We start from the raw sequence: 144,179 nt of genomic DNA on the forward strand, positions 1-144,179 counted from the left end.
CACACACACACATTTGGTGGCTGACTCGTGTTACCCCTCACTTAAAGAATAGAATTACAGTAAACAGTGAAGTGTAAAGTGTAAAATTGCTCCGTTTTTAGCGAGCAATTAAGTGTTGAAGCCTAGGCCAAAACTAAAATTATATACACTGTATAATAGAGACATTCTCCATTTATATTTAAGAGGAATTGGCAGATGTTTTTATCCAAGGTGACTTACACTGGCTTCAAGGCACACATTTACATTAAGCTGTGAATATAAAGTATTCAAGTGTGTCTGAGGGGACCTTGCACGTCTCCAACCACCTGAGACATTCCTTCAGTCCTGAAGCCAAAAACAGGTTTGAGGACGTTACTGTGGGCTCGAGTTACACTGTGTGTGTGTGTGTGTGTGTGTGCGTGTGTGTGTGTGTGTGTGTGAGGATTTAACATCTCCACGCGATCATGAAGAAACCTGACGTGAGTGTGAAATTAAATATGTCCGACTTGCTCAAGGAACGCTTTGACCTTACATGAGCACGTTAGCAACGTTCACACCTACCTATAATAGCACACAGCTGCCCTGACCTTTGACCCCCTCACTCACTTATTTTTAAGCGAGCATACAGTGCTTTTTATCATTTTAGACTTTGTTTTAAATAAGTTTATATCCATCAGAAAAATATCAGACATTTTTAAAATAAAGACCATCTAAACAAAGAGTGAAAATGGCAAAAATATAAAATAAAATTAGCACCTACATTTAAAGAAACACTTCTATTTAATTGAAATAATTTAGCATGAGTTTTAATGCACCTTTCCAGTGCATCAAATGAGTCTCTCAGTGTCCAGTGAAACAGCTGCCTACTGACACCTGGTGGACATACATGGTTCTGCAGCTCCATCACATTAAATGTTTTCATCATTTGCACACATTACCTTTACAAGCTCATATTATTTGAGTGATTACATTGGATATTTGTACTTTCATTAATGAATCTGTCACACACATTTAACAAGAACACAATAAAAATCTTGCAACCCGTCATCAAAAAAGATGGCCTGGATGTGTATGATGTGAAACATCCGTTGTCTGATCATAAAGACCCTCATACAGTATAAATGCAGCTCTCTCCCACCCAGAGAAGAGGGCCTTTGGGTCAGTGTTCATGAAACACTGTGGACATCAACAGAAACAGCCGCTCTGACTCAGCGTTTGCTAATCGCTGCAGTGTAAGCGTGCACGTTTAACAGTGCTTTTACAAAATACCGCATGAACTACTCTGCTTTTCTCAGAGATGCAGGTTCAGATCCAGTCAGTGTCATGAAAAAGGCTGTCAGTAATATCTGGAGACAGCTATCCTGTTATCAAGAGCTTCAGGACCGATCTGAAATCTGCCATCTTTGCTCGTTCTCGTTTTCAGGTTGTTAAACCATTAACCAATCACCTGAGCCATAAAGGTCATGTGACTAATCGTATGCTGCAGGACAATGACATAGTGTCAGCACTGATTGGCTGATGACATCACAAAAACACCAACATCCTCCTCAAGCGGTTCACTGGTGACTGTGATGAGCTGTGACGTCACATGCTTTTAAGAGCCTCCGTACTGGAGACACATTTAATCATGAGAAACTTCATTTTTCATAGCTTCTCATAAGTATTTCCTAACAGGAAGTCATTCTATGAATGCTTATAGATTATATGACGAGGTGGTTTAGCAAGAAACAATTCATTTTTTATGTAAACCAAAGCATTTTCTATGTGTTCTCACATCACTGGTCACTTACAGGAGAATCTCCCGAATCACATTACTCACAGAAAAGCAAAAGGCACTGAATTCAAGAGCCTGTCAGCAGGAACTCTCACTATCTGTGTGTGTGTGTGTGTGTGTGTGTGCTGACTCAGGCCCTGACAGAGGTGAGAGAGAGACCGCTAGATGCTGAACTGTCACAGATTCTTGAAGAGGACACTCGTGTCACATCAGACACACTTTCTGTCCGTCACTACAGCAGTGTTTCTCTGTCAGCGCCGCTGGTCTTCTGCTCAGACTGCATGACGCAGGAGTCTCTGTATCAAACTGAGCTATTCAGAACATTAATCAGGATTTGCACACTTTCTGAAGAACATATGAAAGTGCTGCCTGTCGCAGTGCTGCCGTGGGTGTTGGCCAGTCTGTTACTCTGAAGATGATCACTTACTCTGAGCAGCGCTTCTCCATGTTGCTGTCTTGTGTGAAAAGAGTCTTTAAATGAGCACTTAATCAACATCCATACTCCAGTATTCATACTCCAGTATACTAGTGTTAGAAGGCTCATCAAAATACCAATCCTACATTTTATAAAGTGTTTAAAAACCTAAAATAAAATAATATAAGACATGGAACGTGTAAAATATAATCAATTATAAATACAAAATATAAATCATTTTTTTATTTTAAATATATAGTATTTTAAAATGCTAATTAAAATAATGCAATATAAAATAGTAAATTACTTAGCCTAAATCTAATACAATCTTAAAGTATTTTAAACTAAAATGTAATAATGTAATATAATAATAAAAATATAATATAGTATAATATATTTTAAAAGTAATCAGTATCAAAGTATTAAAACATTTTAAATATAATATTGTATTATTCAAATAAAATAAAAAGTAACTCATTTTTTCAGTTCTTTAAAATATCAAATATAATAATATACCATTAATATATATATATATATATATATATATATATATATATATATATATATATATATATATATATATATATATATTAATAATCCATTAAATATAAATCTTAACCCTAAACATTTTTTACAATAATTGTAAATATATATATATATTTTTTTAAATGTATGGATGTCAGATTAATTAATCGTCATTTATCACTTCCAAAAATAACAGTTTGTGTTTACATAATGTATGTGTGTATACTGTATATGTACAGTATATATAAACACACGCACATACATGTATTTATTTCAGAGATATTTACATGTACAGTATATATATATTCATATTTATGCATGTTTTATATTATATATAAACATATATTACATATATCTCTGAAATATATAAATGTATGTGTGTGTATTTATATATACTGTACATATACAGTATACACACATATATTATGTAAACACAAACTTTTATTTGGATGCAATTAATCACGATTATTAATTTGATAGCCCTAAACAAACAAACATATATATATATATATATATATATATATATATATATATATATATATATATATATATATATATATATATATATATATATATATATATATGTGTGTGTGTGTGTAAATTAATAACATGTGATACATTGTTGTATCATGTTTCCACTACTGTAGGTAGCATAATGTATTGTATACTGTATTCTTCCTTTATTTTCTGTTACTCTGTGTCTGTGTTTTAAGATGCATTGCTGAAGAGTTTCTATTCATGCATGCCTCATACTTCTCATCTCTGAGGCTATGATTACTCTTATCTAAAGCTGTACTAATGTCTAATGCACTAAATCTCTTCTAATTACACTCCTCCAGCAAGCTAAAGATGTCCCACATGAGTGAGGATGAAATGTGCCTGAATGATTGATACTTGAGTGCTCCGTGCCTCTATTAGAAGGAGACGACCATCAGTGACTCTGCCTGTGTACATCTGCTCTTCAGCTAAATCCATGTTATGTTTCCTCTAGCGTGAGTCCATGCAGCCACAGACTGAGCGCCTCATGATACGATCAGCACACAGACCTGCGATGCGGAGGACGGCCCTCTCGGCCGGGTCCAGCACCTCTCCGGAGGCGGATCTGGAGCGCTTGACCCGCTGGTGTTTGGGCAGGTTCCAGGGCAGCGTGTCTCCGGGACTCGGCGAGCTGCTGCGATCACTGGAGCTCTGCTCGGCCGGAGGAACATCCATCAGCTTCTCCATCACCTGACAGATTCACAGCAGACACAGTGCAGTCGATAAACAGACATATGCATGCAGAGATTCAATGCACTTGACTTCATACAGCATGCAGATCACAAACAAAAACACTGTTGAAAAGCCTGTGTGATGTTCCTCCAGCTGTGACTATCTGCACAGTACAGAACAGTTCTCAAGCAGTCACACATCTGTTTGTGAGCATCTGTCCTCTTGCAATCTGAATTTTGTGTTTATTATGTGAAAACACTGTTGAGATGTTCCTTATGTGATTATACGTAGGCTATATATAGACTAGTGCTGTAACACAGTTGCTACAAGGATGAAATGACTGTCATTCCCAACCTGTATGAGCTCTGTTCTTCCACTGAACACAAGAGAAGATATTCTGAAGAGTAACCAAACAGCCATTGACTTACACAGTATGGGGAAAAAATACTATGGAAGTCAATGGCTACCGTCAACCGTTTGGTTACCAGCCATTTACAGAATGTCTTTTTTATTGCTCAATGAAAGAAAGAAACTCAGACAGTGACATGAGGGTGCAAATGATGACTGGATTTTCATTTTGGGCTAAACTATCACTTTAAATGACAAAAAATGCATTAAAGTTGAGGGACGAATGTGAAATTACATATCTGGTTTATAATTAGACTTGCAATCATATAAAATAAAGAACAAAAGGGACTATCATCTGAATCAGCAGGTTCTCTGATGATCTAACATCAACAAAAAATAATAATAATAATAATAATATCAGGTGAAACCATGTATACACTACATTTGTAACAAACTGTGAGACTGACACGAACAGAAATATTACGATGCATTTTATTTATGCTTACAATTAGCTTGCTCAAGCATGTTTTTAAATTAATGTTGAATTAAAACGGTTTTGATTTAAAATGTTTGAAATAAATGGGCGTAAATGCGAATTTACAAGATTTCTTTTTTTCATTTTCTGATAATTTATTACTAATTTGTTCAAAAAGCAATACAAATATATATATATATAACGTTTTTCAAAAAGGTCTGCCAATCAAGACAATGGTTGGTCCTGTAAAAAAAGAAAAAAAATTACATGTAAAGGCTCACCAAGAGTAGATGATTAACCACAGCGCTGGTCAAGCCTGTCAGCAGCATCTAAAACATTTTCATATCGCCTGCATTACAATGTAGAACTATGTAAAACCAGTGTGAGATATCCAACTTTATCCCTGTCATGTGCATACTGTACAGCGCTAGTTCAACAAGACACAGTTAACACTGACCGCAATGTTTAACTGGACAGGGCAAAAAACACTGGATGCAACCACTAACACCCACTCTAGATACTGTGAAAGCAGCCTTTTAGGACAAATCCATATGCAAACAGACACACGGTAAGACATGATGCTTGTGTGAGCATGCAGATGTGTCATATAAAGACCTGTCTTTATACAAAGCTGTGGAAATGAGATACAAGTGAAACCCTGAAAAGCATTCATAGCAAAAAACTCCTGCAGTGTATATTAATTTAACTCATAACAGCTCGTTTTTAATATGAACAAGTACTGGATGGATGTTAACTGAGTCATCGAGTGTCTCCTAATGTGGATTATGACAGTCCCATCATCTGTGCATGAGTTTGAGATGAAATATGACATGAAGAAAACTGGAAAAACTGAATCTTAATATGACTTAAAGAAAGAATATTGTCTATTGTTTGCCACTGTAGGCTAACTCTAATTTAGTGAAGTCATGCAAACGTGTGATTTTCAATATTGTTATATATTGTGTTTATTTAGTATACATAAAGCGATCTTTCAATGATCCAAATGTTATTTCCACTCCAGAAGGAATGGAGGAAGATCCACTGAAAGGCATGTTGGAGTCTGTGGTGTGTTTATGTCATGCGTGCACGGAGATATAATCGAGAAGTGTGTTTTAATGGTGTTTCTGGAGCTCCAGGGGCCAAAAGTGCCCATAGCTGAAGAAACACCCGTTTAGAATGCAGATGTGCTGATGCAGGAAGAAAACACTGGAGCATCACATCTGAATTACTATAAAACAGTTGAGAATAATAATGATGCACCTGACTGGTGTGAACTGAACTGCTATTTGTACACAGACAATTAAGAAAAGATTTTCGTATTTCCATATTTACTTCGCTTCACTTAAGCCAGTTATATTTCACTGGGCCCATGCTAACTTTTCGAATAGCTATGATGATAAAAGACATGCAGTATTGTTGGAGACATTATCCATCAGCTGAAAAAAGCACTGCACAAGAGAGCACACACAGATCAGAACACATCTAGCGCGCGCGCACCACTCTTTCCTCGTGCATCCTCAAAATATGATATGAAATCAATATTTATCTGAATCGTGATGAGGATATGTGATGTCTGTGGTATTGTTACCTCTGTCTCGGGGTCCCGTCAGAGCAGCAGTCGCGTCACGCGCCGGTGCGCAGAAGCACGGAAGGCTCGCGCGCGGTCACAAGAGCTGAAGTGAAGAGTCTGCAGTGCGCGCACACACACACACACACACACACACACACACACTCCCACAGCTCACACAGCACTCGCTATCAATGATTAACCCGTGCGAAACAGCGCCAAACGAGACGATGCCCGAACCACACGCGCTTGTTTCCTGCAGTGGAGTGGACTCAAACCTTCTTATGAAGATCATCCACTTCACATCCTCTGAAGCAATGTGGAGTCCAGATCTGACGGGGGTAACACCGCAATGGTTCAATTAAAGAGACACGCGGCGAGGTGGATGTGCACGTGTGGGAACTATAGTACAAGTTTGAGTTAACCGAATAACGTGATTTAAACATTAAACACCAGTAAATGAGGTGTTCTCGGAGTGATTTATCATGCATAGGTCACCATGCTGTAACAACTATTACTGAATACAGACAGTCAGACAGACAGACAGATAGATAGAGAATCTTTTCATTGATGTATGGTTTGTTAGGAGGACAATATTTGTCTGAGAAATACAACTATTTGAAAACTGGAATCTGAGGGAGCAAACAAATCTAGATATTGAAAAAAATCATATTTAAAGTTTTTCAAATGAAGCTCTTAGCAATGCATATTAATAATCAAAAATTAAGTTAGGAACAGTAGGAAATTTACAAAATATCTTCATGGAACATGATCTTTGCTTAATATCCTAATGATTTTTAGCATAAAAGAAAAATTAAAATTTTTGACCCATCCAATGTATTGTTGGCTAATGCTACAAATACACCCCAGAGACTTCAGACACGTCTGGTTGGAGTGTCACTGTCAGTAATTTGTGTTTCATCCTTATCTACAGAGTCTGGTTGGGTAAACTGCTTATAGTCTTAAAAAGTCAGTCATTTGTTTTCTTAAAGACTGGTCATAGCTGTTTAAACTCGGCCCAATTTAAGTCAGAAAGGTTAGACTAGTCATCTCTTGGTGAATTGTAAGCTGGTCAAACTAGTTCTGAAGACATCTGTACATAATGGCTATGTTCATGCAACTGGCCCAGTTTCAAGACGTTGTTGCTGTTAATATTGTATAAGAAATAATAATTCATGACAGAAAATCACACAATGCAGCAGAGGTGTACAGAGAACCTCAAAACCATTCTTGAGAAGAGATCCCTCACAGTGAAAATGACTCCATTATAATTACTCAGTCAAAAACAACTTGATTTTAAGAGAACTTGACTCATACTGAATGAAGGCTTGGAGATACACACGTCCTCAACCCCCTACAGAAAAACGCCAGTGAAAAACAAGAAACGGTTGAATTGTACAATTTACAAATTCTATTTTCTAAAATCAAAATAAAACTCAACATTGCAATAAATGAAGGTCGACAAAACAGCATCTTAAACATCTACAAACACGGACATCTCAGTTAAGCACAAATACTGTAAAAGGGCATAGAAGTAAACCAATCTCCTTCAGGAAGGTCTTAACCATGTCCTCATCCCAAACGACTCAAAATCTGACGACTAAAACAATTATGAGCCAAAGTCTGACCAATAAAAGACGACACATTTTTACATGAGTTGTTACATTTAATGACCCCTTAACAGATTCACAATTACCTGCTAATGCGCTCACATTTGTGTAAAGTAGCCTTGTTGACTAGTTCAGGTGTGTAAAAACACACAAGATCGATTATCTTCAATGCCCTGTAGTTGGCGATATCACTTCTTTTGCGGCAGAAATAAACCGCTGCACAAAAAGTTAGGTACCATGCCAAATGTAGTGGAGTACAGTGTGCATACTGTATGCTTATTCAAACATTTTATCAAGTAGAGAGTTGCTAATATATTTGATACTCAAGTACCAATGCAAGTGATTTCTTTAAAGGTCCACAATGAGTCATGTGGATGCAGGACCATTCAGAATGTGAACATCGTGTTTGATTCACCCTGGATTCATGAATTTTAATTAGCTTGATACTGCTTTATTTTCCCCTCAGGTTTATCCTTTATGAAGAAAAAAGGAAAACTTTAAAGTACTGCATTAATATACATAGATTCTTGCAAACACAAAACTTTGAAAGATACAGCATTCAGATGTTAAGATACTAATGTGCGCATGAGCAAGCTCCGCAAAACAATCCAGGAACCTTTCTGTAACTTCTACTGATCTGAAAATATAAGGTTCTTCAAGCACATTTGAAACAGTTTTAATGGTAAGCAGCGATGAAGACTGCAGTCACTTATGTTTAGGTTTTAAAGCCAGAGCCTCGAGATTGGCCGGAGCGCCCCATACTGTCCCAAACACACTTCTCTCGGTCTGAAGGGCTTGGTCCAGGGGAAGCTCTCTTCCTGAGACCACCACCCTCTTCACCGCCTGGATCACTGGAGCCGGGCCCTGAATCAACGGACCCAGCCACCGCTCGGCCTGACACAGAGCTTCTCCCTCGCCAGAAGAACAATGGAGCACCTCATCAACCAGTCCCATCTGTTTTCCAGTGTCTGGATCCACTTTTCTAGCGCCGCTCAGCAGTTTCAAGGCATTCTGGCTGCCAACGATACGAACCAGTCTTGCAGCTCCTCCCCATCCAGGAACCAAACCCATGTGCTTATGGACGAACTGGATAACAGCATCAGACGTCATCAACCTGGAAATGGAAATAAGCTTCTGTTCCAACAGGGAGATCAAGTAGAGCCCAAAGGGGTCATATCAGGAGGAACTCAAATTTCCCTTTTCAAAATGGCTTGTTGAAACGTATATAACCCAACCTCCAAAACTGTTTTTGTGGTACAAGATAAATTTTGTAACATGATACGTGTACTGCACGGAATTAATAATATTAGGAATAATAAAATGACTCATTTAAACCCTTGTGTGTTAGTACCTGAAGTCGCAGGCAGTGGTGAGTTCTGCTCCTCCACCCAGCGCTCGTCCCTCCACCAGGGCCACGGAGATGAGCGGCAGCCTGCCGGAAACATCACCACAGGACACTGGAGACATCACACCCATGTTTTCTTTCTGCTTCATCATATTCTACACACTACAGACGGTAACTGTGTCCAAAATCACCCTTGTGTACATCACAATTTGTGATGCACTTTTAAAATGAAAGGTATTTACTAGCATCTGTGGCTTTAACATCAATGGAAGCAGCACACTGGTTCATTACAGTGGACTTCAACAACTATTCCCTGACAGGTTCTTTGAGAAACCAAAAATGGCTCTTCTGTGGCATCACTACAAACACCTGCTTTTGGGATCCTATATTTTTGAGAGTGTGAGGTATAGAAATCATAGTGGAAATTAGTGAATGCACTTATTCAATCCCATAATGCACTGCAAAATGACTGTATGACCAATGTCCAAAATCCCAAATCCACTGTGATGATGTTTTTGTTTTGTCTGATAAACACTCATGCAGGTACGCTGTATATATATATATATATATATATATATATATATATATATATATATATATATATATATATATATATATATATATATATATATATATATATGCACACACACACACACACACACACACGAAGTAATAATAGTAGAAGAGTAAAATGTTACATTTGAAAGATAAGCTTCATTTGTGTAATGAATAAAGTAATTAATGTAAGTACAGCCATTTTTGCCGATTCCCAAAAGGAGGATCAGGAGCTGAATTTAATGGTGCAGCAAAGATTCTCTACGTTCTTCTCATTTTGTTTAAAATGATTTCCTGATATTGAGCCCTGGTGTGTTGATCGCTCTGATCTGCTCGTTTCTTCAGAAAGACCAACCTCAGGAGTCTTGTGAGAGTGTTCTGCATGAACTCACACATCTTCATGCCGTCCTGAAAAACACATCCATCATTATATCAGCTGGGAACAGTGTTCTGTCGTTCAGTCTGATGTGCTTGTAAGTCTCACTGCGGTCCCCTTACAACGATAGTAATGTTAGACACGGTTTTATTTTAGTTCTGAAAACTACAATATGTTTTCTGAGTACAGTTCACTTTTTATCTTAAGTGATAGTGTAATGACAATGAGACTTCCTGTGATAAAGGGTCTTAGAGAGATCCTCACGTGTGGGTTAGCGATGGCTCTGACTGCACTGAGGTCTGATCCAGAGCAGAAGGTCCCCGCAGCTCCCTGCACAATCACAGCTCTCCCTTCTGTCCAGGTCTCCAGTTCACACAGACGCTGCTCCAGGTCAAGCATCATGCTGCCTGCAGAACACAGGCAAAACAACACAATACAGTTATCAAGACTATTCATCATTTATCATGCCTTTGCGATTGCATTCACTTTTTCAGATTTATGTCCAGATTTTATTTTACTGTTTAACTCCAGATCCAGACGATCAATCTTAAAATATGAAAGTACAAAAAAAAAAACATAAATTACTACATTTAAAAACCTAGAATTTTCTCACAGCAAGAATGAAATCAACATAAATCAATCAGTTTAATTTATAGTGTGTAAAAATATGGCAACAGTTACACCTGACCACACGCATCCGTTTTTGCCCAACATTTTTTTTTTTTTTTTTCTAATGAAAAATTTTAGATGAAATATGAGTTATGTCATGCGTGAAGAAAATTAAGGTACATTTTATGAGCGGACAAACTTTTGTTATTGTGCACCATTTCCAATCAAACTGTTATTTTGTCAAATTATGCAAAAAATAATTAATATATTTATAATATAATTATAAAATATTATAGAAATAACATTTGACCGATATTAGTTGAGTATGAAGCCCCGTAGCAAGACAGCACTCTGCTATTTCATTCCAAACGTTTCATAATTTCTCCACTAAGTTTTTAATGATAACTGATCCAGACAGAGTGCAGTGCGCGAGGACCTGAGAGCGCGTTCCTGCGCGCGGGGTTGTTGAGCGTGAGCAGCGCAACGCCCGAGTCCCGCTGCTTCCGGAGCTCCACGGATCCTCCCGGGAAAGCCTGCAGCTTCTCCCTGATTCCCTCGGTAGATGAGCCGCTCGTGTGGCTGCAGACGGCTCGGTGCTGCTGAAGGATCCTCGCCACGGAGCCGCGGAACCGAGCAGCTCCACACACACTCATGCTGCTGCTGTGTGTGTGTGTGTGTGCAGCACAGGACAGTGTCTGAAGTAAACACGCACTCTCTATAATCAAACTGTAATAGAAGACTTCAAAGGATTGAATTACATTAGAATGCACAGTACTTTGTATTTTATATTGTGCTGTTTTTAATGCATCTACTTGACCTGTCTCGAGCCGTCGGAGTAACTTTAAAAACCGTCCTGAAAGAAACAAAGTATTGATATCTAGATCCCGCCTTCTTTCACCGCGCACTCCTGGATAAAGCTACTGTAAAGCTACTGCTATTTGCACTCAGAGTGTTGAAGAAACTCACAAATATATGAAAGCAGACGGAATTCCCACCAGATATACCGAGGGGTTTGCTCAAATTAGTTTTCTAGGCCATGCTTCAAATGCCCACAAGGGAGAGCTGTTGCTTTTAATTAAAAAGACAGATTGCAAAGACAATGACACCATAAAATCATGCATTCTTGATGTTTAGTGGTTTTCCCTGTTGGGAAAAGGTAAAATTTGTTATTTTTACAGTTGATCACTTGTTGGGACCATTAACCCTTTAGATAGGCCTGTGCAAAAAAATAAAAAATTAAAAATAAATAAAAAAGCTTAGTTTCTGGCTTGTAAATGGAGTATAACAGGAAACTATAGTGTGTGTGTGTGTGTGTGAGAGAGAGAGAGAGAGATAGAGAGAGCGAGAGTGTGAGAGAGACCTTTGCGCACTTACCTTGATGTATCTGAAAAAAATCAAAATATGCACCTCATGCTCTCAGAACTACATGGAGTAAACAATAACAAAGTAAGTGTATTTATGCACCTGCTGCCTTTTGATGGTGAGAAGTACAGACCAAACTAAAACAAGTGGATTTAAACACTTGCATGCCATCGTGCTGTTCATTTAATGGTGAGAAGAGCAGCAAGCAACATGAGAAAGGGCTTGACTTGTACTGAAATTTTAGAAATTATTGTGCAGCTTGACCTCTCCAGCGAGCTGCAGGATGTATTTATTGTCTTCTCCCTCTGACACCACAGACTCAGGAGTATGTATGTTATATATATATATATATATATATATATATATATATATATATATATATATATATATATATATATATATATATATATATATATATATATATATGATACATTTTTACAATAGTTTAATTTAGTGGATGTTTTCATCCATGAACACAACGAAAGAGTAGTGAATTTGCCCACAGTGTATTGTTGGTTTTAATTTTAATTTTTATTATTATTATTTTTTTTATCTAAGCATTTCCCCAAAATATGTGTCAAAAGATTTGTCACCAAAAATCATTCCATTTGCTGAAACACAGAGAAAGTTGTGGCCAGACTAAGACTCAACGTTACCTCCTAGTGGCCGCAAACACCTCCAACAACGCATAAGGGTTAAAGTAGTTTTATAGTTTGTACGTTTTGAAGGAAATACAGAAAAACTGATCATTCTGTGCAGAATCATTCTGTATTCTGTACAGTTCTACATCTCAGCCTGGTTGGCATTACAGAAGATATACAGACCACAGTCCTCTGCACGTGTATCTTTATCTGGCCCGAATATAAGTTCTTTGTCTGAGGAGGAAACAGTAAGCTGTCATTATTAATTACTTCATTTCATGGTTACACGTCTTTAAAAAAGCTGGTGTTTGGTTATAAAGATTACCTGTTTTCAATGACATTGTAGTATCTCCACAGATTGTCCATGGGTTACACTTAAAATATAATTCATGGCAAGGCGAGTGTTTAAGGAACTTTAGCATGAAGGTAATACCTATGTAGCCTACATAAGATATCATATAACCAGAAACAATGAAACAAACCCAAAAGAGTGCAGAAATAAACACGTGGAGCTTTTAGATGACAGTCAAGCGTGGTCAGATTTCAGATTGCTCAGTGACAGGTCGACAGATGCTCCATCTTTTTGTAACACGCCCATGTTGGGCCTCTGGCTTCCTGTTGGGAAAGATGTTTGAGTGAAGCGGAATGAATGTGGAGAAGGATGAGCTGATCTGCGCCTGGGGAAGGTGATCTTTGTCCTGGTATGCCAGCTAAGGTTTTCTGACAGGATGCTGCAGCTGCGAAAACATTATAATTCTGTATGCCACTAAAGAGAGCAAGGTTGAATGTCTAAATGTCTACCCTAGCTGACTAAAAGCTCATGTTTTTGATGTGTTATTGGGTATCGCATAGATGTAAGGTGAAATACAGCCAGGGTTTAATGCTGTAAGTCTTCATTCATTCTCTCTCTCTCTCTCTATACATACTTTGATTATTACCATCTATAGTAGCTCCAGACATATGAATAAACACATAGACATCTAGAAATGTGACATTATTTTATTCTATAAATGCTGAATACAGTTTCATTTGTGATATTAATTATCAAGAAAAGGGATTGCGAAGGCAGTGTCTAATGATATGTCTTGCATCAGATAAGCACGTAAACTGAGCGCAGAATCCATTAGTTTCTGTAATTACACGAGTCAATCCTTTTGGTTAAAGTTGGTGAAAGTATAAGAAAGAGTTAGATGTGAAACAGCTTTTGGTATTCTCAATCAGACAGCAGACATCACACACACACACACACACACGAGAACGCAGACAGGAAACAGGTCTACATTGGCAGCGATAAAATATAAGGATGACAGATTGAAACTGGTTTATGGAAACAGAAAGCATAATATGCACTTGTAAATCACATTGGTAGAAAAGAAATATACATGTAAACCAGTCTTTGAGAAAAAATATCAAAAAAGGCATTGGTTATAGAAATGTAAACAACAAAATCATCACTTGGACAGTCATTGTTGGTGTTGCACAGGTAATCAGGCAACATGTACAGCTTTAAAGGCATTGTGCGTGATCTAAGGGCGTTTAGATGACGGTCTCTGTGTGGAAGGTGGAGTAGGTGAGTGTTTGTCTCTGGGTGAAGACTGTGGGTGGTGGTGAAGGAGTTGATGCAGATGATACGGACGAACGGCTGGCCCAACGAGAGGGCAAACGTCTCTTTGCTGGACATGCAGGTCGTGAAAAGCTCTTCTTGATCGTTACAGAAGACTCTTTGCATTGCTGTTGAGACAAATATTTTAATGAAACCTCAGTGGATTTAAATTTTCCTGTCAACAGCACAATAACCTACATTAGCTCGTGTGCTTTCATGTACAGATCTATCGCAGAACATGTGTGAATGAATCTAACCTGACTGACAGGATGTTTCCATCAAATCACTTATACTTTGCATTAAAAAAAGAGGAGCCTTATTTTAATTATTCTCATTAATGTACTTAATGCAAACCTATAGTGCAAGATACGAAGAAATTATACATTATTTAATTTGTGGAGTAAGCTGATAAATCTTATTTTCATACAACAAGATGATTTTTGTTACTGCAATACAGTTCCTTGTACTTTTATTTCGATGCCATTGCATTTAACGGCAATGGCTGAACTTTTGTCTCCTGCACATGTTCTCCATTTTAGAACTAAGTAAAAATAAAAGAACTGATTCAATCTCTCTAATGCTTTTCTGACTCATCTGACAATCATTTTGAGCCATTTTGTTGTGCAATTTACAAAAGCAGGCCGTCCGTGCAGAGGACTAGTTTCACTAGACTCCTGGCCACGCTACATGTTTCTGTAATTACACCACATATCTTGGCCTCCTGTATAAAAAAACTGTTAATTTAAGTTTTCTAAAGAGCTAGACATGAAAGATGTCAATTAAACTTGGTGCTACTAATTCTTTTTATGTCAAGCCTTGAAGGAAATGTCCCAGTTTCAACAATAAGAAGCTTCTGGGCTCCTTGCTTTGAGCTATCTGCCAATTCTTTCTAACAGAAATTCAATTTAAGGAATTTTAATGGTGCTGCTTGGATGGTTTTGTGGGAATGAGGTATTTTAACAATAAATACTAAATATTTCCAGACTTGAACAACAACAAAATATATATATTTTTTTTAATAATCTTTCTAATCTGTCATTTGACACTGAGAACAAACTCTGATCGCACACATTCACCAGTTACTGTGTGTATGACTATACAGCACTCATAGAGAAACCTATAAAACCACCTATTATGTCTGAAATAAAATGTTTTAATGAAAATTTGTGTTCTTAATATTTATATTATACAATAAGGATTTTTACCTGTATTTCACATGTGAAAAGAGTTTGCAGGTGCTCCATCACTATTTAACCGGGTGTATATTCACAATAAAACTGACATTTTAGCAAACGCATTGGGAGCAAAGAATAAATAAATACTACTTAATGGGACTGTTCACCCAAAAATTCTGTTATAATTTACTAACCCTCCACCTGAAGGTAGCCACTGACTTCCATAAAATGGGGAAAAAAATACTATGGAGGTCAGTGGCTACCGTCAACTGTTTGGTTACCAGAATTATTCCAAATATCTGTTATTGTGTTCAACAGCTGAAAGAAATTCATTCAGGTTTAGACCAACTTGAGGTTGTGTAAATAATTGCACCATGATTCCAGTTCGAAGCAAACATATATAGTATGTTCCATTCAAAGTGCATTGAAGAGTGTGAGGATTGGAATTGAGAACCGCTGCTTCAACACACTGTAGTTATCTACACTTGTGCCTCATACACTTCTCCGGCTGAGACATTTAGCATGTATTTGAATTAGGGCTGTCGCGATATACCGGTATTGACAATAACCACGATATTCAAATAAACAATTATCGATATCGTGTTAATTTAGTGTATGAGGATATACCGGTATTAGTGATAACCGAAAGATTTAAAATGAACAGTTCTCTTATGATGACACCACATGTAAATACTTGGTAGCAGTACCTGGTTGAGTGCCCAGGTGGCAGTATCGTGCCTTAACTCTGACACCTGTCACACAAGAAGAAGACACAGCACTCATAGCTACTCTGAGGAGAGCTGTGTTCATCAGAGTACGTTGTTATTATTTTACTAGTCATAGACTGGGAAATATTATATTACCTATTAACAGCGGTTTTCTGTGTTCATATACTTAAGTAAAGGGTGATTATTTTAATAAGTACCGCGTTTTCTTTACTCGTCTTATTTTTGTATTTGCAATCACTACGGCCTGTGCGTAGTAGCACTTCATTTCTTTCTTTGTTCAAATCTATGAACAGTTACACGATTAAAACGGATCTTGAAAAACTGAGCGACCACATTACTACATTAAACTCTGTAAAATGTTAAGTTGGTCACAGTGCCATGCACTTAATGCCTCATCTGTGGTCATTCTTCAATAAGGTTCATTAGTTAACAATAATATCATTAGTTCATTGTTCATTCATGTTCGTTAATACATTAATGTTAAAAAATGGCATCTTATTGTAAAGTGTTACCATTAATATTTATTCATCATACTGTTGAACTTGACAGTATTTTCTCTCTTGTTATTTCATAAGAGCTTCAAAGAAGACGGAGAAAGCCAGAGTCTTGTGCTCTGCGTTTATCAGTGTCAATATTATGCTCGTTGGGTGAAAAAGAAAAACTCAATAAACCAGTAAAAAATAATTTGACTGATATCTTCCCCACCCCAAGATTTCTAAAGATATGACGATATATCAACATTGTGAATTATTATGGCCACAATAACTGTGATAGGAAAAATCTAATATCGTGACAGCCCTAATTTGAATGTTTGCAGTTCAGGTGAAAGTGTGTGCTTTTGTGGCTTGAATGGCATGGGTCTATGTTCGGGAGTGTCCTCAGTACTGACCTGCACCGTTACATGTGTCTCTTTGTGGGCTATGGCCTGGTGGTGCGGTGTGTGTGTTAGTTTCTGACTGGATCTGGGCTCATGTTGCATGTCCAAGATTTCCAAGAGGTCCACGAGGTCTTCCTTCTTCCCTGGACTGTGCTGTGACTGCTGATGCTGCTCCTGAGATCTCTCCCATTCCTCGTAAATTTTGAGAATCCTCTCAACAGCTCCATAGTTGGACCTAGACTCCATCGGACGAGGATAGGCCGCTAGCGTAGAAGGCTTCCATGGATTCTCATCTAGAATCCGAGACCTGATGTCTTTTTTTGCATGTTTGGGTTTTTTGTCTGCTCGTTGTTGGTCTGTACCAACATCCAGAACTTTGCTGCACCTTTCCATCTGGGTTTGCCGTTGTGGTGCAGTCTGTAAAGGCAGTCTGTAAAGGCTTAACCTCACTGTCTTGATTTAGACTAAGTTCCTGCTGCAGAGATGAAGAGATAGTGACAAGGTTCTTTGTTTCCTTCCTTCTTCCCTCATCTCTTGGACACTGTGCCACAAGATCCGATAAGAAATCCTTCGGATTGTCTTCAACATGCTTTGAAGGACTGTCTATAAGCTTGTCCTTTGATATGACCTCAGGAAGACTGTCAGAAGAATCAGTGGATACAGTCATGGAAATGTCCTCATCACACCTAACTCCCATCCCTGCCTGGAAGAGTGCACGGTTGAACTCTGCAGTTTTCTGCTCAAGTCTCTCATTTCTGGGAGTAGCTGTAGTCCTGGGATATGTCGAAATAAAGTCTAGCGATGCAACAGAATCTGTAGACATGCTCATGGGATGAGCATCATTTTGCTCATCTATTTGGTTTAGACTGCGATCTGAGGATGCTTCTGCAATGTCCACATTGGAGGGGCAGTGCTTAGCCGGTACATATCTGGATGACTTGTTGCTGCCAAACCTACTTCCATCGCAGGACCAGCGGCTCTGGCAGCAGATGATATTGCACTGGGAATCGACAGACACGGTGCAGGCTACATTCACTGAGTCTGTCAGAACTTTCCCCTCATTTTCTTGAAGCATTGCTTCAAATTTTTGTACGACTGCGGGGCTGGTGTACTTTCTGTCTGGGTTGGTTCCTGGCCGTTGACACCCTTGCTCTGTACCACTGGTCTCTGTTTCTGAAGCTGAAGGACTGCTTAGGTACCAAGATGTGCTACGGGTCGGTACGGGTGGAGCTTGTTGTCTTATGTTGTATTGTGGCTTAGCCTCACTTTGCTGCGATTTCATGTTACAACCTTCCCAATTCGTCCAGTATTGCTCATCGAGGGATTTAAGGTCTTCACCCATGTTTTTCAAGTACAAAACTGTGTTCTCCATTTCCGAATTATCCTTTACCTTCTTCACCAACTCAGCCTCTCTTTGAAAAAACTTAGACTCACTGCGGCTTCTACGAAGCAAAACCAAACAAAGCGAGGTCATTATATTGTTGATCTGATTTCTTAGTGATATATGCAGCACCTGTGTGGACTAAAGTTTACCTTTTAATATCAGGCCACTTCCTTGTTTCATCCTGGTAACTACAGAGTTCTGCACTCGCACGGGCGATTTCCTGAAGTGCCTACAAGATGTTGATGAATAAGAGGACTTAGACCTTAAACCTTAGTCCTTGCACCACACAATATAAAATAGCACATCTCTAGCACCACATAGCAGCATCCTAACATGGAACATAATGGATTATTAGTAAATGAACAGTAAATTAACAATTTAGGCTACAGCTCCGTAGGTTTTGTGTTAAGGTGGTTTAGCGTGAATTCATAGCAAGATAGTAATGCTAAATCCTGAGAAATGAACTGTTTGTACCACCATTAGAGTGGTATGAGCAACAAAGTCTCACCGCATTTAGAGCAGTACTGTACTTCTTTCTGTCACTTCCACTGGTTATTTCCATGCTCTGAAATCGTTTGAAAGGGTTAAGGAGGTCATCTTGTCCAGTGAAGCAGGACTTGGTCCCCATTTTCTTTTCCAAACAGCTTTCCAGGATTTCTTCCAGCTCTGCAGTGTCTATAGCCTGTTGTTCAGCAGCACCTTGCTGATTTAATAGTTCACTTTGATCGCTGTTGCACTGGTCACTGGATTCACTGGTGTTGTGACTGAGTTGACTTGGTTGGGAGTCGATGCTGGCATTGCTTCGCTGGGTTAAAGACTCATAATATTCAATGCTCTGGGCATCTGACGCATAGGTTACTACACTCGACAAAGTGCTGGCAGGACACGAGCTGAGCCTCAGTGCATTTTGTCCATCAGTAACTGGTCTCAGAGAACTTCCCGCACGGTTGGACCTCACTTCATTGTACAACTGGAAAAGACAAAACAATTATGTAGTCCTTGGTACATCTTCCAAAACTCTGACATTTATCACTTATAGCTTACCAATACCAATAGCTGGTTTGTTCAGTCCTGCAGAGTTTAGCTCCAGCACACTTGCCTGAAAGTTTCTAGCGAGTCTGAAGACCTTGACAAGCTGGTTTAGATGTGTTTAATTTAGCTTGGAGCTAAACTCTGCAGTACAGTAGCACAGCAGGAGAAGGTTGGGACACCCCTGCAGTACAGCATGGCCTCGCAATCACAATATTGTGGGTTTGATTCCCAGATAATTAGGGATGCACCGATCTGTTCCTCATTCAGACGAGACTGATCCGAATCCTATATAATGCCAATACTATTCTGTGTTATTGTTAAGCCCCGTGAAGGCCACAAAACATCATAAAGCACCATAAAGTTTTGTGCAATATATTCCAAGTGTTCTGAAGTTGTTTTATAATTTAATGTGAGGTACAAATGAATATTTAAATCATTAAATTCAAGTTCTCGTAAACTCTTCTCTCCGCTGTCTCCGCTCTGAGTCTGTCCTCCTCCATTCAGCATTAAAACTGTGCGTCGTGTTCGGTTACGACAGTCAAGACCATGAAACTCTCTCTAAGAGTATTCAGTGTTCCTATTATTATACTTGATCTGTAGATGAAGCATAAAATGACTTTATCTAGCTGGAGTTTAGTGCTGATTCTAAAGCATGTTACTTTCACTTTTATTTGTTTCCCACTAATAAATGTTTCTTACTTCATGTTTTGATTTTATAAAATGACTGTGCACTCTCTAGAGTAACCTTTCCTGCTGAATTATCCACTGTCCAAGTTTTTAACAGTATTTTTGTCATAGAATATGATTTCTTTTTTTCATTTGTTATTTTTCTGTATAATGAAGTTGTCTACATTAAGTAGATTGTGTTTAACACACAAAACAGTTGTGTTGAGGTCAACACACAGAGGTATGGAAAATCTACATTGATAAAAAACCCCACTGTGCTAGTATCAAAAATGGTATCGATGCATCCCTACAGATAATGCATGACCTGATAAAATATATACCTTTAAAATGGCATAAGTCACTTGTTTGCCAAAATGTTTATTTAACGACACACCAAAGTCTGAGTCATGGTTTAGTCTGTTGTCCCTCAAATGCAGTCCTAGATACCCCCCCCCCCCCCCCCCCCCAATAATCCAACAAAGCTTACTTGCAGAGCTTTCATTTAGCATGCAAGTAATCAGGAATACTTAGGGAATGGGTTTGAAACAAGATCCCGTTCTCTCCGCTGAGCTGTGGGGAGTGGTGCACATCTGCAGACTCACCTCCTCAATCCTCCGCTGCATGTCCATGAGCTGCTTCTCCCACTCCTTCCTCTCAGCCTCAAAGTGTTCCAGCAGCTCAGATTTCTCCTTCACCCAGCCCTTCTCACTGTTCTCCAGCCTGCAGCGGAGGTCCATCGCCTCGCTGTGAGTGTCTGCCAGCAGCTTCTTTTGTTCTGCTCTCTCCCGTTTGAGAGTTTCCCTTCGATCTGTGACTCCTCACAGTCTCCACCACCAGACTACATTCTCTGGCTTCTAGCTGTTGGAGGAAAAGGGGCAAGGATTTGCTGACCACCAAAGAGGAAATGGGTGTATGGGACAGTTGAACAGAAAAAAAGAAAACATTAAGCATTTAGGGGAAACCTATCTCCAACAGGAAGTAATGGACCTTGAGTCCTCGCCAATGCCTCATCGAACGCCCAGCCTAAGCCTACTCACACAAACAGCTCAGACTAGTGCTGAGAGTCTGGCATGTAATGGAGAGGCCACATGGGTATTCTGACCCCCCGATGACAGCAGACACTAAAACCATATTTGTCACTACTGAACTCTGCAGCTGACAGATGCTGTTGATGTCAGTGAGACCTATACGCTACATGAATCATTACATGTTATTGTGCTCGTTGCTTTTCTACAGATTTCTTAATGCAAGTTTTTTTTTTTTAAGAATGCTTTTTAGCAAGAATGCATGTAATTGATCAAAATGGACAGTTAAGACATTTGTTATAAACTATTTTTTTTTTTTTTTTTTACAAATTAATGCTGTTCTTTTGTATCACCTTTTCCACAAAAACATTCAGTAGCTGTAAATCATCATATTTTCATGATTTCTGAAGATCATGTGACACTGAAGACTGGAGGAATGATGCTGAAAATACAGCGGAGCATCACAGAAATAAATTACTGTTTACAAATATATTCACACAGAAAACAGTTTTTTTGAATAGTAATAATATTTCACAATTTTACTGTTTTTAATGTATTTCTAATCAAATAAATGCCGCCTCGGTGAGCAGAAGAGATATTGAAAAAAACAGTAAGACAAAACAACTTTTGAATGGAAGTGTTTATCAAAAATCTCTTCTGAACATATGAAGATGCCACTATTCCACTAAGCCTAAAAATAAGTCTAGCATGTCAAATCAACATCTTAAAATAGCTGAAAAATCCTGTCTTGCTTTGGAATAAACCGGCATGCTCCACTATCTGTGCCACGGCCAAGACAAAAATAGGTGAATCTTGTTAATGCTTCTCATAACAAGGGTGGTAGGTTGCTGCTGTAGTTTTAAGACTAAAATATAATGACCGCAGTTGGTGTGTGCTCTGTGTCTGGGTAACAATGTCACAGAAACAGCTCTCTATTTATAGACAGCAAGACCAATCCTTTAGCATCTCACATTCCTGAGGGTGGGGCCTGGAGAAACTCATCTCTGTTTTAAAGATCACAAATATGCTCAGAAATATGCTGGCACATACCCTGCTGTGAATGCCTAGTGGGAAAAACTGGGACAAAAATATGTGCTGTGGTAGGATGTGGACGGCAAAGAAAACAACTTTTTACAGTTCAGTTTGACCCCTCCCTGATTTCGTTCTCTCTGTACCAACGAATACACTGGGTGGATCTGTGCGGGTAAACCTGAATCGTTTTCTGAATTCAAACAAGTGCAGTTGTGGCGAAGCAACACACGAGTCCATAGAGTCACTGTTATAAGGCTATTCTTCTGTATGTTTCTGAAGTATTTCAACTTGGACCACAGCATAACGGAGTAATGTCCAGAGGTGCAGTCAGTCACGAGATACAGCATCACACAGCCAGTCAAAGCTCCTCTTCTCTTCATCTCTGTGATAACATTAGGATAACATATGTATAAAACCCTAGAGAAGACTGAAAACTCACCATGATGATTTGGACTGTGTCTTTATAAGGATGTTATAAACAGAGGGACAATTCAATAAGATGAAAACTAATTAATAGTAGATGCTATTTTTAATTTGGTAACATAGTTTCCACATATCACTCTTATATAACTGTGAAATGGCCTTTTTTTTAATTCTTTGTAGCTATTATCTGATACTGCAAAAGCGCTGGTCTTCTGTCGCAGCTTACCCACAAAGCTCCTGTTGACAGCATATATTTGTGCTTGATAGTGCAAAGCCTACACAGTTTCTGAACTATGCTCAATTACTTTTTATTTATTTTTTTGCTGTCATTTTATTAATTTAATTATTTATTATAGGGGTGGGGTAGTTTGATATTTTTGCATTTAAATTTTTTTCTAAATTGGTTTGTGCCTCATATTGTACTTTTTTTCTGAAAAGACGTTAAATATTGTAGCTATAATACACCCTTTATTTTATTTATTTATTTATTTATTTATTTATTTTTTACTTTAGCCTACATTTCATTCAATATCTCTTTTTCAAAAGCCAAAAGTCATTCTTCTTAATTCCCTTCTAATCAAGTTGACACTGTGACAACTTACCCCAAATAGTGTGATTATGTGTATATTTGACTATATACTACCGTGCGAACGAACTGAATAGGTCTTTTTAGTCAACACTTTAAGTAGTTTTGTTTCTAAACAGTGAAAAAATAAAAACGCCCCAGTCACTGGAGTATAAAGAGATGTGTATTTCTCATACCTGACCAATGCGACTGTCCAGCTCTGACCTCTCCAGAGTCCGCGCGCATCGATCCTCCGTGTACTGCAGCTCCAGCTCACCCCGTTTACTCTCTTCACGCTTCACCCCCGACTGCACCTCCTCTAAAACACACTTCAGATCCAACAACATCCTCCTGTTCTCCCCACCCTGCAAATGCAACGCAGAATAAGAGGAAAGACGTCGGCATTGCACGCTGCTGTTTGGTTAAATCAAATCCCCTCAGGTCGCATGCTTCTGTTTGTACTTGTATATCAGTCACTTGTCTCAAAAGCATTTGCTTCTCCACTCTCCACTCCTCCTTCTCCTGGTCGAAGCGCTTCTTTAATTCGAGTTTATTTTTCGTGCGCGTGTGTGGCTCGTGACTCGGAGTTTGTCCGCCTGTCGCATCGGATGCAGCGGTGATCGCGCACGCAGCAGCTCCAGGTGAAAGACCGAACCCCGGCGGGACTCTGGAGCTTCTTACCGGGCCTCTCCAGACGCGAGCACGGGATGAACTCCCAGCACTGCGCCTTGCTCACACAGACGCTCGATCCATTTCCAAACGCATTCCACATCTTTCAAACAAAAACCACAGCCTCTTTTAACTATTTGCAGTTGCAGTCCCCATATGACACACTAGGCGGATTATTAACCGAACCCAGCCGTCTCTCCTCCTCTGCGCCGCGCGCGTCTGTTGCTTCCATGTCAATAAAAGACAAGCTCAGTCTGTCATTCTCTAGAGCCGACTTCACAGTGAAAATTGATAGACAAACAACAAACTAAAACCTTTTAAAATGACCATGGACTTTTATAATATATGTATTTTTAAACAGCAATATTACACTCAGTGTTTGTTTCTAATCAGAATGAACTTGTAATCTAATAGCCGTACATTTAAATCAAGTTCATCAACAGACGGCAGCGGTGACCTTGCTTTATTTTAAAATGTGGCCTACATTCCCCTTTTCATAAGTAAAAACTGTCAAATAAATACATATGAATTATGCCATTTCTGCACCACTGGTGCCACCAAACGGGATTGCAAACATATTTATAATAATTGATTGTTCCAAGACAGCTTCATGAATAAGCTCCTCCCCCAACTCACATCATTTGTCGAATCGGATTAGACGGGTAGCTACAAGCAAATATGAAAACTCTCAGAAAATTAGACAATCAAAGCCTTACTCATTGTTTTTAAAGCTGCATAGGAGAAAATATTTGACACCAACAAGCTTTATTAACAAGTCTGTTTACATATCAACCTAGGGTGCGTTTCCCAAAAGCAACTATGGTTGTAAGCACTATATGGACGGAACTCGTGACCATAGTTGGTTTTGGGAAACACACCCCTGATTGGGTCACACTAACAATGTTCAGTTTCAAAGTTTAGGTTAAGTAGAAAAGACCCTAAAAATTAAAACTTTAGAGTGTATTTTACCACTTTTCACAAGATTGCTGCAGCTGAAAGTACTTCTAAAAATAGACAACCTACTTCTTAAAGTATTTTTAAGGGTGGTAATGAAATGAAGACAATGAAACAGCTACCCATATTCATTGTTTACAATGTAAAGCAGATCATCAACCTTTAAAACTAAATTATATCACACATTTAATATTCTGAAAGTGTAAGGTTTCAAATGGGTTCTTGATGTCAAATGGTTTTATGTTTTTTTTTTTTTTTAGAAAAATCATCTAAGAAGTGGAGCGTCAGAGAAGGGCTTCACTTTGTCCTCTTCTAACAGATTATACAATTATCACCTAAAATGCAACATCAAGAACTTAAATTGTATCAACATGTTTGGAAAACACAATTTAAACTCTTTTAATTGTAATATGTTAATTAGACGCACAAACAATACTCACCAATCATACTGTGCAAGCAGTGAAGCACAGCTGTCATCTGTTTTTGAGAGGAAGCTTGTGTTTGGTTGAATCACTGTAGTCTGTGCCTGAAACGATGACCACTTCCTGTACCGTGCATTACCTTAATGACATGTCCAAAATCAATATAATAACTTAAAATAACAGAAAAAAAGAAAAGGAAGAAAGTAGAAAACCTATAGATGAAATAAATGAAAAATGAAGTCTACAGAACAAAGAAAAGAGTGAAAAGAAAGACTAGCTTGAAAATAGTGGCATATGATAAAGATGAAAATAAGACAAGGATGAGAATAAGCAAAATAATCGGTTGAAACATCTGGGTTGAGATCAAAATGGAGGAGGAAATAGAGAGAGAGTGAAATATTTGTTACACGTCTTCAAGATTATTGAAAAGAAAGAACACTTCTAATTCATCCATGCAACAAACCATAATATATAAGAAATTAAAGGAAAAGTCTGATTTACAATTTTCCATATTCACTCACACTTGTTCCAAACTCATGTGCTGTTTAGGAAGCAGTTCTCACTATTAGCTAGTTGCTTATTAGCATGCATGTAACAAGCGTATTGGTTGTTTATTAGTACTTATAAAGCACATATAAATGCCTCATTCTGCATAACCATATTTTATATCCCTAAATCATTGTAATCCATACCTAAACTGAAGAAATAATAGTTAACAGTGGTAACTGGTCCCCAAACTAAAGTTTGACCAGTTTTGACTGATTTATTTTTAAATGTTAACAAATGCTTATGCAGTTTTCTTAATCATGCATCTTATACCAAGACTTTTGATGTCGTACCTTGTGTGACAAACAGACCAAAACTGAAGTCATTATTTTCTAAAAATCCTGTTCTCCACCACAACTGTCAAATCAAAATGCCAGATTTGATCTGCAAACATCATCTAAACAATATCGAGGTCAACCCTGGTGCTATATTTTATTTGACGTCAGAATGCAAAGTGGTGAACATTTTTGGTGAATATAAACAATTTAAAATTCAGTCTGTTCTTCACACAGAAACACTTGAAAAAGGCTAGAACAAACAGGGCTTTGAACAACATTATGAGAAGTATTAAATAATGGTTGAATGTTCATATCAGGTCAACTATTTCTTGGGTAAGTCTTGCGTTTATTCGCACTTACTGACAGAGGCTCTTCAGTTTCTCGGTCTTCTGGTTTCGGGACATCCAGGCGGTCGATGAAGTTCTGCAGCTCCTTCCTGAAGGCTTTCATCTGAGCATTGATGCGGTAGAGCAGCTCGTGCTCTCGTATCCGGCCGCCCTCGTCATCCTCATCCATTCTTCCGAACAGCTCTCCGTTGGTGGCGTAAACACGAGCCTCTGCGATGATGGTGCTGGTGTCAGCGATGAGTCTGTCGATGGTCCTGCTCAATCTCTCCGCCTCCATGCGGATATCCATCATCTGCTGGCGGTCTCTGAAACCTCTGGATAAATAACGTCCCTCTGGGGTGTAAAGAGAGCGGGTGGGAGTCAGGCACCGGATGTTGCGGACCTCATCGGAGTCACTTTCTCCGCCGACGGGACCCTCACGTTTGCGGTGCGGCGTGAGACGAGAGCAGTCGTCGTCGCTTTCCCTGCGGCCGCAGTCGCTCTCTGCGTCGCTGTCTCTCGGGCTGCTGCGGATGCCGAGGTGAGACGCCAGATCATAGCGCTGCATGTTGGAGAGCAGCACGCGGTTCTCATACTGCAGCTGCATCACTTTCCCACTCAGTTCGTTGATCTGTAGCCTAGCGGCTTTCAGCTCTTCCTGCATGGCTTCAACTTTTGCCCCATCGACTGCTCCACTGCTAAAGCGCGATCCCTCGTGTGACCCGGCCTTGTATTTGAGCTTGTTGAGCTCGTTGGTCATCTTCTTATTCTGCTCTTCCACGTCAGCCAAGCTGCGGCGCAGGAGCTCAGCCTCGTCCTCCACCAACTGAAGCTGCTGACGGAGTTCGGAGAGAGCCGCGCTCTGCTCTCTGGACGAGGGGTCCATCGTTCCTCCAGACAGCTCATCCCCGCGCATATCCTCCAGCTCCGCCTTCAGCCCGCGGTTTTCCACTTCCAGCTCCACGATTTTGCGGCCTAATATATTGGCTTCTTCTTCCACCAGCCGCAGACGCAGCTTCAGCTCGGACTCTCTGGTGGTTGGAGGACCTCCGGCCTCACCTTTGGGGAGAGGACTGTCTACATCACCGTAAAAGGAGCGGTACTTGTGCAGCTCCTGCTCTAAACGGTCCTTCTCTTTGTCTATCTTAGCCATTTTCTTCCGCATTAAGATGGCCTCTTCTTTGATGAAGGCCAACTGGCATTTCAGATCTTCATTTTCCTCCTGTAGAAGATAACATGGTTTTGAAATGGATGTTTAAATAATGCTTTCAAATTTTTCATGCATTAATGTGAATGAAAGAGTGCTATGCTCATTTACGTTCATGCATTTGGCAGCCACATTTATCCAAAGCTACACACACTGCATTCAAATTCAGAATTGTCAGATTGTCTTTTTTGTGTTTCATTGTGCTGGTCAAAATTTGGGCTGGTTTGGGATCAGTTTGGTGGGGTTTGAAGGTAACGCATTACAAGTAACGAGATTAACATAATCATATTATTTTCCAAGTAACTAGTAAAGTAATGCATTAATTTTCAGTTTCTTTTTCTAATAAGTAATGCAAGTTACTTTGTTTTCCAGATTATTCACTGACAGCTATCCTGTCCATGTGTTGAGAGAAATTAGGAGTGACATGCAGTTCCTTCAGCCTGAGACTTATGAATTTCACTTTTGGTGTAAAAGGGCCTTTACAGATGCATCTGTATTATGGCTGCCCGATATTGGGAAAAAAGGACATTGCGATATTTTATTTTTCTGCGATATATATTGCGATATGAAATCTAATCACATTTTTTCTTACAAACAAAAATGGGGTGAATACACTTAAATTCTCATTTTAAATGATTTATACATTGACACCATCGTGTCACTTGATTAAAGGGGAGGGGGGTGAAATGCTATTTCATGCATACTGAGTTTTTTACACTGTTAAAGAGTTGGATTCCCATGCTAAACATGGACAAAGTTTAAAAAATTAAGTTGTACGTTTGAAGGAGTATTTCTGTTCCCAAAATACTCCTTCCAGTTTGTCACAAGTTTCGGAAAGTTTTTTTCGAGTATGGCTCTGTGTGACGTTAGATGGAGCGGAATTTCCTTATATGGGTCCTGAGGCACTTCTGCCGGAAGAGCGCGCGCTCCCGTATAGCAGAGCACTGAGAGCACAACAGACTTCACTGATCAGAGCGAGAGCGTCACGAAATGTCACAAAAGAAGTGTGTTTTTGGTTGCCAGGGCAAGACAACCCTGCACAGATTACCAAAAGAGAAACAGCATTAAGGGACCAGTGGATGGAGTTTATTTTTACAGAGCATCAATGGAGTTATGCAAGTGTTTGTGTTTGTTCCCTGCATTTCGAAGATGCTTGTTTTACAAACAAGGCCCAGTTTGACGACGGATTTGCGTATCGTTTATTTCTTAAGGATAATGCAGTCCCAACGAAAAAGGGTCACGATCGTGTGTTGGAACCCCAGGCGTTGAGTAAAACTGCTTCAAATATCTCTGCCTCCTTGTTAGTGCGTCCCCTCACATGCCAGAGACCCGGGTTCGAGCCCCGCTCGGAGCGAGTCGTTGCTGCTGCTGCTCTCGTTCAGTTTCAGCCTCGGGATCTGATTCTGGATCATAAATAAACGGCTGAATCTGACTGTTAGCCATGGTTTGTTTTGGATGATGGTTTTTTTCCTCACGGTAATGTCACAGCTTCCAAACGCTTTCAACGCAAAAGCCTACTCACGCTCGTGATTTTTTAGCTCCGCCCACACGTCACGCCTCCAGCCGGTCGTGTTTTTCCGGGAAAAATCGGTACAGACTATCTTTCTCTTATGAATATAATAAAACTAAAGACTTTTTGGAGTTATGAAGGATGCAGTACTACTCTATAGGTACTCAAGATTAACAGGATATTGAGTGAAAACGAGCATTTCACCCCCCCCCCCCTTTAATATGAGCAAGGGAGAGAGAGCAAGACAACACTCGTGTTGTTTGAAGACGGTGAGCGTGCGGCCGTCTCTCTCTCCCTCTCTCTCCCTCTCTCTCTCTCTCTCCCTCTGTCTCTCTCTCTTATGCTCTCTCTCTTTCTCTCTCTCTGGCATGCGTGCGCTCTCTCTCGCGCGCTCTCTGCGAATCACATTTGTCAAGGGCCGGGGAGCAGCTGGCCCGTACAGTTGATGAATAACGGATCAACTACGACAGCCTACATCGCACATCCTGCGATGTGACTATCGTGGATTCGTACATCCTGATGCTTAAATCAATATCAATGCTTAAATGACACATCGTGCAGCCCTAATCTGTATCATTATTAAAAAAAAAAACTAAGCAAGCCCAGGCAAAAAAAAGTAACGCAAAGTAAAAAATAAAAGTAACATAAAAGGAGCATAAATGCATTACTTTCCATAAAAAAATAATACAGTTAGTTTATGGAGGAACAAAATATTGTAATGTATTACTTTTAAAAGTAAATTTCCCCAACTCTGGTTTTATCATTTAGAATTTATTGGTAAATTGGTTTACAAACGAAGCCTTGGTGTTCATGTACACCATCCAAAGCCATTAAAAAAGCTTGTAGCTGTATAGTCAAGTGATGGCTATGCCAAAGTGGCATAAATATTAGTTGTATACATTGGGAGAGTGAACCCAGCTTTTGTTCTGTTTGCACATTATTATATTAAATATAATTTTTTGAACACGAATGACATATTTTCCGCTTTTTTGGTGTGTGCATGACCCAAAACACGAGCTGCACTAATTATATTGCTTATCACATGCGGTCACATACTTGGCTTTTTTTGTCTTGACTTGAATTGGCTTGTTTTTGCTGTTTGTCATTGAAAAAGATGCGTGTGTTTCCAAGGGTTAAGGTCTGTTCATTTTACATACTGTAATAGTTTCTAAAAAAAATCCTTTTTTTTCTTTTACTGTACTTGCCATGTTTTGATCTGTTTAAAATTGATTCATTTTTCTAATTTTATTTTTGTCACTATTTAGTTTTATGGGTTAATGTCACGATCTGTAGCTGGAGTGCGTGTGAGATTCATTAGAGGACACTCCATTCCAGACTCTTGCCACTTCACCCTGGACTCCATTTCCCATAATCCTTTGCCAAAACTCATCAATTGCAATCACCTGTCTCTCATCACTCTCGCACTATAAAGGTTGCACACATCCACACACACTTGGCTGATTATTGTTTACCCTGTTTCCTTTGCATCCATGTTTCTTTGCTTTGCCTTGCCTCGCCTCCTTGTTTTTGACCTTGGACTGTTTATCTGGTTCATCTGGTTTGCTGCCTGCCCTGACCTCTGCCTTGGACTGTTTCTGTTTTCGATTTTGGATATCCTTTGACATACTTGACACTGTTCTTTGATTACTGCCCGTTTGCCAATTCTCTATAATAAAGCCTGCATTTGGATCCTCAACTCTGTTGTCACGACATCTCCAATGTAACAGTTAAATGGTTTTGGCTGAAACTGAAATTCAGAAGATGAAATTCTATCGCATTATTTTGGCAGTGAACGTTTTGAGCTGGAAATCATCAACCTGGTCTGGCAACACTGTTCAAGGTACACATGCACAGCTTGCTCTTCTGCTGGAACTACAGGATGGCTCTGGATGAAAACATTGCTCTTACCACTGCTGGGGTTTGTGGAGTCCTCTTCTCTGATTTCTGTACATCTTTTCCTCTTCGTTTCAGAGAGAGCTAAAAGAAATATCATTACGTATTCATAATTTGCAATAAATTGGAAATAAATATAATGGAACTTCATTATCTATAGAGAAAGTATCTGTATTCTCAAAACAAATAATGCTTGATGTGTCTGTGCATATATATATATATATATATATATATATATATATATATATATATATATATATATATATATATATATAATATTATTTTCATCTTTCTACTTAAACATTTCATATTTAATTCAATGCCTTTTTTTGTAATTTGTGAAATTTATTAGCAATTTCTGCGTGAAAATGGTTTAAAAAGGTTAATTATATACCTTTTTTGTCCATTGCACTGAAAGTGGCTGTTTGTCATCTGTATACTTCCAGACGTTCTCACCTCTTTGGTCTTTTCCAGCTCATTTTGTAAGGCCTGTTTGGTCACCTCCACTTCAATCAGCTGTTGCCTCAGTCTTTCATTCTCTTCTTCTGTTTTCGTTCGTTTCTCCTCCTCATTCTCCAGTTCGTTGTGCAGACGCACAGACACATCCTTGGCCACCTGGTCGAGGAATTAACATTTTAGAGATGTTGTCTTTTTACTGTCACTGTCTCGTTCACTGTTGTTTTGTGATTGTGGTTTTTAGACTTTTTTGACACTAGTTTGACTGAAGAATGTCACATGACCTGTGCATTACTTGTTTTCGTGCATTATAGTTTGCCTTGAGGATCTGACTCTACCTTTAGGTCTTGCTCCAGGCTCCTCAGCAGTTCTCCGTCAAATTCACCGGTTTCTGCGTATCGCATTCTCTTCCTCTCTGCCTTTCGCAGGCGATACTGAAGGATTCGGCAGTTCTTATGGGCTCTCTCCAGTTCACGCCGCATGTCCTGCAACTGACAGGCGTCTTCCTCGTAGAACGTGTCCCTGATTTCATCCATCTCTGCTCGCATTTCTTCAATTTCATGCTAATAAATCACAAGTTCATATGTCAGTCATGTTTGCTTACAATATGTTACTATATTTAATATGTTAATAAAACCGATTTCCTCCAGCCACATTTCTCATCCTACACTGTAAGAAATTGCCAGGAATTTACAGTATAAAGAGTATTATATTACATTTTACATTTATTCATTTAGCTAACGCTTTTATCCAAAGCCACTTACAATTGCTATATATACAGTTTTACCTTAAATTTACAGTTTAATACCGTAATTTAATTGTAATGATATAATATTAATATGCCAGCTTATTGAGGTACTGAAATCTGTTTTGTACCTTTGTATTAAACTGGTAGCCACCAAAAATAGGTGGTGATGAGAAAGTCACGTGATGAAACAAAGCCCATCACAAGCAGCTTTTATATAATAAGAAACATAGAAGGTGCAGAGTGTAATTCACACAGACACTAAACTGAAATATGCAATAAACAGTAATTTAACAACATTATATGTAACATACCACCCTAATAAACATAACAGATAAGAAAAAAATAAATAAGAAGAAACAGTTATTTCAAAGGAAAAATGTCAAATTCAACCAAAATTTGAAATGCAACAGAATTCTGGGAATGTAAGTTTACGGGTTTTCTCTGTAAAGTTTACAGGAAATTAACGTTAACCATTTAACAGGTTTATACTGTAGCACATCGTTTTTTTAACGTTAAGATCACTTATTTTTACAGTGCACTGTGAAAGTCATGCAATTATTACCCAGGAATATACTTTAATTAGACACTAATGCTTTAACGGTGTACCGTCAGGTATTCGTTCTCTTCCTCCAGTCTCTCGATCTCCTCCTGCAGCTCCCGGTTCGGCGGAGGCGAGGCCTCTGAGGGAGGCGGCTGTGGATCCGCTGGCATGCCGCTTTCTTTCTTCAAGCTTTTGTTCATGTGAAACTGTATGAGTTCAGACTGCAAGCACCCCTCCCTCCAGAAGCCCGGCCCGCATCCTACAGCGCTCTTGGCCGCCTGCTTCCCTCCGTCGGCTCTCGCGGTCTCTCTTTTCCCCTGAGAGGATTTCGAGGAGCTCGGCTGATCGGACACCACCCGAGCAGCACCGGAGCCCGGGCCCAACTCGTCTGCGGCGTGGGGTTCCTCAGAAGAGCTGCTGCGCTCCTCGATGCTCTTGGTCTTCTCCGCCCTTCTCAGAGTCGGGCTTTCAGCACCAGTGGCGTGGACAGCTGCCGCGCCTTTGGCCGCGTGTCGCTCTTTGCCGGTGAGGACAGTGACCGGAGAATTACTGCGGCTGCTCTTACCGCCGCCCCTCGACGCGCCGGGTTTGCCAGACGCGCTTCTGGACGCCGCTTTGGACGGCGAGGACGCGCGCTGCTGCTGCTTCATGCTGCTGTTTTCCACAGAGTCCATTCTGTCATCTGTTATCCATTTTATCCTGCATGCAGCTGAGAGGGAAGACGATTCAATAGTATCAGTCATCTGTAGTGGACCATACGCTCATAAAAAATGAGCTTAAAACCCATCTGGCAGCTGGTTTGTTGCTGGTCTAACAGAAACAATGACCAGCATGTTAAAAAATTGATTTTTTTCCAGCAGTGGGCCCAACCCATCACCAAACAGTCCACTTCAATGCGGACATAAATGGGAAAATATCTATATTATTTTGTTCGTGTAACAGGTTTGAAAATGTGAGTGCATTCGTAAGGGTGTCGACCTGATTGATTATTGTGAAGTCAGAGGATGTTATAAAGGCAGATCAGATGTTGTCAGGCCTCTTTTTCACGTAGACATTTACAGTAAGTCTCTGATGATAAAATCAAGACCGACACCCACTATTATCTCAGACTCGTGTCTTTTCAATTTGCATTTTCTTTCACTTTACCGATTATTTTCTATATAGGCCCGACTGATATTCACTGACGAGTCAGTTGGTCCGGAAAACAAATATAAAATAACAAAGAGACCCATCATAACAGCAGCTGAGACTCAAATCTAGAAGCATCATACATTATTCCCAACTCTATTCAGAGACACTGCTAAAGCACAGACTCGTTCTGTTACATTCATGTTAGCCTAAGGCTACTTTTAAAATGTCCATCTTAGATTCTACAGTAAACCATCTCCATGTAAACCAAGACTTTATTTCTGTCATCGGGTCGCGGTGAGGTGTTTTCTTATAACGTTTCCAAGGTGAACGAATCTTTCTTTGTGTCCATCCGAGCAACAGACGCATAGACAACATAATTCAACATCCCATAATAACAGACGAACACAGTCCTTACCTTTTCACGTCTCATCTTCTCATCTTCATAGTGCGGGCGAAAAATAATGGCAGTGTAGAGCGTCCAAAACCACCATTAAACTGATCAATATTCACACGTCACCGAGGGGCGGAGTCTCGAGCATCAGAGGCGTCTATCTATCTATCTATCTATCTATCTATCTATCTATCTATCTATCTATCTATCTATCTATCTGTCTGTCTGTCTGTCTGTCTGTCTGTCTGTCTGTCTGTCTGTCTGTCTGTCTGTCTGTCTGTAAATATTTGTATTTAGCTCAATTTGTTCAAAACAGGAAATACAACACAGTTTGTTATTATTTATAAATAGTAAATGTAAAATAAAAAGGAATATTGTCAAGAAAGATAAACAAAGAAAGCATACAATTTTATTTTTGAAATTTTACAGAACACGCATAAGTTCTTGATTTTTACATCCAGTGACTCCAGTGAATCAGTTTCAACTTTCTTCTTCGTCTTCTGGTGTTTGGGTGTGGTTTAGTGGTTGTCAGATGATGTCAGCGCTGTGGGTGAGCTGAGGTGAGACTGACAGATCAATACAGCTGAGTCTCCATCATCACACACCATCACTAACACTCACTCCTGCTCTGCTCTCAGTCACACCGCCCTACAGAGCATTATTTGTATGAATTTGATATGAATTTTCAGTTTTCTCTGAATCTGGATACAGCAGAGTCAAACCCGTCTATCACAGGACAGATCATAAGACCTGCTTTCAGTCATTGACTTATTGTTTACATGCATTAATATGATGTACTGTCAAAATCATTAACATGAGCACATTTGTTTTATGCATGATGTAAGACTGATTTGCCTTAATGGTGGCAGAGTTTGATTGACATAATCACACAGTGTGTGTCTCTCTCTCTCTCTCTCTCTCTCTCTCTCTCTGTGTGTGTGTGTGTGTAGAGGGCGGGGGTGGACAGACGTGACCCTCTCTGTCCAGCTGGTGTCTTAAGGCAAGGTTTCTGATTGCTGCCATTAGCAGAAGGCACCAGCAATGAGTCTATTCAGTGCAATGGACTGGTGTTTCACAGCGGGAGAGTTTATAATAATGAAGTGTGCAACCATAAGGCTAAATAAGAGAATGGTGTTTTTAATTCGGGCATAAACCAACTATATGGACTAGAAAAAAAGAAAAAAAAAACAGCCTTAAAGGGACAGTTCACCCAAATATTCAAACTCTGTCATCAATTACTCCCCCACATGTTGTTCCAAACCTTCATGAGTTTCTTTCTTCTGTTGAACACAAAATAAGATATTTTTTAAGAATGACGGTAACTGTAACCATAGTATGGAGAAATATATATATATATATTATTGAAGTGAATGGGGACCAGAAACTATGGTTACAAAATATCTTCTATTGCAGGATATAAATCCATACAGTTTGGAACAAACTGAGGTAAGTGAGTAAATAAATGAATTTTCATTTTGGGTTGAACTATGCCTTTAAGAAACTCCTCCTGCATTGTTTCTACTGCAGACATGAATGGTTTCTCAAACAATGCATGAGCAATTCACACCAACTGACAGCAACACACTGAGTTGTGTGTACGCTCAAAATCTGAGGTCAGTAAGGCTGCATTTATTTGACCAAAAATAAAGTAAAAACAGTAATGTTAAGGTACTATTAAAAACACAAATATTATTATAATGTAAAACAGCTGTTTTCTGTGTGAATCTGTGTTAAAGTGTAATTTATTTCTGTGATGCTCCGCTGTATTTTCAGCATCATTCCTCCAGTCTTCAGTGTCACATGATCTTCAGAAATCAGAATAATATGATGATTTACTGCTCAAGAAACATTTCTGATTATTATCAATGTTGAACACAGTTGTGCTGCACAATATCTTTCTGGAAACTGTGATGCATTTCATTAATATTCTTTACTGTCACTTTTGATCAATTTAATGAATCCTTGTTAAATAAAAGTAATAATTTCACGCTGACCCCACACTTTATTTGTTTTCAGCATACTGCAGGAGTTTGCTGCTATTTGTGGCTGAACTGAGCAACGCCTTCGTGATGGGAGGAACAATAATAATAAAAAAATAAAAGAAGATAATTTGTCCGACAGGCAGGAAGAGGATCATATTACTGCGGCATCCGTGGAGAATCAGAGCGAGAGCTGTAGAGAACAGAGACGGCCGTCTGCTTCCACAGTCACATGATCTCTGATTGAGTTTGGACGGTCAGACACTGTGTGTGGCTTGCCTCCTGGAAACCAGTTTTGTTTGTTTATAAAATGGGTGTGTTTATGGAAAGGGGGATTTTAAAGCAAATTTCTGTAATTTAAGATATCATATCAGACAGAGAATCTGCAATTCTTTAAATTTTATATATATATATATATATATATATATATGTGTGTGTGTGTGTGTGTGTGTGTGTGTGTGTGTGTGTTCAAATATTCATTGTGTGTGTTTTGTACACTTCATCAAAAGAGAAGTCATTAATACTAGAATTGTCACGTGTCATTACCCTTCTTCTGATAGCAGCTGAATAAAACACGTCACATTAAAGTAGCAGACACTCGTTAGGAAGAACAGATGGTGAATCCCATCAGTCAGAGAGCAGGTGTGTAACGTTACCATGGAAACATTTGTCTTTGCTGAGGAGGAGGAGAGGAGAGAGGTCTGATTGGTCCTCTGAGGATGAATGAGTGAGGGTTCGGAGCGGGAGCGGGAGCAGATTTATTTTCAGATAAATTTTCTTTATATTGGTTTTTTCTTAGTTCAGTCAGGTCACGTGAGTCACGCTTGCATCAGCTGACAGTCTGCTGTTCCTGACGTGTACCAATCCAGTCTTGACACCTATCTCCTGCGGTCTATTTAAATTCCCATTATTCAGTGTCCCTCCATCGCATTGCTGCTTGCAATAAACTCCCTCCTCCAGCCCCAACTCCACCAACTGAACCTGTAATCTGATCTAACTTGTTCTTTCTTTACAGTGTCTTCATTGGAAGCAGTCTCCATGACATTTTGTTTACAACTCATGTAATTGAGACTTGTAATTATATATTAATATTACCCCAGGGGGGTTTGTCTTGCTGCTTTCCCTGCTCTGTCCAAGCATGGCTGCATGGACAGGCGTGTGGAGTGTTGCCCAGAACATAACCATACCGCCAACACTAACTGTATGCAATTATAATTGTCATTAACTATACTTGACGGAAGTGGTCCTGATTGAACCAGCCTTAAGGTTCAATCTCTCCATTGATGTCTGGTTTGTTAGGAGGACAATATTTTGTATACAACTATTTGTAAATCCGGAATCTGAGGGAGCAAACAAATAAAAATAGTGAGAAAATCATCTTTGAAGTTGTCCAAATGAATTCTTAGCAATGCATATTACCAATCAAAAATTAAGTTTTTATATATTTACGGTAGGAAATTTACAAAATATTTTCATGGAACATGATCTTTACATAATATCATGATGATTTTTGCCATAAAATTAAAATCGATCATTTTTGACCCATACTATGTATTTTTGGCTATTGCTACACCCCAGAGACTTCAGACTGGTTTTGTGCTCCAGGGACACATACTACCAGGCAAGATGCTGCTTGAAATGTCATGCTGACCATACATTTCCTGGCTCATGATTCACCGGGAGAATGAGAGGCTTTCTGGGAAATGAAGTGTCTGATAACAGTGACTACGCATTGGCTTTTAATTTATTTTTTACATACAGCAATGTTTATCTGTCATTTGAAAAGAAAACGAACAGTTGATGATCATTGCAGGGTTTTTTTAAAGCACAATGTACAAAATTGCACCGAATATACAACATTACAAAAATTCAAGACAAAACACATGATGTACTTCAGGAACTACTCGTAATGAAAAACAATGAGGTGGAGCTTAAGACTTTATTTATGCCAATGCAGTAATAATGCAGCTACAAACATTTCCCAAACCTGTTTCGTTCAGATGATGTGATGTTGTCATTATCCCAATAAAACTAAAAGCTATTTTATCCCATGAGACACTTCAGATGCTGATGCATGATGCATCCGTCCTAGCCATATCAGTTTCTTTGGTCTGATGTTTGATCCATTTCAAAGCCAGGCTGCAGAAGCACTGAACTGATATTTATCTTTCCTGTCATTCATGTTGGAGCTTTGACTGATTCTGGACACGTTTAAAAAAGAAACAAAACAGTATAGATGTATGTTCTCAGTCACTGGCCTCGGTAAGCTGCATGCTTATTTCTGAGAGAAGCTGAAGCTGCACGATATCTGTTTAAAGGACAGGACCGATGGTAATATATCCTACCAGCAGCTAAACAACTGACATGAAACATGAACGCTTTAAATAAACAGACACTTACATATGCTTTACAGATAACCGATATACAGAGAGGTCCAAAAGTCTGTAAAATGAAGATGAAACATTTCAGACTGAGCTCAACGTGGCTAATCAAATGTACTGTAAGTAAATGCCTGCCACTGATCATGTGACTCAGATGGGTTTTTCTTTATCCATTGAAGCCTAAGATGCTTTTTGGATCTCAATCATGCTGGAGACATTCAACTACAGAAGAAACCCCACTAGTGGACGTGTGGACCTCGATTTTATAAATGATGGAAATCATAAGTTTGACATCTTAAAGTCTTTCTTATTATTAGTGTACACTGATGAGACATGGGTCTTCTCTGGCATTAGGACAGCAATGTAAAAAAGGCAGATACATAAAACAATGTGCCAAACTAAATGGGATAGATCACCAAAAAAATAATAAAAAACATTCTGTCATCATTTACTCACCTCAACCAGTTGCCGGTAGCCATTGACTTGCATAGTATTGCAGCAAGTCAGTGGCTTCCGTCAATTGTTTGGTTACTAACATTTTTCAAAATATCTTCTTTTGTGTTTAACATAAGAAAGAAACTCATATCAGCTTAGAAAACGTGAGGGTGAGTAAATGATTTTTGGGTGAACTGTCCCTTTAAGGAGGACGGTGAGGAAGGATATTGTTCAGTCTCTCTACGTCTAGGCTCATTTTTTCCCTTGTTTGTTCATAACAATTAGTGACTGACTGCAGGCGTGTGATGACCTTTAACCTGTCGGATGTTTTAATCACGCTTGGCTCTGCCCTTCCTCCTCCTCCTGCCGCTCTCGGATGCGGCCGGTTTCTCGTCCGTCTTTCCGTTGCTGGAGCTCAGGGCTCCGTTGGAGGCTCCGTTATGAAGGGCTTTGCCGGGTTTGGCCGTGGTCTCGCGCCGGGGCTGACGACGGTACGTCTGGTAATAGAAATTCCCGAAGAGGATGATGAAGGTGAGGGCGTATCCGATCAGACACCAGTGCATCCACTTAGGGAACGGACAGTCGGAGTACAGAGACAGAGCCGTGTGGCCGATGGTGACGTGAAACTGGATCTGAGGAGGACAATACCACACAACTGATGAGACTGATCACTGGATTAGTCATTAGTCACCTGTGTGGGATAGTAAAAATTCAGCTTCTTTCACATACACTACCGTTCAAAAGTTTGGCGCCGGTATGCATTTTAATGCTCACCAAGACTGCATTTATCTGATAAAAACTAACAGCAATTTTGTGAAATATTATTGCACTTTAAAATAGCTGTTTTCTGTGTGAATATCTGTTAAACTGTAATTTATTTCTATCACTTTGCTTAAATGTTTTGGGAAAACTGAATTGTAGTATACAATGCTTTATAATATGATGGTAATGGCAGCAGTATTGACAACAATTGATCTTAGTTTTTTTATTATTATTATTATAAATTCTATGCATACTATAAATACCAAACAAATGGAAAATATGCAATGTATGGTGTGCAAAGAAGAACCATTTTAATAAATATATTACATAAGGAAATGTTATCTGGTTATAAGAAAAGCAAAAAAAAATTGTGAAATGCTGGACATGTGAAATGTATAAAAATGTGGATAATTAATTAAAGAGACACTTTGATATAAAATACTACTACTATCTATCTGTCATTGAGGTTTCTTTTTTCTAAAGTTCCCCTAACTGCAGAATCACCATTAAATTCCACATCGTTCTCAAATTTTCCATATTTTGTTTTCACAATTGCTTGCAAAACATCACAATTTACCATTTGAATGATGGTCAGATACTTTTTCCACCACAGATACTTCTGTATTTTTGGACCGAAAGCGGCCAGCCCATAATACAAGTACATCAGGACATGGATGGCTGCATTCATATGAGCCCCGAAGAACGCTGCGGAAGAGAGACATACACATTCACTCACAAGTTACACTACCATCTGTTGTCATACAGTATGGACCACTGTTTGTTGTTCTATTTCGAGCTTGACAGATCTGTGGCAGAATTGTTGTTGTGTGGACAGATACTTCAGTATTTCTCCGTTGCATAAAATGCACAGTATGTTTCTGTAATGATTTGAGGGTGTGTAGATGTACGGTGTATGATACTCACACTGTCCACCGGCGACCCATTTGATGCCGATCCACCACAGAGTGAACATGGTGCAGTGGTGATAGACGTGCAGGAAGCTGATTTGGTTGAACTTCTTGCGTAAGATGAAGAACACAGTGTCGAGGTACTCCACACCTTTAGAAATGAAGTACCACCACAGAGCTGCTGCCACCTGCCATCACCAGACGAGAGGAAGACTTCAGAGCTGCACCGCTTACTCATTTATTATTACATTCCTTATGAAGCACACTAGAAGAAATTATACTTTAGACCAACTTAAAAAAAAATGTTACCACCAAATGTATTAGTTTTTTTATTTTTATAATTATTATATTTATTCTTTTGTTCAAATCTTTCATATAAAAAAAGGCAAATTGGTGTACCATTCATTCATTTAATTCATTTATTTAATTTATTCATTTATTTAGACAAAAGCCATAAAGTTACTTAATGTAGGTCAATATAAAATATTTTTGGCCTTTTACAATTTAATTTCCCAAAAACAAAAGCTAAATTAACAATAATATGGAAGCAGAATTTTCACTTAAGATAAAACTAAAAACATTTTATGACAATTTTTTTTGATTTAGTTTACTTACTATACATAAAGACAACTATGAAACACCTTATAAGTTTATTGTGATGTCTTTATAAAATATGCATAATATTTTCTGTTATATAGCTACTAACAAAAATAAAATAAAATAAATGTATTAATAAAAGCCAGTGTTTTATGTTTCTATGGGGAGTGTTATTTGCTATCAGACAAACTGAACAAAACAGGTTTAAACTGAAAAACATGATTTTTGATTAGAGCAAATCAATAAATGCACTTTAAACAAATGATAGTCATTTCACTTCTTTCAGTGCATATGGCTAAATATTCAGCTCTTTGCAATCATTTATGTCCTCACACAGCTGTGATTTAATACTTGCGCATTGAAAATCATAGTTGGACAAAATCAGATCTCTCAGTTCATGATTGTGAATTTAAGCGGCCTTGAATTGAAATGACAGCAAGAACTCAAAGAAATTATACAATTGTGGAATCAAACTAAACAAAAAATTGTTCCATAATGATTTTAAGCTAATTATGCCTATTTTTCCAGTGATATATATTTTCTTAGTTGATTACACATATTGATCTAAACTAAGTTTTTTACTGCTGAAAGTATCAACAGACATCAGTCATTCCCCCTGCAATACAGCATAACAGATTAATTAATATAATCATCTCATGTTTCTGGAAATACTTAATATGTTGTGTGATAATATCATGATGGGTAATTCATGCTGAATATGCATTCTTAAAAAGTACTGTTTCAAAGCCGAATTACAATTCTGCATCTGAACTCAGGAACTGTAAATGGTGCTGAAATGAATCTGCTAGTATTTGAGTGTGAAAGTCAGATGGTGTGTGTGAGTGGAACCCAACTCCCTGGCTTTCCCTCTCCAGTGACATGCTTTGGGCCAGTAACTGGAGAGCAGAAGTGCGTGTCAGGTTTCAGAGCACAGTCTGGGACAGAGACTCAGCACACTCACCCTCACTTCATTGGGATCGTCTGAGTAGTCCACAGGCTGGCAGATGTAGCTGTAGTTGGCCGCTCGCGCAGCAAGGAAGAGCTGAAATACAAGACGTTTGGACTCTTTCATTTGACTGCTGTAAAGGACAATTCCTCATCGTTACTTTCTTCTCTTAATGCTTAAGAAACAAAAACTGGCAAAAAAAAAAATGTGTACAGGTGCATCTCAATAAATTAGAATGTTGTGGAAAAGTTCATTAATTTATTAACTCAAATTGTGCAACTCGTGTGTTAAATAAATTCAGTGCACACAGACTGAAGTTAAGTTCTTTTAATTGTGATGATTTTGGCTCACATTTAACAAAAACCCACCGTTTCATGATCTCAACAAATTAGAATATGGTGACATGCCAATCAGCTAATGAACTCAAAACACTTGCAAAGGTTTCTTGAGCCTTCAAGATGTTTTCTCAGTTTGGTTCACTAGGCTACACAATCATAGGGAAGATTGCTGATCTGACAGATGATCAGAAGACAATCATTGACACCCTTCACAAGGAGGGTAAGCCACAAACATTCACAGAACGCTGTTCACAGAGTGCTGTATCCAAGCATGTTAACAGAAAGTTGACTGGAAGGAAAAAGTGTGGAAGAAAAAGATGCACAACCAACCGAGAGAACCGCAGCCTTATGAGGATTGTCAAGTAAAATCAATTCAAGAATTTGAGTGAACTTCACAAGGAATGGACTGATGCTGGGGTCAAGGCATCAAGAGCCTCCACACACAGACGTGTCAAGAGATTTACTGAACCACAGACAACGTCAGAGGCGTCTTACCTGGGCTAAGGAGAAGAAGAACTGGACTGTTGCCCAGTGGTCCTTTAATTCACATGAGAGCAAGTTTTGTATTTCATTTGGAAACCAAGGTCCTAGAGTCTGGAGGATGTGTGGAGAAGCTCATAGCCCAAGTCCAGTGTTAAGTTTCCACAGTTTGTCATGATTTGGGATGCAATGTCATCTGCTGGTGTTGGTCCTGTTACGTCCCAGGCCCTAGAATTTCTAGTAGTCCTCTTGTGGTAGGATTTATTCAGCCCAAACATGAGTTATTTTTTGTTGTTGTTAGAACCAAGGTTTATTTTTGTTTTCATGGGAAGCTGTACCCTTACGAAAGGAAACTATATTTACCAATATATTTCTTAAAATATATTGTGATATATTGTATTATATATTTTATATTTTTATTTTCTAATATTTTATATATTTGAATACATTTAACAATATATTGATGATCCATATATTATATAATATATTGCAAAATATACAAATGATTGCCGCTTTCAATATATTGCAATATATTGGAAAAAATAAATATATATAAGAATATATGCCTAAGTAATATATTACATGATATTTTCCGATATACGGCAATATATTTTTTTGTTTCATAAGGATAGGGAGGTGGTTGCCATTTATTTTGATTATACTCCTGTTTAAGATCAGTTAGGGAGTTAGGGTAATCTCTTGTATTTTGTTTGCTTCCTTGTGTTTAATAAATTCTATTCTGTTTCCACATTACTTGTGGTGTTGTGTGAGTCAGAAGAAGGGAAAAACTCCCTCCATTTTTCCACCACTTTCTTTATTACTCCTTCCCATGTCTAGACTGGGGAGGCATGTAATAGTCCATTGTGTTTTTTGAAAACCAAAGTCACTGCACCCATTTACCAAGAAATTATGAAGCACTTCATGCTTCCTTCTCTTGACCATCTTTCTGAAGATCCTGATTTCATTTTCCAGCAGGATTTGGCACCTGCCCACACTGCCAGAAGCACCAACAGTTGGTTAAATGACCATGGTGTTGGTGTGATTGACTGACCAACAAACTCCTCAGACCTGAACCCCAGAGAGAATCTATGGGCTAATGTTAAGAGGAAGATGAGAAACAAGAGACCAAACAATGCAGATGATCTGAAGGCCACTGTCAAAGAAAGCTGGGCTTCCACACCACCTCAGCAGAGCCACAAACTGATCACCTCCATGACACGCTGAATTGAGGCAGTGTTTGAAGCAAAAGGAGCCCGTACCAAGTATTGAGTACATGTACAGTGAATAAACATACTTTCCAGAAGGTCAACAATTCACTAAATGCCTTTTGTAAATTTTTTAAAATTTGTCTTATGAAGTACTCTAATTTGTTAAGATAGTAAATTGGTGGGTTTTTGCTAAATGTGAGCCAAAACCAACATGATTAAAAGACTTAAACTACTTCAGTCTGTGCACTAGATTTATTTAATACACAAGTTTCACAATTTGAGTTGACTTACTGAAATAAATGAACTTTTTCACGACATTCTAATTTATTGAGATGCACCTGTATGTTGAAGGATGTTGAATGGATGCTCTGCAGTGAATGGGTGCCATCAGAATGAGAGTCCAAACAACTGATAAAAACATCACAATAATCCCCAATTAATCCACAGCACTCCAGTCCATCAGTCAATGTGTTGTGAAGCTAAAAGCTGCATGTTTGTGAGAAACAAATCCATCATTAAAATGTTTTTAACTTCAAACTGTTGTTCATAATCCATAATAACGCTTCCTCCAGTGAAAATCTCCTGTTGTTTCTCACATTAAAATCAAGTCACAGATTCGTATTGAACTGTTTTTGCTTGTAGACGTTGCTTGATCTGTGCAGATTTCTCTCCTGATTCAAACCAGACTTTTCCACCGGAAAGAGCAATATTATGCATTATGGATTATTTTATCTGAAAGCAATGATTTGAAGTTAAAAACGTCTTAATGCTGGATGTTTCAGCTTTTGTCTTCTCCAGATGTTCACTGATGGACTGGAGTGCTGTGGATTATTGTGATGTTTTTATCAGCTGTTTGGACTCTCATTCTGACGGCACCCATTCACTGCAGAGCATCCATTGATGAGACACTGATGCAATGCTTCATTTCTCCAAATCTGTTTCCATGAAGAAACTAATTCATCTAAATCATGCACATTTTCAGCAACTTTTAACTTTTGGCTGAATTATTCCTTTAATGAAAATAGAAATGGGAGTTATTAAAAGAATGAGCAAGAAACCAAAACTATGAATGTGCATTACAAATATATCAAAATAAGATTAAACCAGAAAACATTACTAAACATTACTAGCTGGTCTGATTTCATTCATTTCTCCAGTCTGACTTGGCTGGATCATAAATACCCAGAGTGATGGAAGCAGCAGTGGGACATGTATAGCTCTTTTAATGTATGGCAGTGTCCTGGTGTTGATCAATATCTCGTTTCTTATAAACTTCTAAAAATAATCTTTGTCAAAAAATGATCAAAGAAATAACTTTAATATTTATGAACGGTTAAAACGTAGCAAACCAGTGACATTTGAGTAAAGCAGTAAACTCGTTGCAGTTTGTGTGAGCTCACCTCCTTGAATATGAAGAAGTTGAGGACAACCATGCTGAAGTTGTAGAGGATGAGGGTCTTCCTCAGCTGGAGGGGCTCTCGGCCCTGCATGAACCGGGGCCCCAGCCAGAGGAAGAGCAGGTACGAGGAGCTGATGGCCAGCGTGGGCAGCGGAGAGTCCATCAACGGCCATCTCTCCACACGCTTGTCTACAAACACACATCAGGAACTATAATGATAACCTCAACTATAAAGTCTAAATGATCGTCCTATATGAGTACACATCAGAGCTATACTGATAATGACACAGAGGAACGACTATCAGAATGTGTTTTTCCCACCAGATGAACGTTAAAAACACTGCCAGCCAATCAGTGTGCTTTAAACAGTTTGTGCATTTAAACCAGCAGACAACAAAACTGTACGCTAATAATAAACAGAACGCCACATCTGTTGATGTAGATGCTAAAATAGTTATCACTATGAGTTTATTTGAAATTAAAGTAACAATACAGCTGCTTTTCAACTTCTTTGTCAAGGATAACATAATAAAATTGCATTAACTTATTTCCAGTGTGGTCCTTAATTTTAGAAATTAAGTCTGATGCAGACGGGTTTGTTGGCATGTATCATCACACTACACATACAACCAATTCACACAAAATAACTTCACAATCACACACATACACAGACAAAATGTAAATCAATTCTATTATGACAACCCATCTAAAAATGATCTTCTTATCCTAAGACCAAAATTAAATATAGTCATTATATATAGTAATTGTTACCATCCTTAGTGTGAACAGGCCTTAAGATTAGCATTGAAAAACACTGCTAATAAACTCAAGTACATTTCCAAAATTCTACATGGTTTTCTTGATAGCTGTGCAGAATAATAACAAATAAATAAATAAAAAATGAAAAAATAAAGACAAATATGTCCAAAACTAAGTGTTCAGTAGTGTGTATGTGTGTGTGTGTGTGTGTGTGTGTGTATATATATATATACACACACAGTTTTGGTGGTCATTGCTTGGAAATTGTGCCTAGGGTCTGGGGACCTTACTATAATTCCTCACTATAATTAACTATTAATTATGACTTTTGCCCCAATAAACTCCTTATTTGCTGATAATTAACAATTAGTACGGTATCTGTTAAGTTTGGTTATGGGGTTTAATGATTAAGGAATCTAAACTATGCTCGCGCAGAATAAGGCATTAATATGTGCTTTATAAGCACTTATAAACAGCCAATATGCTAATAACATGCATGCTAATAAGTAACTAGTTAATAATGAGAACTGGTCCATAAACTAAAGTGTTACCAAGATTTTTTTTCTTTTTTCTTTTTGCATTGATGCCATAGAAGAACCATTTGGGTTCCCTAAAGAACCTTTCAGTGGACAGTCCTTACAAGAAAGATTATTTTTTCTAAGTGTTAAGAGAACCCTTTTCCGCTATAAACAACTGTTTGTGGAATGGAAAGGTTCTGTGAATGTGAAAGGTTCTTCGTGGAACCATCGGTGCCAATAGAGGACCTTTATGGTTAAGTCTAATCGATGATGGCATTACACAGTTCCATCATTTACATTTCCTTAGATCTTAATATCTGCTCTTGTTCACCAAAAGTGAAGCCGGCAGTATCTTCCTCATGGGAAACCTAATAACACGCCAGAGCTGGAGACTTCTGCTTCAGGTTTATTAATGAATCACATTCAGGTCACAGGAGTAAAGACCAGTTACCTGCGATGGTGAGACTCCATTTGTAGAACTGGACTGTGTCGTTGATTATATGCTTTATAATATCCATCGCTGAGACTCAAATCCTAATGGTCTGAGAACACAGAAGAAAGATAAATGGTAAAAACACAATGGAAAGCCATGTGGTGATGCTTTATTAATACCATGATGATGAGGAGGGGCTGGGAAGGATTTCATTATGATGGGGAGGTTGAGGAGGTGGGGTGTAATTCAGCACAAAGACCAGAAGAGCACGTGTCAGCACATATCTGCTCAACAGCATCTGAATTATAAAGGCAATCCCTGTATTACTGATGAAGAGACGCACTTGCATCTCTTAAGCGTAACTGTATGATAGATTCGGGCAAATATGTCGTTGAATATCAAACGCCATCTCTATTTGGTAGACCCCCATCACAGCCTCTCCCAAACCCACCATTAGAAGAGCCAAGACTGGTTTTATTAGTTCAACTGATCGACGGCAGGGTATAAGAGATGCGATGCGACGATCAGGGATCAATCGCGCAAACGCGCCGATGCGGCAAAAGACGCCGAATACTCCTGCGGTTAGCTATATTCTTCCTCCTCTTACACCCCGAAACACATCTCATCCGGCCAATATCATAGATTTAGCCTTGAACTGACATTTAGTGTCGTAAATCCGTGCGGTAATGATGATTTCCGTTCTTACCGTAGCGAGATTAAAGCCCCTTTCTAATGACATTCAGCGCAAGGTCGCGCGATCCCGTTATCCCGTGGCGTTGAAAACACCTTTTTACAAACACCAGATTTAACCGGATCCGCTTAAAGACATGTGGCTGAAACAGACGGTGATCAGGCCATCCGTGTGTCGAGCATCCTAGAGGGTTACTGGCATCACTGCGGCGCTCGGGTCGCGAGCAATGAGGGCTGCTCGACTGCGCATGCGCAGAAACAGGTGCAATTCACTACTCAGCCCTTAATGTTTGGGATTTGTAAGTCACTTTGAATAAAAGCGTCTGCTAGATGAGTTGGATATATACAGGTGTATCTCAATAAATTAGAATGTCCTAGAAATGTATATTCGTCAAGCATACCCACATAAAACAGACAAAAGCGTAATTATTTAGCAGTTATTTATCTTAAAATATGTTATGACATTTTAAATATTATTTTTTAATGTTTATAGTAGTTATTTATTCTTAGATGCTTATGAACCTTGATAATAGAGAGAACAGAAAAGTACAATGACAAGGTTTTCAATTCAATTAAATTCAAAAGCTGTATTGAGAAATTTAAAACATAAAGCCAAAAAGTCAAACATTTTCCTAATGCAAATAAAATAAGCAACAATAAAATCTGTTGATAAAATATAAATATGTAGTAATGAACAGGTACCATTTAATCCATAATTATTCAAATCAATGTGATCAATAATTACTGAAAAAGCGATAGATCTCTCTCTTCTACTGACTTACAGTTTAGATTCTAACGCTATTAATATTCTTATGATATGCACATCAATCCTGTTCTTTAACAGTACACTTTTTTATATTCTGAAATGTAAAAAAAAAAAAAAAGTAAATAAAGCAAATAAATGGAATGTTTTAACAAATTACTATTATAAAAAACAAATTAATATAAAACATATTTTTATAAATGCACACATCTAAAAGCATTTTTAGTGTTTAAGATTTATATATAAAAAGTTCATATACAATTTGGATACAAAATTAAACACCAAGGTCTAACAGTATTCAGGTAAATAATAGCCTACAAAAGAAATTGAATAAATTAATAAAATTTCAATAGCACTGCATAGTGTACACTGCATAAACTGATTTATTGATGCTTAGTCAAGAGCAAAGATTGAAGTTTGCTTGATTATCATTAATGATATGGATGTCTACAGTTTTATTAGCCTGCTGTCTCTTTAAGAACTAATGCGTTGGTCATATATATGACATATCAAATTTTCTCCAATATATCGCTTTACACCAAACATCTTGTTTTCATAATCCATGGAAGACAAACTCAAAACCAGAAATAAAATTAGACTAGTCCCGCAACGAAAATGTATCATTAGCCCCTTTCACATTGCACGTTGGTCCTGGAAAATTTGCTGGAACATTGCCGGATTGCCTTTGTGTGAACGCAAACATGTCCCTGGATTGATTCTGGGATCAATCCCAGTTTGGGGACCAAGTAGTCTCAGCCTCAGACATCACACGCACGGACTAAATGTCAGATGCATCCATTTGAGGTGATAACAGACCAAAAAAACTTGCAGTACCTCCCAGAATCCTAGGCAGGCCGGCTGGGCTCTGTTCTTTACCCACTTCCACTTTGTGGTCACTTCTGGGGAGTAAGAACATCAAAGTGGAAGCTCTCTCCACCTACACCAGCCTGATCCAACCCTGAAGATACCAGACTCCATCCTACCACCTTCAGTCTTCATGTTTCCCATCCAGTGGGCACTCGATGACCAAATCCATGGTGCCACTCTCACGGAACTTGCTCCACCAGAAGGCAAAGGTTACGTCCCGTCCACCATGCGTCAGGCCCTCATGGATTCAGTCCACACCTCTCCGGGATCCGGGCACCCAGTCAGCGACCGAATTCTCTTGTTCCTCCAGAACCACTACTGGTGGCCCAACATGGTCCAAGATGTCACCTGCTACGTCAAAGGATGTTCGGTCTGTGCCATCTCCACCACGCTACATCGTCTGCCTGAGGGTAAGCGACCTCCCTCCTTCAAACAGATTCACCATCATCCTAATAGTTGTTGACCGATTCTCCAAATCCTGCAAATGAATCTCACTACGAAGATTACCTACCGCCCTGGAAATCGCCGAAACCCTCTCCCAACACGCATTCAGGGGCACAGCAGGGGCCCCCAGTAATGTCACAGAATCATCTGCCTCACCAGCCAAAACAGCCTCCTACACCCGCTCACAATCACCTGATTAATCCACACCATTCAAATACACACTCACCACAGTCACTCATTGGCTGGTTTCAAGGTGACAGGCTTCTCAGCGGATCCCTTGCCTACCTGTCAGCCCGTCGATCCTGGAATGCTCTGCTCTCTGTTGAAGGACTAGAGGTTTCAGTTCAGATAAGACTGTTTACTCTGCTCACCTCAGTTTTGATTCTTCTACGTTGGAAGCGTCTCCTCAGTTGCCTTAATAAACTTACCTGCTTGTATGAATCGGCCTGTTTGACTCCTTGACCAGCTGTGACACTTTCATGGAAAAACTCTTTCCACACAATGTCCATGTGTTCTTTACAGTGTGCTGATAGCATGAAACTCTTCCCACATTAATCACATGGGTACTGGTTTCTCTCCATTATGGACTCAATATGGACTCAAGTCCACATTTGATTGTCAAACTCTTTTCACACTGAGTGCAGGTGAAAGATTTATCGGCTCGTCTTTGCTTTAAATCTTTCAGTTTTCTTTGGGAGCTGGTAAAATGTTTTTCTCCAGTTTTTAAATGATTTTTCTCTTCAGCTTCAATTTAAATTTTAATTCTCTTGGTTTTCTTCAATCAACAATCGAAATATAAATAAAAATGGTTAATTTTTAGTAACTCTGAGTAACCCTGATGTAACAGTGGAAAGCAGACAGTTGCATAACAAAAGTATGGTCATTTTGATGCATTTTTATAAAGTATATGTCCCGAAAACTTTCCATGAATGAGGTACAATGATCTTCAGATAATTATTTGTAAAACATTATAATCGCAAATCCCTTGTTTGTAATATGTCTGATCAACTACACAAATATATAATATACATTTTCATTAAGAAAAAAAAAACAGAGCTTTAGAGATATTTCCTATTACAACTAACAAAAACTGCTTAAAACCTAAAAGTCAGCATTACACTCAAAAAAAATAACTCTTTGAACGAACATAAAAAAATCATGGAAAGGATTTCCACATGATTAATTTGCTTTATTTCAGCATTATGCAACTCTGTTACTCCAATTTAATGAACTTACGTTGGGTCAACTTAATTTATTAAGGTTGATTCAACTTATTTACTATGGTTGGGCAAAGCTTAATTTAATAGTGTCAGCCCAACTAATCTGCAATGTTTTGGACAATGTTTTTAATAATTAAGTTCATTTTACAAAATACGTTTAAGTAAACTTAACAAACCTTAATAGAGTCACCAAACAACAAATGAGTTCATTGTACCTGAAAATGTCAAATAATGATGACATAAAATTTGAATAATGCCATTTTAGGAATGCCACCTGCTTACATTAGGATCACGAGCAGCTGATCAATATTACTTTTCATTCAAACCTTTCTATAATTACAGATTATCTAACATATCACAAACATATTTAAATTACAAAGCAACATTTCAAACCATTTGTTTCTTTGCTTCTTTTGTTCTAAAACTTATTAGAACAATTTAATTGCTAACTATAAATTGTATTACTCATCTACCTATCTAATGGTGCTACACTTCTCCAAGAGGGTGACAGAATAACAATTACCCATAATACACTGCAGAAATCCTCAGCCAATGAGATGCAAGTCTGTGTTGGTTTCACTAATATGTTACCTTTACGCAAAAATGTTATGTTGGCTGAACAAATAATTTTTACGATTTTTAAGTAATCGTAACATGAACGGATTAAGTAAAATTAGCAAAGGTGAAAGTACATTTTTTTTGAGTGTATTTATAATGAATGAAGAATAAACACCAACCTGTTTGTTCTTCAGTGGGTTTGTTTCTGCAGGGTTCTCGACCTCTCATCTTCTCTCTGTCCTCTTTAATGAACTCAGCTTTCCTGATGATTTGATATTCATCTCCACTTGTAAACTGATGGGAATATTCCAGCATTTATTGCTGAACTGCTGAATGTGAGATTGTTGTGTAATGAGATTCACTGAACATCTGTCTGGCTAGAAAAGCAGATTTGCCAAAATTAGTAAATCAGTTTACTTGATTTAATAATATATATATATATATATATATATTTACACATTTAAGCATTTTTTTATGTAAGTGAAGCAAATGTCCTCCAAATTCTATTTTAGATGAGACCAGAGCCTTATATAAAGTGTTGGCTCTTTGTAGATCACTATGTTATATTAAAAGTAACAGCATCAACACAAAGAGCAGATCAAAGGAAGTGGCACTGTAGTATTTGTCCTTTTGTAAATACATCTAGTGTTTACCTTTTTCTGTGTGACTCAATAACACACACTCACCTTCTTTAACATCTTAAAACATCACAGTGTAACAGGAGACATTGATTCATTCTTGCTAATTGAATGACATAAGTAAATGAACAGTGCACTGTTTTGAACTTTTAACACTAGATTTAGTAAGTCATGCTACCAACAGCTGATATTTACATGAAATATGGCTAATAATCAGTTGTGATTTTAGCATGGTTTTTTTGAGGAAACTTATTGCATGTAAAGTAATCAGTATAAATAAAAAAGACATCTGTGAAGATCCACCTCCTTGAACAATGTTTTATTTGCAGTGATGTGCATAGGCTTGCACAGAAATATGATCATGTATTGACTGCTGCTTTTTAGAGAAAATCTGGGTGATGCTTTAAACAGCTTGCAATTATTGACAACGTAAATTGTCATTTGCATTGAGCTAAACTGATTTTTTATTTTTTTGTTGCAGAAATGTTTTTCTTTTTAAGACTACAAAAAAAATATGCTTTTTATCATGAGCAATTTTTATTTTTTTAAACCAGTTTTTATGGTAAACAATAAATGTTTAAAAAGTACATTTATACAAAAAGCTAATTTAATTATATGCATGTGTGGATAATAATAATAATAATAATATAAGACATGCTATCAGGGCTATTCAATTGCAGCCAGTCAATCATCTTCATCAAAATCACACAAGTATGCCCAAACAATAAAATACAATTTATACTTTATGTGAAGATTATTTTCAGTTCACTTAAAGTAGCTGTATCGGTATAAAAAATGCTTAGAAAAGAGATTAAACATATTTAAATTTAAAATGTTTTTTTTTTTCACATTAGTATGGAGGTTCAACGTATAATCATGACAATATATTAATATGCAATTAATATGATTATAGATATTGATTGATTTTACTGCTGAATATGAATTAAAATGTAATTTATTATATAATTATATCATTAATATCAATTACTCATGGATGCAAGTTGTTTATGTTTATATATTGCATATTATATATGAGTTCTACACATCTTTACATCTACATCGGATGTATTGAACTAATAGTTAAAAAAATGTTCTAGTTCATATTTTCCAGCATGAATTCTTCACATGTAAACCGGAGAGTGAAAGTATGACGCGGCAGCCCCGCCCCTCCGGTGCGAACTGATCACGTGGAATACAAACGGACCAATAGGAACGCGCGTTTATGGGCACGTCGCGAATTTTGAAACGGTTGCCCAACAAAACATTTGATCAATCCTACCGTCAAATTTACCTCCTTTCTCCGTCTCAGTGTAAGTATACTACCTTAAAATACTCTGTTAGATCGGTCCGGAATGAGAACACTGCGATTTAGTGCGTCAACATGTTGACGGTCAATAACTAAATCAATAACAAACGATTTTCAACGAGAAATAGAGAGAGTTTAGCCGGATAGCTAAAGTAGTAGGTGTGTTGTGTTGATGTGTCTCGTGTTGTTCAGTGTCAGAGATGGATGAAGAAGAGAGCACCGAGAGACAGATGCAGATCGCCATGCTGTGCCAGCGGCTGGCCAAGATCAAGAAGTTATACACTGATGGTAAGAACCTCAGATCAGGGGCATTCATTTGCCCAAACATTAACCTGTTAACTGCCACCCGGCCCCTCGGTGGGACACCTACGTTTACTTCACTATATTAAATTAAATTCGAATCTAATCATGACAAGCTATATATTATTGGAAATGTCCAAGACTCCTAAATGGATATCTTTTTTTAATATTTATTTATTATGTAGGAAACATAATACATTAATTTATGACAAAAGTGCACCTCAAAAATCTACATCATTACAGAAGTTCTGTCCTTTGTCAAAAAAAAGTCTTCTTGGTTGCCTTTTTCTCGATCACATTTAGAAATCATCAGAAATTATGTATCACTTGAAAACTTTAAATCCTTTGAAACCCATTTTAAATGTCAAACATTGCATTACCATGGAAATGGTACATTAAAATCATGTTACAAAATGTTTTCAGTCATGAATTATAAAAATTTAGGTTTGTATCATGCACTTTCAAATCTGTTCAAAAATGGTTAACAGGTTTTTAAACCATATATATATATTTGTGAATCCTAGGTCTGTGAATGTTATGAAGATGAATACAGTCTTGAAAAGTCATGAACATTCCTGTAGTTCCAGTATGAATGTTTGTAAATATGACCAGCTCTTCTTTCAGAAAGACATCTCTGAAATGTTGAGTAATGATTCTGGTCCAGTAATCCTGAAAGAATGTAAAGGTCAAGGAAATTCACAGGATCAAGAATCCCGGGAGGTAGTGAAGCAGAGCTTTTCTTCTGTACAGATGACACGGATCACATCAACCAGGCCATCAGCTCTCACTCTCCGGACGCCTGCCGGACGCTTCTGACCAGTCTGGAGAGGAAGGGCAATCCTCAGACAGACCCCGGCCTGCTCTCTAAACTCATCGACGGCTACACACGTGTCTTCTCCAGCATGCCGCTGGGCAGGTACAGCCAGATTGAGAGCTACGCCCAGATGCTGGTCAGATTCGCAGAGTTAAAGGCGTAAGTCATCTCCAGTTTTTGACTTGCAATTATAATTTCATTAATATGGATGTTCTGTACATAACGATTCAGGAGTAGTTCACCCAGATGAGTAACTTGTCATTATTTACTCTTATGTGGAGCACTAAACAAAACTTTTTACATCATGAGATATACTTGAGAAAATAAAGACAGGTTTTTAGTTTTGGGTGAACTATTTTTTTGTTTTAAATCAACAGATCTGCTATGAACGGCCAAACATTTCAGTGCATTTTTATTAATTTAGTCTCTCTTTGTCAACAGCATCCAAGATGTAAATGATGCGCAGGCTAGTTTTGACATAGCGAGATCGCACTGTAAGGATTTCGCCTTTGTTCACATTGCTTATGCTCAGTTTGAGCTTTTGCAAGGTAAGGGAACTTTAAAATCCAAACAGGCATGTAGTGAGTTTCTGCCTCTGTCAGAAATGAGAACATGGCCATTAAGTTGCGTTCGTTCTCCCCAGGTAACTTTAAGAAGTGCACTTTGATTCTTCAGAAGGCTTTTGAGATGAACGCTAAACCCAGGCGTGTTCTGGAGGCTGCGCTGAGGAACCTCAACGCAGGCAAACACCAGCTCCTCTCGCATGAAGATAAGGAGAACATCTCTGGTTCGTTCACTTCATCTCAACCACTTTTTACTGTGCTTTTTATGGAAGCCTATTCCCGCTATAGAATAAAAAAAATAAAGAACAAGAATTGCAAGATATAAACTCACACCTGTGATTAAAAAATGTCAAATGTGAAAGAAAAAGTTGAATTGTTTTTGAAAATGTAGGTGTAAATTCCCCTTTAGATGGCTCTTATTAAGGGGAATTTTTTATTTGGGAGGGGAGTTTGGGTATTTTTTTTTTTTTGACATTTTTATACCACAATCATCCAACTGAATCTGTGTATCATTCGTTCTTTCGTTTTTCTAATTGAAACCAAAAAAAAAAAAAAAAACACTTGTTTTTTTTTTAAATCTGTTTCCAAAACCAAAATGGAAAAAAAAAAAAAAACGGATAACGAGTGTGTGTGTTAATGACGGTCGTTCTTGAACGATTCGGTCATTTTAAACGAATCTTTAATGTTTAATGTGTAATGGGAGTCATTCATTCAGTCGTGCTCGCGCAAAATTATATAGTTTCTGTAGAGGAATTAATCTAGTGAATGTGCTTTCATCCAGCGCCTTCATCCACACTCACGTCTTTCAAGCAGCATACAACGGTGGTCTGCATTTTGACCAGTTGATGAGAAAATTAATCTTAAAATGCACTCCAAATTCTGAATAGTTTGTAATATATAATTATTCACGGTATTTAGAAGTGCCCACGATAACAATATTGTGCATATTAATTATCGTGTCATTAACATGTCTAGATCTAATTAACTTTATAGTAATACTGTTTAGTCTTCAATGTATAAATAAACATTAATGACAGACGGCAGCAGGTTTATTTAGGTTGCTGTCTCTTTAAGACCTCAAGCGTTTATCTAACTGCTACACAAAAGTTTTTTTACATTCACTTAATAGCCTATATACCTACTATGTTTGACTCTTTACATGAATACTCTTCAAGATGGGTTTTTTGACATCATTTTGTATGTTTACGCTAATAAGGCTCAACACAAATTAATTCTGTAGTTGCACGCTCTCAGATCTGTGATGTGATGTGGATCCTGTAATCAATACTTTTGCTTTCTTTGAATCAAGCGTGTATTTTAAAAGCCTGGTGAATGTCTCTAGTGTCTGCACATGAGGATGCACACGAGTCTGTGAGGAGCAGCTCCAGAAGATCAGACGAATCGTGCGACCTGCAGACCAGCAGCACTCTTCACCAGGGGTATGAAAACTTCTGCTCTTTCAGGAGAATCCATGAGAACTGTGCAGACCTTATCGAAGCAAGAAACATATCAAATATTATTAAAAGTCTATGAATCTATAATAACCAGAAATGTTTCTTGAGCAGTAAATCATCATATTTTCATGATTTCTGAAGATCATGTGACACTGAAGACTGGAGGAATGAGGCTGAAAATACAGCGGAGCCTCACAGAAATACATTACACTTTAACACAGATTCACATAGCAGTTTTTTTCAACTTTAATAATATTTCACTATTACTGTTTTTGATTGAATAAACCCAGTCTCGGTGAACAGAAGAGACATTAAAAAAACTTTCTGACCCAAAACATTGAAAAGATTTAATTGATGTGTGTATCTAGTAATCCACATTACTCAGTTTACATCCAGTTTTTGTTAAAGAATAGGTGTTTGTCATGACTCATGACAGGGTTTTTACCATGAAAGAGTTGATGTTGACACACAGTCTGTGTTCAGGAGCGATCAGAGGTTCAGTCCACAAGATGAGAACATGCCTGTGTGGAGAGCAGCGTCACAACACAGAAGAACAGCCATGGTATGATGTGACAAGACCTCCGGCCGTCAGCTAACTGCACTGCAAACTGGAAATAACTGGCTATTCTTCCCTTCCTCCTTTCCTCTGTTCCTCCTGTAGGCAGAAAGAGTTCCCATGGTGCCTCTCTCTGTCCCTGAAAACGAGAGCAGTGACTGTGACGGTGCTCAGAAACCAGAAGCTCCTGCTGCACACCTTTTCTCCAGGCAGACGAGCGCTTCAAATATCCGCTCCACGTTCCCCATGTGTTCCTCAAAGAAAGGCACTCCAGATGGAGACTCCTACAGTCTGCTGAACCTGAAGGTATGAGAGGCTTCCTCAAAACAGGCCGATGACTAAAGTAAACGTTCAGTATGTGTGTGTGCAGTCCTGAACAGTGCTGTTCTGTTTGAGCAGCCTCCTGTGATCAGTCCAGATCATCATCTGAGGAGAAACAGTGAAGAGGGCGACACCATCACAGCACTCCTGCAGAGAGCCGAGAGAAGAGAAACCGCTCGGAGCGAAGGTAGCTCTTCACTAATATCATATCAGTTACATGGGTGTCCAGAAAACTTGAGTTTTTACCCAGGATGGTGGCTTTGCTCGAGCAATGTTTTGTTGCAGTGTACTCTTTTCTTCTTTCTTTGACAGAAACCACTGACATCCATCAGCTCATCAACACAAACTCTCCTGAAAGCTGTCAGATCTTCCTGAAAAACCTGGAGAAGAGAGGAGACCCTGCTTCAGACGCGGCGTTTCTCTCCAAGCTCCTGGACTGCTACTGTAAGGTGTTCGCCCGGTTTCCTTTGGCCAAGCACTGCAGAACAGAAAGCTATGCTCGAATGCTGGTGCGATATGCAGAGCTGAAGGGGTGAGTGGACTGCACAGTCTCATGTGCGCAGCTGATAATCCACAGTCATTTATTCTTGGTCTCCTCTACAGGATTGAAGATCCAGAAGACGCTCCAGATCATTTCAGTATTGCCAGATCGCACTGTAAAGCTTTTGCGTTCGTGCATATCGCACACGCTCAGTTTGAGCTCTCACAAGGTAAAACGTGTCTTGGTTTAGTAAGAATGTAAAAATGCATTTCTATGCCTTTTTGTCCATTTTCATTAGCTTTGCATGCAAGTGTTTGTCTGGAATAATCACTTTCTGCAGGTACATGCTACATTTAGCATCAGAGAAGATGGACTAAATATATTGATAACTTCTATTCTGTTGTATTTCTGGGTGTTTTTACATTGGGAAGATCTTTTGACACGCGTGGACTAAACCTGGATTATTTCTGTGGGTCTTTGAGAGTAAAGCTGCATGCTATTGCAGTGTGTTTAAAGCCAGTCTTCTTGTAATCTGTCAGGTAACTCTAGGAAGAGTAATCTGATTCTTCAGAAAGCGCTGAGCTCAAACGCACGGCCGGTCGAACTGCTGCGGACCGCCGTCAGAAACCTCAGCTCTGGTCAAACTCATCTGCTTCCCTCGGAGCATGAAGAGAGCGCTGCAGGTCCGTCTCACACTCTTCTGTGTTACAGCTTTAGTGTATTAGTGTATCTGCAGGTGTTTCACACTGACGGCTCCCGCTGGAGATCTGTCTGTCTCTGATCTTCAGTCCAGCTGTCCGTGTGTTTGAGGAGGACTTCAGCCTTGTTCAGACTCTGTTCTGTGTCCTGTCATCAGAACAGATTTACATAGAAATCTATGAGCTCCAAAATACTTAAAGATCATTCTTACATTGAAAACTTTTATGTCAAGGAGCAAGACTGAATGTATTGCTGTCGAGTTAAAATGAACTCATTTGTGTATTTCAAACTAATGCACAGAATTATTATTATTTTTTTTTTTAATGTTGTGCTCCAAATCAAAACATTAAATTGTCTGCTCTAATAATTATTACATATAAACCTAAAGCATATTTAATATTTTGTATGGTTAGTTATTAAGTAAGCCGTCATTTTTCAGATGCTTTAAGTGATTAACTGTGCACTTATTACACTAACATGTGTATGAGAACTTTACTATGAGATATCATACTTTTCTTATTGAGTATGTTTTAAGGTAAACATGAAAATGCTTGTTCAGAGAAGAATGATCCGAATGTTTTGGGGTTTTGCAGGAAGTGTGGAAGCAGTGCGTGACAGAAAGGGAGAAGAAGCTCCAGCGAAGGCTCCTGAGGAGCAGCGAAAGCCTCATGTCAAGGAGACTTCTTCAGACTGGAAGATCCCTGCTGTCATCGACAGACATGAGTCTCCAGAGGTCTGCACACAGCTCACGTGTTTGTGTCTGATACTTGAGCTCAGAGAGATTCATGATCAGTGTGTTTGTGACTCATTCAGGATCGTAAAGCTCCCACAATCCCTGGTTCCTCTTCATCTTCACTTCAAGCTTTGAGAACACCTGCTCCTCCCAGAGTACAGCCCTCGTTCAGCTGTCAGACGCCCAACTACAGAGACCCCAGTGCAAACAGGTGAAGCCCAGCACCAGACGTGTCCTTCACCTCTTCACCTCTTCCTCCTAACATACCCTCCGTCTCTTCCTCACTAGTTTTGTGACTCCTGTGGTGAAGCAGCGGCCCGTGGTTGTGTCTGTTCCCTCCACGGCTCAGAAGATGGGTCACGCTCCGTTACCCTGCACCCCTCAGAGCCGGGTGTCCAGCGTCCCGCAGCCGTCACAGGTGAAGACATCACACACATCAGGAACATGAGATGATATAGACACAACTACAACAGAGAAACCTAATTCTTTTCTTCACATATGTGACTATTCAGTTTTTTTTTCTTTCACAGAGCATTATTAACAGTTAAGTTGTTATTATTAACTTAACTAAAACCATTAATTTATTTTTTATTATTATTATTTTTTACGAAAAACAAAAACAGAAATAAAATTAAATATTAAAAACAAACTTTTTTTTTTTGATATTTGCCAAGGAATTATTTGTTCAATTGATTTAACTTTAATTAAAAATAAACTAGAATAATAAATAAATAAATAAATAATGCAGCAGTTAAAGTAAAATCTTTTTAACTAAGATGAAAATGAATTTTTTTTTTTTTTATTAAGTTTTAAAGTCAGTGTGATATGACTTGAGTAAATAATAATCACATTTCTTGATGAGCTGTTCCTTTAAAAGAGACCTCCATAAATCTGCTTTTTATTTTTTTGGGGGGGATTTTGATTTTAATTTTGAAGGAAACTGATGATAATTCAGTTAAAAACAATGTAGGAGAGACCTATGGCAAGCCATGTTAACATTCATTTATCTGCAGAATATGAAGATGTAGATATCTACAGGTCAGTTGTTTTATTAGTTAAAATGAAATCCTTACAGTTTCCTAGTGAAAACATTTTATGTCAACAATTACATTAGCATACACACAAATGCAGTTCAAAATAAAAGACTGTATTTCAACTGATAAAAACTTTTTTCCTTTTATTCTTGATATCTTTAATTGCATTTTCAGTAATAAATTTAGCAAAGTGTCATATCCTTATAAGCCCATTTGCAAGCCTATTTGTCTTAATATTTTTTATGTCAATAGTTCAGTCTTCACTAGTTAAATCAACTGAATCTTTACTTGGATGGATAAAATGGCTTCTTTATTGAATTTTTTGTGTTTGTACTAGTAACTGGGAACAGGGCCTGATACTGTGCTCCTGTTCTCATTAAGATGCTCTGATACAAGCAGCCGACAGCACACAGTGTGTGAACCGTGCTGTGTCCAGAACAACAACAGAACATGAGGGGTCAGAGGTTAAGGATGTCTATCATGTAATATAATGTTCATTCAGAAGTCACGCGTGTCAGAGCTGAACTGCTCGAGCTGATCAGCAGATCGCGTTGAGTGGATTAAACGTGAGCTTATCGAGCTTTAGAGACCTGAATTGATCCATCCAGGATTGATCTGGGTCATGAAATGTGGCTGTGTACCAGATAAAGGGCTTGTGTGGATATTATGTTGCCTCCTTTTGTGTGAAATGTTGATTAATGTAACAATCTGCAATCTTTGACTCTCAGACCCCTGCCTCTGCTTTCTCAAACGAGTCCATCACAATCAAGGGCAAACAGTTCTTCATCTTCAAGATGATCGGCCGCGGCGGCTCCAGTAAGGTACGGCTCAAATACTGCATGCCTGTGTTTTCTGAGTGATTCATTGATCTCTGATCCATCGTGTGTGTGTGTGTGTGTGTGTTCAGGTGTATCAGGTGTTTGACCAGAAGAAGCATGCGTATGCTGTGAAGTATGTGAATCTGGAGGAGGCCGACGCTCAGGCCGTGGAGAGCTACAGGAATGAGATCCAGCACTTGAATCATCTTCAGCAGTACAGCGATCAGATCATTAAACTCTACGACTAGTGAGTGTGTCGTGCTCAGAAACACTGCCCTCGCTGATCATGTGACTTCCTCTCCTGATCATGTGACTTCCTCTCGCTCGCAGTGAGATCACCAGCAGCTACATCTACATGCTGATGGAGTGCGGTCACCTGGATCTCAACACCTGGCTGCGCAGCCGCAAGTCCGTCAACCCTCTGGACAGGAAGTGCTACTGGAGGAACATGCTGGAGGCGGTGCACACCATCCACAAACACGGTGACATCAGCCGTTCAACTAGACAAACACATATTGTCTTGTTTAGCAAGTAACAGTGTCTTATCATCCTTAATTCAAGATACATTTGCTTAAGAGGCAAAATAAGATAAGCTTTTTAGTCTTGTTTTCTGAGACATGTATCAAAGTGAAGTGAGTTTATGCTTTAAACAAGAACAAAACATCTTCTAATGGAGTAAGAAAAATAATCCTGTTTTCCTTTTGAGTTACATTTAAACACTCTTTAATGTTATTTTTTCTGTCTTTGTTTTGTTTACAGTAAGTAACAAGACTCAATGTCTTATGCTTAATGTTCTTATGTCTTATTAATGTTTCTTGATTTAATAATGTTTAGATATTTGCATATGTGCAAGTCACTATTTTAGAAGGCACGCAACAAATTTAACAGAAAAAGTTCAATTGAAAGGCAAAGCAAGGTATTTTCTTTCTTTCTTGTTGTAAGCACAAACTCACTTAATTTGGATATTCTTCAGAAAACAAGACTTCATTAATAACAAAAATGTTAAGTAACTAAGCAAAAATGCTGAACACTGTTGAAAATGTAATCCCGTTTCTTTCTGTTCATCTGCTGAATTGATTCATTTCTTGGTGTTTTTCATCTGAAGGCATCATCCACAGTGATTTAAAGCCAGCTAACTTTGTGATTGTGGACGCGTCGCTGAAGCTGATCGACTTTGGGATCGCTAACCGCATTCAGCCTGACGTGACCAGCATCATGAAGGACTCGCAGGTCTGGACACCACTGATCTCGTCTCACACACGAGGTATATCTCGAGTCTGTTCTGTGTTGATTTACTCGCTCTCTTGACGTCCGTCAGGTGGGGACTCTGAACTACATGCCGCCAGAGGCCATCAAAGACACGTCCTCCAATGGGAAGCCAGGGTCAAAGGTGAGGAGACTTGGATGTATCAGGAAGTGTGTATAGTGTTAGATTACACGGTGTGATCCCATCATCCTCTGCTCTTCAGATCAGTGCTAAAGGAGACGTGTGGTCTCTGGGGTGTATCCTGTACTGCATGACTTACGGAAAGACTCCGTTCCAGAACATCACCAATCAGATCAGCAAAATCCATGCCATCATAGACCCGTCCCACCAGATCGACTTCCCCGACATCCCTGAGAAGGACCTGCTGGATGTGCTGAAGGTGTGTTCGGCTGTGCTCCGCAGTGGTTTAATGACCCCTAGTTAGTGCTCACTGTCTGTATCTCTGTTCTCTGTTTCAGAGGTGTTTGGTTCGCAATCCTAGAGAGAGGATTTCAATCTCAGAGCTGCTCGATCACCCGTACCTGCAGCTGCGCCCTGAGCCAGGTACACACTACAGCTGCCGAAATCTCACATCAGTCAAGACATGACGGCAAACCAGTGTCTTCCCCTTAACATCCTCAACTCAAGATACATCTACTTCAGATGCAAAGGAAAAAGTCTTGTTTTCTGAGAAAATTAACAATTAAGGCATTTTAAAACAAGAATAAGTATGTGTCTTCAGGAAGGAAAATGTGTTTATTCTTTACATGGCCTTAAAGTCTTAAACGTTCCTCCATAAAGTGTTGCCTACAGTTTTTTTTGACAATATATTCATAATTTTAAATGCATTTCTTAAGAATTTCTTTATATGTAAAACTTTTGACCGTGTTAAATTTTATTATTATTATTATTTTTTTTCAAAGCAGTGTTATATATTTAACCTTTTACTAAATTTCTTGTATCTGATTACTCAGCATGCTTAAAGCAGATTGTGTGTGTTTTAATATGGGGGTGATTGTTCTGTGTATCGTCTCTTGCAGCAGAAGCGAGTGCTGGTGATCTGAAGAGGATCCTGAATGAACTGGCAGCTCTTCAGTCTCCCAACAGCATCGCCAGAGCTGCTAGTGTAAGTGAGGATCAGTCGTTCATACAGCACACTGGACCAGTGATAAACAAAGGCAAAATAAAACACTTACTAAGAAGTATAGCAGATTACTTGCAACAACAACAAAAAAATGCTATTAATATCAGTTGTCACTCTATATCTCCGATAATGTGTTTTAGTAAGATTAGATTTTTTCACTTTGATCATTTAGACTCTTTAGGAGTTTATATAACAAATATAATGCATTAGGCTTTTTAAGGTTGAAGCAAAAACAGTATTGAAATGTTCTGTCTCTGTTAACGCTGCAGAACCTGGCCAAGATGTGCAACAGCGGGAGGAAGTTAGATGTCTCAGAGTGTGTGAAAGTGTCCAGTCAGCCGCTGTAGAAGTGACGAGGATGACTCAAATCACTGTTCCCCAAACAAGACGAGAGTCTGGCAGCGGGAACGAGCTGTCAGTCAAACCGCTCTCACTAGCAGCCATCGAGCTCAACACCTCCCTCCAGATGTGTTCAACTTATCCATGTTTGTGCTCCGTTTCTTCCTGTGTCTGATTCTATTTGACTACATGATGTGATCTTAGAAAATGTACATGACAAATAAACACACCTTGTCAGGTATAATCCTAATGTGGTACTCTTCTGTAACTCTAATATTGCAAAATGACAGGTGTTTTCACGGCCACCTCATTAGTCAGTTTGTATTGTCTTGATGCCGTTTCGTCAGAATGCTTGATTACTTCTCATCAGCGGATTAAAATACTTTCTACATTTTGCATTTATATAATATTATTGAAGGTCTCTCCTGAAATATTCCTCCGGAACAAATCCTTCCAAAAATGATGTCTTCCTGTGTGATGATGTCATCAGGGAATTTAATTTGGTTTAAGATCGACCAAAAAAATTGTTGGCACGAAAACCATAATGACTGAAACAATCTATCCCAAAAATGTGCTGTCTGAAACATTTTAGTTTGTGATATAATGATTAAAGACAACTAATATGTTGCATGTGTAATATTGTATTATATATAAGCACATATGCTTTAGTTTACCCAAACATTTTAATTCTCTCATCATTTCCTCACATTATGCTTATTCCAAACCTGTACGAGTTTCTTCTGTTGAACACAAAAAAAAGATACTTCGAAGAATGTTGATTGACTTCCATTGTAGGAAAAAATAAATGAATACAATGGAATTGGCTGCCGTCAGCTGTCTGGTTACCATCATTCTTCATAATATATTATTTTATGTTCAACAGAAGAAAGAAACTCGTATAGGTTTAGAGCAAGTGGAGGGTGGGTAAATAATGACAACAATTACATATTTTTAGGCGAACTATCCCTTTAAGGGGTTAAAAATAGTGACAACAAATACAATTTTTATTTATTTATTTTTAACGAAGCCTACGTAAATTCTGGATATATTTGTTAAGTAATTTCGTGAATTGTAATATTGCAAGATCAAAAGATATTTAATAAACTTACGGTAAAACGATTCGGACATTATGGTCTTGTCTCAAACTCTAGTGAGCGCCCTACCTAGACAGCATTGTCTTCCATTACTAATCATGGCCAAAACTTTTCCTTTTTTATTTATTTTTTAATTGGAAGTATAAACAATTAAATACAACATTGGATGACATTTAATACAGAAAATAACATAGGAAGACAGAAAAAATAAATAAGACTAAATAGATTAAACTAAGAAACACAGAGGAAGTAAATCAAAATTACCTAACGTTCAGCAGATCATTATACAGTTTTACAAATTGGTCACTTTTTTTTTTTTTTTTTTTTTTTTGTTATTAATATTTTCTAGTGTTCTTATTAACCAAAACGGCATTATATGTCTAGTAGGGGGCTGTATAAAAACAGTTGAAACACGGCACGATTGTGACGTACGCTGTCAATCAAAACTCCTCCCACTCGTCCGGCCAATCAGAGCGGCGCTCGTCCATGTCAGGACTGACGTCAGAGCTCTTCCTGCTTGGTTTCCAGCGCAATGGCGGCGACGCGTCTGTTTCTCAGAGCTTCACCCGTTAAGTCCTCGTTAACCGGGTTAACCGGAGGCGTGCGAGGCAGTTTGGGGTTAACTCTGCTGAAACTGAGCCCCGACTGTACAGCCCAACCGACAGCGCCGAGGAGACATGCAGCGCACTTCACCTTTCACCCTGACCCTGTGCCCACTCAGTACGGTAATGCCCTTGTGTACACTACAGTGAGCTGAGCACAGGAGACAATCTCGGGTTTAATAACACTCATAATACACAAGTCTGTTTGTCACAATAATGCTTGGCATGTCTGAGGTGATTGGGTTAACGTTAGTTTGCTAAGTTCGAACGAGCACATCATTTCTCAGAAGCTGGAGGGAACATTTTTATGAAAAGACTGATTAGTTGTGTTAAAAGCCTAAAAATGATATTTTATGACAGTTGCCTTTATTAACACCGTCAAAACAATATCTTAAGTCATGCTTGTGTGTCATATTCGTATTATATGAGTACAGTATCCAGAACTGCTCACATGCATAATCAATATTTAATGTATTTTGTTACACATTTTCCACATAAAATGAAAATGAGTAGAACATTAATGCTTTTTAATGCTGCTGTTTTAATTTAAAATTTTTAATTATAGTTTCATAATTAATGAAGGTGCTACAGTCCAACAGGCTAAACTGTCAAAATTAAGCCTATAATGCATGCACAGATTTGTATATTTTGTTTAAAAACCAATAGTGACCAAAATGACACAATCAACATCTCTGTGGTTGGTAATTTGCTGACCTTTTTGCTAAATTATTTTATATTTAAACAGGTCGTGACCTGCCTTATGTTGCCTAATGTTTGTATGTTTCCCGAGGTTCACTTATAGTGTTAGTAATATACATATACATCAGTGCAGTAGCTATGTGCATATAAACCAACAATACCTGTATTGCCAATGCATCTGAAAACCGAAAGCAAAGCAGCAAACCCATCTCCTCGCTGTCTGTTTAATAGAAGAGTGTGTGTTTCTAGCTGACACCAGTGTGTGATTGACAGGCCCCACACAGAAGATGAATTTATTCCAGTCTGTGACCAGTGCCCTGGACAACACGCTGGCCGGTGACCCCACCGCAGGTACGAGCTCCACCTGAAGGACCTCAGCGCTTCGGCCGGTGCGATGTATTAACCCTTCTCTCTCCTGCAGTGATCTTCGGCGAGGATGTGGCGTTCGGTGGGGTGTTTCGATGCACAGTCGGCCTCAGAGATAAATACGGTGAGTCTTCTTGAGTGTGTTGAGTGCTCACACTAGATGGCAGCACAGTTAAACCTGCCTAGAGACTGAGTTTAGACTCAAACAGCTGCTCACTGTCCACTTCAGACAGAAGCAGGACACGGCTAAGTGTGAGTGCATTGCATTGTGGGATGCAGTAATTAATGCAGTGTGTCTGTTCTATTCTGCACATTTGGCCATTTGGTGTCTTAACTAGTTGTATGTCAATTGTCATATAAAGAGGTGTCCAGTGAGTGTGCATTTGCTGCTAAAATTAATAATAATATTTTAAATATTAGAAATGTTATTAAAACTGTAAACATATCACTATTACTGTTTTTACTGTTTTTAAACTCAGCTTTGTTGAGTGTTGGAAAGCATTAAAAAATGTTACAAATAAAAAGGTAAAAGTTTAAATTCTTGTTTTGTATTGAGATGATTCTGATGACGCATAAATACAAGGTGTTTACTGTATAAATACTGTTTAAATATTAAGTTGCGTTCTTTCACCTTGAATCCTGTCAGTTCTACGGTTTTATCTAAAAGACATCGGACTATTTTCTTTGTTGTAACCAGCTTGTTCTCTAATCTGGTGTGATATGCACTTGATTATATTCTCCTCTGAATATTCATCATGCACAAACTGCTCCGTTAAAGCTCCTCTGAACCAGATCTAATGTGTGCGTTCAGTAGAACATCATCATGTCTGTGCATTTGAGCTCTTTGTCATTCATTTTGTTGCACTTCATCAATTATGCAAGAGTAGATTCAGATTGAACAGAACACTCTCTACAGTTTTCTCAAGACATAAATAGTTAAATCATGCAGCCGCACAGAGGCAGGAAACAGGAGGAAAACAGACATTATGGTAATGATCAAAAACACAACTGGTTTTGGGCAGAAGTGCTATGTATAGAGACACTCGGTGGTGTTTTGATATAAACACGGACGTGCGACTCCAGGATGACTCCCGCCGCGTGGGTGCCTTTTGTTCGTAATTGACGTCAGACGTGTTGACCTTTGAGAGGATCATTATTTCCCGCGCTGTCTCGTTCGACAGGAACAGGGTTTCGGTGGCACTCGTTTGAGAGCGTCTCTGCCCTCTTTCCCGCGCGGTGCAGGTGCAGCTCAACATGTGAGAGACTGACGCACACACGCCGTGACGCAGTGCCACCGCTGACCGTCTCAATACACCGCTGCTCTCTGTGCATTACTGACTGCGAGCAGTAAACACTGTGTTATCTCTCAAAATGTCCATCAGCAGCCGGTTGAATGCATTCCTTATTCAACGAAGAAGCCGTTTCATTTCAATTCGACTAAAACGTTGAAATGACCAGCAGATTCCTCTTCTTTTGCATTATTTAAAGGATCATGTCCTGTAAAGATGGCACGTTTGTTCACACTATTCATGGAAACATCGATGCCAAGAACGAACCACCTTTATCTTTAAGAGTGAAGGATCTAAGAAAGAGTTTGACGTGTGATTTCACAGAAGCATCTCGTCTTCAGTTATTCTTGATGTGTTCGTGTAGCTTCAGAGGAAGAGACGTCATGTGCTCTGCTATGAATGAACATAACTTTAAGTTTCCACTGTTAATATAGAGACTATTTCATGTGGTTCTTCACTGCTCGGGTGGAAAACAGACTTTGTTTTTGTGTTTTCCCGATCTTGTTTATGTTTACCCTGTTTTGTCTTGTAATATAATTCTATTATGAAAAAAGCAGCAGGTTTTATGGTTTGAGGTTAATGCTTGCTGCTTTGTACTACATAATATAAAAACCGTAAAGTATCGTTAAAAATATTAAAAACACACGTTCTGCAGAAGCACCACGGCCCATGTTTGACTTCTTCCGTCATGTTTTGGATGAACGTGTCAGATTTGGTTTCTGTAGTGAAGATGCTGATTAAAGGCCTGCTCATTAAGACTGGTTTGAGTGTGGAGTGGGTCAACATGCACCTGTCCTGTCCTCAGGTAAGGACCGTGTGTTTAACACCCCGCTGTGTGAGCAAGGCATCGTGGGATTCGGGATCGGCGCAGCTGCAGCGGGAGCCACCGCTATCGCAGAGATTCAGTTTGCTGACTACATTTACCCAGCGTTTGATCAGGTCAGCTTGTTTCCAAGTCTTTGTTTTTAAATAAACATTGTCCTGGATATTTAGTATAATTAAATCGTGTTAGTTCACCCGGAAAATAAATAAATAAATGAATGCCATCACCTGCTTGTTCCAAACATGTATCTCCAAACCCATATTTTCATTCATCTCAGAAAGAGAAATGAAGGTATTATTAATGAAACCTGAGATATTTCTGTGTTGTTACACTAATAGGGTCTTTTGAAATCCTTTAGATATTTTTTCCCAAATTCAGTTTTGTTTTTTCTAAATCCAGTAAAAAAAAATTCTAAAATCCTTTTTTTTAAATTAATTAATTTATTAATTTATTTATTTTGTACAAGTTTTCTGGACTCATTTTTAATTGTTAAATGAAGTTTCATTAATTAAAAAGCATGTCTAATTAATTACAATTGTGAAACTGGGGTATTGATGATTTTTTTTTCTCACATTATGTTTTATTTAGACCAAACTTCAGTTTGTTCGTCATAAGATGCCGATCACATAGATAAACAAACGAAACCTTATAGTAAAGTGTTATAAAAGTTTTATGTATTGTTCCCTTTGTGTGTGTGTGTGTGTGTTTCACCCTCTTGATGTTCTGGATTAACCCTTTAATAGCTGTAACCCTTACAACCCTTTTCTTGATGCCACTGGAGTGGTGTTGGCGCCAGGGGCTTGGGCCCGTCATAACTGCTTGCAGTTATATTGTTTTCTTAGTTTATCTGCTGTTAAAGAATAATAGTGCCTTTGTCCTCATTACTTTGGATATGCGTCTAAGGGGAAAATCTAATTGCAATTTTTCTGCAATTAGATTTTTTTTCTGTGAAGATTTTTTTTTATTGAATTTATTTTTTAAATCTAGATTTGCTATGTTTACTTCCAGAACTGTGCAACCTGGCTAAAATTTGGAATTAATAAATTTGCCTAATTTCATAATAATAATAACAATAGTAATAATAGTAATAATAATAATATTGCTAAATAAAGAAGTCATTAAAAAAATATTACTACTACAATATTCTCTGTAAAAAAATAAAAAATAATAATAATTAAATTTTTAAGCAAATCTTAAGGCAGCTTGCATGATTCATTTAGATACCCTCCTCCCATAAATTTTTTGTCTGAAAGCTTTTTTTGTAAATCTGGCTCTAAATATATATTTTTGGACTGGGGAGGAAATTTTGCTTTGCTTTGACTTGCATGATATGTATACATCTGAATAATTTCTCTATTTAATCTATTTTCATATCAAGATACAATGATGTCAGTAGTGATGGACAATATGGTCATTTTTCAAATCGTCTTATCGTCAGTCCGTGAGATCAGTGATACATGATATTATCGTGCATGTGTGGAGCAAGAGAGAGACTCTTTGTTCTTGTCATAGCATAACTATTTGGTGTTTTAAACCACGCAGTCCTTTTTCTGTTTTTAACTTTTGATGCTGTTGTAGATCGTAAACGAAGCCGCCAAGTACCGCTACCGTTCGGGGAACATGTTTGACTGCGGGAGGCTGACCATCAGATCTCCGTGGGGCTGCGTGGGGCACGGCTCCATCTATCACTCCCAGAGTCCAGAGGCCTTCTTCGCACACTGTCCTGGAATTAAGGTCAATCTCGCCATGCTTAACTCACATATAAAAGAAAAGAGGTCTCACTTTAGTTATAACTGTTATCGAACTATTAACTATGACTTTTGCCTCAATAAACTAATAGTTAGCAAGGTTGTTAATTAGTTTAGATTTGGGGTTTAAGGATTAAGTGAACCAAAATAGGCAATGCAGTTTATAAGTGCTAATAAACAGCTGAAATGCACACTAATGAGCAACTAGTGAAAAATGAGAAGTGGTAATCAAGGTGCATCAAAACACTCAGAAATATTAGAGTTCGGATCGAAGTCAAAATCACTTTTTCCGTCTCAAGGCATCTTTAAAATGAACCCAGTGGGGAGACACAGTGTTGCCTTTGCAGTCTTAAGTGTCCTTATAAATGTACAAATGACAAGTTTAATTATTTTTCCATCTTTCTGAAACTCCCTTTCGGTGTCTGTTAGATTGTTGTGCCGAGAGGTCCGGTCCAGGCCAAGGGTCTGCTTCTGTCCTGCATCGCTGATCAAAACCCCTGCATCTTCTTTGAGCCCAAAATCCTGTACAGAGCAGCAGGTGAGAGTGTTGCTGATGTTCGCTTCTGTTCTTCAGCATTCATATTCTGATGCGGTTTAAAGACACATCGTCTAAGCCAAATTATGCATGTAGCTTTTATGAGATCATAATAATTGAGAAGCTACAAGGAATATTTGTAATATAATATTCTTTTAAAGGTGCATTTAACACACTGGAGGTAAAGTAAATGGAGAAAAACCTAAAATAATCGGTGATCAGTTAAGGAAGTTGTATAAACATTTATGCATTATCCTAAAATCCTCGTGTTGACTACAGAAGTCAAGTGTCAGATTGTCACATACACGGATATATTTTGAACGTCATCTGTGTTCAGATTACACTGAGCATATGATGCACTGAAATACAAATCTTGGTACAAACTAGAGAACTTTAACACAGTGGGATGAAACCCTAAACTTTACATTTTAAATGATCTTTTGTTTGAAATTGCTAAAATAAAAATATTAATTTTGTGAGTGATTATATTGGTTTACTTGGCTTTACTAGAATACAATAAGATTGCTGTTAAAAACATGTTGTATATTTTCTATTTTAAAACTTGAACCCTAAAAAAGGACAAAATGCATGATGTCGCATTAAATAGCCTCAAAGCAAGTGAAAATGATGTTTATTAAAGCTCTAATAACCAAAAGAGCAGTCACTTTTGAGAATGTGAATTAGTTACATAACTGGGAAATGCATTTAATGATGAATTTTAAGTTTGTAGAGTATGTGCGTCACGTGAGCACTGAATAGTTTTTATGTTATGGCATTATTTTCTAATGAAAATAAGTGGCTAAAATTTGGTAGAGAAATCAGTATTTTTATTATGTCCATTGCTGTGTTCATCATCATCATGAAATATGCATATGTCATTCCCTAAGCTTTCCGGTGAAGAAAACTCTTCTCATCACGATCCACAAAAGCTCTGTTATAATCAGTGAAGCTCAGTTAACTGCACAATGAATCTCTTTATCATCGCGTCTGCACTTTTAAGTTCTAAGAGGATTCACATGTATGCAAAACTGCACCTAATAAAAACTAAAACGTTTCTGATTGGCCATTGCATTCAAGAAATCAACAGATATGTCTGTGATTGGCTGCATCGCTCATCGCTGCAAAAACATGTTGTAAATAGTTACTTTTGGTGCAGTCCAGAGTGCAAATTCAAATAAAAACTGGATAGTTGACCAGATCTTCATTTGAGGGTGTTTCGCAGTCTCTGGTACCACAGTAGAACCAGCCTGGGCTTGGCTACAGAATAGTGTTATACTGGCTCTCTATTAATATAAGTGTCTTCATTGACCATTGAAAAACATGTTTTATCTACTGATGAAAAACATACTAATGAAAACTTAAAAAAAAATGGATGTGACGAATAACACAAACAGCTACAGACCTGTCAAATATAAAAATGAAGTATGAGCTGCAACTGATATTAGCCAGAAAGATCTGGACGTTTTTATTCGGAAGAAATATGCAATTTAAGAAAAACATTGTTGGTAGTATCCCATGAACTATTGAGTAAGTCAGTGGTATTTATTGATCTCCTGAATGGTTGTTTCAGCTCCCATTTTATCTGCTCATAAATCAGTGTGATCTGTTGAGTGTCTTGATCTTTCAGTCAGATCAGTGAGTATCCTGAATGGTCTTAATATCCCTAGATGCTTTGCAGCTGTTGAATGAAGACATGCTGTACACTGTACATGTTTCACTGAGGTATGGCTCCAGTTCAGTTACTAGTCATGAGAGTAATGTGGAGGGGATTCTTTAAAGTCTGCAAGAAATAAAAAAAATCACACTCATGTATTATCTAATTGCATGGTATAGATCTTATTCTGGATGTTTTCATTCATGCACGTTACATTTGTTGTAACTGTTTTGAACTCGTAATGTTTAATCTATGTAATGTTTGATTTTTCCGGTGAATGACAGACTTCTCCAGTTATAAAATCTGCTTAAACTCCGCCCCTTCACCTCTTCTGCATTATAAAATTATAACATGCTCATTTTATTACTATAACACAAGATATTAGATATTTATGGACTGAAGCAGATCAGACACCATCTAATTTTTGATTTCTTAAATGCATTTTATTTATACTGCTCTAAAACATTTTTTTTTATATTAAAGAAAATGCTTTTTTTTTTTTTTTTTTTTTTTTTTTTATAAATATGCATCATTTTATTTTATTTAAACGGGCATTAGCAAAATTATGGTCTTGGGTTTGAATGCCAGGGAATGCATGAACTGATGAAATGTGTGTTTTGGATAAACGTGTCTGCCAAATGCATAAATGTAAATGGGGGAACAGTCTTTTCTTCCAAAAATGGTGTGCTAGCAGCATTCATATCTGGGGCTAAATTGACCGCTGCCCAAACTAACTGATCACACTTTGTGCTATTGTTTATGAGAAGAATCTTTGTTAAAGCATGAGTAAGTATGGCTCTGAATGACACAATCCTCATATCCAAAGAAATGGTTTATTAATGAGATGAAGGCCATGAAGAGAAAGCCAGAGCGAGAGTGGTTTGCCACGAGGATTAGAGTAGATTCATCCACTTCTAGATCTGCTCTCTGTCTGTGACTTATGTGTCTCTCAAGAATTTAGCTGTGACTTTAATTTCCTGACTGAACATTGGAGCTTGTTCTGGGATCTTTGGCTCTTTATCATTATTTGGTTTGAATTTTAGAGCGGTGCTTTTTTTGTGCATTTATTCTTACAAGTTGGGAATAAATCATTCAGCACTGAGTTTGTGTAATTCTTGATTTGAAAAACATTGTTTATTTGATGGTAATCAATGGTTTTCTAAGTTGCCATTGTAACTGGGGCAGGTTTAATTGGCCATAAATACGGTGTTGATTTGTCACAGGGTATTTAGAAGTTCACAGCACCTTCTGTTTGGAATTTGATCTAATTTTCTGAAGTTCTGATTTGTTTGTGGTTGCCAGGATGTTCTTAAAGGGATAGTTCACCCAAAAATAAAAATTTGCTGTTAATTTACCATCATTTGACCATCAGAGAAGCAACACAAGCAACACAAAATGAATGTCTGTTGCTCCTGATGATATATTGAGGTCTTATGAAATAAAACGATCGGTCTGTGCCAGAAGATGTGCATTATTTACAACATTATTACCTGATATCTCTTTAAGGCTTTTAGCATGTGGGTTGCTGGGGACAAATCCCAAGACTCTGCCTGAGGAGTTTAGCATTGTGAAGAAACTCACACCCATTATAGTCAATCGTATTGTCTACACTGCATCAGATGTCTTCAGAAATATGATATCGGTGTGAGGGAGCTTTCATGTCATTAGTGTAAACATGGACACATACAGAGGTTGGACAAAATAATGTCAACACCCATTATTATAAAGATTAATCTAATTTGTGTAGGCCACAATGAAAAAAACAAACGAACATCGTGATTTATCTTTTCATTGTCTGTATTCTCTAGTTTGTATATGAGTGCAGTTCAGCGGTGATTAGCACAGGCCATAGCCAAGCCTCATTATTGGAAGAAAACCAAAAGTGAATAAGGACCACTGGACACTAAGAAGGATTTTGTCGAAAAACAGCAGCAAAGTGACAGCAATCCTCAATGTTCATTGTGACGGACCACAGAGAACTTCACAAAGCCAACATCCATGAAAGAGCTGCAACTTTAATCACAGACAACACTGCTGAAATATGAAAAAGATAGAGTCACGGACATAAAACATCCTCTGCGTTGAATATCATCAGTCCGCCATGGATAGTTTTGGAGACGAGTGTAAAGCAGGTTCACTTAAGTTCAACAGATGGATGACATTCAACTGAAAACTATAGTTACATGAACCTGTTCTAAGAAGTTTGGAGGCTGTATTAAATGCAAATAGTGGTAAAACGCCTTATTTTAGAAATACAGCTGATTTCCCAGGTGTTCACATGATTTTGTCCAACCCCTGTACGTCTCCCCATCTCTTCCATTAGATCGAGCAGTAGATTTAAAGACCGAATGCATGTCAGCTGAAAACACACTTCAGGCATCCAGCAGTCCACCACTACCAAGACTTCATCAATCACTCGAACCGCTTTCCACTGAGTGTGCTGCGTAGCATTATTATTATTATACATTTGTGGCTGCAGGAATCTTGCTGCTGTTGGAATCCAGAAACAGGCTGTGAATGAACATTTGGTCACTGTGAGTAAAAAGTGAGTTCACTAGATTTTTAGGAACTGAGGATTGACCTTAGTTTGGACAAGCTGCGTTGCATTTACGCTCTCGGTTCGCTGGTGGTTGTAATGTTGTGCACATGAGAGATGGGTGTCTTCTGAGTGTCTTGTTCTGTGCAGGTTTGTGTCCGTTGTTGTAGAAGTCTAAGCAGTCTGCTCAATCGCCACATCTTGACGGTGTTTCAGTTTTACCCTTGATTAGTACACAGGATGTTTTATGATTTAACTGGTGTGTGTTATTTGGAGGTTTTCATTATCAGATGTGCTGCAGACAAAGTATAGTCCCAAACTCCTGGAGCGGTTTTCTGTGCGTACAGCTGCTAAACATTACTTCAGGGTTCAGAGCCGGTTTGAAGAAAATGATGGGTTTTTTATTGACTGTGAGATTCAGTTAAACACATTGACCTCGACAGTACTTTTTTCCAAATATTGAAGAAAATAGAGTATTGGCATGTTTTTAATAATATTTTGAATTAGTTTTTATTTTTGTACTTTTCATTTCCTTTTCCTTTAAATTTAGTAATTGTATGTTCATTTTGTCTTTTTTTATTATTAGTTATTGTTTATTTTACAAAATACCTATTAGGTTTAATTAATTTTTATATCAGGTTTAGGTTTGATGCATCAAGTTAAATCAAGTACAATAAGTGTTTTTTTTTTGTTTGTTTTTTTTAACCATACAATATATGTGAATCTGCGATAGATGAACTTTAACTTTAGCTAAATATGTTTAGACAAAACCACTTTAGCTGTTGTCATTTAACCAGATCTGCAGTCAACAAATAGCCAAAATATGGCAGTAAAACACTTCTGTCCATGTGAAACATTAAAAGCGCTCGGTCTCAGCTCTTCCTGGATCTCCAAAGAAAGTTTTTACTTCATGTATAAGCGAAATATAACCCATACATGTATATATAAAAAAAATAATAGTGGATTTTTCACAAGCTTCTGTTTCTAATTCTGAGCAAAAGCACACTCCTAACCAACCAACATCAACTTCAATCATTTTCAACAAAATTACTTTAAACCTCAATATCAAAACCGTAAGATTTCCCAGAAGACCACAAGGACAATGACTTCACTGAGCGTATAAACTGGGACGAGGAAAATGGCTCTAATTAAACATAATTTAACAATAAAGATAATTCTGAATTTATGATTAAAAACAAGCAGCTCGTGAGATATGACGGCTGTGAGGAGATCTTTCTGTGAAGAAAAGTTTACTGATTTTGATCAAGTAAAGGTCGGAATAACGTCAGTAATATCTCCAGATGAAGTCTTCCTGGACTGAAGCAGCTCAGCTTTACTTGATTCTCCATCAATCATGTTTTAGAGTCTCAAATCTGATCCTCAGGATCTTTAGAGGAGCGTTTGTTTCTTCATCTCTCAATCATCACTGGATTGCATTGCATTATATGTTTGGATCATTAAATCTCATCTTACTTAAACACATTGAGTATGCAGAGTAACGACTGATATTAATAGCATTTTATGTAAGTATCTGCTTTACTGCTATAAAGATCTCATTGATTTACATTATAAATATATACATATCAGCACCAGCACCAAATTGCATATCTTTACTCCATTAGAGTACTTGAATAAAACTTTTTTTTAAATTTTTTTCCTTCACATCCTCTCTGTCAGACTATATGAGCCATAAAAGACTGATGTATCAAATTATGCAAAACTTAAAAACACACATGCAAACTTTTTTTTATTTAGACTAAAGTTTTATTAAACTGTAAAAATAAAAATAAAAATCACATGTCAGGCTTAGGGTTGCAAACAAGTAGAACATTTCCAGTAAATTTCAGAAACATTCAAGATATTTTGGAAACTTTCCAGGATTTTTGAGAATATTCCTGAGATTTTTGGAAATTTACGGGAAATTTCGCACCCCTTTGCGACCCTAGTCAGTCTCCCCAGGCTCTGTGGGTGATGGGTGATGTGTGGTTCTGTGTTACAGTGGAGCAGGTGCCCACAGAAGCCTATCACGTCCCTCTCTCGCAGGCCGAGGTGCTGCAGGAGGGCAGTGACCTCACGCTGGTGGCCTGGGGAACACAGGTACGTCTGTGAGAACGTGTGCTCGTCATCTCTGTACTGGTAACTGTGAGTTGACCTTTGACCTCTGGCTGGCAGGTGCATGTGATGAGGGAAGTGGCTGCCATGGCACAGGAGAAGCTGGGAGTCTCCTGTGAGCTCATCGACCTACAGACCATTCTGCCCTGGGACACAGAGACCGTTTGCAAGGTATGACGTGAACACACACGTTTACTGGGTCCTCCCAAACCAAAGGGATACTTCAGACCAAAATGAAGATGTCATTTACTTGATGTAGAAGAGTATGACCTTCCTTCCTGAATCACAGGAGGAGATTATATCTTCAGAAGCTCTCTTTTCTACTCTCTGAAAGTGAAAGGTTACGATCAGTCCTATTTATACTCTATATAGAGGAAGACCTTTAGCTAAAAATCAGTACAGTTATTTTTTTTTTCTGTCAGTTTTCTTTTCAGTTTAGTGTATTTTCCCATTTTGGTTCATTAATGGTTGTATGTACTAAAAGTTTTTGGACCGGTAATCTATCAGTTTTATTTGTCCAAAAGACAAGCACATTGTTTAAAAGACCGTTCACCCAAACATTACAATTGTTCAGTCGAACAGTACAGAAGATTTTTATCTGAAACAAAGTCCATGCTAGTTCATAAAATCCCAGAAAGCGGCTGCCATCACTTTAAGAGTCAAAAAAATATTCACATCATTATTGGCCTCTTTAATAATATAATCTTAAATATATGTAATGTCATTGTGTGATTACGTAAACAAACCAATGAACTGAAGCCGTTAATTGAAACAAACTGTCTGAAAGAACCAGTTTGAGAATCAGAAAGAATCAGATTTCCCAGTTTGCCCGAGGCTCTGGATTACAGGTAATAATAGTGTAAATAATGTTCAGTTTCTTGCACAGACTGATCGTTTCGCTTCTTAAGACCTTAATATATCGTCAGGAGCCACGGGGATTCATTTTGTGTGTCTGTTTATGCTTTGTTTTTTTTGTTTTTTCACTGTGCTGGTAGCCACTGACTTGTATTTTATGAATCACCAAGGACCTTGGTTTCAGCTAATAATCTTCTTTACTGTTCGACTTGGATGAGGATGATTAAATGAACAACACATTTTCATATTTGGGTGAACTTTCCCTTCAATGCAGAGGCCTACAGAACCCTACAAACTAGTGTTCATCAGAAAAGTGCCCTGTCAAAAGGCATGTAATATTGTTTAATGGCAGTGCTTTTCATTGTATGGTGGTTTCTCCGGTAGAACGGGTGATACAGACAGTGATTGTTGTGACAGATCATTCTTTGGGAAGCAGCTTCTTAAAGAAGCATGAAATCCATTACTCCCTGCATGAAACTCAATAGTGTGTTTACAGTAAAGCACTACACAGTGTTCACTGGAAAAACAGCTTGGAACAGTTTCACCCTTGAATTATTATTATTATTATTATTATTATTATTATCATTTGACATTTCTCTGTCAATTTGTTCCTTATCTCCTTCATTCACTCCACACGTCTGCTTCTGTTCGGTTACGATGTTTGGAAATGTAAGTTACACATAATATATGGATGTCATGGATTTACACTTTAAATTTGAGTGTCCATGTCAAATGCAGGATCTTTCACTTGTTTTCTTTGTTTTTAGTGAATGTATAAGCTACCCGTGTAGTTCATCACATTAACTATAGACATGAGCAGCTGACAGTCACACAATACTGATCTCATTTCAAATTGTATCATCTTTGTTCAAAAGTCTGCGTTTTGATATATTTGGTTTGCTAATCTAATGCAGTGATATTCATGTGTTGTTTAACATATGCATTCAAATGCAAAGCCGCTTTATATCAAACACATGTGTCATTATTTGGTAGCAACATTGAGTAACTTTGTAATTAAGCAATTTGCCCTGAACGGAAACAATTGAGGTCTATGGTCTTTGTTCATGACCAAAGAAAAAGCAGTTGTGTTCTGTTAACTTCTATAAAGTCAATATTAAAGAGCAGCGCAGAAACATTTTGAATCCAGATGTGCATGGAGCTTCACTGAACGAAGCAAACAAACATGCAGATCTCTGAACGAGTTTGTTGTTGTGGAACCAAAAGTTATACACACTGACCATTTCAGTAAATAACAGGAGACATAAAACTCCGAGCAGTATTTGAAGATTGATGAGACATTTAAAATGGACTTATAAAATTAAGAAGGCACAAAACAAAGCCTGTTTTGGATCATGTGTGTTCATTTGCTGTGTAGATATGTGTGCGTAATGTGTCTGTGAATCTGATAAAAAAAGGAAAACTTTGAGTTTACAAGCAATTGACTTATTTTCTTTATTTCTCTCTCTCTCCCAAATTCCAATTTCAAATTCAAATGAGTTTTATTGGCATGATTTGCACAGTATTGACAAAGCGTTGTACATTACACGAATAAGGAATAAACTATTATATAATACATAAAGAAAAATAGACATACAGGTGCATCTCAATAAATTAGATTGTCAAGAGGAAGATGAGAAACAAGAGACCAAACAATGAGATGAACTGAAGGCCACTGTCAAAGAAACCTGGGCTTCAGACCACCTCAGCAGTGCCACAAACTGATCACCTCCATGACATGCCGAACTGAGTAATTAAAGCAAAAAGAGCCCCCACCAAGTATTGAGTACATGTACAGTGAATGAACATACTTTACAGAAGGCCAACAATTCACTAAATTATATATAGATTTTTTTTATTGGTCTTAAGTAATCTAATTTGTTGAGACGTGAAGTGGTGGGTTTTTGTTAAATGTGAGCCAAAATCATCACAATTAAAAGAACCAAAGACTTAAACTACTTCAGTCTGTGTGCATAATTGAATCAAGCGTGTGAATTTCTGAAATAAATGAACTTTTCCATGACGTTCTAATTTATTGAGATGCACCTGTATATAGATATAGAAGTATATGCATTCTTTCTCCTTTTCTTCCACAAACAAGAAAAATATAAAAGACATTTGTAAAAACAGTACATGTAAGAAATGATCTTGCTTCAGTTTTGTCCACTGACTTACAGTCTTAGTTTGTGACAGACTGATACATATCTTGCTGCTGTTGTGATTAGTGATCGACTGATATGGGTTTTTCTCTAGCCAATGACAATGTTTAGAGGTCAGGGTCAGCCGATGGCCGATATTTACTGCCGATTTTTAGGGCTGATGTCTTGAAGTTTTCTCCTTTATTTGCATGCTAAAATGTCACACTAATAATAAGTGGATGCGCAACATTTCTAAACTTATCATCATTTATTGAGCACTGACTTGAACCATCTCTCGAATCAAACGAAGTTCGTTTTCGTCCTTCGTTTCGGGGCAAAAAGAAGTTCGAAAAGGCTGAGCCGAACATTGCAACACCCCTGCGATGAAATGAAGAAGTGTTGGTAATCTAGGTGTGAGACGGGCACCAATGATCAGAATATTATAGACAAAAGAATAAGGATTAGCAGCAGTTCAATGTCAAGTATCATGTTTGCAATACAAAAGAACCATAGCCTAATCAGTCCTTTAAGGGAAGTAGGGCTGCACGATATTGGGAATAAATTACATTGCAATATTTTATTTTAATTCAGTTAGTTTATTCCCTATTTTTACAGCACACCTGTTGTTTTTATACATGGTGCTGATCAAATCAAATGTTTTCCCTCCGATCCCATTTTCCAGTAGTTTTAGAAAGAGTCCTTTATGTCAGATTGAATCTAAAGCTTTTTCAAAGTCGATAAAGCAATCAAAGACGTTGGTTTTGTTTTGGTGTACATGTATATCAATGATGGGGTGGAGGGGTATAGATGTGATCAGATGTTCTGTGTTTGGGCAGAAATCCAATTGGTCTTTTTTTTTTCAAGATTTTGTGGGTTTTGAGAAAGTTTTGTAAGCTTGCTATCCCAGGTTGCTATTGACACATATGCCTCTGTTTGGTGTAGAAGATTGGTGTAATTAGGCCTTGATTCCAGGGGTCTGGAAAATATCCTACACTCAAAAACAGTGTGCTGCACAATCTGACTCTGCTGCAGACTGGAATTGAACTACTGGTTTCGTCTGGTCAGAGGAGAACTGGTCCCCAACTGAGCCTGGTTTCTCCCAAGGTTTTTTTCTCCATTCTGTCACCGATGGAGTTTCGGTTCCTTGCCGCTGTCGCCTCTGGCTTGCTTAGTTGGGGTCACTTCATCTACAGCGATATCATTGACTTGATGATTGCAAATAAATGCACAGACACTATTCAACTGAGCTGAATGATGACATCACTGAATTCAATGATGAACTGCCTTTAACTGTAATTTTGCATTATTGACACACTGTTTTCCTAGTTGCTTTGACACAATCTGTTTTGTATAAAGTGCTGTAGAAATAAAGGTGACTTGACAAATTAAAAAACGGCAACACACTGTGTTGAGTGTAGGATATTTTCCAGACCTCTGGAGTCAAGGCCTGATCAAGTTTATACAGTTCTTCTTCCTTTAGTAGAGAATGAGTGGAACTGTTCCTCAGTGGGTCTATAGTGCACTGTCTGATGCGATACTCCATTTTGTAGCTGACGGCTCAATGGTTACAATTTTATCTCTAATACTATCGATCTTAGAAGTGAAGTAGTTCATAAAGTCATTACTGCTGTGGTGTTGGGAAATGCCAACACTTGTTGATGCTTTATTTTTCATTAATTTGGCCAATGTATTAAATAAATACAGTGAAAAGTAATCAGATCTAGTGGTTTTTAATATTTTTCTGTAGGATAGGTTACTTTCCCACCAAGCAATACGAAAAACATCTAGTTTTGTTTTCCTCCAGCTGTTCTCCATTTTCCGGGCTGCTCTCTTTAGTTTTAGTGTATTTGATCATTTGGTTTAATACTCCGTTGATGCTGGGGTTTAGTGCATGTAGTCTGTCATTCAGCTCTTTTACTGTGATTAGGAAATCCAGGGGATTCTGGTTGTCTTTAATCTTTTCTTTCAGGATTTCTAGTTTGGTTTTTATTTCATTTCTAGCAGGATTTGTTTGAGTTGTTTTGTACAGATTTTCAAAGTGTGTCCTCCATATGTTCTCGTTTTGAATGGCCAATTCTTCCATTTTGTGGTCTATAGAGAGTGTTTATTTATCGATTCCTCCATTCTTTGAAATAATTGTTCCCTATGCTCTTTCTCTTTTGCTTTTAGAGTTTGTTTGTACACTTTAAGAGCTTCATGATAATGAAGACAGAGTTTTTGGTTGTCAGGATCTCAGTGCGTTTTATTTGAAAGATTTCGTACTGTCATTCGAATTCTTTTACATCCATCGTCAAACCACTTCTCATTAGTGTTTTTTGGTTTTCTTTTTAATTATGATCTCTCTCTCTCTCTCTCTCTCTCTCTCTCTCTCTCTCTCTAGTCGTTTTATTTCAGCTTAAATGCATTTAGCTTTGCTCTCTAGATGCTTTGTAATCTCTGGAATAAAAAAAAAGTATATTTTCCCCCCATATCGACTTAAATTTGTCTGTTCCTGACAAAAGATGCAAAATCTGTCACATAAACTGACAGTTTTATAATAATTGATTTTGGTTTTTGATAGCCAAGTCCTTTTTCTTTGGAGTAAATAACTATTCCTTTAAGAGTTTTAAAGGTATTATTACGTTATGCAACTAAATATTTAGTTATGAATGTCTTCACTGTCACTTTTGATCAATTTAATGGGTCCTTCCTGAATAAAATGATTTAATTTATTTTCCAAAGCATGTTACAGACTCCACACTTTTGAACGGTTGTGTACATGACACAGATACCAATCATCTCCACTAGATGTCCCAACAAGAGTTTCAGGTTAAAGTTTGAGGCTTTAGAAATCACTGGAAGAGTCAAGAGCCTTTGGAATTGCTCTTGGATTGTGATTTATATATAGTTACTTTATGATTGATGAATACTTTTTGGATGAATCCCATGAATAAATACTTGGGCCTTATTTCACCCTCCCAGAAAAAAAGCAGCAAAATCCATACAAATGCATGAACAATAAAAAATGAAATCTCATTCTCTATACTGAAATACAATAATAAATGGATTTTCATTAGACACAATGTTTTTTTATACAACAATTGCTGTCTTGACATATATTCATGCCAATTAATGCCTGGTAAATTAATGAGAGTTAAAGTAATTGTCTAAAATAGGCTTAATTTTCTTTGTGCAGAACAAATGTGACACGTGTGGATTTATTCTGTTTTCTTAAAGTATTTACTTAACAGAGCTTTGAGATGATAAAGCGGTAAGTGTGAAGTTTCTGTCTTGAGAAAAGAGATCTGAGCTTTAATGTCATCTTGAAACGCTCGGACAGAGAGGAGCTCCATAAATCTGTCACATTATAATCACTATTTTAAAAATGGAAATTGTAGCTTATGTCTTCCATTCTGAGGTTTCTTGTGCTCTCATATAGACTGGCTTCCCAAGCCTTCTGAGCAATGAAATTATTCTGATTGCAAATGGATTTGTAAAAATCATTATCTAGAGACGATTTCTAGACTGTGAAATATACATTTGACATGACTTCATTAAATTCCATGACATTTATTAAATAGTTTTGTGTAAATCCATATATTTAGACGTATGTAATTGAAATTCAACTGGGAAGATTCCTGCACTTAAAAATCATTGCATAGTTAATTGACTATTTGCATTTATAAATTTTTTTTTGTAAATATGTTTTTATTTATTTATTGCAAGAAAATACTACTTCAGTCTCTCTACGTCAAATATAATGGTTTGATTTTAAATTCATATTTTTAAAATGCCTTTGTTCAAATTCACTGTAAAGAAAGATTTTTTTTGAAGTTGTAAATGGAACAGATTGAGAATTATGTATGGTATATATTTGTTGTGCTTAGTAGCAGCAAAAATTTGATTGGTTAAAAAGTAGAAAATCGGGTTATATTTATATGAATGGCTGTAAAACGAGTTCAAATTCAATATTCAATTCGTGAAAATGTTTGAGATTAAAACAAATATCTATATATAAATAAATAAATGAATAAATAACCTGGTTATTATACCGATACAGAAATTTAACCCGTTTCATGTTTGACTGACAAATATGCATCACATTATGTTTGTTAGTTTGTGAAAAGTGTGTAATCCAGGCAAACAGAAATTGTATATGCAATTCAAATTCATAAACCTTAAATTTTTGCCTAAATATACATAACATACATCACTCATGCATATTAATTTTTTTTTTTTACTTTGCGTGTCTCTCATACATACATTCCTGTTACCTTCTCTGGATGATGATCCTCAGCACTGCTAATCAACAACTCTGAGATCTAGATAGATAGATAGATAGATAGATAGATAGATACACGCACAGTGCTTGTTGACACAGGGAATCGGCTGAAATTGCAGTTAAACTGAAAGCGGTGTATTGGTTTTTATTGATTCCCTTCTGGGGTCTGGAAGAAATGTAATCGACGTTCATTTAGGAGTAGATTGACATTCAACTTCATGATGTTTCAAACCTCCAGAGAAGAATTTGTATGCAGCTCTTTTCCATACAACCACAGATGGATCAGTAGATGGCTGTCAAGCTCCAATAAAAGCAATCTCTCAGCCTCAGTCTAGATTCAGATACATGTTCCACTGCTGGTGTTTTGCCTGGACTCCCAGTAAGTGACTCAGTCTGCGGTCCGCTCTTCTTCATGAGCTGCGATTGGAGATGGCACTTCCCTCCATGTGTGAAGGCCAGTGGTCAGCAGACCTTGAAAAGGCCGAGTCCTGGTCACAATGGGAGTCTTGTTTCCATATGGGTTCAGCTCTGTATTTAAGGGATATTTTGATTTGCTCCGCTCTCTGGACGTCTCGGCTGCACAGCTGATGTTCCAAAGCAAACGGCACTGCCTCGTCTGGTTAACATGATCAAGATGTGCCCTGAGGCCTGCGGTTCGCTGCTCTTGCACCTAATTAAATGCAGGTTGAGATGTGCTGCATGTTTGTGCAGCATTGCTAAATGTTACCTTTAACATGAAGGTTGGACTTCCTAGAGCTCCTTCCTTGGCACAGTGTTGGTCCTGAGCGTCTACTTTCCTCATATTTTCCAAAGTTTTGGAGGATGCTTATCTTAGCGAAGATGCTGGAGCAACACAAACAGATGTTATGCATATGAACTGAGTGCAGATGACCCACAGAACCAGACCTGAAGCAGTTTGATGACTGTCAGTGTAAATGCACATTAATTCTAATGCCAAAAAAAAAAAGAAGCCGTGCATCATAAAGGACCTGCCAAACCTGAATGAAGAGATCCCTTTTTATTTTTCTGCAGCGTGCTGTGCTTTTCAGCTCTGAAACTGAATTCAAACATATCCAGATTAATGTAGACGTAGCCTGAGACCCTTAGATTTAGGGGTGGACAGTATAACAAAAATCATTATTTTAATTAACAAGAACAATGTCACGCTATAGTTATTTTTTCTGAAACTAAGATTTTTTTAAATATTTTTTTTACAATGTTAGAATTTTAGATACCACTGAAATGTCATAATTCTTAACAACAATTTCCATATTATAGAGAAAGATAATACTAGCTTAACTAATAAAAGTATAAATTTCTCATTTTATTTTTAAAGACCGTCAATAATAAAATAAGAACAAGGACACTAACAAATACTAACTACAAAATACACATGAAATAAACCGTGCTTTACATTTTCAGGTTAGTCTATCTAACAAGAAAAGGCTACTACAGAAGTCAAATATTCAAAAGTCAACAAAAAAAACTTAATAAAATCTTAATATAATAAAGACTTTATTAAGTAATAAAAGCAATTGAATATTATAACATTTGTTTTACCATAACATAACATAATATTATTAACACTGTAATTAGAATGGTATAAATAATGCTGAGATAATGTTTGAAATTGGCAGTAATATTTTTTTTATGTTAAATGTGTTATTTTTCAGGTGTTATTTTTTGCATAATTAATCTCACCAAATAAATGTGTAAAACTGACAGCCCTACAGAAGACATTTACTTAGGGTTTGTGTGTGTGTGTGTGTGTGTGTTTGATCCTTTAAGCTCAAAAAAAACTACATTTAGCCTGAAAACAGAAAGCACAAATAGTTTGTAACTGAATTAAATGTTCAGTAGTCAGCACTCAAATCAACTCAGGAAAACAGAGCCATGGAAGCCAGCAAACGCATTGATTTAGAGATTGCAGATTCTACAAGACCTAAAAAGCTTCAGCATCCATCTAAAATGCTCTATGGCCAGAGGCGTATTAAAACACGGATAAATAAACTGATCTACTTGCAGTGTACGGCTCGTTGCTTTCAAGTGTCAGTTGCGTTTGTTCCTTTTGCGTGTCCTCAATCTGGCAACCCGAATTTGAGCAGGAAGGGGCGGGAGCAACAAATTCCTCCATTATTTTGAATTTGTAAGGCAGTACCCATTTCAATTCAATTCAAGTTTATTTGCATAGCGCTATTTCCGATACAATCATTGCAAAGCAACTTTACAGAAAATTACAATTATACAATATTTAGTAGTAGCTTATCAGTGGTGACTGTCAGTTTGTGCGCACATGACAGGATTTTTCAGAAATATTAATACAAGACGTAGTCAGCTTGGTACGTGTTATACCTGGAAACAAATCCATAACCTTTGTGCTTACAGGAGCACTTCTGCAGTTTATTAAATACACAAGATCATATCACAACCTCACTTTGAAAACCATATGACAGAGTTTTGTATTGCACAGCAGTTAATAAAGCACTTCTCCTGCTTGCATCATTCACAAACGCTCACATTCAAAAGCACAGAAAGAGTCTGAAGTGTTAAAGCTGTCCGTCTTTGGAGGGTTTAGTGCAGTGTTTGTTTTGGTTCTGCTGTTAAAGACTTTGTTTGGAGCACAACTGTTCCCTTTGCTTTGGAGAATGAGTTTCCCGATGGAGGCTACTTGAGGAGATAATGCTGTTCATCTGGGGTCATGCATCATCAGCGCTCTCGCTGACCCGAGGCCTGTGGAGCCACGGGCGATGCCTAATGGATCCGCGCACAGATGAATAGAGGAGTGACCTGGCTTGTCTTAATGGGATTGTTTGCTCTGTACAGTGAGACGGTGCATGCGTGCGTACTCCATGTGTTGGCTGAACCTGTTGAACCCCACAATGAAAGTGCACGTCATTACATGTCTCATTTCACAGCAAACGCTGCCTTGACTGTGTTGGTGCAATGACTCCGGCACTCTAAAGATAATGAATCCGCTTGCATGCAGTGCGTTTTTGACTTTGGATGTGGAATTGCATGTTTGTGTGCTCGAGGTGGTGTGATGATGACTTGCTTTCATCTGCTGGAGAGAACGGTCCAGATGAATCAGTCGGCCTCATTTGCTAAGTGCCAAACTCTCTAACGCAGATCTAATTAAAAAACCTCTTGATTTAGACTGGTGTGTTTGTCTGAATGCCGGATGGATGTTCGGTTTTAATTATTTATTCATTTACATGCAGCTGTACAACCCAAAGCAGCACTTCTCGTAAGACTGAGAGGGTTAATTCACCAAAAAAGGACAATTTTTTCATTGAATCATTTTGTTTCAAACCCATAGTCTTTTTTTTTTTCACTCCATGGACCAAAACCTAAATTAAAACCATAAGTTAATTAGGCAAAAAAACTAAATCAAGTCATTAATCAAATTTATTTAATAATCAATCAATCAAATAAAAACTGTACGAGTTTTATACGAGCATTTAAATGGCACACAAGGCAGTGTTTCTAACGTCTTTTCATCTTTTAAAGAAATGGTTTCCTACTCCAATTCATTGTTGAGATATAAACAATTAAACGGTTTCGGTGATATCTTGTTTTCATGACAAATTTTTTTCAAACATACATTAAATAATGAAGACAACCGGTTATGTAAAATAAATAATGAATATGCATATAGTTTTATTTATTGAGAATGGACATAGAAAAGACATAGAAAAGTCTATGTTAATCGTAATTATGAAATAAAAATTTGAATAATGATTTATGGCATTATTTTTTACATCTTATCACAGATTTTGGATCAGAAACTTTTTAATTCATAATTATGACTTACACTTTTTTTCCCTCTAATGTTTCAGAAATGGACTTCCATGTAACTTTCATTTTCATACTTTTGCATATTTACATTTTCTGTTATTTTTTCCTTGTGAATGATGACTTGTAATTTTGGGATTCTCTGAAATTCTGAAACCCCGGTCTGAAGCCTCCAGATCCACTTTATTATAGCGTAGCCTAACTTTTGGTATTATTCAGTATTTTTGTATTTCCCCTGTTAGAACATCTGATCTAGCCAGTCAGGATGGAAAACTGTTCTGCCAAGACTGCAAGACTGTTATGCAACCAGAAGTGCTTCCAGTGTAATTTAAAGGCGCTACCTCCAGCTTGCACTCTCTAGCGTCTCTAGTCTGTTGGAGTCACGATGGACAAGTGAACAGGTTAACGGGTCTCTGATCCCATCAGGCACTGAAGCAGTTTTCAGTGTAATGCTGAACTCGTCCATTTCTGTCCCACTTCATACGGCTGTCATGCAAGGACTTATCCAATACTCTGCAGACCTTCATCTTTTAAGATGAGTTCATTGAGCTCGGAAATCACACTGTAGTGTTCAGAACCTTCCGCTCAGTCTAAAAAGACATTTACTGAAACTGCAGGAACAGCTTGTTCTGAGCTCTCTGATGTCTGACAGATGGATGCATTATGACCGTCATATGCTTATGTCCACAAAGCCTGTTCAATGATTTCAGCAAAATAAATGCAACAGAGAACCTTGACTGAAATTACAAGTGACCCATTTATTCATTGATCGTGAAATGAAGCAAGTTAGTGATTACAGTCGGTTTAATTTGTGTAAAGTGGACAGGCTGAGAGTTTCACAGAATCTACAGAAGTAGATTCATCTTTTTTTCTGCTTAGTATTTTTGTGAAAACTGTGATTCATTTTATAACTTTTATAATTTTATAATTTTTTAGGATTCTTAACTGAATAGAAAGTTTAAAAGAACAGCATTTCTTTGAAAACAAATCTCATGTAACATTATAAATGTTTTTACTGTCACTTTTGATAAATTGAATGCATTTTTGCTGCATAAAAGGATTAATAAAAACACGTACAGACCCCATTCTATATTTTTAAAAAAATATATGAATTTATTTATCAGTATTCTCTTAGGGTGTAATGGTTCATGCATTCATATCTTAATGTTTAAAACAAATACAGCATTGTTTTAACCCCTGCATGTTCGGAACTTAAAGTGAAACTTCTAGGTTTAATATATATATATATATTCATTTTAATAAATCAGTATAAATTTGTAAGTCCCAAGATCTAAAAAATTACCGTTAATATTATAGTGAAGTGCAGTACTAGAGCTTCCTGTATAGTTTATAGCATTAGCTAAAATAGATTTGTTATCCTTAAGTGAATGTAAATTATAACTGAATCTATTATAAGACAGAGACACAGTTTGTTGAGAATACCGCCATTTAATCAGAAAGAAAAATATAATCAATTTGGTTAATTTTTTTTCTCTACTGCTGTACTGAAAACTTACCAAATGTGACTTCAAACCTGAGGTACTTACCGAGCCATCATCTTGTGCCCCATTACACCCCTAGTGTTCTCTGTAAAACAGCCCAATAATCTTGAGCTAAAGTCTTGAACAGGAAGTGGTGCAGCGCTGTGCTTCACAGGGCTAACGACTGTTTGATGACGACCACAGCACGAGAATATTGTTGGCAGGTTGTGTCTGTAAGTCTCTGGGAATGACTCTGGTGGAGATGGCAGAGGAAGAAAGGCTGGTGGCTTGGTTTGCGTCCTGCATATTTATGACCGACTCTTACACATATAATTACATTATTAACAGGCATCACTTTGGTTTGCAGCCGCTGGATGTTCTGAGACTCGGTGGTTCACTCATATTGGTCAGGACATGGTGTCGTAACTCTGTCATGTGTGGCCATTGTTTCAGTGCTTTATTTGTGGAAAAGCAGTGGAAAGTTATTCACTTCTGATCCAAATCCAGCGCTTTATGCTTCCCTTCAGGTTGGACCGTGTCCTAACCCGGCACCCATTAGGCCTTGGATCCGCTCTGTTCTCATGTGGCCCACAGACCTTTCTGTCTGTTTTTCAAGGTTTTGCCTGGGGTTCACAGTAGAGGGATAGTGTAGCATAATACTGATCAGCGAGTGATCTGATTAACATGATGTATGAGGACATGTGACAGCCTAGGGCTCCATATTAATGAACTACAAATACTGCTGCTACCATAAGTAGTTTGTTTCGGAACAGTGATAATTTTGCACAAATATATGTTACTTATGGCTTTCTACTGGTTCTTGAAAGTGCTTGAATTTTGGATTCGTAGATTTCTTGTGCTTTCAAGTGCTTGATTGTTAATCAGAAAAGCTTGAAACTTTATTTTACTCTTACTTTAGAAGCCTGAGTGTACTCCATTTATACTGGAACTCGATTATAATAGGTGCAGATTTTAGTTTTGTTTGAATATCTAATTAAGCTATAAAACTCAAGCTGGTACAGGTTATCTACATGCAGTAATCCAGCACACACTGATTGGCCTCTACAGATTTTGGAGGCAGTGGGGTTTCTTGCTCCGTATCTAAATAATCTGATTCAGTGTTCACTAGGGCTGGGCGATATACCGAATATTGGCGGTAATATCTAAATCATTTTGACGACGATGTAAAATCTGAAAATATCGGTAATATAGAATATTTCAAATTCAAGCATACTTTCCCAAAAGAATGCGCTGAACGTCCAAAAAAGGAACATTTAACTGTGGACTGCTCTACACGTCTCCACTACGAGAGCTTTCATGAGAGCTGTTGCCAGATAACAAGAGCTTAAATCCCCGAATAAGCTGGAGTTTAGCGATCTAATGAAAGCGTCGTTCAGTCGGTCTGTGTTCTGTCATGAAATCTCGACTGTATTATTTGAGATTGTGATCGCTGAATAATTGCACTTATTCGACCGCTTATGTTTGAATAGAGAAATATAGACTATGGCCATTTGGAATTACTATTAGGGAATTTAACTAATACGTTTACCAGTTTTCATAATATAGACAGAGGGAATGCAAACGTATTTGGTATTCATTTATATATATATATTTATATAAGAAATAGCTATGTGCTTCAGCAACTAGCTCCCCATCTAAGAGGGTTTTTAGTGTCAGTAGGAACATAGTTTCATGCCACAGAGCTATTCTTAAAACCACAGACAGTTGACTGACTTGTGTTCTTAGCTTAAAAACTTGTTAAAATAAAATACTTATCCCCGTTGCATAGTTTAAATTGTGAGTTGCATGCACTAAAAAGTTGACAGAATGCACTTTCTGTACTTGATTTGCACTACTTCAGTTACATATACAGTAGGCCTACATGTTCATTTAATAAAAAGCAGTAAGTGATCACTTGGTCTACTTTTTTTTCTTCTTCTTCTTCTTCTTAATGGGCAAAAGAAAATCATGTTTTTTTTTATTTAAATGCAAATGCAAACTCTACAATATCGAGAGAATATTTTATATATATATATATATATATATATATATATATATATATATATATATATATATATATATATATATATATATATATATATATATATGGCCCTGCCCTAGTGTTCACTATAAGCCGGTCCTGCAGCAAACGCCTCTGAATAAAAGCAGTTCCTCAGAAACCCTCCACCTCCCCCAGCACCACCTGTCTGATCAGTTGTGGGATTTACGAATGCCTATTCCAGATGCAGCAACAACATAACTTTGTTCATAGCTGTGTGTCTGTTGGCAGCATCAAGTTCACACTTGCTCTGCAGCATGATATAGATCACCAAGCCTAAACACATTAACATTTTCATATCCATTAACATGCAAAAACTAGTTGTCATGATTGAATTATGCAGACTATGATGAACATATCATTTATATATATATATTTTTTTTTTAATAAACCAAACTTTGAGTATATTTAATTTTACATAGTCAATTCCACTATTTCATTTAGATTACCTGTTCATCATCATGCATTTAAACACTTATTTAATAAGATTGTCAAAATAGATGAGACACACTTTTCATACTGTACAATACAATCATTTTGTGGTGCCTAAATGTACTTGTAGCATTTAAAACGATTGCTTTTAGTGTTTCCTTTAAGGCAGGTATTAGATCATGGTGCTAATGAAGCGTACCAAGTTTTGTTTCAGTAGATTGAATGGTTGCTGTGATACAGTCTTTCATCCGGTTTCAGCTCAATAATCTTGTGACTAATGATTCCAGAGCTGCAGGAAATTATGTCATGACAACACTGATTTCACCATGTGAGACTGTATATGACTTTGTTAAATGTTCCATCTGGATTTGATTTAGAAATAAATTACCTGTAAAGAGGATCTTTACTCATTAACTGGTGCTTGAGCATTTTTCTTCAGTGGACTTCCATACAGGTGCGTATCTGTAAGACTATTGGCTGGAGTCCTGATGTGTCATTGGCTTCCGGCATTCAGATACTGAAGATTTATTGTGGTTGGTTATGTGCCTCTCTACTTTTCCTGCCCTCATCAGATCTGCTTTTCCGTTCATTCCTGCAGAGTTTGCATTCCTCGGCTCGGTGCTCGTTAGATTTCTAGAATTCCTCTCTGTCTCTTTGTCACTGCTTGGACGAGAGCAAGAGAAATCCACACAGGCTCGTAAAAAGCAAAAGAGGGATAAGTGGCTTTTTTATTCACTCAGAGTTGTTGTTTTTCCCCTCCCTCATTCTTTAGAGTGTCTCCCGCCAATGACTGAATCATTTACTATGGAGTGATGTCACTATTTACAGCAGTGCCGAGACGTAACTTTGTTTTCGATAGCAACGCATATGAAATAATTTCTATGTCAAATCACAACATGTACGCATTTGAGCTTCTCTTTGTGTAGTAGGTGATGGTGGGATGTGGTGATTCAAAAGGAGTTTCAAATTCTTTGAAACAAATGTGAACCAGTATCCAAGCTGTTTGGGCATGTTTAGCATTCTAAAGTCATTTTTGGCTTTGACTTTTTACCGTCCAATTAATTCAAAATGGATAAAATCAAGGCACACCATGTTAATAGGACTGCACAATAAATCGACATGCACTTTTACAAGTTGTGAGATCTGAAATGTGTGTTGGCAGTGTGTACACAACCACCCAATAATGATAAAAATTCACCTAGTGTTTTTTTTCTTCCTTAATCTACTAAAATCATTACCCCTTTCTCAACTTGAGCCGATCTCAGATACTTGTCTTTGTGACGTCGCAAAGAAAGGCCCCTCCCACTTTAGTTTGATTGACAGTAGCGTTCCGCCCTGATTGAGCTGTCATCAGTCCGCCATTGTTTCACCGTCGGAGCAGATGTAGACAAGAATGACTCCTCAGTGATTGAGTTGTTCTGTTGTTGAATGTAATAATGAACATAGCAGTCTTCATTTACTCCCTACATCTGAGCCACTGAAGACGCAGTGGATTACCTTTGTTTTCGAAGAGAATGCACCTCCGATCTACATAAATGCATCTATGTTTGCGCAAATCATTCGTGATCCAGCTTCACCTACAGAGAAGTACTTTTTTTTTTTTTTTTTTATGAATCTTTGCAAATCACTCTGTGCAATTGAATGGAGGATTTGTTGGACTGAAGTTAGTTCTGGTTGGTGCAGTGAGGTCTGGGTTGGCTCTGCTCGAGTGTAATCATGTGGCTCAATGATTTGGAGTCCAGGTCACACAGACTCCAGAGCTAAAAGTGTCCCGCAGGGCTAGTGTCCAAGTCTTTAGGAGATGTTTTTTAGTTTTGCTGTTCAAAAAATGTCTGTTTTCACACCAGCAAATTAACTCGTGTTAATAACGTGCAGAACGGCAGTAGACTTAGATTTTCAACTTACAGAGACGTGGTGGTAATGGTCACTTACAGAAGGAAACTCTGAGAAGGATTCGATTTTACACATAAATAATGTAGAAGGTGGTTTAGGGACAGAATCACAAAAAATACAAGAGCACTCCAAGATCCGAACACTATGTTCCAAGTATTGGTGGTGGTTGTTCTGCACTGGCTATTAGTGTAGCTAGTATTGTTCTTTTGGGAATAATATATTGGTTTGCATGGAATTGGCTGTAATGTTATGTTGTTGTTCTTTTCCATGCAATTACAAAAAATGGGGACTGACAAATTCATGCTTTAAAAGGGATGCAAAAGCACCAAAAAAGTATCATTAATCTACACAACTTGTGTTCTAAACCTTCTGACGTTATATCATAGCTTAATATGATAAAACAGGAACCGATCAAAATGATCACAGTATTATTTTTTCCATAAGTTAATAGAGTTCACAGAATCAGGATGAAAGAGCTGTTCACTCATCAAACAGACCTGTTTCTAGAGTTCAAGATTATTTGTGAATAACAGTCTAAATTTCTCAGCAGTTTTTAGGATTCATTTAGTTTTTTTTGTTGAAGTTTGAAAGCATCTGCAGCCATTCATTGTAAATGTGTGAAAAAGTGTGTCTAGCATAATTATTTAACAATTCACCATGCAAGAATTTGCACTTAGTTTGAACGATCCGAGTAAATGATGACGAATGCTCCTCTTTGGGTGAACTATTTTTATATATCCTTATTTCGGTTGGCTTCCTATAGTTTGAGCACAAGTTTATTTGTAGAGTTAATTTCCAAACATACTTGTAGTTTCAGTTTGGCTTGGTGTTTATAATAAATGTTGTTTATCATGAATCCCACTGTAACTTATTTTTGTTTGATACTATATTTTCAATTCCTGTTCTGTTCAGAATGCTATTAAATTCAAAGGATTTGTTGTCAGGGGAGCTAAAACACACATTTATAGCATTTTTACTGTTTGTAAATGTATTTTTTTTTTTTATTAACCAATATTTGCCCATATTTTATTACCGATTTTTATTTACCAATGTGATTGTCTTTTTTTCTCTCTCTCAACAATGCAGTAATGTTAATAAATTGTATTGCCATTTATTCTTTATCAACAATTGGTTTTATTTTTAGTAAGTTTGCAAACTTAAGTTCTTGCAATGAGTTTGATCACACCAAAAAAAAAAAGCCAGCTCAAATGTGTGAACGTGTGTGTTTTTATTTTTATTAATCCACCAATTATAGGACTGAATAAATGAAGCGAGGTCTTGTTAAGCTGTTTATAGACGTTCCTTCACCATTCTGCATGAAGCGTTCGTTTGCCCATGTGCTTCTGGATTCCCTTCTCTTCCGCTCTTCAGTGTTCAGCTCTGAAGGTGTTTACGGTGTGTTTTTGATCTTGTTGGTGGTCTGTTTTGAAGGATAAAGTCAGGTCAGGTCTTCCTGACAGAATCTGCTTTAATTCTCTGGCTTGTTTAGAGCTGTTTCGGTCCGAGGACATTCCTGGCGTTCAGGCTTCATGATGGGCAGCTCTGAGCGAGGCCCTTTCGCTGTTATATGCGCGTGCATGAATTATGCTCCAGCGTTCAGTTTCCAATGCATGTACAGTTTGACATGTTGAAGCTCTGATTAGGAATTCAGGCTGTGCTTGAAGCCCATTCATCATGGAGATCACGTGGTGTTTGTGTCCATGTGGCAGCCTCTGATTACAGATTCAAAGAAACATTTGGAAAACAAAGTAACGAAATCTGTATTGTGGGTCGGATGTGTAAATGCTTTCTTCGTGTAATTTAGTTATTTGTATAGGCAGCTTGTGGGCAGCTATTTTCATCCTGCTTTCACCATTTAGAAGTGCAGCTGAAGACGAGTGGCGGGACTAATCGACTAGTCTCCTGCTCTCTCACTGGAACACACTGAGCTCAGATGCAGTGATTGTCCAGCAGGACCCCTGGCACCGCGCAGGCCTCGTAATGCAGGGTGTGTATGGGAACGGCAGTAAACATGACATTTCCCTCCAGCGAGCGGCCCGTCCTAATCACAGCCCTGCTGCACAATATGCAGTAAAAGAGCCACCACCGTTACCACCGAGCGAAGGGCAGAGAGGACATTAACCCCTCATTCTCTCCATCTAAATCTGCATCTGGCCTTTATTGTGCTGCTTGTGCATTATTGTGTGCAGTGTTGTGGGAAAGTTACATTTAACAGTAATGCATTACCATCAGTGCTGTGAGGGTGATGAAATGTTCCCACTGGTGAATCAATGTGTGACAACAGAGTAATACTGCTGTCACCGGGGGGTGGGAGGCTTGTGTTCTTGAGCTTTCACACTTTTCCTCACTTTCCTTCACTTTTAAATTCAGCAGCTTGAATAGACAACAAAACAGTACAATGACAAACTCACTTAAACTAAGCATAGAACGTTTATCAGCAAAATGAAAGTTGCAGGCATGGCATACACTTTGATGTAAATCAATATTCAAAAAATAAAAAACTTCCAAAATCACCTCATATACGGCAAGTCAACTGGCTTCTCAAAATTTAACATATTGCTCTTTGGCATGCCATTTCTAAACTAAGTCTTCACTCTTCCAGTCAGTCAGCTCTCCTCACTCGCTTCAGTTTTTAATTGTAGTGTCTGTTCTCTAACTGAACAAAATAATTTTTATTACTATAAAAAATCTAAACGATGGTGCCATAAGTGGGCGAGTAATGTAACCAATGTTGTGGCATAACACTGTAAACACAACGGTCGCAGCAAGCCTAATTACAGTATTGCATTACTTTATAAAAAAGTAACTAAGTAATGCATGTAATTGCATAACTTACTTTTTATAGAAAGTAATGCATTGTTACTTTTGAGTTATTTACTGCATTTTTGTCACATGTGCTGGGCTTGCTTATTTGATTTTCATAACAAAATTGTATATTTTTGCAACTGTAAAGGCTTTTTATTATCAAAAGTGAAATTAGAAAATCCTCAGGATAAAAGAAGTGCCTCTGCTTCTGTACTCCACTCCCGATTCATCTCCCAATCAGCACGAGACAGGAGAGCGGTCAGTGAATTAATCAGAAATCAAAGTAACTTTCGTTATTATTTGAAAAGGTAACTCGGGTATTTCATTGTAAATTAAATAGTAATGTGTTACTTTACCGGTCTCTTGGAAAATTTATCTGATTGCATAACTGGCGTTACTTGTGATGCATGACCCCCAACACTGATTTAATGTTTATTGAACAGATAGTTGAGTGATATCTAATGGATATTAATTAGATTATATTTTATTTTAAGTAACAAATGTTTTTCGTTGTTTCAGTTAACTATAATAACCATGGGCACATGTTGGAAGTAAAACGAGCTCTGAATGTAATTTCATGTTGACTTATTATATGACAGATAAAAGTGACCGAATTCAGTAAGAGTGTATAATTATCTCTAATAGTAAATATTATGTGTGAACTGTAATATCTTTCTGTTGTACTTTTAGACCGTATTTAATGTTGAAGCTTCTCTGATCTTTCTGTAGATGTGTGATATCCTTTTCAAATGCACTGCTAATAAAAACCATTTCATCATCATTATGATCCAGTGTGCGTTAAGAGAGCTGTGTTTTGGCCAGGCTTTTACATAAAGACTTTAGACGTTGTGTGTAATTTCTGCTTCCTGGGTAAAGTGATTATTTTGGGCTATTGGGATTCTGTTGTGCAACTGTGTATTTCTGTCACTGTGGTCATTTTACATGATGGAGCCCGTTTTAGGAGACGAAGATGATGAAGGGACTGCTAAAGCAGCGGTTCTCAGCTGGTTTTGCTTCAGGACCCAGAAATATCTTGGGCATCCAAATATGGCACCAGAATTGTTTATCATAGAAAAATTCTCTGAAAAAACAAACATGATTTTTTTCAGGACTATCATGAACTGTGGAGCCCCAACAATACACAAAACTATTAGCATGGGGAGCAGTTCATCCAAAAGTGAAAATTTGCTGAAATTGACTCTCCCCTAGGCCAACCACGATGTAGAGGAGTTTGAGTCGTCGTCAGGTTTGGAGAAATGTAGCATAGCATCAGTGTCTCATCAATGGATGCTCTGCAGTGAATGGGTGCCGTCAGAATGAGAGTCAAACAGATGATAAAAACATCACAATAATCCACAGCACTCCAGTCCATCAGTTAATGTCTGGAGAAGAGAAAAGCTTTGTGTTTGTAAGAAACAAATTCATTATTTATTAATAAATTTTAAACCATTGTTTCCAGCTAAAAAACAAGCCCGTAATCCATAATAACACTTCCTCCAGTGAAAAAGTGTTTCTGGTCTGAATCAGGAGAGAAATCTGCACAGATCAAGCAGCGTTTACAAGACCGCTCTAAACAAATATGTGACTGGATTTTGATGTGAGAAACAACAATAGATTGACTTTTTCACTAGAGGAAGTGTTTGATGGATTTTTAGCTAAAAGCAATGGTTTGAAGTTAAAACGTCGTGATGTATTTGTTTCTTACAAACACGCAGCTTTTCACTTCACAAGACATTAACTGATGGACTGGAGTGCTGTGGATTATTGTGATGTTTTTATCAGCTGTTTGGACTCTCATTCTGACGGCACCCATTCACTTCAGAGCATCCACTGATGAGACACTGATGCAATGCTACATTTCTCCAAACTTGATGAAGAATCAAACCTGTCTGCATTGAGATTGTTCGGAAGATTGTTTTCATTCTTGGGGGAACTATTCCTTTAAAGTCTTGTAAGAAATGAAATGACATGTCCCGTGTAAAGAGAGACTGTGAGTGTCCAAGAAAAGCCTGCTCCCTGTATTCATCATGTGTCGTGTCTCGGGTCAGGCAGTGTTGGAATTGAGTGTGTTGAGCTGCTGCTGTTTAGAGGTCAGCTGTAAATAAGCAGTTAGATGACAGCGCTGACCACTAGCTCAGTCCTTTTCAGAAGGATGTCGTTCTGAATCCGAGAGGCAGTGAGAAACATTCATCTGTCTGGGATCCATACGCACGGCACACTGGACAATAAAATCGTCATCCGCGCCGCAGGTCAACACATCAGCTTCTCATTAAGTTGTCTCTTCAGTTCATGAAGACGGAGACATGCGTTTTAAAATGCCACTGGAACCTCATAAAGACTAAATAGGATGACTTCATTTTGGACCTGCGTTTATGCTCCTAGTTTTTCTTCCTTGAGTTGTTTTCCTGGTCAGTTGAGGGCTGTTTTGACAGACAGCGTGTGTGTGAGAGAGCAGGGACTTGGGTTTGCAGGTGCCAGATACTAAAGGGTGTTTTGTGAAGCTAACAAGACAAACCAACATGTACATTACTGTTCAAAACTTTGGGGTTGGTTAAATTGGATACTGAAAAATAGAAATATATATGATCAGAAATGTTTCTTGAGCAGTAAATCATCATATTTTCATGATTTCTGAAGATCATGTGACACTGAAGACTGGAGGAATGATGCTGAAAATACAGCGGAGCATCACAGAAATAACATGTATTCAAAAACAGAAATCAGTTATTTGAAATTGCAATAATATCTCAGAGTATTATTTTTGAACAAATAAACGCAGAAGAGACTGCTTTCAAAAGCATTAAAAATCTTACATCAAACCTTTAAATGCTACACTCATATTTTCTAAATGACTCAGTGAAGTAAAAGTGCTTGCTGTGTGGCTGTTATTTGGTGTCTGTTTGCTCTGAGACATCTACAGCGGCCCGGAGAAGTATTTGCACACTTACGTCACATTTAAATGGGTCACAACACACTTTTGTTGTATTATTTTACTTATAAGTCTGCATATATTTCAGTCATTTGAATCAACACCCACTGCTGTGATTGGCTAATATCATTGCAGTTGGAAAAACACTTCTGGCATGACGCGTGTGGATCTGTCTCGCTGTCATATTATTGAACCTCATAGCATCCATTAATGTTGTCATTAGTGTTTCCAGTACGTCACATTGGCTTTGCTGGATAACCACCAAGCATTTCTTCAGCCGTCACCGGAGACTCTCACTAGTGACGTTCTGTCCCAGGATACAGTAATAACAGTGGGTTGTTTGTGTCTGAACTATCTGCGGTATGTGCTGTGCCTCCTCAGGACTTTCCTTCACTCTAAACCGGGTTAGGTAGTGCCACATTATTTTGACTGGACTCCTGTAACTCCGAGGTTAGCTTATAGAAATCTACATTTCCTCTTGTGCTGCCTGGTGAACTTTTATTTTACCAAAAAACTCTTGGTGGTTTGAGATCTGTCAGTGAGTTAAATCATATAATAGCAAGAGCAATAATACTAATAAGAGTCTGATTCCCAAAACCCACACAGTATCAAATAAGATCCTACTTTATTATACTGTATGTATTAGAAATGCAACAATACAGTTAGGCCATGGTTCAATACATACCTCGGTTTTTAGCCACAGTTTTCAGTTCAACTAAAACTCACTTCTGTAGACTGGAGAAAACCATGAATTATCAAATGTCTACTTTCAATTTCGTTTTAGAGAAGTATTTTTCCTAAATCTTTTATTTTATTTTATTTTTTACCCCAAAATAAGATGTCTCGGCCATTATTGAGCGCCAAAAACATATTTAATGTCCGTTTCATTCATACTGGTAGCCAGATGGCGCCCTCGTGCAGAAACTCCACATATGCATCACAGAAGTAATAGAACCGATGACTTAACAGGAAATCCCTCAAATCTCGAATAGACAAAAATATCCAGCTATTTCTGCACCTGAGTGAAAAGATGGAAACGCTTGAACTGATCAAACGTTAAGACAATAAACACTTGACTACAAGTGTGTGTTCTTCAAGCCATCTCAGGTATTTTCAGAATTAAGTACATTTAAAATGCATTGCTAATAGCCTTTTTCGGCCTCATTCTGTGATAAGAAGCCACATCAGATCACAAAAGGAAGTTATTTCAAATATGTTCATGGTGTAAAGGGGAATCTCTTCGCTGTATTTCCTCACTAGGTCTGTCTTAAGAATCATTTAAATTTCAATCAGACAGAACTGGTTAATTATGATCAAATGTGTGCAGTGTGGGACAGCTGTAAGGTCACACCCCTGCATACCTTCTGTCTTATTGAAATCTCACACTCTTGATAGCACACCGTCTCGAGATTCTGTCTCAGTCCGCTGGCCTCGGAGGCATCACAAGCAGTATCAGAGGTGTGGGATTATTTTGAAATCATTCATCATTCTTCATTTAACTGTCAAGTCCAAAGTAACCAGTAAAGTTTTTAGTTTTTGTTTTGTTTTTGCCAGATCCATTTTGGATTGCACAAAGAACCTTTCAGAACCAATCCTATTTATTTTAATTTGAACATTTTATAATATAATATATAAACTATAAAGAACCTTTAGTTGAATGTAAGGACTCTGTTGATAAGTTCTTCATGGAACCATCAGTGAATGGTTCTCTCCTTTTTAGTTTTTTGAGTAACATTGAAGGGGACATCAGAAGCCCATTTTTCACAAGCTAGTATCAAAGACTCATTTTTAAACCCTTGCATTTGAGTGATGCTGTGCACGGTACTTTTGATGTACTGTATGTTTTGGCATCAAAAGCAAAACTTGTTTCTTTTCTGACATACTCCAGTTCTGGTTAAAACACACTTGACGTGCTTATTCTGTACATTTTTTGCACTTTTTGCATGAAATCATTTATTTTGTCCATCAGAAGTGCGCGGTCACATTAATTGAGCTTGAGTAGTGCCGTAAAATAGACTCCATACCGAATCCATCTCTTCGGTGGTGCTCACGTGATGCTCCTGCTCCCAGTATGAGTGCACTCATTTGTTAACATACTCCCTAAAAATATACGTTGCTCATGCTTGAGGTGTGAAAACAGCCTTATGTTATTATGGCCTTATTTTTGTTTATTTTTTATTTTTTCATATAGTTGCGAGCCAATGGCAGCCTTTTTAAAAAAAAATCATTTTCAATGTTTATTGGATTCCAGAATATTTTGTTGTATAAAAGATGCCAATGATACCAGAATAACATTTTAATTACAACAGTCTGCACACACGGCTCACACATTGGTTAGGGTTAGGGTTAGTTTCTTCTCTGTCTTTGTGAAGCTCCTCAGAAACACACTTAACTTGCAGTTCATTATCCAGACCTCGTCACATTGTTCTCAGCAGATGCACAGCCATGGCTTCTCAAGGACTCAGATTACAGAACGATTCCAGTATCTTTCTGCAGGAAATGCCTGATCACCAGCGCATGGACGAGTTCTGTTATAAAGTGCTGTTTTGCACCTGTTTTTCTCCTTTGAAGAGCTGACTTTGCAGCGTGATCTGTCAGTTTTATATCTCGTAGAATGTGTCGATTGGTCAGTGCTCCACAGATGTGGCCTGCTGTTTATTAAGAAACCGAACAGAAAGATTGCTTGCCTGAAGACCATTGACACTGAAGTATGAACATCAAACTACATTTATAATCAGCAGCAAATGGTGTTTTCAGTCTGCACTAATTAATAAACGCAGTGGCCACGTGTTCAAATACATGAGCTGCGGTGCTTATGTGGATAATATATACGAGTACATGGACTTATTTTTATCAGTCCCAATAAATCCAGTCTGATTTAATATTCTGAAAGTTCTTTATGAACCCTAAACGGTTTGATTCCCATATACATTTTCATGTGCATTTTTGTATTCTGAATAAAACTTTTTGTTTTATTTTATTTTTTAGAAAATAGTCTCATTCACTGACCGGTTCTTAAGATGTACTAATCATGTGCATGTTGGTAAGAAGTTATTTTCTCAAAACGATCGAGAGGATAGTCTTATTCAAGCATTTGCATGTTTAGTTTTTTGATCAGAACGATTGAAGTCTTTTCTTTAAGGAATATGTGTATGTAAATGTAGCTAATCCGGCTTGCGATATTTCCAGATTCCTCCGACAGGAAGGTTTTGATGTGACATTTTGACATTCTTTGCCTGATATGACAATGAAAATCAGTCTTCCCTGCGTTCCTACAGCGCAAACACTAGAGCAATGGTGCTAGCAACACCAAGGTCATGGGTTCAATTCCCAGGAACTGATGAAAGTTGCTTTGGATAAAAGCCAAATATGTTCCTGTAAATATATGCTTTGATTTCATATATAGATTTTAGTTTCAGCTGGAATTCAGAGGCAAAATTATAATATTTCCCAACAAACACAAAATATTGAGGCTTGTGCATGTTTCCTCGTGTCTTTTAGAGTAAAAGTAGACTTCCTGATAGCTGATGTTGTCTCTCTTCCAGTCGGTGGTGAAGACGGGACGGCTGCTCATCAGTCACGAGGCTCCGGTGACCGGAGGATTCGCAGCCGAGATCAGCTCTACGGTTCAGGTGAGAGTCCCATGGGAAATCAAGGCTCTTGTGGAGCTAATGATTTATAGATTGATTTAAGTTCAAGTGTTCAAAAACTGTGAAGCTTTTTCTGCTTTTTGACACTTTAACTAAATAATGGTGGAATATGGAATAAATGTTTTATTAGGCTAGGACATTGTTTGTGAAGTTATTCTGTATTCATCATGCATTTGCATGACGGTCAGTTCAGTAACAAGATCACAGCGCACCTCAGTTCTCACAAAGATGAGCCCTCGATACCTTCCTAGTTAGTTCTGGCAAGACCGCGCTCTTCACATAGATGCAGCTCCATTCATTCAGAAACAGACTGTCTGACCAGCTCGCAGTTAGCCAGGGGTTATCACTCTGATTCTCTGGATTCATATTAGACCCGTTTTTATGTAATTGACTTAAACATATGACCAATCTTAGGGAAAAAAAATAGATGAGAACTTGAAAGTCTAGTCTAAGCTTTTCATGCAAATGACTACAGATATTAAATTATTCGACTCAGTCTCGCTTTTGATCATCGTCGATCTTAAAAAAAAACAAAGGTTACATTTTCAAACTATAAACTCGTCTATAGAAACCCTGATCCAGACTTCTGTTGTCAAGCCAACTAGTGTAATTTAGTCATCAAACTGATGCTTGAAGTGTGAAAGTAACAAAAATAAACAACAGAAACTCTTCTTCTAGGACTCTTTGCTGTTCTTTTGAGCTTTCAGTTCATAATTGATTTAAAATAGGAATCTTTGGTTACATTTTAAGTGTCTACACCATCACTTTTGATCGATTTAATGCATCCATGATGAGTTGAAGTGGGTACTGACCTCGAGCTTTGAACAGTGGGACTCAGATTCATGAGTGTGTCGGGCCACGGCGAGCCCGTGCTGATGGTGGACACTTTATCAAGAGACCGGTACATGCATAGAGGGCTGGTCTTCAGACACAAACATCAGTCATGTTTCCATTGACGTCAAAGTTTGTTGAAGCACCTGTGAGCAGGCTGGACACGCTGGGCACTGATGAGTCACAGATAATGGCACTGAACAGAAAAGATGCATTGTGCTTGACCTGAGCTGTGGTCAAGCTACTGACGTCTGTGATAACGGCAGCTAATGCATCTGTCCTCCACCGAAACACACGCCATTCTGCAGTCTGGTGTCACAATACCAGTGGATTTCACAGCTCTCAGTCACTATATCAGTACTGTAGCTAAAACTAGGTTTCTTTTAATGTAACGATTAACTAATTATAAACATTAACTATTAATAAAAATGTATTATAGCTAACTATTAATAAATATGTAAAATACATGAAGTTAGTTAATAATCATAAGTAAATAAAACATTAGCATATTGCCCACTGTGGAAGGACAGCATGGTAAAAACTCTGACCGTGTTTCCTGCTCTGCTCTTATCATCTGGCTCACGTATTAAACCACAAGTCACTTTCCTCAAGATGAACTTGGAAAAACAAGAACTCGGACCGTGCTCTGTTGTATTTAAAGGGTTAGTTCAACCAAAAATGACAAATCTGTCAACAATGACAGTATTTCCCAAAATCACTTTATTTTATTTGTTTTAGTCCAGAAACCCCATATAATGCACTAAACATCAAGCACGGAAAGCACATTACATCCCAGTTCTAGAATTACTAACTTGACATCGCAACCCATTTATCATCAAACAAGTAAACCAAAAATACCACTTTTTTTTTTTTTTTTACATGGATTCTGGGATGTGAGTGAAGTACAAGCTTGCATGATAAATAATAGTTAAGCAACCAAACATTACACTGTGAATATGGAAACATTTTGATTTTGATTCGCTTATTTTTTACTTCCAAAATCCTCACATTTCATCACATATTTGTATTTATTTGTTTGCTGGAGATCTGTTTTATGCCTTTGACTCTCAAAAATGCAGTTTTCACATAGCACACCTTAGCAAAAACATAGGTAAAGTGTTAAAACCCACCCCAGACGCAGAGAAATGTCCTGTGTTCAGCAGCTTCTTTTCTTTCTGCAGAAATGATAAGTCTAGTTGTGTTTTTGAGTCACAGTAGAGACACAATCATACAGCCGAGATGCTGAGGATCTTACAGAAGCTGAGACCGTGACAGCGAACTGTTATTCCTGGAGCAGATCTCTGTGTTCCTGGACAACTCCATGGAATACTTGGGATAATATTCAGGATCATCTTTCTTGCTCTGTGTCTCTCTCTCTCTGTGTGTGTGTGTGTGTGTGTGTGTGTGTGTTAATAAAGCAGCCAGATTCCCCTGGAATGTAATAAGTGTGTGTGTGTGTGTGTGAGGTGTGAAAGGGTTTGTGGGTGATGTTCTCCTCTAGAGACGTGTCTCTTTATGATGCAGGCATGTTTTAGACCGTTTCTGATCATGTGTTTCCCAGAAGAGTTGAATTGGCTCATTATTCATATGAAAATGAGTCGGCACACAGGATTTTGAATTGAAATTGCAGTTCACACAACAGATGAGTTTTATTAAATTCGTGATGAAATGAAAACTCACCGTCTACAGTCTCCGTTTAGATCATCCTTTGATTAATCCATGCATACGTTTAATTCTTTGACCCAATAATGTTTAATCAATATGTAATATCAGACTTCTCTTTTGTGATTAATGCAAGACTTCTCCAATCATGGCATCTGCTTAAACCCTCTCTTACAATCCGCTGTAAGCTCACGCTCATTTATCAGAGCCACGCCCCCAGCCCAACAGCCAATCAACAACCGATGCACAGAACCAAGCCCCGCCCTACACTTATTTTCTTTAATAATCAGTTTAATTCAGATGTATGTTACTTTCAGATTAAAACACATCTCTACTTCAATTACATTATGACTTAAACGCAAGGTTTTATTAATGCCCATTTATTCTCTATTATATGAATGGCACATTTTCATGTAAACTAACTGAAATACTGTCTGAATAGTTAGCAGCCATTAGAAGCACAGGTTAATTTAGCAAAACTGCATCTCAAAACTTCTACCACACACACACACACACACACACATATATACAGTGGGGATCGAAAGTTTGGGCACCCCTTGCAGAATCTGTGAAAATAAGAGTAATTTTATTAAATGCATGTTATATTTTATTTAGTACTGTCCTGAGTAAGATATTGTACATAAAAGATATTAACATTTAGTCCACAAGACAAACAAATAGCTGAAATTATTAAAATAACCCCACTCGAAAGTTTGGGAACCCTTTCTTAGTACTGTGTTCTGTTACCTGATGATCCTCGACTGTCTTTCTGTTTTGTGATGATTGTGCATGAGTCCCTTGTTTGTTCTGAACAGTTAAACTGAGCAGCGTTCTTCAGAAAAATCTTTAAGCTCCTGCAGATTCTTCAGTTTTCCAGCATCTTTGCATATTTGAACCATTTCCAGCAGTGACTTTATGATTTTGAGATCCATCTTATCACACTGAGGACATTTGAGGGACTCAAACACAACTATTTAAAAAGATTCAAACATTCACTGATACTCCAGAAGGAAACAAGATGCATTAAGAACTCGGGGGTGAAAACTTTTGAACATGATGAAGATGGCCAAATTTGTCTTATTTTGTTTAAATATAATTTTTTTTCCATTTAGTTCTGCCCTTCGTAAGCAACAGAAGATACTTGTATGTTTCCCGGGACACAAATTAAGTACAATTTACCTTGATCTTCAAATTCCAAAAGTTTTCACCCCCCAGCTCTTAATGCATCTTGTTTCCTTCTGGAGCATCAGTGAATGTTTGAATCTTTTTAAATAGTTGTGTTTGAGTCCCTCAAATGTCCTCAGTGTGATAAGATGGATCTCAAAAACATACGGTCACTGCTGGAAAGGGTTCAAATATGCAAAGATGCTGGAAAACTGAAGAATCTGCAGGACCTTAAAGATTTTTCTGAAGAACGCTGCTCAGTTTAACTGTTCAGAACAAACAAGGGACTCATGCACAATCATCACAAAACAGAAAGACAGTCGAGGATCATCAGGTGACCACACACAGTATTAAGAACCAAGGGTTCCCAAACTTTCGAGTGGGGTTATTTTAATAATTTCAGCTATTTGTTTGTCTTGTGGACTAAATGTTAATATCTTTTATGTACAATATCTTACTCAGGACAGTACTAAATAAAATATAACATGCATTTAATAAAATTACTCTTATTTTCACAGATTCTGCAAGGGGTGCCCAAACTTTCGATCCCCACTGTATATTGTTTTCAGCGTCATTCCATTTGTAATTCAGTTTTGTTCAATTCAAATTGCAATTTTTCTGATTGCTGCTTCAGTTCATATATAGGAATTGTGATTTAAAACATAACTGATTTCTGAATGTCACACTACCTTGATTTGCAGGAGATTATGGGTAAAAAACATGAGGAATATCCAGTGGTGACATTAGTTCCTGTGCTGAGGTGATTTGATGGCTGTGCTCTCAGTGACAGTGAAGACATGCTCTCTAACACTGACCGGGTTACCAAGAGAAAAATAGCATGACGTTCAGAATGATCTTAAAAATGGCCTTTGAGATCAGTGTTTCAGATTGATGTGTCATGTTTGGTTTTCAAAGGAACCAAAGGATCTGAGTGACTCAACGGAGCTTCTGTAACCTTGTCAGTGATTTTGAGTGACTTCTGGAGAAGATTTACAACTTTTACTTCTTCTGTTAAAAGCTAGAAGTTATAGTATGTGTCCCAGAACTTAATGATTTCCATACTTCGTTTTATCACTAATGGCATGTCATAAACATCCTTATTGATGTTGACTTTGGTAACGTGGGAAACATGATAAATCACTGGCACCGAACCTCGTGTCAGCGGGTTTTCTGCTTTTTTGAGTGTAATCTCCAAATGTTTTATCTTATTTCAACTACCATGCAAAAGTTTGGGGTCAGTAAGTGTGTAATCAATTTTTTATAATACTATTTTTCATCAGTGACACATTAAATTGATGTGTTAGCAAAGACATTTATAATGTTACAAAAGATTTTTCTATTTCAAACAAACGCTGTCAAATTAAACTTTCAAAGACCACAAAATAATGACTACGATGCAGCACAACTGTTTTGAGCAGTAAATCAGCATATTAGAATGATTTCTGAAGATCATGTGACACATCACAGAAATAGATTAAAGTTTAACAGACATTTACATAGAAAACAGCTATTGTAAATTGGAATAATGTTTCACAATCTATTTCTGATGACATCCATATATGTGCACAGTGGCCATTACAAGTATTTAGATACTTAAGTCATATGTACAAATGAATCATCATATTATAACAAATTATGAAAGCAAGTAGCGCATGTTTTTAATTTGAGCTTTACAGAACATTTTTATTACATTTACATTCATGCATTTAGCAGACACTTTTATCCAAAGCGACTTGCAGTGCATTCAGGCATGTGTGTGTTCCCTGGGAATCGAACCCACAAGCTTCTGTGCTGCTAACACAATGCTCTACCACTGGAACACTACAGAGAACTGTCTAGTTATCTTTGATATGGTGATGATATCAGCTTTAAGATTTTTATTTGTCACGTTTGTATTTATTCGTATTTTCCTGCATTGCACAAACGTGTTGGAGTGAACTGAAGCAAACGAATGCATTGCATCTAATTTTAACTACGGTCTATCGGCCGATGTCCTGATTTCCAGCCATTACAAACCGCACACTTCAGATTAGATAAAGCTATTTCTGAGCAGCAGAAGCACCAGGTTTGTTTCCCGAGGGGTGATTATGTGTAGCCAGGCTGGCTGAAAACAGAGCGGACTCGAGTATCCAGGACCTGCAGTGCCTTTCCTGACATCTCTGCTCAGAGCTGGAACTGCCTCCTGATGCAGATCCGAAACACATTTCTTTTGTTTATACAGGCCATCATGTAAGGCAAGCACAAAGCCCTTTTAATGAAGCTTGACGCGCCTTTGTAGCCACTTCAGAAAACGCCAGCAGACGAAGGGGTTCACCAGAAGTGCGGCTTGTTTCACACTTAGCTCATGCGCTCTCCGTGTTTGGAGCTGAATAGGGAGCATCCATGAAGAGTTGGAGGTGACCGTAGATTTCAGCATTGGCTTTGTATGAAGTGGAAACATTAGACTCTTTTAAAGGTTTTTTTTTCTTTTCTTTTTTCTGATGGACAAGTTTTGATGGTTCTGTGCAAATAAGTGTAGTTTTTCTTTTTTTTTTTTGTGGTTTGTCATTTGGCAGTCAGGTTTGTTCAGCTTCCATTTGGGGCTTGATAACTTATTGTATTGTCCTCCAAATCTGCTCTACAAGCTTAAATAGAGACCCTTGCTGGGATCACAAAATACAGTATTGTTCAAAATAATAGCAGTACAATGTGACTAACCAGAATAATCAAGGTTTTTAGTATATTTTTTATTGCTACGTGGCAAACAAGTTACCAGTAGGTTCAGTAGATTGTCAGAAAACAAACAAGACCCAGCATTCATGATATGCACGCTCTTAAGGCTGTGCAATTGGGCAATTAGTTGAAAGGGGTGTGTTCAAAAAAATAGCAGTGTCTACCTTTGACTGTACAAACTCAAAACTATTTTGTACAAACATTTTTTTTTTCTAGGATTTAGCAATCCTGTGAATCACTAAACTAATATTTAGTTGTATGACCACAGTTTTTTAAAACTGCTTGACATCTGGGTGGCATGGAGTCAACCAACTTGTGGCACCTCTCAGCTGTTATTCCACTCCATGATTCTTTAACAACATTCCACAATTCATTCACATTTCTTGGTTTTGCTTCAGAAACAGCATTTTTGATATCACCCCACAAGTTCTCAATTGGATTAAGGTCTGGAGATTGGGCTGGCCACTCCATAACATTAATTTTGTTGGTTTGGAACCAAGACTTTGCCCGTTTACTAGTGTGTTTTGGGTCATTGTCTTGTTGAAACAACCATTTCAAGGGCATGTCCTCTTCAGCATAGGGCAACATGACCTCTTCAAGTATTTTAACATATGCAAACTGATCCATGATCCCTGGTATGCGATAAATAGGCCCAACACCATAGTAGGAGAAACATGCCCATATCATGATGCTTGCACCTCCATGCTTCACTGTCTTCACTGTGTACTGTGGCTTGAATTCAGAGTTTGGGGGTCATCTCACAAACTGCCTGTGGCCCTTGGACCCAAAAAGAACAATTTTACTCTCATCAGTCCACAAAATGTTCCTCCATTTCTCTTTAGGCCAGTTGATATGTTCTTTGGCAAATTGTAACCTCTTCTGCACATGCCTTTTTTTTAACAGAGGGACTTTGCGGGGGATTCTTGAAAATAGATTAGCTACACACAGACGTCTTCTAACTGTCACAGTACTTACAGGTAACTCCAGACTGTCTTTGATCATCCTGGAGGTGATCATTGGCTGAGCCTTTGCCATTCTGGTTATTCTTCTATCCATTTTGATAGTTGTCTTCCGTTTTCTTCCACGTCTCTCTGGTTTTGCTCTCCATTTTAAGGCATTGGAGATCATTTTAGCTGAACAGCCTATCATTTTTTGCACCTCTTTATAGGTTTTCCCCTCTCTAATCAACTTTTTAATCAAAGTACGCTGTTCTTCTGAACAATGTCTTGAACGACCCATTTTCCTCAGCTTTCAAATGCATGTTCAACAAGTGTTGGCTTCATCCTTAAATAGGGGCCACCTGATTCACACCTGTTTCTTCACAAAATTGATGACCTCAGTGATTGAATGCCACACTGCTATTTTTTTGAACACACCCCTTTCAACTAATTCAACTAATTGCCCAATTGCACAGCCTTAAGAGCGTGCATATCATGAATGCTGGGTCTCATTTGTTTTCTGAGAATCTACTGAACCTACTGGTAACTTGTTTGCCACGTAGCAATAAAAAAATATATGAAAAACCTTGATTATTCTGGTTAGTCACATTGTACTGCTATTATTTTGAACAATACTGTATAGTCCAATTTTTCCATTTGTTGCTGTTGATCATGTCACTCTTGATTTGGACACCGTAATAGCTTTCTTGTTCCTCCATATTAAGGTCATGTTCTTTCGTTCAACATTGGCTCTGAATATGTCTGGGTAAATCTTCCCATGACAAAACAACAGCAGGATTTTTCCATTGGCTTTTGGATTACTGCATACAGAAATGTCAGATTCGTACATGGTTTGTTCATCACGGTAAAACACAACTGAACATAACTTTTATTAGTTTTGAAACATAAATATAATCACCAGAAGTAAAAAGCCAAACACAGACTATAAACAAAATACATTAGTCGCATGATTTGCCATAAAGCTTCTGGTCAGTCTTTCAGTCTTGAAGCATTGAAAGCTTATGGTGTGATGACGTTAATGTACCAACAAACCTCTGTAGACATGAGTTTCATCATCTCTGTATGAACTTTTTGAAGCATCGATTGAATAGAATCCTTGTCTCTTTAATGTCAAAGTGAAGTCAGATCTCTACAATGTGAAAATAGTTGATTTTTCAGAAGTATTTGACACACTTTTTTTCTAGGTTCATGTGTATGGTACAGACTGTTAATGGAGCTGACTGTTCTCTGCAGGAGGAGTGTTTCCTGAACTTGGAGGCTCCCATCAGCAGGGTTTGTGGGTATGATACGCCCTTCCCTCACATCTTTGAGCCTTTCTACATCCCTGACAAGTGGAAGTGCTTCGAGGCTGTGAAGCGTATGATCAACTACTAAAGCACAGGTCAGTCCTTTCTGTCCCATGTAACGTTATTGTTTAAGCCTGTAAGCCTGACATTTGAAATATATATATATATATATATATATATATATATATATATATATATATATATATAATTTTTTTTTTTTTTTTTTTAAGTGGAACATTTTAAACCATATTGAATCTTTAACTTATATATATATATATGCTGATATAGTAAGGATATAAAGGAAAAAGAGCTCAGTTTTATTTAGAGACTCAAAAATGGACAAGATTATGCAGGTGGTGATATTAATATGACAAAAAGTAAAATGAAATTCTGATGCTTGTAATGTAAATCAGTAAGATCTATATAACAGTACAGCAGACAACTTACATAAAATGCTATAAATATGTCGTCACTCTGTATCTCCAATAATGCATCTTAGTAAGATGAGATTTAATGATCCAGACATATAATGCAATGCAATCCAGTGATGATTGAGAGATGAAGAAATAAACGCTCCTCAAAAGATCCTGAGGATCAGATCTGACTCTAAAACATGATTGATGGAGAATGAAGTAAAGCTGAGCTGCTTCAAGTGCTCATCTGGAAACATTACTGCACTTATTCTGATGTTTAATTGATAAAACTCAGTAAATATTTGACAGCAAAAAGGCATGTGATGCTGAAGGAGGAAGTTTGTACAATTACACTAAAAGACCTTTTACTTGATTAAATATGTTACAGTAGACTTTATAGTGTTAAACTGAAACCACATCAAGTACATATTACACACACATACACACATACACACACACACACACACTCAGACTGCATGTGTTCAGAATCGGCGTGCAGCATCAGCGCTCTTTACTGTTTCTGGTATTGCCAGATCCATGGTGCTTGCATTCATGCTCCAGGAACAGTTTATTTTCACTTTTGTGTAATTCCATCTATATTTGGCTGTAACAGGTCATTACACAGTTGGGACACAGTTTGTAGATGCTGTTGACATATATAGATCCAGCAAAACTGATGTCATGTGATCCACAACTACACAGAGACAGAACTTTGTGCTGCTGCTATGAGCATTTGAACCAACATTTACTGCTTTTTGTTCACAGGCGACACAGATCAAGAACTCGTCCTCCTCTAGTGAATCAGTGAACAAACCAGTCAATAACAATCACAGCTAACTAGGTTTCTACCTGTAGATGGGACCATGTTAACGGACAGGCTGTAATCTTTGGGAAACGTCCTTGATCATGTGTCTAGAGGATGAAACATGGTTTCTGAACACTAACATGTGGACATCACACGGGTGTCTGTGAAAGTCTGTCTGTACTCTCATTGTTACCCGAATGTCACCATCTTCCTTTAGTTTTTTGTTATTTAACTTTAATTGAGGCCGGATCTTGTGTGTGTTACTGTTTTATTGGTGATTCACTGAATGCTCTATCCTGTTTGTTAAATCTTTTCTTTAATTGAATAAATCTTCTCTGTTCATAAAACCAAGTGAGCTGCTTTACTCTCTTTTGTCAACACAGCAAAACTTGAACCACAAGCCGAGAACAGAATATAGCGATAAATTGGCATCTTTTATTTTGGTGGTGTGTGACCGCAGTGGCTCAGTGCTGGGTGCGGTGCTCAGATGACCTCAGGTTGAATGTATTCTAGCGTCCATCTTGCTCACACACTGTCATTACTCACTTAAGCATATGAAATCTGGCCCCAGTGATCTTCACACAGATGCTCTGCTGAGATCAGCTTGTTCGGCTGGATCTACACTCCTCTCTGAGGTTTGTGTGATGCGTTCTTCCTTCACAGAGGAGCGTGCATCACGTCAAGCACATAGATGACTGACACGCTTGGATTAATCTGTCAGCGATGGCTTTTACAGATGCAATTAAGATCTATATGCATGTTTTTTACTCGGCAGCTAACCAGAATAATACACTGAGCAAAATTATAAATGCAACACTTTTGTTTTTGCCCTAGAAAAGTCTTTTTCTATGTTAACAAAAGGACTATTTCTCTCAAATATTGTTCACAAATCTGTCTAAATCTGTGTTAGTGAGCACTTCTCCTTTGTGGATCCACCTCACAAGTGTGGTTTATCAAGATGCTGATTAGACGGCATGAGTATTGCACAGGTGTGCCTTTAGGCTGAACACAATAAAAGACCACTCTAAAATGTTTTATCACACAGATGTCACAGATGTCGTAAGTTTTGAGGGAGCGTGTTATTAGCATGCTGACTGCAGAAATGTCCACCAAACTGAATTGCCCGTAAACTGAATGTTAATTTCTCTACCATAAAGGCCCCAATATACTTCAAACGAAAGCGAAGAATTAACTATGACATCATTTGTTGTTGACGTAGATTGTGATATGGAAATATGCATCAGTTAAATCCACTGATGTAAACCAATCTTGGAGATGCAGAGAGCATTTTGAACATCTGAGGTGCCTGGTCAGCTGTCGCAAATCCAGGATTGGCTGTAAGCTCCTGCATGTCTGCGAACGCTCAAGGCAGACAGCAAGGATCACCAGCATCACCTGGGGATCCCTCACATCTTCTTTTAAACGTTTCTGGATATGGACTCAGCTTCCACACAATTGCCCCCAGCTCCCTGCAGCCTCCTAAAAAATGGCCGTATCTAAATGTGCACCTGAGGACAGGAGCGCACAGTGTCACGCCGTTCGAGAGTGGAATGACTGCCAGCAGTACACGTGTGGTCCGGGGTTGGAGGGGGCTAACTTGGCATGGACCATCTCCAAGCGACAGTGCTTTTGAGTATACTTCAGATATTAATTACTAGTCAGTACATAAGACAGGGTTGAGAACTTTTCTAGTGCTTCGACATATTGCTCGAAAAAAAATTTTATTAGCGAAGTTAAACTTAATCTCACCACTGTGGGCTCTTTCTTGTGAAAGAGTGTGTGAGTGTTGTAGCAGCTTGGTGAAGAGCTGAAGAACAAAGGGAATGAGAATTGGTCACTCAGGCAAGAATAAAGGTTTCTTCACTAAACAGAGCAAGAGCACAACATCCCATAGTCACGCGACTGAAAGGGAACAGTTTCTTACTTTGTTCCTGAATGTATCAGCCGTTTCGGATGAATTGATTGAATAAATGTATTATATTTGGCTCTTTTGAAAAATAAAGCAACTAGGCCAATGTAATGCATACCTATTTTTATTTAAAGTGTATTCCATGTATTCTAACACAGTAATGGATGTCTCTGCACTGAGCCCGAGACATTCACTCATCCTAGAACCACCTCTGTTGAGGATCCTGTAGCCACACTCACACATGTGTGAATTCCCATGTTAGATAGTAAAAAAGGATCATCTTAATTGAGCCTGAGTCACCCGGACTGACCCCTCTCTACCCCTGTGGACTCAGGGTCAGCTGTTGATGCTAACTAATGGTTGCTAGGGAGAGACTGAAACACTGGGCAGTGCAGGTCATCATTTGGCTGACAGCTGGACAGAGCATTTGTTTACACACGAATGCCACACGGTTGGAGACCGAGCACAGCTGTCTCATATGACGTAAGTGCTTCTAATTGCATGTGGCATCAAAATAATTTCCACCTCTAATTTAAGCATCCTTTCATATAACGCTGTGCACTTAGGTGTAATAGCAAACCAGCTCAGGCCAGTGAGCCGCACGCATGAATTCCATTGACCAGAGAGATTTACACTGCAAAATAGCGATGTGCTGGGGAATTACATTTATTTCTTCTGTGAGAAATGTGTTTTATGTAAAATTTTACAATGGACTAGTGCAGGTAAAAGAATAGAAAAACTAACAGGTGCTTGTAATGGGGTGAAAAAGGCTTTAGATACAACAAATACAAAACGTGATTTACAATAAATAAAACAATGACATGAGCAATAACGCACACAACCATGATATAAAAATGTAACAGTCCATATATTTATAGATTTGGAAAATTTCATTTCCAGATATAAACTCTAAAAGAACAGAAATATAGAGCAGCCTTGGAATTGATTCAAAATCAAGATCACTTATGAGAATGAATGAAATGGAAATTTAAGACAGATTATCAATGCTAGGGGTGCTCCGATTGATTGGCTACCGAACACTAGTAATTTGAAAACATTCTGAGATGCTCTCACCTTCTTTCTCTAAATTCGCAAATGCTTCAAATCTGCACTATAAGCAAACTACACACTACACATTTGACACAGGAAATGTCACTTGCACAATCATCATTAAAGTTTATCATTTGCATTTCTTCTTAATTATTGCCAGTGTTTAAACCACTCAGCACTTGCATGGTCTCCTAGAGAAGGTGCGCTCATGCACACTCAAAGCACACACACATAGTGCCAGGTTCACACATACTCTTTCTTATAATTATTACTAATATTTATGAATTATATAAAGAGAATCACGTTACTCAAAAAGCATTTTCAGTGCCTTTAGGTTTGAAATCAAAATGGATGAATGTTGTGTTTGTAGTAAACAGCCATGGATCAGTAGTGGACTCCTGTGTGAAAGCACAGTGCATGCTGCTTCTGTACTGCTTACATACTGCACAGGGTCTGCACCGGAGCATGAAACTGGCTTGCGGCTGCCTCACATACAGCTCACAGAATAAGCCTTGTGCTGTGTGTAAGCTATTGTGCAACAATTGCCCAATTATTAAAACAAAAATGCACTGCATGATTAAACATTTGGGTGAGATTATATATTTTTTAAAAATTGAATTCAGGCCCTGAATGAATGTCTGTAAAAAAAAAAAAAAAAAAAAATCCTTACTGGAGCATCATTATAGATAATTCTACACAATAAAAACAAGGCTTCAAAAAATAAAACATGGTATCGGTGATCAGTATCGACAGATACTGCTTCCTGTGATGTAGAAAGGACATGACCTGCGTTGCACTTCATAAGTAATAGGAGTGCACCCTCTTTTGTGTCTTTTGATTAGATGCAGATAGGCTAGTTGTATAGTATAGTTTGGTGATGCGAAGATGAATAATTTATTATTGTTTGAATCTGTGCATTTTTTGTAGTTTGATTTTTGTAAATTTTTAATTTTTTTTTAAATGCTGGTTTGAAATGCCAAGAAGTGCATAAAACCATATAAAACTGAGGCAAATAATTTGTTATCCCATAAGAAAAGATGCACATAAACCACAGTGGAATTTGCAAAATCATTTCATACACAACACAAGAATTAACAAAAAATACATGCACAAAAAATGTTGCTCACCAGTGGACTCATCTCATCACACAACAACTAAAATATTGTTTAAGTCATTCTGAAATGCTTGAGCCAAAGTCTGTCACCAAAATGATTTCTAAACACCTTCCAGAACTGTCTCACACAAGTGTGTTCACAAACGGCTTTTGTTATCGTTTCATCTGCATTTTCTGAACAGCTAGTCATTTCTAATGTAGGATACAGGAGTCACAAGCTTCCCCGGTAGCAGAAACTTTCATTTGTATTATTAATACTTTGCATTAGTTTCCCAGGAAGTGACAGTTTTGTGCTCTTGAACACATGGGATGGAAACAAATGATTTTACAAATTATTTATGAGATATTCAAATTTTCTGCACAAGTTAAATTTGCAGCATTGCAATATGGAAATGCTTTAACAGCGAATCAGTATTAGATTTATGTCCAAAAGTATACCTCTCTAAAATTTACCTGTGTCAGTGTAATTTACATAAAAATAAGAGTAGATAATGCGCATGCATGCTGATAGATGACCACTGTATACAAAAAAAAAAAAGTAAAATGCAATGCAAACTGTAGCTACTTTAATGCACTTTTCGCCTTACAGTATGCTTCAATAAACACACACACATATAATGTGGAGTCTTGAATCCCATGGCAGTTAAGGCAGGATTAGTTCAGTGATGAAGAATGGACCTGAATTATTCAGATAAGTTGTCAAAAGCCCACACTTATGTTCTAATGGAAAGAGTCTGCTATGGCAAACTTCAGTAGGTGTATGGTGGCAAGCGAATGAATGAATGATGCATTTATATTGCACTTTGTGTATTGCTGTACACCCAGTAGTTATGTACATGACGTGTGTGTGCACTTTTGAAGCATTGTTTTGATTCTTTTGGCATAAATTAGCCTATGCCCTTGTTGAATCTGTTCATTGTAGCAGCTGACATCGCTCATAAGATAGGAGGATTTAACCTGGCTGTGTTCAGACTTGCTTCAGCACTTTTCCATCATCTCTCTACACGTTTGCCATGTCCCTTTTTCAGTTTTACACGGTTCATAGATTTGGGCAAGCTCTGTAAAAAAAAAAGCTCATAAAACAATCATAAAGTATAATTCATTTGACTATTATGTACTACAGTACATATTCCAAGTCTTTGTGTAATAGCTTTGTGTGAAAACATGTTTCAAACAGCCCAGACACTCTGAAAACGTGTCTGTGGTGACATTGCTACAAAATTATATTAAGTTGCTTGCACTTTTTGGGACACTTTCAAAGTGAACTGGCCAGTAAGTTGTGCTAAAAGCGTGTTCAGTTTTATCCAAAACAGATGAACATGAATCTGGTTTTATGATGTCGGTTGTTTTATATGTTGTGACAGTTTGCAAATGAAATATCCAGTGAGTGGCACTGAGGTTAATGCTCTATTACACTGAAAATAATGTAGCGCCCACACTACACATACAAAAAAATGAAATAAAAACACATCTAATGAAACAATAATGTCAGACAAGTTTTTGAGCTCTTGACTCGTGTTTCAAGGGACTCATACTCATAAAGACTATGTGCTCCACATCTTAAATACAGTGCTGTACCGGGTGCGCTAACGAGCACGTTTATTATGTCAGAAAAGCCATACATATGGAGCTGATTATATAATGCAAATTTCAAAATGTATTAATTTATTAATTATGCACTATGAGAAAATGGTTTTAAGGTCATAACATAATAATTTTCAAGGAATTTCACAAAAATAAGTCTTTATTCATCATTATAAAACAGTTAGTTCCAGTGATTGGCCAGCGGCTGTGTTTTATTCACAATAAAGTACGTCTCTGACTGCTTCACCCAATACTTCTGTGTGTCACTGCACAACACCCTTAGCAACATAAACAACCAATAATATAGTGTCAAAGCTGGTCCATGTATTATATATCTCATCAAAATTAACAGTTTTATTAACTTTTATTTGAAGGATGAGTGAACTCTGCTGGCGTTATGTTGCATCATTCACCTTTAATTTGGAGACCACACCCAACCCCCGTTTAAACTCTTCTTATGCGGGACGAATGTTGATGTGTGGGTGTCTGTGTCAGTCCACCGCTGACGAAGAGTGGAGGGAATATTTCTGTATTACTAAGTTTTCTGTTTTAGGTACGATTCTGTATGTCCATGAATTTACAAAGTAATGACGCTCGCAAACTCACTCTGTGTTGTGAATCGGTCATTTTTAACCTTCATCAAGAATCTCTCTTTAGGTTTGAGACTTTAGTCTTTGCAAGTTCAGGGATCTTATCTATACACCAGCAGCTTGTAACACTCCAGAGAGAAAGGAAAACTTGAAATGAGATCATATGACCCCTTTAAACTAAAAGACAGAAAACAGACATTTTCTCATACTGAGAGATGAGCAGATGTATGTGTTTGAGGAAATATCATATATGGTGTTAAGAAAATGTATACAGCGGATGAGAGCTGTTTTCATTTGAGCTCCATTAGATGTTACACCTAGTAACATTCTCTTGCCGTTTACTGTTGTTGTCGGGAACTATTTTTTAGCGTAAGGACAGCATTTAACTTGAACTTTCTCAAAAAAAAAAAAAAATAAATACATAATTTTTATTGTGTGGTAACCATTTTTTTTCAAAGCTATAAAGTACTCATGGCATGCTGTTTTGTGAATAATTCACAGCTGAAAGGAATTGCAGTGACTGCACTTTGCATCATACCTAACAATGCTTCTTAGACACAACTTATCCACAATACAGCACATCCTCTCATACTGTATTGCTTACATAAAATGCCCCTGTAATCATAATTTGTCTAAAAAGGAATAAAAGTTGTTAGTGTTTTACTGCCTCTTGTGTTCATTTCAGCTGGAAACTGTGATGAACTGTATGCATGTTTGTTTTTCAGTCAAAATGAAGATCTGAAAGCCATCATGAGACTTTTGTACTGTTCCAATGTTCTTATTCTTTCCTATTTAGAGAGCTTGACTATCCATTGGATGTTTTATGGAAGTTTTTTTTGCATGAGAATTCTTCAAAGAAAAACAATATAGAGAGTTGGACCTTTTTAACATGCATATGTACAGTGTGAAAGACACAAATGACACCCAGCTGCTTCTCACTGTTTCTGTGTAGTTCTTCTGAGTGCAATGGCAGTGGAAGGTGCTGAAGGATCCAAAGCAGTGGAATTTAAGTTTGGAGTGAACATGAGTCATTTGAGGTCAGTCAGGGAAACATGTGAAGAGGGAAGGCATTTTTTTCTTTCTTTGGAGAATGGTTGAAAACACAAACATTCACACAGAGAGTGGCTTCTATCAGTCCTGGAAGCAGAACAAGTCCAGACAGCCAGTGTAAACGGGAGCTGCCTCACTCTTCTGCTCAGATCAGGACCCGTTCTGATGTGCGCTGAATTAAAATGTGTACAACTTTGACGAGTGTCTAGTGTCACGTCAGTAAAATGTGATGATATTGATACATGTGGAATCAATTTTCTAGCAATATCCAGTGCGGAGCTGTACTGCCAAGTGTGAACTGTCCGTTGTGACTTAAAACACTTTATTAATGCACTCCATCAGTGATGATGAGTTTTGCTTTTGAAACGCCTTATAATGAAACACAGAGTAAAATATTGTATGGCCCATTGCTGTCTACCAGCTACCTTAAACCTTTCCAACAAATAGCAAGACACACGTCCTGAAATCTCTTCTGATCAAGCTCTAACTTGATAAATTATAATCTGATTAATCTTACATTGGCATGAACAGGATGGAAATAAATAGCTAGTTAGTCATTGACAGTTACAATAGCTTACATAGCTTGTCAGCAATCTTTTTTTTTTTTTTTTTACTTGAACATTTGATACTTTAGTACTATACTGATTTCTGTTATGTGATCAAATGATTAAATGTAACACAAGCCAGCTCTAGAACATCAGAATTCATTGAATGAGTTGCTTACACTTGGCCTACTGATGTTTGTGCTGTTGTTTGCTCATGAAAAATTATGTCACTTCCTGGAGGATGATGTCATAGAAGACCTGCCTTAGTCAAAGGGTTTTACACCGCAGTTACACTACTTTAAGTGTGTGACATTTCTTCAGACACTGCAACAAGCAGAATAAAATACCACAGCAGTCAGACATTCAATATGTGCAAATATACGAATCAGAATGAATGAATCAAATTGAGCTTTCTTAGCCAAGTGTGCACACACATGCAAATAATTTGGTATATTCTCCAGGAACTCTGGGTACATACTGTATATGTGACCCTGGAGCACAAAACCAGTCTTAAGTCACTGGTGTATATTTGTAGCAATAGCCAAAAATTCACTGTATGGTCAAAATTATTAATTTTCTTTTATGCGAAAAATCATTAGGATATTAAATAAACTTTATTTAGTGATATGCATTTCTAAGAACTTCATTTGGGCAACTTGAAAGGCAATTTTCTCAGTATTTTGATTTTTTTTTTTTTTTTTTTATATACCTTAAGATTCCAGATTTTCAAATAGTTGTATCTTGGCCAAATATTGTCCTCCTAACACAGCTTATTTATTCAGCATTTCATATGATGTATAAATCTCAATTTCAAAAAATGGTTTTGTGGTCCAGGGTCACATATAAGTAGTAGTAGATATAATACAGCTTATGTCAAGATGATTTATGACTTTGACCTTTGACCTTTTGACAGGTTGAACTTCCGGTAACCTTATGATGGATGGGCGGGACAAATGAGATCAAGGGTTAACCTATGACCTTTCCACGCATCGATCATATGGTTTTGACAGAAAGTTTTACCCTATTGACCTAATTAGTTCTAAATCATGGTTTTGACGGCTAGTTTAAACGGTATATGAAAGACTCCCCAATCATCGATTATGCGGTTTTGACAGAAGTTGTTTGAAGTGTGTGTCAGTTAGCTTGTTTGAAGTGTGTGCCAGATAACTTGTTTGAAGTTTGTGTCAGTTAGTTTGTTTGAAGTTTATCACAGTTATACGGTTATGTGTGTGTGTGGTTATACGGCTTCTCCCCCCTCCCATTACATTCTTGAGCGGTGTATAAATGGGGTCGGTGTGTTCTACACGCATCGCCGGAAAGGGAAACATGAGCTACATGAGCATGGATGGTTTATCCTCCCCTCAATCGGCAGATTCGGGGTCGAGCAACAGGATGTTGAATAGTCTGACTATGGCGCCGAGAAAACCTTTCGGACACATCCGTTTGACAAGTTTTCTCCATGAAATTTCAGAATGGACTAAAGGTGAATTTATGATGCGTAGTAACCGCGTATTCGGATACAAATTTCACAAACCAACTCGAGTCGTTATGCTCTACACCACCGACGGCCTCTGTGAGTTTCAGGCAGGGGAAGACGAGTGTCTGGTATTTCCTGAAAAAGACTGGTCTCTATTTTACAAACGTGTCTGGAATGATCTGAATGACGGCGGCGAGGAGCCTTTGTACGTGGCAGAGTGGGACGGGGCGACCCCGAATGTCCGGTACCGTGTGGTGGGTGACCATACTCAAAAGAGACCGAATGATTCTGTTTACATATTCTGCTGTAAAGACAAGACAAAGCTCAACAACACACGGTTTGGACGCATCCTGCCTAACGAGCATCACGATCTGTATGAAATGCAGTTTTTGTTCAAGTGGTGCGATCTGGATCTACTGAATAGGCTTTTTTCAATCATCAACAAAATGTTCAAATGGTGTGACATGCATGACGGATACAACAAAATTAAAGTGCAACTGTTCCACCCCGAGAGATGTGCTCGGAGCAGTACATACTCTCTGCCGTCCCCGCCCATTCACTACACCCATTCTAAAGCGCCACGGTCGGACCTCGTCAAGCGCCGTGTATAAATCAAGGCTGAAGCGCTCCAACGCCCCCCCTCCCCTTTTCCACAGCGATCATAAAATACCGCGACCCGACCCTCCCGAGCATCATTTATAAACCATGGCCGAAGAGCACGTATGCAGCTGCGGTATCTCTTTCGACAGCATTCTCGACCCTCCCGACGACGCGACCCTACATACTCCGAATGACGCCGGCGGTCCATCGGGCCTCCACAACGACTGGGTCTCGGCTAAAACGGTCAGACGGCGCATAGAGTTAGAATCGTGCCTTGAAAACGATTGGGCTCCCAACAACATCATCACCGCTGAAGCCTCGGACCTCCAAAACTACTTCGGTCCACCTATCAAACGTAGCTTAGACTCGGATCTGATGATCGGGAGTCCCAGCCCCCGCGGAGGGGACAAAAGTTTAGGGGTCCAATCGCAAGACTCCTCTACATTCGACCGAACCCTTCCTCATTCTAATCCTGACTTCGACGTCGTAGACGGATGTTTCACCGACGTCGGATTCAAAATCGTGAAAGCCGCGACCGTGGTTTTACTGCAACATCTCATCAACGATAAGCAGAAGGACGAGTGCGAGGGTTGCGCGATTGACCATCCTAGTCAGCTGCAACATTCCTGTCTGTTTGACCCTCCCAACTACTACTTCGACACACACTTTGACGAACTTTCGGGCAAGCTGTTTAAACCCTCTTTTCATTCCATCATCACTACCCTTCTGGAGCGGTGCGGGTTAAAATCTCAACCCCATCGTATTCAAGGAACAGTCGGGACTATTCTGCGCGAATTAAAAGACGAACCATTCATCGTCTCCAAGGTGGAAGAAATCAGGGTGAGACTTCTGGACAAACCCTGCAAAGAAATAGTCGGCGACGTCGTTGATCTCTGGGAAAATCTCCAGAACGCGAATGGCCAGTGACCAAACCACCTCCAACATGGGTGCAGCCTGTAGCCTAAAGTACTGTATGGAATTATTGTTTAAAGACCATTACAGAGAGCAGATGACGAATCTCGTGAGCAAGATTATTATGGACGCATCCCACCCCGATACTCCGTGTCACGATACCGTGCGCGAGGCAAATCTAAAGAAAAATATGGCGTATATAAGAGGACTGGTTAGCTCGGGGGACTATTTGACGGACAAATGTGTTGACGGTAACGATCCACCCATTGTAATGATAAAACAGGTTCTAGATATGTTGTGTGAATCTTACTATCTTTTATTATATCCATTTTACTTATAGTATTTCTATTATATCCATGTTTACTATCTTTTATTATATCCATTTTACTCGTAATTATATCCTGTAACATTTTTTTTTTAAATAAAAGATTGATTCAAGCCGCTTGTACGCGTCATTCTTTTTGACGGTTGCGACGGCACCATGTCGGAGCTCATGAAAGAGGCTTATTACACCCCCTCCAACCCGGGCTCTTTAGGCGGTAAAAAACAATTAAAAGACGCCGTCTTGAAAGACACCGGGGTCCGTCTAAGCGATAAACAGGTTTCAGAATGGTTGGCTGGTGAGGACGCTTACACATTACACAAACCAGCGCCTATAAAATACAAACGAAACAGAGTGGTCGTGTACGGGGTCGATACTCAGTTCCAGGCCGATCTCGTTGACATGATCGCCTACGCTAAGGATAACGACGGTCATAAATATCTGCTGACGTGCATAGACGTATTTAGCAAGTACGTCTGGGTTCGTGTGTTGAAGAATAAGAGCGGTCTCGAGGTCGCTAGAGCGTTCGAGTCTATCCTCGAAGAGGACCGCGTGCCTCAGAAATTGCAGACGGATCAAGGAAAGGAATTTTTTAACAAACAATTTCAAGATGTGATGAAAAAGCACGACATTAATCATTTCGCTACCGCTACTGATTTGAAAGCCAGCGTCGTGGAACGATTTAACAGAACCTTAAAAAGTCGTATGTGGCGATTTTTAACGGCTACAAATTCCCGTCGATACATAGATGTTTTACAAGACATCGTGCAGGGGTACAATACCAGTTATCATCGAAGTATCAGAATGAGACCCGTGGACGTCGGTAAAGTAAACGAGGATCAAGTGTTTCAAAACTTGTACGGCGATATAAAGAAGACCGAGAGATCCGTATTTAATTTCAAAGTTGGCGACGTCGTCAGGATTTCTAAAGTGAGAGGTCCGTTCGCGAAAGGTTATGAGCAGAACTACACGGAGGAATTTTTCACCGTATCCTCGCGTATTCCGCGTCAACCCCCGGTCTACAGACTCACCGATTACGACGGCGATGTCGTCGAGGGGGTTTTTTACGAAAAAGAGCTGCAAAAAATAATTGTGAGTAAAAACAAATCTTTTAAGGTGGAAAAGATTTTAGGCCAGAAAAAACAAGGGAAATCTACGCTCGTTTTAGTGAAATGGCTAGGGTGGCCTTCAAAATGTAATAGTTACATAGATAAAAAAACTATGCTGGACTTAAAACACCCCGTCGTTTAACGGATGAGATCATACCAGCGAAGGACCGCCATGGACGATCACGGGTTCTACGTCACGTTACCGTGCAATGCGTCGTCGTCGGTTTATCCTGAAAATCGCATATCCTCCTATACGACCAGGTTAGCAAAAGCTATAGACTTGAAAGGACAATGGCAAGTCGGACTCGCCGAAATCGAATATCCTAGAAGTTGGTACAACTTTGATGACGAAGACGGTCATTTCTTCCTACATACGGTCCCGGAACCCCCGGATAGCAAGACCTCCAAAGGCTCTTATAGCGGTTTTTCTGTAATTACGAAATTACACATAAGAGGCGGGTACTACGCAAACATTCGTACAATCCTGCGTGCTATAAATCAACTTACCGCACCGGCGGCCGTATTGAGTCTCGACGAATTCAAAAACAAGGTGAATCTGACCGCGAAACCCAACATTTCGATAAGTTTTCGAGGGAGGCTAGCCACTATTTTAGGAACGACGCTAAAACCTCTAGGAGGTTTAAACTATCATAAAAAACCAGATTTTACTGTAAACGCCGTCGTGGACGCCCCTCATCAATGCGATATCAACGGGGGGTTCTACACGATGTACGTCTACACGGATATTATCCAATATCAAACGGTCGGCGATTCTTACGTTCCTCTTTTGAGATGCGTACATATATCGGGTAAAAGCAACGACTCGGTCATTGCTAGATACGACAACCCACATTACGCATCGATCAGCAAGGATCACATCACCGACATCACCATAGAGTTGAAGGACGATCAAAACCGCCGAGTACCATTTTCTTACGGGAAAGTCATCGTAAAACTACACTTTAAACCGAAAAATGGTTTATTATAGACCCGGAGAGACCGCCGACTACGTCAGCTACTACCGAAATCAGGCCGGCGGGGATTTGCCGGGCTATGCCAGGGGAGGGGTTATGTACGGAGCGGGGTTAGGGGGTCTTTTCAGAGGCCTGTTCAGGATGGCTGTACCTCTGTTAAAAAGAGGATTTAGCATCGCGAAACCCCATCTAAAATCGGCCGCTAAAAATATAGTATCCGACGTCGTCTCAAACGTATTGACGCGGTCTCATAACGATAAAGCTCAAGACGGATCCGGTCTGATGGTCATGGCCCGTAAGAGGATGTCTAAACCACCCGGTGTGAGGAGGCGTGGTCAGTGGGGAAAGAAGAAAACAACACTCGGACCGAAGAAACGCTCAGTCGTACGCAGAAAGCGTAAGGCGGCTGTTAGACGAAAGGCGTCGATCAAGAGAGTCGTAAAAACCATCTTCTAACATGGCGTTATTGCACCGCATGTCGGGGGAGTGCATCAAGTCCGAGTTGGACCTATTTACGATCCCGCTGACGCAGACCGTTATTGAGAAAAACGGCTATTTAGAAGTTTGTTTCAGATTCAGATTGTTTTCTATACACCACACTGAGAACTGCTCCACCTCATCCCGGTATATGGATTCATCTCCCCCAGAGATGAGTCCCATCTCTGTGGTGTCATCAGCAAACTTTATGATGGTGTTGCTGGAGCGGGTGGAGGTGCAGTCATGGGTGTATGTAAAGAAGAGGACTCAGCACACAGCCCTGGGGAGATTCGGTGCTGAGGCGAAGGCATGAGGAGGAGTGACGGCCTACTCTCATCTTCTATGGGTGATCAGACAGAAAGTCCTTAATCCACAGGCAGATGGTGTAAAATATTCCCAGGTCTAGCAGTTTGGTCACCAGTCTGTCGGGGAGTATGGTGTTAAATGGTCCCCGGCTGCTCCAGGTGACATAGAACCGAGTGGAGAGCCATGGTGATGGCGTCGTCTGTGGCCCTGTTGGCTCTATAGGTGAACTGGTAAGAATCAAAGCTGGGTGGGAGGGTTGAGACTATGTTGGTCCGGACTGGCTTCTCAAAGCACTTTGTAATGATCGGTGTGAGTACAACAGACTGGTAGTCATTCAGACAGCTGATGGTGTTCTTCTTTGGGATTGGGATGATTGTAGAGGCCTTCAGACAGTATGGAAACAACAGCCTGAGAGAGGGACTGGTTAAAGATCTTGGTGAAGACCCCTGATCGTAGCTCCACAGAAACACTCAAATAACACTCAACATTTAACCACTCACAAGCTGTAGATACTGTGCAGATCTAAAAATAAGCAATGTCAAGATACGATACAGTCCATTATACTGTAAATGAAGTAGATTTAATATGGTGTTCATTGTGTGTCATGAATAATCATACTATTAAACGTATAACCACGTTAGTATTATGATGTATTATAATTGTTGTTACGATTATTCACGAGTTGATATAACATATTATACTTTAAATTAAACATTAATAAATTAAACATATAAATTACAAAACAGTCAGTCCACAGTAAAATGCACACAGCCTGCATAAAGTAGCTGTGATTTTTCACAAATCATTGTGACTTCTGTAAAAAGTTGATGTCAGAACCACACAGTCACCTTCTTCAGTCACCACCCCGATCACCGCCCACTGTCCCACTCTCCTTTTGTAAAACCCCTGCACAACATTGCGTCTGTGCCATTGCTGAGCATTGAGCAACACTGAAACATGTCGAAAAGGTTAAATTTAACCACGAAACCAGATCGGCCGGTAATTATAGCGCAAATATATATTCTAAAGGACATCAAAACCTAAGATAACACTTCAGAAAAGTGTACAATATGGGACAATCGTCACATAATAAATGTCATATTATTATTATTATTATTATTATTTTGCATGGTTGAAGTTGTTATAGACTTGTAAATCTAAAGAAAACATTTTTATGAGATAAGGGGTGAACAAATCCATAAGTGGAAACAATATTAGCTTTTAAATAGCCCTTACGAAAATGAACCATGGTTTTACTACAAATAAAACCAAAAAACCATGGTTACTGTAGTTAAACCATGGTTACCACAAATTAACCATGGTTTTGCTATATTAACCATAGTTTAACCATGGTATTTGTAGTAAATCTGTGGTTTTACAAATGGCAGTCAATACGCCAAAAAACCATGGGTTACTACAGTTTTACTATAATAAAACCATGGTTCTTTTTCGTAAGGGGGCTGTCAAAAATAGCGCGTTAACGGCGTTAATTAGTTGTTTGTCGTTAATTAAGTCAAATTTTTTAACGCATTTCACACATGCGCAGTGTGACAAATTATTCAGGTTAGGAAAGTCTCGTCGATCTCTGAATTCTTAAGATAGTAAAAAACAGCGGCGAGCGCCGCGACGAAAACACCGAAGAAGCTTAAGGTTTTACCCCATTTACTCTCAAATACATTCATGCCAAGCTCAATAAACAGAGATGACTTTGGTAGTTGATACGCTGGAGCTTCTTCTTCCTGTTATAGCAGTGATCCTCAAATCTGGCTCGCGAGTTTCCTGCAGAGTTTAGCCCAGACTCCAATTAAACACACCTGCCTGTGATTTACTAATGATCCTAAAGACACTGATTAGCAAACTCATGCGTGTTTGATTAGGGTTAGAGCTAAACTTCGCAGGAAAGTGGATCTCGCGAGCCAGATTTGAGGATCACTGTGTTATAGCGTCCTGTGTTTCACACTGCGCATGCGCAGAATGCCTACATGCAATGCAGCGAAAATGACAGCTGTTTGGGAAAGCATATGCATTTTTACTTGGTTTTACTGGCACTTGAAGCCTTCAGAACGTGAAAATATCCATCCTAAAGTATTGTGGCAGAGCAAACGAACACCTCCCAAAAACAAGAGTGCCCAGAGTGCTGCTTATGTGATTGTGGCGCATGTTTTTGTTTCTGAGTTCATTCTGAGTTTCTCTATCCATAATTTCATAGATATGTGGCTATATTTAACCACTGGTTCACCTAAAACTCTTACACTATCTGTAGTTAAATGGCATGGTTTGATATAGTGCTCAGGTAAATTTGATCTAAGTAAATGTTAAACTTTTGAAATTCAGAAAAAAAGAACCACATGATGAAACAATACATGAAAATTATGTATCTGTGTCCTGTTATTTATCTTTTGGTATGCATTTCAGAAAAAAAATGGTTAGGATTCAGGTGTAGTGGCAAATAGTGATTAATCATGATTAATCCACTGAAAATTCTGATTAATTTGATTAAAAATTTTAATCATTTGACAGCCATACTTATAAATTTAAGTAAAGATTATTTGGACCACAGATTACTACCAAGGACAAAAATGGCCAGTTCTGTTGATTCATGGTTTTGACGTAATTAATGGACAAGCTGGTACTGATTGATTTTTAAACTTGCTTCAGCTGTTAAGCAGATTAAAGTTTCTTCAAACATATCATGTCCAACCATATTTACATACTGAATGAATAAACAAACAAACAAAAAAAAACCCACCACAGTCGACTACAAACCTAAAGGCTACACTTACATTAATAGTCAAAAACATTAAAGTAAGGAACATAAACATGTCTAGACAAAGGATATTGTTTTTGCTTTGCATATTGTTTGTTTGTTATTTCACCAAATTTCATGTGTTTTGTTTTCATATTTAGCCTGTCTTGATGTCAGCTCCGTGCCCAGCGAGGAGAGAAAGTCTCTAATTATAACAGCCGAGTCTCATATATAGAGCTCTGTGCGGCTTAGGGGAAAATTTCAGGTTGAAAGGACAAAGAAATAAGCAATTCCTCCAGTGGAGAGTCTGATCAGCCCTTCAGTGACAGACATCTGTCGACTACACACACACCTGATCAAGTTCTACTTCAAACTGTCCTTGTTAATTATTCTTGTACATTGGGGTACTTAATGTCTATTTATCTTTGCTGAATCTTTATTCATGTTAATTAATAAAAATACAACGGTTCATTGTTAGTTCATGTTAGATCAGATCCACTAAATAATATTAATCAATCCAATGTTACATTTTGAATAATGTATTAGTAAATAATGAAATTAACATTATGAGATTAGTTGTTAGTTCATGTTAACTAATGTACTGTAGTTAACTAATGGAACCTTATCGTAAAGTGTTACCATAATCTGTGTTCCTTACAGGATGTTACCATGGTAACGTCTCGTTACGTATGGTAACCCTCGTTCCCTTTAGGAGGGAACGGAGATGCCACGTCGGTGACCAACGAATATGGGATATCGCTTCGATAGACCAATCTACTTCGAATGTAAACTAAACAAGCCAATGCACATTGGCATGCAATTATTGCATCCAGCTGCCGCTGATCACTGCATGAGTATAAGAGGGCAGCAGGTGCAATGCATACCAGTTTTTCGCTGAGGAGCCGAGCCAGGGACCCGGCAGCTCAGCGGCGGTACAGCAACCATGGCGACGTGAAGTGGCATCTCCGTTCCCTCCTTCAGGGAACGAGGGTTACCATACGTAACTGAGAAGTTCCCTTTAAGTTGGTCACTGTCGATGCCACGTCGATGACAGACGAATATGGGATCCCTATCAAAGCGCCATGGGTGCTGCCCCTTCCAGTGCCCTGTGCGAGCCGCCTGTGCCCCTATTAGGTGTAGGCCGGGGCTCAGAACAAGTAGCTCCACTCACCGTTGTCAAAGCATTACTTCACTGGGTGAGATTAGATAACACTGGGAAAACATACCCAGTCCGTTTGGAACCGGGACACTGTGGAAGCCCCATCCTTCCCGAAGGAGGTCTCGGAGGCAAATACACATATAGCATCCATTTAGGAGTATACGGAGAAATTTGAGGTGATTAAAAACCCTCTTGGGAAGGCAGAAGTCTGCCGGGGAAACACGGGCTCTAAGGGTATACCATGGACTATACACATACGAGTACTGCTTAGGTCTCAATATGGAACCCACCCTTCCATGGTTCTCAAGGATACATCATAAAGGCCTGGTGCCGGACGTTCCGCAGCGTCCAGCTGCTTAGGGTGATGGAGGATCTCAACAGGGTCTACAGTACGGACACTCTGGAGCAGTTTAAGCAATCCGAAACTAACCGGGTCCTCTCAGTGCCACTACCCGTTTGAGGTGAGAACACAGGAGGATACCAGCTCTACATGAAGGCTATAGAACCTAGCGAACGTGTTAGGGGTCGCCCAGCCCGCAGCTCTACAAATATCTGTCTGCGAGGCGCCAGGGGCCAGCGCCCAGGAGGATGCAACACTTCTAGTTGAGTGAGCTCGCAACCTGAATGAGAAGGGCACATCCTGAGCCTGATAAGCCAGGGTTATGGCATCCACAATCCAGTGGGCCATCCTCTGCTTAGAGATGGCACTCCCCTTCTGCTGGCCTCCATAACAGACAAAGAGCTGGTCTGAGGTCCTGAAGCTTTGTGTCCAGACTACGTAGCACCTAAATGCTCAGACGGGACAAAGCAAAGCCAGGGCTGGGTCAGCCTCCTCCAGGGGCAGCGCTTGTAGGTTCACCACTTGGTCTTTGAAAGGTGTAGTGGGAACCTTGGGCGCCAGGCCAGGGCCTCAGGATTACCTGGGAGTCAGCCAGCCCGAACTCTAGGCACGAATCGTCGACCGAAAATGCATGCAGGTCCCCTACCCTCTTGATAGAGGCCAGTGCAAGCAGGAGCAGAGTTTTCAATGAAAGAAACTTTAGCTCAACTGAATGCAAAGGCTCGAATGGGCCCTGCTGTAGTGATTTAAGCACTAGAGACAGGTCCCAAGAGCGTATACAGGGGGGCCGGGAAGGATTTAACCTCCTGGCCCATCTAATGAACCTGACGATGAGGTCATGCTTACCCAAAGACTTCCCATTCACGGGGTCATAGTATGCAGCAATAGCAGCAACCTGGACTTTGAGGGTAGAGGGAGACAGCCTTCGCTCCAGCCCTTGCTGCAAAAAGGACAGCATGACCACAATCGAGCATCTTTGGGGGTCTTCTCGGCGAGAAAAACACCATTCGACGAACAGGTTCCACTTCAAGGTGTAAGCATGTCTCATAGACGGTGCTCTTGCCGAAGTGATGGTGTTCGCTACCTCTTGGTGTAGATCACCTAGAACGTCCACGTCCCTTCCAGGGACCAGACATGGAGTTTCCAAAGGTCTGGACGCAGGTGACAAATGGTGCCCCATCTCTGAGTCAGTAGATTCTTCCTCAGAGGAATTGCATAGGTCCCGCGGCCAGCAGTGTGCCAGTACGTCCATGCCGAGAGAAGCAAACAGGTCTACCTGTTTGGCTCCGAACCGCCTCCAAATCAGATGGACCGTCAGGGGATGGAGTCACCATTCTCCCGGGAGCATTGCTCGAGACAGCCTGGAATGTGTACGGCATCAAGTGACCTCAGAACCTTCTGACTCCAAAAGAGGTGGCGGGTGAGTTGCGACATGCGACGAGAGCGCAGACCACCTTGTCCATTGATGTACGCAACAGTCGCAGTGTTGTCCATTCGTTTGGTTTGGTGACAGGCTGGTGTAACTTGGACCTCAGGACTCGGCCATAAAGCCAGTGCTGGAGCGGTCTCATATGTAATAGGCTGAGCGGTGTAAGTGCCGCCGCTGGTACGGACGCACCCAAAAATGCATTTCTGTGTCAACATTTTGAACGGTAGCCGATGGAGGGACCGGTTCAAAACTCGCAGATCCAAGATCGGTCGTAACCCACTGCCTTTCTTGGGTACAATGAAGTACGGGCTGTAAAACCCCGTCCTCATATCGGCTGGAGGGACCGGCTCTATCCCGTCCTTCGACAGTAGGACTGCGTAGGACACTGCAGAGCTTGGGGGGAAGCCGGGCGATCTGAATCACATAGCCGAGGCTGATGGTTTGCAGAGCCGAGACGGGCTGGGTAGCGCTGATAACCAGGTGCTTAAAAACTGTACAAGCGGGACCAGCGGAACCACAGCCGTACCTGCAGTGGGGCAGCGAGGTGGAACACAGGGACCCAACTCGGGCGCCTTGTGAGCAGGCCGGAGTGTGGTGCCAGTGCTGGGTGCAGGGCTCACCAGGTTCCACGGGTTGGCAGAGCTGCCCGTCGGGGCAGGATGCGTCGGATCGCCTCAGTCTGCTTCTGGGCAGCCGGAAACTGCTGGGCCAAGTTCTCGACTGCGTCGTCGAAGAGGCCGGTCTGGGACACAGGGGCATTGAGAAACCGGACCTTGTCGGTGTCCCTCATGTCTACCAGACCCAGCCAGAGATGGCGCTTCTGGACCACTAATGTGGACATTGCACGACCCAGTGAACTCGCGGTGACCTTCGTCACTCGAAGTGTAAAGTCAGTGGCGGTTCGGAGTTCTCCCAGAAGCGCTGGATCGTGACCACCCTTGTGCAGGTCCTTCAGTGCCTTAGCCTGGTGCACCTGCATTAACGCCATAGCGTGTAAGGCGGAAGCAGCTTCCCCGCAAGCCGCATAGGTACTGCCGGCCAGACCAGACAGGTGCCTACAATCCTGGGAAAGGAGCGCCGCGTCTCCACAGCATTCCTGAATACACCCTTCGCTGCACCGCCATCGAGGGTGGTGAGGAAGGAGGAGCCCACCGGCCCGGTTTCTGGCAGTAAAAGGTGATCATCTCCCGTTGTCATGTAACGACTGCACCCAGAAACGAACAGGTGAAACGGCATCCTTATAAAGACGATCCGTCGTCTTTACAAAGACGCAACCGTGAAGCTCTTTTAGAGAAATTTGCTCTTTAGGAAATGCTCTTTTAGTGCTGAGGCGCACAGGGGAATTGGCCGCTTGCAACACGACAGGGGTAGTGCAGCCTGAAGTGTGCAATCTACTCGAACACAGGAACGACCGCCGCTGAAGCGCCGTCTCGCCAACACACAAAGCTACCGTGAGCATGCTGAACTCGTAGTTCACAGCAGACACAGTTGAGCAGAGCGATACTAACGCTCAGCCCCGAAGCGAAAAGCTGGTATGCATTGCACCTGCTGCCCTCTTATACTCACGCATTGATCAGCAGCAGCTGGATGCAATAATTGCATGCCAATGTGCATTGGCTCGTTTAGTTTACACTCGGTAGATTGGTCTATCGAAGCGATATCCCATATTCGTCGGTGGCGTGGCATCAAGAGTGACCGACTGAAAGGGAACTATAGTTAAGTTTCTGCCAAAATTGCATTTGTCCTAAAGTAATACAGTAAAACTGTGATATCCACTGTCATGCATTCATTTAGCAGAGCAAGATCATAGTTTCAGTTCGAGGGAATCCATGAACAGAAAAAATACAGAGCCTCGAAAGCAGTGTTGCTTTGGATAAATCCCAAATGAATTAGATAATAATATTTGATAAACAGTAATATTTGAGAAAAAAAAAAGTTTGTCTGAACACCAGCAGTAATTCTCACCAACTAAAACCCTTTAAAAAGCAAGACATCTTTAATAAATGTCCCCCTCACAGACTGTGTGTTTGCATTTCTAAATTAAAAAGCAGGAAGGATTCTACTGCTCTGTAATTGGGCAAATGGTTCATTTTAATTTGCATCATTTTTATTTCTCACAGCCTAAAAGTACAAAAAAAAAAAGTGTCATGGTTATGATAGATTTTAACATTTTGCATTTAAGTAGTGGTAATGTACAATTAAAAAGCTACAGCTAATGCACCAAGCCAAAGAGTTGTATATTTAATTGCTCGTGAGTGCTTTTTATTTTTGTCCAAGGCTACAGCATTTAACTGGCCACTCTGTTCCCATCATAAAGGTTTCATGTAAAGCATCAGTCAGCACATGGTCTGGCTGCCCGATGTGTGGCACAAACATACTGCCAATTATGGCCCTCACAGCCTCTGATCTTACACTGAAGGGAACCGCTTCATCAATGATGCATCCTCACATTTCTCTCACTCTTCTTGTGTATGCGTTTTCAGTCCAAGGTTCAGTTTGAAAGTAAAATATTTAGGTTAATGTCATACTTCCAGGAGGATGACGGCATTGAGAGTGTGCAGCTGTTTGCTCAGGGAAACCCTGAGGCTCCTGGTCTTCTGGTGCTTATCTCTAGAGCTCCAGATCAGACAGGTGTTGAGATGTCAGAACATGTGTGTCAGGAGGTAGTGAGGAGAAAGATGCTGTTTGATGTTTAGCTGAAGGTGGACAAAAATACTTTTGGCAAGAATCCCATAATGCAGATAGGTGACCACATGTCCTTATTTTCCCAGATATATTGTAGCTGGGGTTTTTAAATAGCTAAAAATGTCTGGATTTTGGCTTAGTTTCACGCTGGAGAAGATAATGACTGCAAAGTAGTTTAACCAATAGCGTGTAAAGGGATAGAGCATAATTGACCAATCGTGGAGTGCTAGAAGGTGGGATCTACAGAGAACTGTCAAAAGAACACAAAATCTCATACACATAATTTATGAGGTCTGTCAGGAGAATGTTAATAGGAAAACAAAGCCAAAACCTGGACATTTTAGGCATAGAAATCCTGGCGGGGATATGTCCAGTCTGGGAAAACGAGGATGTTTGGTCATCCTAATCAAATATAGCAGAAGAAGTGAGTGAAATATTTATTATAAACATAAAAATTCACTTGCATGTTGCACCTGGTCAAAATGGTAAATGGACTGCATTTATATAGCGCTTTCAACAGACATGGCCATCCAAAGCGCTTTACAATTTGCCTCACATTCACCCATTCACACACTCATTCACTCACCAACTGCGGTGTCTGCCATTCAAGGCACCATCCAGCTCGTCAGGAGCAGCTGGGGTTAGGCGTCTTGCTCAAGGACACCTCGACACTTGGTCAGGTGGAGCCGGGGAATGAACCACCAACCTTCCGGTTTGTAGACAACCTACATGAACCACTGCTGCCCCATACTTAAATATTGTAAAAATTGCATTGTTGCAAAAAAAAAAAAAAAAAAAAAAAAAACACAAATTTAGAAATTCTGTCATTGTTTACCTAGTGCACAGGAAATGATATATATATATATCATTTATATATATATATATATATATATATATATATATTCTGACATAATTTGTTAACTGGGTCTCATTTCATTAATTACTACATTAAAATAATGTAAAATATTGGTAAATAAAAAACTCTTAATGCTACACTAAGGTACTTTAGTTCTCTCAGAAAATGAATACAATATTTAAGTATAAAACATATATAAGTGAAGTGACATTCAGCCAAGTATGGTGACCCATACTCAGAATTTGTGCTCTGCATTTAACCCATCCGAAATGCACACACACAGAGCAGTGAACACACGCACACACACTGTGAGCACACACCCGGAGCAGTGGGCAGCCATTTATGCTGCGGCGCCCGGGGAGCAGTTGGGGGTTCGATGCCTTGCTCAAGGGCACCTAAGTCGTGGTATTGAAGGTGGAGAGAGAACTGTACATGCACTACCCCCACCCACAATTCCGTCCGGCCCGAGACTAGAACCCACAACCCTTCGATTGGGAGTCCAACCCTCTAACCATTAGGCCACGACTTCCCCTCATATAAATCATAGGGATTTAATATGAACCACATTTATTACAATTGACAAGCGTAAACAAATTTATTTTAACACGTATCTGAAACTATGGGCATGTGGGCAATGCACTATACAGTACATATACAGAAACTTGAGCCCACATTCTCAATAGCCATACATGTGTCTCTTGTCTCTTGTTTCAGATAACAAAAAATGTGTCTTACATTTTTTTTTTTTTTTTAATAAAACTATTTTACCAAAAATTTAATGAGCTATATATCAGGGTATCACATTGTCCAAAATTTGTGGGCTGCAGTTGTGGCAATGCTGACAATGCAATAAACTGCATAATGAATCAGGTTTGCAGACACAATTGTTGTACTTGTAACTAATTTGATTAATACATTTTTAAATGACCTTGATCTTTTCATGATGAAATGTATTTGAACAAGAGTGCAATCAGTACATTTCCCAGAAAAACAGTGTTGCAAATAAATCTTCAATGGATGCAGTCTCTATGTTCAGATGGTCACATGAACCTGAGCTGGTGCATGTTGGATCACAATAACATCATACTGAGACTTTACACAGCAGATTAGTCTAATGAGCTTGTGGTCATCATGAAGTTCCAACATCTGTAATGATGGTTTGGTTATTGTTTATTTCACTCTATACATATGTTTCTAATGTTGTTGCTAATGTTTCTAATGACACGCACCAGCTGTTTTGCATGTTTAAAGCTTAAAAACCCATTACAATCCCCTTTAGTGGAGTTCCTCCACTAAAAAAAAAAAAAAAAAAAGGGTATAAATCTGTCAGAATGCTCATCTGGGAAGCCACTAACAAGCCCCTGCTGAGTCGGTATGTCATGATGTCTTGTAATAAAGAGATCATACTCTTCCCCTTGATACTATAACATAACTGGCAAAACTACACTCCCATCAAAAATCTTCTGCAGCCCCTCATGCAGTTCATCTAATTTTTTATTCTTTCTTTTTTATAGAGACATTGAGAAATCAGGCTGATTCTTCTACTTTGTCCTGGATGTAGACGAGACAAAGATATTTTGTATTTGGTAATAGAGGAAGAGGCAAGAGAAATTAAGTCTGAGAAATCAATATCTAATAAGATGGACCTGGGTGGAAAATATCAAGATGAGAAAACGGTGATCAAATTCATAAAAAGTACCTACTTCTGAACTTTCCATGAAGTGCAATGGTACTTCATCCACTGAAGATTGCTCTGGGGTGCGTTAACAGCATTATTAGCCAACTATGGTCACAAGTTTCGTTGTTATCAGCATAGTTCAACGAATCGTTGTTTTGCAAAACTATAATTGTAACGAACATTTACAAACGTGTGCAGTTAGAATGACGTCTCTCAACCTGTGGTAAAAAGCACAGTTTCTGGTCTGTATGACATGGAGTTTATAAATCCTTATCTTAAAATAAGCAAGCAGACATTCACCAGAATTTATATCTTTCATTTTAATTTATGTATCTTAGTTTGTCAAAGATTTTTTGAATGATGTATATGTGCTTAAGTATGCCCTAGTACACAAGAAAGAGCTGATGATTGAATCTGGAAATAAAGCAGAATAATTAACGGAAAAAGAGAATTAGCCATCAGATGCCATGTCTGTAATATAAAGCAAGAATTAATTCAATTAATTTATTCGATTAATGCCATTAATTCGATCATAATTCGATTAATTTAAAGTTCTTAAATTGCATTACTCTCAGACCCTTGATGCATACAGATAATACTAAAGGCTGATTAATACTTCTGCGTCTGACCTACGCCGTAGCCTTTAGCAGAACCTGATTTTACCAAGTTAGACATGTTGGAACAACATTGTGATTAACCAATCAGATTTGAAGAACCAGTTTATAGATTTTGTGAAGTTTACGCTTAAAATCACTGTTTGGTGCTTGTACATCAGTGACATTCATCTATCATTTCCTCTGATTTTAGGGATTACTCATGGTTAGGGTTAGGTTTAGGTGTAGGGATATGGTCAAGGAACCATATGGAACACGTCTAACTCAGCAAAATCAGGACGTGCTAGCCTTTACACCGTAGGCTATGTTGTGATTTGTTGTGTGTGAGGCAGACTGAGAAGGTTGTGACAATGTAAGAGAGTGTGTTTGTGTGAGGGTGAGAGTGTGAGGATGCATGTTGTGACTGTGTGTGTGTGTGTGTGTGTGTGTGTGTGTGTGAGTATGGATGTGAGAGTGTGTGTATGTGTGAGGAAACGTTTGTGAGAGTGTGTATCTGAGAGTATGTAAGTGTGAGGATGCGTTTGAGTGTGTGTGTGTGTGTGTGTGTGTGTGAGTGAGGATGCATGTGTGAAAATGTAGATGTGAGTGTGCGAGTGTGAGGATGCTTTTGTGAGTATGTGTATGTGAGTATGTGTGAGTTTGAGGAAGTGTGTGTGACAGTGTGTATATGTTAAAGTGTGAAGATATTTCTGTGACTGTGAGTGTGTGTGTGTATGAGAATGCATGTTAGAGAATGTGTATTTGAAAGTGTGTGAGTGTGAGGATGTGTGTGTGACTGAGTGTATGTGTCTGTGTGTGTGAGAGTGTATGAGTATGCATGTGTGACTGTGTGTGAGTGTGAGGATTTGTGTGTGACTGTATGTGTGTGAGTATGTGTTAGAGTGAGTTTATGTAAGGATGCGTAAGTCAGTGTGTTGAAAAAGTGTGAGTGACTGTGTGTGAGGACACGCGTGTGAGTGTGATACGTGTGAGAGTGAGTGTATGAGTGTGTGTTTTTACCTTTGCACAATCTCTTGCGTTTCTCCTTGGTTTCCTGGGTATGAAATGTTCAAGCAGTAGTATGATGCAAACATCAACTTCAGAGCGTAGCAGAAGATGGTGATGTGGTCGTTAACTATGACTTGGTCAACAGAAAACATCAAGTTCTCTGTGGTCAAAGAGGGAACTTCCTGTTGTCATGCATAAGGAAAAGAAGAAATCAGTTACACTGTGATAAACTTACTGCAAATATTAAATAGTTTTCCTTTAAATATATTAAAATATACCACACGCAATTATGTTTCTGACAGCTAGTAACCTAATTTATAATTTAATAATTTATGCATTTCGCAGACGCTTTTATCCAAAGCGACTTACAGTGCATTCAGTTCATCAATTTTTTACATATCATGAAAACATGAAAAGGTCCCTGCCTATGACACAGAAGATAACTGCTGATGATGACGGTAAACATGACTTTTAAATGCATTGTAATTTCTAAACCGTAAGTGCAAACTGCTATTCAAAAAGCTAATAGGTATTGTGCCTCATTTCTGTGTAGCCCTTGATGTTGTGAATTTTGAGTTTTCAAAGAAACACCACAACGATAATAAGTGTAATGGACATCTTTGCATTGTGCAACTCACCCTTTCATGTTGACCTTGGTTTTAGCACTCACATAATTTATCTGTAAGGGGGAAAAAAAAAAGAATGTAAATGTGAAATTTTAGGAAATCTACAAAAATACAAAGAAATATATTGATAAATGTATTATATCTATAGTTCTGAACCTTATCTGCATCACCTGTTCATCCCTATCAGTGAGTCTTATCAATAAACCCTATAAGCTTCAATAACAGTCTTTAATTATAGAAGGGTAATTAAAACTGTTATGAAACAGAAGTTGTGAAACTTTTTTCCCTAGGCGTAGATTACAAGATTACAAGGTTATATGAATTCTCAGATGACACACTGCAAACATTGTTTTTTCATTCACAATTTTAACTGGTCAATGGTTTTAGTCACCAGTTTTTTAAAATACTTTTAATATTTTTTATATTTGCTTAACTGATAGACAGATATAAAGGTTCACCAACAGAAATAATTTATTAAAAAGTGATTTAATACTGACTAACGATATTTCAGACCATCAGTGAGACTATATCTGTGAGTAAAAGAGTAAAACATGCAGACAAATTAAAGTAGTTAAGTGAATTTCATTATACAAGCGTAATAACCAGTGCTTGAAGAGGGAGAAGTGCCGACGAACATAACATTACCAACATTTCAAACCGCGCGTCACTTTAACATTTCAAACCGCGCTGGTCCAAATTAATCCTTTTCTAAATTCAAAATTTTCATCCAATCTCGCCTCGGAAAATATTATTTTTTGAGCTCTTAGATTTTATATCGATTATATGTATATAAAAACTGATTAAAAACACTGCATTATTCGTCGAAGTTCGGTAAAGTTGGCAACATATCTACATATTTGAACTTAACGTTACCTGAGCTAACGATTAAATTCATGAGCTCTTAAACCACAAATGATAATAATATTTAATAACAGTATCGTAGACTTTCCTCAAAGTCAGCCTGTTTTTCCCTCAGGGACAAAATAACATTAGAAGTTAGCCACACTTAGCAACTAACGGCACTGGTCCCTGTCGTACGAGTTCGCATGCGATTTTTTTCATTCGTGTGGAAATCGCGTATGCTCGTATGGTCGCGGCTCGTATAATTTGCGATGAATTACGAGCAGAGTGGCTTACGAGCACTTCCTGACCTCCCGATCATTTTTAAACATGTCTAAAAAGTTTGTGAACTGTCGGTTTGAATTCGTGACATTGATGCGATTAAACGAGCCAATTTGTTGATTTATCTGAAGTTGACCAACCACGAACAAGCACCACAGCAAATGTGGACTATTGAACAGGAGGATTGATTTAACGATCCATCCTTTTGCTAGAAGATCTTGTATGTAGCTCTTCACCTCATCAAACAAGGGTTTTGGTACTGAGGAATATGCCCTCTGAACCGGGATGTCATCCTTAAGTGTGATTGGCATCTGCAAGCTGGGTATGCATCTTATGTCATTGTCATCTCTGCTAAAAGCACCAGACCCCTCATACAACATTCTCTGAACTACCTCTCGTTGACCTTCTTTCAGATGGTCCAGGTTGACAGGTAGGTGCCACAATGACTCACCTTTCGACTAGTCGCAGCTTGGATCACTGCTGTCTGTCTCGGCTCATTTGTTTTTCCAGACTCTGCTAATAACTCCTCTCAATCCTTTGTAGAGTTCCAATTACTGTGCCACAGGGCAGGGTCACATCTTCCACTATGTTATTTCCAATGGGTATGAAAACACAAGGGTCACTTTGGGGTTGTTTTTCTAAGAGTCCCTCCCCAATATCCAACAATCTTAAATGATCACTATTTTCATGAAGCTCAAACAAGACCACCGAGTCAGACTGTGCAGCCTTTAAATGGATTCTGCACTTTACCCAATCCACCTGTCCTGCCCGGATAACTACTGCTCTCGGACCAACCTTCAAGCGCCCATCTTCATCATCATCTTCAGCAGCTTTGATCACCTTGACTAAGGTTTGTGCCTTTTTACGAGGGATGTCAATGACTCCAGCCAGTAGTGAGGTAAGTGTTGGCATCAGTTGCTCAGACTGCCCATGAATCATTTCTTCAATTAAGTTGAAACCCAGTAGTGGTCTCTCAATTGGCATTTTACTCACCAGGAATGGGACATTGATAAATAAACTTGGGTCCTCATTTCCTAGCAGGTTGACTGTGATGACTACCCAACCGTCAAATGGGATAACTTCTTCATTTACAGCATAGACTTTCAGATCATCTTGACAAATCGGAGAAGCTCCCAAATTGGCCTCGATTCAACACTTGGCAGATACTTCTCTTTCCACACACGGTCCACCATGCTGACTTGGGCGCCGGTGTCGAGTAATGCTCTTACTGTCAAGCCATTCAAGTTGCACTGGGTCGTGACTCGGATTGAGTTCACTGTCATTCCACCAGTAAAGAACAGTTAAAGCAAAAGTCTATGAAACTGTTTTGTTATTTACTGACTGATTATCAACCCAATAGATCACACTGGTCTTCCAACCAGGATCTATTGGTTATTCATAAGCCGAGGCTGAAGTGCAGGGGTGATCATGCTTTCTGTATTGCTGCCCCAAGGGTTTGGAATGCCTTACCACTCTCCATTAGACAAGCTTCTTCTGTTAATAATTTTAAGTCCAGACTAAAGACATTCTTATTTTCTAAAGCATATGGCTGATGGGATATTTGTATGATTTAAAATTGTATTGTTTATTGTGTGGTTTTCTGTTTTTAATGACTTACTGGAAAGCACATTGGTTGACAGAAGTTGAAATTAATTGTGCCATATAAATAAATTGTCATGGTCATTGCCTGTTTGGGATGGCACTATAATGCGCCTTTTATTTGCAGAATGCAAGCTTATAGAGGGCACATAAGTCTGAAGTAGCAAATTAAGGTAAAAAGGTGCTGAGCCAGTGGTTGTTTTGTAGGTGTAACATGCCTTTTTTTCACACGCA

At 38.6% G+C, this 144,179-nt stretch overlaps 6 protein-coding genes across 9 annotated transcripts; 2 read left to right on the top strand and 4 right to left on the bottom strand.

Annotated features, from left to right (window-relative positions):
- Positions 1-8,331: 8,331 nt before the first annotated feature.
- Positions 8,332-11,832, bottom strand: echdc1 (enoyl CoA hydratase domain containing 1). 3 transcript variants are annotated; one of them, XM_026228877.1, is made up of 6 exons: positions 11,563-11,826; positions 11,224-11,447; positions 10,443-10,585; positions 10,158-10,210; positions 9,254-9,334; positions 8,332-9,016 (listed from the first exon to the last, which is right to left on the bottom strand). In XM_026228877.1, the coding sequence occupies exons 2-6, from the start codon at positions 11,438-11,440 to the stop codon at positions 8,608-8,610; spliced, it is 903 nt and encodes a 300-aa protein (XP_026084662.1). In that variant the 5' UTR covers positions 11,441-11,447; positions 11,563-11,826; the 3' UTR covers positions 8,332-8,607. The 3 variants fall into 3 exon arrangements, with proteins under 3 accessions (XP_026084662.1, XP_026084661.1, XP_026084663.1); XM_026228876.1 differs by having other exon boundaries at positions 11,224-11,482; positions 11,563-11,825; XM_026228878.1 differs by having other exon boundaries at positions 9,254-9,359; positions 10,195-10,210; positions 11,224-11,832.
- A 1,939-nt stretch (positions 11,833-13,771) lies between these two features.
- Positions 13,772-25,341, bottom strand: LOC113060066 (uncharacterized protein KIAA0408). The gene is given in 10 exon segments (XM_026228881.1): positions 13,772-14,521; positions 17,186-17,514; positions 17,549-18,615; positions 18,707-18,786; positions 19,066-19,527; positions 20,858-21,067; positions 21,069-21,113; positions 23,498-23,665; positions 23,763-23,943; positions 23,945-25,341. Coding segments are annotated over 10 exon segments (2,865 nt in total). The 5' UTR covers positions 24,073-25,341; the 3' UTR covers positions 13,772-14,326.
- Positions 25,342-25,363: 22 nt separating this feature from the next.
- On the bottom strand, positions 25,364-34,504 carry LOC113060064 (protein SOGA3). The gene is made up of 7 exons (XM_026228879.1): positions 34,397-34,504; positions 32,916-33,559; positions 31,900-32,124; positions 31,562-31,720; positions 31,121-31,189; positions 26,530-27,717; positions 25,364-25,697 (listed from the first exon to the last, which is right to left on the bottom strand). The coding sequence occupies exons 2-7, from the start codon at positions 33,522-33,524 to the stop codon at positions 25,587-25,589; spliced, it is 2,361 nt and encodes a 786-aa protein (XP_026084664.1). The 5' UTR covers positions 33,525-33,559; positions 34,397-34,504; the 3' UTR covers positions 25,364-25,586.
- Positions 34,505-38,069: 3,565 nt separating this feature from the next.
- LOC113060065 (elongation of very long chain fatty acids protein 4-like) lies at positions 38,070-48,452 on the bottom strand. Its single transcript, XM_026228880.1, has 7 exons — positions 48,222-48,452; positions 47,534-47,624; positions 45,807-45,994; positions 42,396-42,476; positions 40,854-41,025; positions 40,507-40,634; positions 38,070-39,799 (listed from the first exon to the last, which is right to left on the bottom strand). Exons 2-7 carry the CDS (start codon positions 47,598-47,600, stop codon positions 39,497-39,499), a joined length of 939 nt encoding a protein of 312 aa, XP_026084665.1. The 5' UTR covers positions 47,601-47,624; positions 48,222-48,452; the 3' UTR covers positions 38,070-39,496.
- A 5,432-nt stretch (positions 48,453-53,884) lies between these two features.
- LOC113060067 (dual specificity protein kinase Ttk-like) lies at positions 53,885-64,807 on the top strand. 2 transcript variants are annotated; one of them, XM_026228883.1, is made up of 24 exons: positions 53,885-54,005; positions 54,194-54,289; positions 55,052-55,274; positions 55,557-55,663; positions 55,759-55,902; positions 57,021-57,117; positions 57,616-57,694; positions 57,794-57,994; positions 58,088-58,196; positions 58,322-58,541; positions 58,613-58,719; positions 59,030-59,173; positions 59,783-59,922; positions 60,003-60,133; positions 60,211-60,340; positions 61,685-61,777; positions 61,864-62,021; positions 62,105-62,256; positions 62,880-63,004; positions 63,093-63,164; positions 63,244-63,420; positions 63,500-63,584; positions 64,061-64,146; positions 64,434-64,807. In XM_026228883.1, the coding sequence occupies exons 1-24, from the start codon at positions 53,918-53,920 to the stop codon at positions 64,509-64,511; spliced, it is 3,042 nt and encodes a 1,013-aa protein (XP_026084668.1). In that variant the 5' UTR covers positions 53,885-53,917; the 3' UTR covers positions 64,512-64,807. The 2 variants fall into 2 exon arrangements, with proteins under 2 accessions (XP_026084668.1, XP_026084669.1); XM_026228884.1 differs by having other exon boundaries at positions 64,064-64,146.
- Positions 64,808-66,084: 1,277 nt separating this feature from the next.
- Positions 66,085-114,436, top strand: LOC113060068 (2-oxoisovalerate dehydrogenase subunit beta, mitochondrial). The gene is made up of 11 exons (XM_026228885.1): positions 66,085-66,322; positions 67,172-67,249; positions 67,320-67,388; positions 69,359-69,492; positions 70,955-71,110; positions 71,554-71,662; positions 77,849-77,946; positions 78,022-78,132; positions 104,149-104,235; positions 112,815-112,962; positions 114,046-114,436. Exons 1-10 carry the CDS (start codon positions 66,130-66,132, stop codon positions 112,953-112,955), a joined length of 1,176 nt encoding a protein of 391 aa, XP_026084670.1. The 5' UTR covers positions 66,085-66,129; the 3' UTR covers positions 112,956-112,962; positions 114,046-114,436.
- The last annotated feature ends 29,743 nt before the right edge of the window (positions 114,437-144,179 follow it).

Source organism: Carassius auratus, chromosome 41 (genome assembly GCF_003368295.1).
Source record: "Carassius auratus strain Wakin chromosome 41, ASM336829v1, whole genome shotgun sequence".
Classification (NCBI taxonomy): domain Eukaryota; kingdom Metazoa; phylum Chordata; class Actinopteri; order Cypriniformes; family Cyprinidae; genus Carassius; species Carassius auratus.

Bases quoted from the DNA above. Each gene is read 5' to 3' on its own strand.
- LOC113060064 (XM_026228879.1), bottom strand. From the start codon at position 33,524: ATGGACTCTGTGGAAAACAGCAGCATGAAGCAGCAGCAGCGCGCGTCC. The intron at 32,125-32,915 runs GTACACCGTTAA...GTGATTTATTAG, and splicing joins AAGAGAACGAATACCTGACG to CATGAAATTGAAGAAATGCG. The intron at 27,718-31,120 runs GTAAGAGCAATG...TATCTTCTACAG, and splicing joins CTCCACAAACCCCAGCAGTG to GAGGAAAATGAAGATCTGAA.
- LOC113060068 (XM_026228885.1), top strand. From the start codon at position 66,130: ATGGCGGCGACGCGTCTGTTTCTCAGAGCTTCACCCGTTAAGTCCTCG. The intron at 66,323-67,171 runs GTAATGCCCTTG...TGTGATTGACAG, and splicing joins CCCTGTGCCCACTCAGTACG to GCCCCACACAGAAGATGAAT. The intron at 69,493-70,954 runs GTCAGCTTGTTT...ATGCTGTTGTAG, and splicing joins TTTACCCAGCGTTTGATCAG to ATCGTAAACGAAGCCGCCAA.
- echdc1 (XM_026228877.1), bottom strand. From the start codon at position 11,440: ATGAGTGTGTGTGGAGCTGCTCGGTTCCGCGGCTCCGTGGCGAGGATC. The intron at 10,586-11,223 runs GTCCTCGCGCAC...TGTGTTCTGCAG, and splicing joins GCGCAGGAACGCGCTCTCAG to GCAGCATGATGCTTGACCTG. The intron at 9,017-9,253 runs GTACTAACACAC...TTCCATTTCCAG, and splicing joins ACCACTGCCTGCGACTTCAG to GTTGATGACGTCTGATGCTG.
- LOC113060067 (XM_026228883.1), top strand. From the start codon at position 53,918: ATGGGCACGTCGCGAATTTTGAAACGGTTGCCCAACAAAACATTTGAT. The intron at 57,118-57,615 runs GTATGAAAACTT...GTCTGTGTTCAG, and splicing joins AGCAGCACTCTTCACCAGGG to GAGCGATCAGAGGTTCAGTC. The intron at 60,341-61,684 runs GTGAAGACATCA...TTTGACTCTCAG, and splicing joins GCGTCCCGCAGCCGTCACAG to ACCCCTGCCTCTGCTTTCTC.
- LOC113060065 (XM_026228880.1), bottom strand. From the start codon at position 47,600: ATGGATATTATAAAGCATATAATCAACGACACAGTCCAGTTCTACAAA. The intron at 40,635-40,853 runs GTGAGTATCATA...TCTCTTCCGCAG, and splicing joins ATGGGTCGCCGGTGGACAGT to CGTTCTTCGGGGCTCATATG. The intron at 39,800-40,506 runs GTAAATTGTGAT...TGTCCTCCTCAG, and splicing joins ATCTGACCATCATTCAAATG to ATCCAGTTTCACGTCACCAT.